Source organism: Canis aureus, chromosome 4 (assembly GCF_053574225.1).
Source record: "Canis aureus isolate CA01 chromosome 4, VMU_Caureus_v.1.0, whole genome shotgun sequence".
In the NCBI taxonomy this organism is placed as follows: Eukaryota; Metazoa; Chordata; class Mammalia; order Carnivora; family Canidae; genus Canis; species Canis aureus.
This window is the reverse complement of record NC_135614.1, coordinates 39,012,693-39,151,476: the sequence shown is the minus strand read 5'-3', so window position 1 is coordinate 39,151,476 and position 138,784 is coordinate 39,012,693. Positions and strand designations below refer to the sequence as shown.

The 138,784-nt window shown below is 48.1% G+C and overlaps 1 protein-coding gene and 1 pseudogene across 5 annotated transcripts; one reads left to right on the top strand and one right to left on the bottom strand.

Annotated features, from left to right (window-relative positions):
* Positions 1–20,221: 20,221 nt before the first annotated feature.
* On the bottom strand, positions 20,222–96,204 carry LOC144312580 (small ribosomal subunit protein uS17-like; annotated as a pseudogene). The gene is made up of 4 exons (XR_013378082.1): positions 96,099–96,204; positions 84,559–84,640; positions 59,770–59,948; positions 20,222–20,784 (listed from the first exon to the last, which is right to left on the bottom strand). The product of XR_013378082.1 is annotated as a small ribosomal subunit protein uS17-like (transcript).
* CPLX2 (complexin 2) lies at positions 45,495–130,311 on the top strand. Of its 4 annotated transcripts, none has more exons than XM_077895478.1 (5): positions 45,495–45,753; positions 57,542–57,622; positions 124,805–124,924; positions 125,073–125,248; positions 126,012–130,311. In XM_077895478.1, exons 3-5 carry the CDS (start codon positions 124,894–124,896, stop codon positions 126,207–126,209), a joined length of 405 nt encoding a protein of 134 aa, XP_077751604.1. In that variant the 5' UTR covers positions 45,495–45,753; positions 57,542–57,622; positions 124,805–124,893; the 3' UTR covers positions 126,210–130,311. The 4 variants fall into 4 exon arrangements, with proteins under 4 accessions (XP_077751604.1, XP_077751605.1, XP_077751606.1 ...); XM_077895479.1 differs by having other exon boundaries at positions 57,522–57,622; XM_077895480.1 differs by lacking the exon at positions 57,542–57,622.
* Positions 130,312–138,784: the final 8,473 nt, after the last annotated feature.

Here is a 138,784-nt window from a genome sequence, read left to right as displayed (position 1 = left end):
AACTCCAGGCATGGAGCCGAGCAGGGCTGGCCAGTCCCCCAGCAGCAGCATTTGGGCCCAAGTCCCAAGACCCTTGATGTGTCTAATGAGAAGGGAAAGCTCTTTCAATGATGCTTTTGAGAGGAGACAACAGAAGCAAAGGCTGCCCCCGAGGAAGGGTGACGCAGGAGAGCAGAGCCAAGATCCGGACTCTGCATCCTGACCCACCGTCTGATTGCGAGGCAGCCTTATTCTGGCCAAAGCAACTCCCTAGAATATTTAATTATAGGAACCAGTAAATGTCTCCTTTTTCTTAACTCCCCTTTTGAATCAGGTTTCTGATCCTTGCAACTGCAGAAACTTGACAAATAAAATAACCCCAAGTGGAGCTAAAATATCACATTTGCCATGAAAAAATATAAGAAAGCATTAACGTCTTAATGGTAGTAATTAAACAAACAGAAAAACAATCAAATTAAATAAGAGAGTTTTCTTTATCTTGAAGGCAGTACTTAAGGAGAGAATTATTTAGGGAAGAGTAAGGGGGGGGAAGGTGGAGCCTTCTGAAAAACTAAAGAAGGCAGCTGGGCACTCAGAGGAGACAACCCACCTCTGAGTTCTCTGAGCACTAACTATATGCTAGGTGCTTCTCCAGCTGTGATCCTTTCCAACCGCAAAAACTCAGCCTAGTGGCTGGCTTTATACCCACTTTTGCAAATGAAGAAATTGATGTTCAAAGGAAAGAGACACTTGAGCAAGAACACATAAAATTTACATCGAGCTCCATTCGCCCCAAGTCCAAGGCTATTTGCTCATCAAATAATTCGTTCGGCAATCATGTTTTAAGTACATCTGGAATTCCAGGTGCTTAATCCCTTGGGTAGCTCTACCATCACAGTCTCCATATTAGGGAAGGTATCCAGAAGTGGAAATCCATCGTGCAAATCAGAGCCACCACACCAGTGAGGACGAGGCACCAGAGGCTGCCTCCATCCCCACCCACTCTGGGTCAGCAAGCACAAGGTGACAATTCAGGACCATCCTGACTATAGAGTCTATACATGCCCCAGAGGACAAGCCCGTCTCCTGGCCCTAAGACCAGAACACCCTCTGTCTCCAGGACCAGCACAACTCCTATGGCTTGGAACTTCCATACCCTCTGGTCTTGAGAAAAGCACTGATAGTTTGGCCTAGAAACCCGTCAATTCTTCCGTCTACAAACAAGAAATCCTCACGGATAATTATATCACCTCCGCCCACTGGTTCAAATGAAAAGTACCTGCTTTGTTTATCTTTTTATAAATCCCATCCATAAACTCTGCATCGGATGGGAGACTCCAGGAACTCAGAGCCACACAGGGTCAAGCTGGACCTAGTTTAGCCAGGACAGATCATGGAACTGCTAGCATATGAGCACCTGCTGCATGCACCCAGTGTCAGGCTGTAAGCCTACAGGCTACTGCTTTGCTGAAGGTCCCCAGGCCCCCAGCAGGGAAGTAGTGCTGGTCTCCATAGCACAGAAGGGAAAATGGTAGCCCAGAGAGGGGGAAACACAGAGTGACCCAGGGCAGAACAAGACTGAACCCAAGACCCTTCTGATCCCAGAGGTTATCCTGTTCTCATCCCGCCATCCTTGCCAGCACAGTGAGAAACAGTAACTGGGCAGGAGCAGAACTGAATTTCAAAACAGACAGCTCTTTATTGCTGCAAAAAGAAGCTAAAAGCCCCTGTCCCTGGGAGCTGCAGGGTAGGGCTGCAGGGACTCCAAGGAACAAAGTCACTCACATTCTGCCCTGACACCTTCAGAATCTATCACGGCGCTCTGGGAACTTGTCTCCTTAGGTCCATAAATAATTGAGAACCCATGCGTCCTGTGGCATTTCTGCTGAAATCATCACTCACCCACACTCTCTGTGCTTCCTGCAGAGGCCAAAGAAATTCTTGCTGATTTTTTTCAAGTGCAGCCTTTTATTGAAACTGGTTTTTGAATTTAGCTTCCACAGAGCCCCTACCCAGTGTCATGCCCTATCTTGGGCACTGGAGATGCAGAGATGACCTGGACAGGGCCCTGCCCTCAAAGAGCTCAGATCCTGCTGAGAAGGGAGAGACTCTTCAAACCATTGGAATTACCATATAAAGCACTGGCCAGAATGAGGAGGAGTGGGGAGCAGGGAAGGGTGGGAAGATGGTGAGTAAGCAGAGCGGCAGGTCTGTGCCTTGCAGGGGGGAACAGGAGAAGTCAAGGCTGGGTCTAGTGGGAGGCCACCCTGGGGAGAAGAATGTTCTTAGAAGGGGGTGGGGTTAAGTGGGGGCCACCCTAATGGCAGAAGGCTCTGCCAGAACCATGGGATTCCTCTGTCACCCTCAGGTCTTCAGTCAAGCTAGAAAATTCACAATAACACAAGTGTGATGAGATTTTGTTGTTGTTGAGATGGAGAGGGTGTCAACATGTGCACACCAGTGCCAACCTGAGGTGACACACACAGATGTGGAAGCTGAGTGACACATGGAGGAAAGCCAGGGACACATGGAAATCAGAGAAGGTATGGCACAGAGATTGGCACAGGCTCTGAAACTGGATGTTTAGCCAAGTTCATTAACATTTTCCATAAGCAGGTAACCTCGAGAGACACAGGCAACATAACATTGAGTGATGGGAGGGGCCCACAGAGAAAGGAGTGGCTTATTCTAGGGTGGGGTATGAGGTCTCCAAGAGGGATGACACTGGAGGTAGAGCTAGGATGTGTCGGAGTTTGCCAGGCAGAGAAGAGGGAAGCATTTCAGGCAGAGGAACCAGAGGGTGGGGACGTCTGTTGTCTAGGCTTCCCCGCCTCTGTTCAGCACTTCATTTGGTAACCGCCCTCTGATTTTCCCCAGGGAAATCCCCACTCTGGGTCCCTGTGGTTTAACTGGAGCTAATGCCACTCTCCAAGATGCAGGAATGGGTTTGTGATGCAGGCCTGCCAATCAGTACACTCCAACTCCAACAGTCATTGGTTGAATGATGGACACATGATCCCAATCAGCCAATGAGAGTCAGCCCTGGGGCCTTTGCTGGAATATCTAGAAAAAGACTTCTTTTCTCATGAAGCTACTACTACCGATGACCACAAAGGGAGTGCCTGCCTGAGAATGGAGTAAATACAGAGGAAAACATACTCTAAACAGCACGATTTAAGCACATCTGCATGCCTGAAGCTCCCTCCACCACTAGATATTCGATTACATGAGCCAACAGTTTTCCTTTTCTTCTTTAAATATGTTCAAGATGGCTTAACACACTGGTGACCTCCCAGATTGTGACAGTGGGTGCAAAGGCCTATAGATGGAGGATATCCAGTGAGTCCAGATGCTTTCCATGAGCAGAATGTGGCGGGAAATGCAGGCACATAGGCAGCTGTGGCCACGTCACAAAGAGCCATGACATGAAGCCAAGCTGGGCTGCAAGAGCCAGGAAAGGACTGTAAGCAAGGGGATGATAGAGGCTGATATATGTTTGTGGGATCACTCTGTTTATTCGCATGTGTTTAAAACCTAGAAAGAATTCACCAAGTAGAATCTGAGCCAGACGTTTTACTTCTCCAGTTTTTTCAGCACAAAGGTGCTATTCAAGCTCCTAAGATCCCCAAGAAGACTCTTCCAGGAAAAGGAGCTGGCTGAGTTTTTGGTGGAGACTGGCATGCCGGCTTGTACACTCAAAATGCCAACTGGTCCTAGTCTCTGTGCTGTCATTCTCTCTGATCCAGTCGAGGGAGAAGGAAGACTAGTTGTGTATTTGCTGCTCCCCAAAATCGACCTCAGGATTCACAAAAGTCTTTTGTCCTTGCCTCTGCCTGGGCTGATGGAATAAGGAACCATTAAAGCTTACAGACAGGAGGACCATGTAGTGAGTTCTTTAACACTAGAGGTGGGCAAACACTAGAGGTGGGCAAACAGCTGGCAAACAGGTGGAAGCAAACAGCTTACTACACTGTAGTAGAGCTGGTGATAGATTGGCCCCAGTTCCATCACCTCTCCCTGTATCCAAGCCCTTTGTCACCTAACGTTAGAGTCCTTCTCATTAACAGAATAGAGTATGTTTCCCCTTTTCTTGACTTTGGGCTCAGCCGTGTGACTTGCGATGGCCAACAGAAGGTGAGAAGAAGTGAGAGTCAACCTGTTTCATGCATAGGTCTTAAGAACCTAGGTGATTCCACTTAGCTTCTGCCATCACCATGAGGAGAACATGCTCCATTGAGACCACTGTGGAGAATAATTCTCCACGTCTCTACACAGCTTTTACGAGAAGACACCAGGCCTGGCTACTTAATTTGTAGGCCCCACTGCAAAATGAAAATGCAAGATACTTTATTTAAAAATTATTAATACTTTCAAGATGGTTGTAACAGAGCATTCAACCAAGTGGGGATCCCTTCTTTGTGCAGGACCATGTGCAATTTTGCAGGTCTGGCAGAGGCAGTGACAGCTTTTGTTTTAGGCCAGGGTGAGCAAACTATAGTTCTCAGTCAAATCTGATCCACCACTTGATTTTGTATGGCCCTAGAGCTAAGAATGTTTTTACATTTTTAAATGGTTGAGAAGAGGGCTCCTGAGTGGTGCAGTTGGTTAAGCATCCAACTCTTAGTTTTGGCTCCTATGGTGATCTTGGGGTCATGAGATTGAGCCCCACACCTGGCTCTGTGCTCAGCACAGAGTTTGCTTAAGAGTCTCTTCTCTCCCTCTTCCCCCTGCTTCCTGCATGCTCTCTTTCTCTCTCTCTCTCCCTATCTCAAATAATTTTTTGAACATTTTTCAAAATGATTGAAAAAAATCAAAGAACACTATTTCATGATGTGTGAAATTATATGAAATTAAAATTTCAGTATTCCTAAAGTTTTATGACACAGCCCGGCTTATTCACTTACATCTTGTCTGAGCTGGTGTCACAGCACAACAGTCACATTGAGTCATTGCACCAGACCCTGTGCAGTCCACAAAGCTTGAAACATTCACTTCCTGACTTTTTACAGAAAAAAGTTTGCCAACCGTGTTCCTGACTAGACTGAAGGGCCACCTAGCCAATCCACCCAGCTCGGCCAAGGAAACCACAGGTGTCTGGGGTTACTGCTGTATGCCCCCCCCCCCCCGAGATTGCACTGTTATGTGCAGTGTGGCAGTCACAAAGCATTCGGGCTTCCATCTAAGTTAAGGTTTCTCTCAAAATGGAATGTGGGGTGCCTTCAGGTGTACGTGGAGGAGGCTTCTATGGCACTGAATTGCATCAAAAGAAAAGCATAGCTGCCTTCCCTCTTCTCTGTGAGTCCTTATTTCAATCGAGAAGGGAGCTTCAGCTTGGTGCTGGCAAGTCTTTAATGCTTTCCGCTCTCCCGGTCATTCTTCATAAGTTTGAATTCGGGAATTCCGTCGGGTAACAGCATCCCTCTAGAAACAATAAGAGGGCTGTTTGCATTGCATTTCTTTTGATGCCTTATCTTCTCTTTCTGTCAAGCAAGACTAGATTCTCATTTATGTCAGTGTTCTTGTCCTCTTTAAATGTGATTGTTGATGCCAAAATCATGAGTTTATTTTAATGAAAAGCATAAAGGTGATATTAGTTAAATAAAAAAGTTCTGAGGAAATCAGCAGGTGGGTATAAGTAAATCTGAGGGGGAAATCACAAACATGCTGGACAAATGGCTGAAGTTCGGGAAGCACTGACACAGCTGACTTCTGGTGACAGAGCCGCATGTTAAGTATGTTAAACTGAGGGAGACCATCCCTAGTTCAGGTTCTCTCTCTGCTGCTCACCGGCAAATGAACAAATTGAGCAAATTATTTCACCTCTCTGAGCCCCAATCCCCTTGCTGCAAAATAGAGATGACACTTGCATACCAGCGTGCTTCCCCTTTGTCCCCTACTAAGAGAGCCCCAATTTTATTCAGGTATCTATGACTCCCTTAGGTAGCCACGAGCTTTGTAGAAACTGATCCCAGTGCCTGAGATGGCCTAATTGCCCTTCTCCCTTACCAGTGAGTTGTCTAGGAGTAGATGATAAACCAGTGCTGGCCACTGAGACATGAGACGTTTTAGGACATTTTGCAGCTTCTAAGAGAGAGTTGCTAGAAATAACATGCCCTTGTATTTGCCTGGGTATGATTGAGTCTGGAACCGGTGTAGCCAGTTGCCTCTGATGAAGCCAATGTTAATATAAGAGAAAAGATAGATGGACAGATCCCAGGCTTGAGGATGTTGTGAAGCTGCTGAATCAACCACCCTTGAAGCTAACTCTACCTCTGTAAGTGAAATATGTGGCATTATAAATGTCCTTATTGTTTAAGCCAGTTAAAGATGTGGTTTCTGTCACGTGCAATCAAAAGAATCCCAACTAATACAGACATTGGTATTTTATATTAAATAGCTGTATTAATACATCTGCAAAATGTTCTAACTTGGTTTGTGATCATACATACAATCCTTTGCACATAAGCATCTGCAACAGAGACTCCCATTTGCCAGCCAGTGTTCCTTCTCCCATTCTTCCTTGCAAACAAAACTCACACTTTTTTCAGGGTAGCAATGTGCCCAGTTAAAAGACTACATTTCAGGCAGCCCTGGTGGCGCAGCGGTTTAGCGCCGCCTGCAGCCCAGGGTGTGATCCTGGGGACCGGGGATCAAGTCCCACATCAGGCTCCCTGTGTGGAGCCTGCTTCTCCTCTGCCTGTGTCTCTGCCTCTCTCTCTCTCTCTCTCTCTCTCTCTCTGTGTGTGTGTCTCATGAATAAATAAATAAAATCTTTAAAAAATAAAAGACTACATTTCCCATCCTGCCCTTGCAGGCCAGTTTATATACCTGACACATGACTGAGTTCTGGCCAATGATGTGCAAATGGAAGCAAATTGTAAACATTCCAGGAAGACTACTTAATGGGGCTTGACTCAGCCAAAGTACACTCTTTTCAGCCTTTCCTCTCTTCCTCTTGCCCCCCCCGCCCCCCACCCCACCCCCCACCCCCCCACCCCCGCCGCCGCCGGTGGAGTTGTTGAATCTGGATGTGATTCCTGTAACCATTGTAGCCAGTTGCCTCTGATGAAACCAATGCTAATATAAGATATTGGAGCTCCAGGAGTCTTCTTGGGCCATGTGGTAACCTTGAGGATGGAAGCTTTGTGCAGCAGAGCATAAAGATGGAAGGAGCCTGGGTCCTTAATGAACTCCTGGAGCATCCACACCAGGGCTACACTACTTTTATGCAATAAAGTAAACCATGTGTGTTTAAGCCTCTGTTACTTTGGGAGTTCCATTACATATAGCAACATCTAACCCTAACTGATAGTGTATCTAATTAGAATTTCTTTGTTCTTTATCAAGAGGCTGATGTCTGCAAATATATAAAAGTGTGCCTAGAATAACTTTCAGATACACAAAAGACCAAGATCTTATATGATCTTTATTGACATTTGGATTCTTTTTTTTTAATTTTTTTTTATTTTTTTGACATTTGGATTCTTAAAAGAAACTTAGAGTTGGTGGAAGAATAAAAACAGATTATCTATGTGATATGCTTAACCCAGAATCCAGTTCATGCAAAGCATCCAAATAACAATGACTTCTAGATTATTACGATCAATTAGTCCAATCCTGTGATTTGATATGTTCAGAAATGGAGGTCCAGAGAGGGGAAGCACCTTGGCCAAAGTCATGTAGCCCCTTAGCAGTGCAGGCAAGACTAGAACTCTCATTTCTTCACTTTTGCCTGTGATCTTTCCCATCTCCCAATCCCTTTTGCAAGGCAATGAAGAAGTAGCCAGGAAGCCCTGGCTGACCACACCCTCTCCGGGAGGCCCTCTGGCAGCCATCCTTTGTCTTGGTCCATCTGAGCTGCTGCTGTCACCAAATCCAACAGACTGGGGGGCTTAGCAACAACACAAATTTATTTCTCACAGTTCTGGAGCCTGGCAGTCCGAGTTCAGGGCACCAGCATGGTCCAAGGAGAGCCCTCTTCTGGACCACAGTGTTCTCGTTGTGTCCTCACATGGCAGAAGATGATGAGGGAGCTCTCTGAGGTCTCTTTTGTAAGCGCAGTAATCCCAATCATGACAGAAGGCCCTCACAACCAAATCAATTACCAAAGGCCCCACCTTCCAATACAATCATCTCAATTCACCACCGATGAGTTTAGGGTGGACACATACCTTCAAACAACAGCATCCTTCTCCTGGGCAGCCAGCTCAGTCAAACAATCTCTGGGTTCTCTTCCAAATCTAGGGTCCTCCAACTTGTTCAGGACCAGAATGAAGGGAAAGGACTAGGAGTCCTGTCCTCTTCCATCCGTGTGTCCCCTTGTCTCTGTTCCTATGATGCCTGGAAGTATAATAATGTGTAATAGAAATGAGGACAAAAGTGGGTTAAGGAAATAGTCTGAGCCTCTGAATTGTACCCAAATCTGGAACATGCATAGAGGGAGTTTATAGCCTTCTTCCTTCCTTCTCAGGGGTCTTTGCAGTCCTTTCGGCTTTCCTGTATCCTATAGGGAAGATGCGAACCATAAGACATCAGGGTGGCTAACACAGCCATAGAAGAGGTTCTAGAGGTGTCTGACCTCACTGGAAGACCAAAAGGGAAGATCAGAAGTCTCCAGAAGCCATTTTGATGCTGCCTCCCTGCCAGAGAAGTATCCGTTATTGGAAGAAGCTTATCAACATTTCTTAGTGCTGTTATTAAGACAGCCAACTTGCCCTAAGCTGATGAATTTTGAAAGAAGCATAAAATAATTTTTAAAAAAAACCTTGAAGCTGAAAGAGTAATGAATGTTTAAAAGCTTGGCTCATTTGAAGCTTCTCTCTGAAGCAGATTAACCCATTCACTGATTACAGCTTCCAAAAAAAAAAAATTAACAGATTCCAAGAACCATGTCAGATATTAAAATATCTCTGACCACTTAATTCTTAGAAGACCCCGTGATGCAGAAATTGGTGTCACGCCCCCTACCTAGCCAAAAACAGGGAAGCTGGTCTATGAGACTGCGGCAGCTCACACTCTGGTCTCCACACTGGGCCCAGCCACACTCTGGTCCTCCACCACGGGTCCACCCTGGAACTCAGCCAGGACAGATGGCCCACTTAGCCTACCCAAGGACAATCTCTCATGCTTGCCTGCCAGCTCTCAAACCTTCCAGCCTGGCCAACAAGGTCAGAAAGCTCTTTGGGGACAGGGGGAGGGGATGCTGCTTGGGCCACCTCCTCCATTCTGGTTCTCCTGGACTCAGAGGAGCAGGCCGCTAAGCAAGAAAATGGAGGGAAAGCTGCTCCTGGTGGCCCTGAGGGCAGAACTGGAGACTCCAGAGGGGAAGCCCACATGGAGAGAGGCAAGTTTAAACTCTACCACCAACCAGCTTCTAGCAGAGCTTTCGACTCAACAGGAATGAGTTTCCTGTCACTAGAGGTATGTAAACTGAAGCCAACTGCCACCTTCCAGGAATGTGATATAAGAAGTCCCTGCCTTGGGTGGTTCTGGCACTCAATGGTACTGAAATAATCCTCATTACAGGAGATCTTATCACAACAGACATCATATTAGCATGTACCAAGGCCTGCTCCTGGTGCTCACCCAACCCCAACTGTTCTGCAGGTGGGGATCCTTAGCTCCATTTTCCAGATGCTCAGAGAAGGTGAGTGACTTCTCCAGGGTCACACAGCTTGATGCATATCCAGCTGCTCCCACACCTGTGCTTTTGCCACTCTGAATCTTGCCTGAAGTCAATCCAGTTTGTGAAAAGCAATATTCCCATAAGGGATGAGGATCTCCTCTGCATTATACCAAAAAACACTACTTACTGAAAGTTTACTATGTGCCAGGCACTCTTTTATGCACTTTTTTTTGTAGATATTACCTAATTTAATCCACGCAAAGCAACTTTCCCTGTTGCTATATGAAGAAACTGACCTGCAAAGGTGAAGTCGCTTGCCCAAGGCTGCAGCCAGTCAGCGGCAGAGCAAGCCTTCTTGTTTCTCTGAGGTGCTCACTGTCTGCAGAGAGCAAACCCAGACGCAAGGGTGGGATAAGAGGACAATGAGAAAGGAGGGAAGAGCAACATTCACAAAGCTGATGGGAAGCTGGGGAGGACCCTTCCAGCAAAGGGGCCTGATGGCAGAAGAGGTTGGCTATCCCAGACCGGGGTGGTCTGTATGGACAGCCGTATGGCCTTGGTCAAGTCACTGCCTCTCTTCCAGCTTGGGATAGACCATAGCTTAAAGCAGAGTTCCCAGTCCAGCAGGAACGAGAGAACAGTTGGGGAAACTGAGGGAAGCAGACAGAGTTGGTTAAAGCTATGATTCCATAAGCCCAGGCCCTGCAGGGCTACTCACCAGTTTCCCAACAGGGAGTGCTAATTTACTCTTCCTGCTCTGGGGGGAATTGAGACTAGAGATCCCACCACTCATAAACCATTAGGTCCCAACTATTTAGAGAATGAGCACGGGTGGCCCTTAGCAGCTGTCATCCCAGCCTTTTGCACTCTCAGATCCCATTCGCACCCTGTGCTTTCTTCCAACCAGGACCTGCAAGGGCCCTGTCCCCAGCCAGCTTCCGGGTAGCTGCTCCTAGAGGTCTCACTCAACAAACATTTACTGGGCACCAGGAATATCCCATCCCAGAGCTAGGCACTTTCAGGCCCATACTCCTGCTACTTGGGGTGGGGCTAATGACCCACCATGGGCCAGGAGAGAGGAGGAAACTCAGCCATGGTCGTACAGCTAAGGAGTAGAGTCCATATTCAAGCCTATGGCCTTGCTGCCACACCAGGCAGCCTTGGCCCACTGTGCCTGAGAGAAACCCACAAACTCAGGCCCTGCTGCCTGAGCCATGTGTGTGCCTGTCTGAAGGTCCTGGATTTCCCACCGTCCTGGCACCTGTCACAGTTTAGCAGGTTACCATGGTATCACTCCCCAGCACCCGGGCAGCAGGGACCACCATCTGTTTACACGGCTGTCAGAGGAATTGATGTCATGCGAAATTGTCAGCTCAGCAGGATGGGAGGAGGAAGAGTGGGCGGCTCTGAAAGCTTCCAAGCCATCAACACTCATCTTGATCAAAGCCTGAGCAAGTTGCTGCTCCCCTGGGAGGAAGAGAGAAGGGGGATTGAGAAGAAAATACATCCTGCGAGGAAGAAGCAGGTGGCGGTAGTAATAGTAATAGTATTATTATTTCCATTTTTATCATCATTTACAAGTCACCAGCTCATTTCAGCTTCTCACAGCCTGTAAGGTCAGCATCACCATTAGCTCCATTTTACAGATGTTCCAAACTACAAAACTGAGGCTCAGAAACATGGAGAGCCTGCTCAAGGTCATAGGGAAACAGAATGGCAAGACCTGTAGGAAATGGCTCCTGGTCTTCAGACTAGGAGTCAGGGAGCTGCTTTTGGCGAGGATGGGAGGCAGGTGTGCCCCAGGCAGCCCTGCCCAGAGGCACAAGCACAGGGCAGTTTGCTCGCTGACCACACCCGCAGAAAGTGGGAGGGAAAGGACGTGAAGAGCATTGGGCTGAGAGCCCGGAGCTGCGGGTTCCAAATTACAGCTCTAACAGACACAAACACTGCTGCAGGAAGGGGCAAGCAGCTGGTGTTTGCCAAGGCCAGGGCACAACTAAGGGACACTTAAATATTCCCGGAACCATAACTGGAGGGTGGAAATCTATTCCTTGCCTGTTCAGCATCCATTTTCTTTTTCAAAAATAGTCTACAGATCCTCCCCTGGGGAGTCCAAACCCCTCTAGCCTCACTCCACTAAGGATTGGAGTCACCCGATGACCAGTCATCCACTTACTGGTCACTTCCAGATGACCTGGATCCAATCCACCCAGTATATCTCAGCTCTTGGCCATAGCAATTGGCTCAGGCATAGGCACATGACCCAAAAGGAGCCAATGAGTCAGGAAAGAGAATCTCAGGGCGCCTGCGTGGCTCAGCTGGTTAAGCGTCTGCCTTCGGCTCAGGTCATGGTCCCAGGGTCCTGTTTCTCCCTCTCACTCTGCCACTCTCTCTCTCTTGAGCTTTCTCTCAAATAAATATTTTTTTTTTAAAAAAAGGAAAAAGAATCTCTCCAACTGGGCTCATAAAAGGAGACAATATAGGCCAGAATTTGGCCACCGTCTTGCACCATGAGGACAGAGCCTGCCTGAGAAGGGAGCCGGCACAGGGAAAGCAAGGCCAGGAAGGGGAGAACAGCAGAGTTCCCCTGGATCCAGCCAGTCCTGAAGGAGAATCTATTGGTCTCCCATTAACCAATAAATTTCCCTTTTTGCTGAAGTCATTGAATTTTCTGTCAGTGCCACTTGAAGTGCATGCATATAGTCCTGGTCAGTTCACCCCAATTCATTTCTGCAAGAGAACCCTATGGGGTTGGGAAGAATCACTGAAGAAGCTGCCTGGGTTAAAAGTGAGACACCCACCCACACATACACCCAGAGCAAACTGAGTAACAACGGATGGTTGCTGAACTGCCCTCAAAGGAGAGTGGGCAGGTTAACTGCAGGGTTTGGTTCTGCAAGTTGGGACAAGAACAGAATTTCAAGAAGAGGCCAGGCTGAGGCTGCCACGAGGGTCTCTTCTTTCCATTCTTCCCCTTGCAGTACCCAGCCTCACTTCTAAAAAAATGTTCACCAAGTATTTAGAAAACATTGACTCGAAAGGACCCAGAGTATGAGCCTGCATAAGTGAGCCACTTATGGGTCACTTTCTCATCTCTGAAGTGGGGATCTCATTTACATTTGCCATGAGGAAAGGGAAGCAGTGAGGGGCAAGACTTGATTGACATGCATCGTGGAAGGGCCAGGATGAACTGGGGGTCTCAACCCACGTTGTAGGGCCACAGCTTCCCACTCTCAAATAAGCAAAGGTTTCCAGTTGGGAAGATTTTCTCCATTCAAAAATCTGTCCCTCCTTACTTCTTAAAGACACAAACTGAAATATTTATGGAGGAAGTGATACGATGCCTGGGATTTGCTTCAAGATAATATGGAAGGAAAGAGTAGGTGGAGGTATGGATTAAACAGAATTGGCTGGGAGCTGTTGGAACGGGGATGATCGACACATGAGGGCTTATTATGCTATTTTTCTAGCACTATTCTGCACAAGGTTGAAATTCCCATAATAAAACTTAAACAGGAAAACAGTGTGAGCTGCTCTGACATGCTTCATGGGCTACACCCAGCACCTGTGACAGTCTCAGCCCCAGAGGACTGAAAACAAGTGTTCCGGGGTCATTGACACAGATGATTATTTGAGCTTTGCACTTGTGCTTTTTCTCTTCCTGCATCTCAAACAAGGTGGCAACCTCCTGCTCCCTGACTTGCAGGAAGACTGAGGCAGGGTTAGGAAGGCAAAGATGCTTAAGTCTTCAGTGAAGGAAGGGCTGGGAGAACTGGGAGCAGTCTGGAAATGGCCAGGTCTGCTGGAGCCGGGGCTGAGACTACCTCTGTGGTGACCAGGAGGCACGGCCAATGTCCAGGGATGGGAGGGGACCTCCCAGAGACTTCGGCAAGGCCTAAGAATGGGCAGCCTTTGCCTGAAATACAGAGAGGAGGCTCTGGTCTGTCAGGTCTGGATTTCAATTGAAATCAGTTTAAAGAAAATGAAGAAATATATACTGGTGGCCCCATGACGGGGATGGCAAGGTAACACAGGAGGCTCTGGAGCCCAAAGAGCCACACCCTGGTCCTGGCATTGCTGCTCACAAGCTGTGAGACCCCGGACAAATCATTTCATTTCCTCAGACTTGGCTTCTCCCTTCGTAAGGTGCGGATGACAGAACCTACGTGATGGGCTCGCTGGACAGCGAGACGGGAGGATGTCCCTCACAGCACATGGCACTTCCACTTCCTACCCTCGTCTCTATCCTGCCCACCCGCCACCAGCTTGCATTTAGGAAAACGCGGTTGAAATAGAACTGTGATTGATATGCAGTCAGCAGAGGCTAATTAAGAATTTAGTTTTGCTCCTGATTAAATGACAGTTTCAAGTCAGGTTTCTCATTTTCTTGGTTGGCTACCCAAAGTCCCCTGGAGTCTTCTGCACATAGTGAGGAGGCCAGCGTTAAGTCTACAAACAAGAGTGGGTCATCTCTAGAGCAGACGACCCAGTTCAGGATCATCTGGCCTGCCATGCAGAGAGGATGAGATTCCCACTGGCAATTCTCAATTTTCCTCCAAACTCGCTCCTCTCCTGGTCTACTCCAACCCAAGAAATGGAACCCCACCCCCCCGGACTATCCTTAATTGTCTTCATTCCTTACATCTCGAATCCCATCCATCACCGAAGCTGCTGGCTCCACCCCGCCCCCATCACCTGCCCACTTCCCTCCACTTCCACACGATTTCCCAGTTCAGAACACCATCTTCTCTTCCCTAGAGCCTCCTCATTGGTCTCCCTGCTTTCCCTGCCCCCCCATTCCTCCTCTCTCCACATGCGTATTTCCAAATATAAACCAGAATATTTAAAATATTAATCAAAATCCTCCAATGGCTCTGAACTGGGTTTAGAATAGAAATCCACTCCTCATTCGGCTTAGCAGCATCATCTGGCCCCGCTGGCCCCCATCACATCCCACCAATCCAGTCCCAGCTCTGCTCACTGGGCTCCAGCCCCTCTGGCCTCATTCTGGGTCCTGAACACACATGCTAAGGTTTTCCTACTTCTAAAGGCTTTGTACCTTCCCACAGCTGCCCCCTTGTCATTCCTCAGGTGTTGATTCAAATGTCACCTCTTCAGAGAAGCTCTCCCTGACTTCTCCATCTGAAGTAGTCCTCTCCCCACCCCCTATAATTCTTTGTTATATAAATGACCCAAAGATACCCCTGTATATCGGCCCCTAGGTCAATTTCTTTGTGGCAGGCTAAGACTTGTAAGCCCAAAAGCCTATCAGAGTCAAACTCAAATCTTACAGTAGTCTAAACTGGCAGACTTTTAGTCACTTAGGGCCTGCCTGCTTTGCACACCCCAGAAAACTACATGCAACATTTGCTGGCCATTGGTGATACACAAAGCCTGTGGTTAAAAGACCCCAAGCTACTACTGCTTTTCAGAGTTCTGACCCAAAGGCTCCCTTCTGTGCTGCTGAGTGACACCACCTAGACATATAAGCATCATCTCTGGCCCCCCCACTTCTGGATGGGGCCCCCTTTCCATAAGCCTCTGGACAGACTCCTGCTACAAGTCCTCCCCCCTACATTATACAACCCTGGCACCACTCAATAAAGTTTATGTGTTACTACCTCTCATGGCTATATTTTTTCCTTTGATGAGCCCCAAATCCTTTGATCCCCCTATACTCTTACCCACTATTTGTTTTATTTTCTTCGTAATACTTATCATTCTTTAAAATTACCTAATTTGCTTGCTTTTTCCCTCTCCTCCTCATTAGAATGTAAAATCCATATAATCAGTCAGTAAATCCATGGAAAGAATATTCGCCCTCACTAGTAATCAAAAAAGTCACAGCATTAAACAAAGAAAGATTATTTTTTCGCAAAGTTAGTAAAAATTTTAAAATTTGACAATGGTACATATTCAAAGGTACAGGGGAAGACACACTCATACCCTCCTAATGGGAATATAAATTAGCATTTTGGAGGGTAATTTAAAACTTAACAGATACATAGTCTATGACAGAGAAATTTCACTGTTCAGTATCTACCCTAGAAATTCATCTCCAGGTCTACACAAGGAGGAATGTTAAATAAATCAAGAAAAGAGGATTTGCAACTCCAGGAAGATGGAGTATAAGCACTTTTCCCCTTTTCCCTCAGTGATTATATATATATATATATATATATATATATATATATATATATATATATATAATGAAAAGATTCTGAAAAGTGGAGAGAAGAAGGCAGACTGGTAAGAGACCTCAGAACCCAAGGGATAAGAGAGTGATGAGTTCCCAGGTTTTCTTTTAGCCTCACATATCCCAGATTTTTGAAGCTAAAGAATCCACTAACCAAAAAAAAAAAAAAAAAGAAAAGGTCCAACAAAAGCTCGCTTTTTCTAGCCAAAGGATCAAGAAACAGGCAACATAGGAAGACAGAAAACTTGTAGATAATAACTAGTTGATTCCATAAACACTATAGTCCTACATCACCCACACCAGCAAAGGCCATGTGGGGAGCCCAGAGCTCCATCCTCACCAGTTTAGAAGAAGGTGTCCAACCCTCCACCCCATCAACCTCACTTGATGTCAAAGAAGGCCACACAGGGAGCAGATATGAGCCCCCTATCTGCCCATGGTTCAGCTGAGGTGTCAGTGGAGACCACACTGGGATCCAAAAATCCTATACCCACCTAGCAATAATGAGGAGCTCCTCCCACCTTGGGTATCAAAGGAAGCTGGATGGGGATTCTGAACTTCTACTCCTATCTGACAATAACAAGGCAATACCCACTTCCCTTGCCAGAGAATCTTCAGAAGAAGTCAGCTAAAATAGAAGGCTTAAATAAGACACGGAGTCTCAAAACATGATACCCAAAATTTCTAGGTTTCAATCAAATTATTTGTCATTACCAAAAACCAGGAAGATCTAAAATTGAAAGAGAAAAGGCATCAACAGATGCCAACACTAACACAGCATAGATGTTAAAATCATATGGCAAGGATTTTAAAGAAGCTATCCTAAAAATGCTTCAACAAGCAATCATGAACATGCTTGAAGAAAATGGAAAAAAAAATAGAAAGTTGAGCAAATGAAGAGAAAGCCTTAGCAAAGAGATTAAAAGTACAAAAAAAAAAAAAAAACACAATCAAGTTGAAATTTTAGAACTAAAATTCAATAACTGAAATTTTAAAACTCAGTGAATGGGTCAACAGAATTTAAAATACAGTGGGAAGAGTCAGAGAGTTTGAAAACAGAATATAAATTACCCAACCTGAACAACAAAGAGAAAATAGATTGAAAATTAATTAATGGAACCTCAGGGACATATGCACAAAGATTGAATGCACAAAGATTGAATATTTATATCATCAGAGTCCCAGAAGATGAAGAAAAAAGAGAGCAATGCTGAAAAAGCACTAGAAAAAATAATGGCTACAAACTTTGCAAACCTAGCAGGACACATAAACTGACAGTTTCAAAAAGCTGACCAAATCCCAAATAAGACACAGGAATGAAATCAGGGATATGACTTTACTTATAGAGGAAAAGCAGTTTAAGGACAGGATAGTTCTCATCAGAAACCATGAATTCCGGAAAGAAGTAGCATAGCACAATACTGCTGAAAGAAAAAAAACATAGACATCAAAAATATTCTTCAGGAATGAAAGGGAAGTCAAGACATTCTCAGATAAAGAAAAACTAAGGGAAACTGCCTTAAGCAAAACTACCCTAAAAGAATGGCTAAAGGTAGTTCCCTAAACAGATAGGAAAGGATAAATCTTGACATATCAGGAAGGAAGAACAGAGTAAGCAAAAATGTGCATAAATACAATCTATTTTCCTTCTCTCAAGTTTTCTAAGTTAAACAAGAGTGGTGGTAGTAATACCAGACAAAGTAACTTTGGAACAGAGAAAATTACCAGAGACAGAGAAGGATATTCTATAATGGTAAAAGAGTAGTCCACCAAGGAGACAGCAATTTTAAATGCATATGCACCAAATAACACAATTGCAAGGCACATAAAGCAAAACCTAAAAGAACTAAAGGGAAAAAAAATAAATCTGCAATTATATTTGGAAACTTTACCATACCGTATCAATATGTGATAGAACAACTAGACAGAAAAGCAGCAGGGACATTGAAGAATATCACCAACAACAAACAAGATCGAATCAACATTTATAGAACACTCTACTCAATGACAGCAGAATTCACATGCAAGTGCTCACAACATATCTACAAGTGTAGCCCATATCCTGGGCCATTAAAAAAAAAAGGAAAACCAACAGATATTAAACCTTTGAAATCATACAGAGTATGCTTTCCAAACATAATGGAATAAACATAAAAATCAATAACAGATAACAGAAAAATCTCTAACCATTTAGAAATTAAGGAAGCACACTTCTAAATAATCTGTCAATCAAAGAGACAGTCTAAGGGTTATCAAAAAAATGCACTGAACTGAGTGAAGTTGGAAACAGAACATAACAAATTTGGGGGCACAACCAAGTGCCAAGAGAATTTATAGCACTAAATGCATATGTTAGGAAAGAAGGAAAGTCTTAAATCAATCATCAAAGCTCCTACCTCAAGAACCTAGAGAAACGAGAGTAAAATAAACCCAAAGCAAGAAAGTAAAAGGAAATAATAAGCATCAGAACAGAAATCAATGAAAGTGAAAACAGTGAAACAATAAACAAAAATCAGTGAAACAAAGAATAGGTTCCTTGAAAAGATCAACAAAATAGACAAAACTTTGGCAAGATTAACAAAGGAAAAATCAAAGAAGACACAAACTACTACTATCAGGAAGGAAACCAGAGATATCCCAGACCCTGCAGATATCAAAAGAATAATAAGAGAATACTATGACAATTCTACACATATACATTTGACAACTTAGATAAAATGGATCAACTCCTTAAAAACCTCAAACTCCTCCCAACTCACCAAATATGAAATAAGTAATTTGAATAGCCCTAAAACTATCCTAAAGACATTTAATTCATAATTTTGAAAATTCCAAAAAATAAATCTCCAGGCCCAGATGGCTTCACTGGAGAAATCTACCAAATGTTTAAAGAATAAACACCAATCCTACACAATGTCTTCCAGAAAGTAGAAAAGGAGGAAAGACTTTGCAATTTATTTTACAAAGTCAGTATTCTCATGATACCAAAACCAGACAGTACAAAACAAAAACAAAAAAGTACAGACCAGTATCTCTTATGAATATAAACACAAAAAACTTTAACAAAATATTAGCATATAGAATCTGCAATATAGGGAAGCCTGGGTGGCTCAGTGTTTGAGCCACCTGCCTTTGGCTCAGGGTGTGATCCCAGAGTCCTGGGATTAAGTCCTGCATCGGGCTCCCAGCAGGAAGCCTGCTTCTCCCTCTGCCTGTGTCTCTGCCTCTCTCTGTGTGTCTCTCTGTGTCTCTCATGAATAAATAAATAAAATCTTTGAAAAAAAGAATCTGCAATATATGCAAGGAATTAAATGCCATGACCACACTAGTCTAACATTTGAAAAATCAGTCGATGAAACCCATCATATGAATAGACTAAAGAAGAAAAATCAAGTGATTTATCAATCAGTGCCAAAGAAAAAGAAGAAGAAGAAGAAGAAGAAGAAGAAGAAGAAGAAGAAGAAGAAGAAGAAGAAGAAGAAGAAGAAGAAGGAGAAGAAGAGGAAAAGAAGAAGAAGACATTTGACAAAATTCAACAGCCATTCATGGTCAGAACTCTCAGAAAGATAGAAATGAGGAATATCCTCAACTTGATAAAAGCATCAACACACAATCTACAGATAACAGTATAATTAATGGTAAAAGGCCATTGAATGTTTTTCTGCTAAGATCAGGAAAATAGCAAGGATATCGGATTTCATCACTCTTATTCAACATAGGGCTGGAAGTTCTAGCCAGTGCAATAAAGAAAAACAAATAAATAAAGGAAATAAAAGGCATACAGACCAGAAAGGAATAAATAACACTGTCAGCATTTGTAGATGATATGATTGCATATGTAAAAATTCCAAATAACCTACAAAAACAAAACAAAAACCCTAGATCTAATACATGAATTCAGCAAGATCGTAGGACACAAGATAAACATAAACATGCAAAATTTAATTGTATTTCTGTATACTAGCAATGCACACATGGTTGATGAAATTGAAAATACAATAGTATTTAAAACCACCTAAAAAAGAGAAATACGTAGGTATAAATTTAATAAAACATATATGGGATTTAAATCCTGAAAACTACAAAACACTGATGATAGAAATCAAAACGATCTAAATAAATGGAGACATGCTCTCTTCATGGATTAGAAGACTCAGCATAGTAAAGAGGTCAGTTTGTCCCCAAATTAATATATAAATTTAACACAATTACTACCAAAATCCAAGCAATGCTTTTTGTAAATATAGACAAGATTATTCTAAATTATATATGGAAGGGCAAAAGAACTAGAATAGATGATGGAATTTTATAAAAAGAAGAAGGAGGAGGAGGAGGAAAGGGGAAGAGGAAGAAGGAAAGGAAGAGAAAGGAGGGGGAGGAGGAGGAGGAGAGGAATTAGTATACCTGATTTCAAGAATTTTTTTTTTTTTTTTGACTGGGAAAATAGTTTTATTTTCTTCAGGGGTATAGACAGAAGTCTTGTCTCAGAACTTCTGGAACTGCTTCTTCGTGCCAGCAGCTTTTGTGACTTTGAGCACGTTGAAACTCACAGTCTTGCTCAAGGGCCAGCACTCACCCACTGTGACAATGTCGCCGATCTGGACATCCCTGATGCAAGGATACAAGTGCACCGACATATTCTTGTGGCGTTTCTCAAAGCGGTTGTACTTTCAGATGTAGTGGAGGTAGTCTCGGCGGATGACAATAGTCTTCTGCATCCTCATTTTGGTGACCACACCAGACAAAATCCGCCCTTGGATGGAGACATTGCCAGCAGAGGGGCATTTCTTGTCAATATAGGTGCCCTCAATGGCCTCCTTGGGCGTCTTGAAGCCCAGACCGCTGTTTTTGTAGAGCCGCGGGAGCTTCTCCTTGCCAGTTTCTCCAAGCAGGACCCTCCTCTTATTTTGAAAGATGGTTGGCTGCTTTTGGTAGGCACGCTCGGTCTGAATGTCTGCCATCTTCCCGGTCACCTGGAAAAAGGCTGATTTCAAGAATTATTATAGAGCTACAGTAATCAAGACTGTATGGGATTGATGGGGGGATAGACATAGATCTGTGGAGCAGAATAGAAGACCCAGAAATAGACCCACACAAATCCACCCAACTGATTTTTGAGAAACAACAAAAACAATTTAATGGATTTCATTCAACCCATGGTGCTAAAGTAATTGAACATCCATAGGCAAAGAAAGAAAGAGAGAGAGGAAGGTGAAAGGGAGGGAGAGAGGAAGATAGATCATGGACTTAAATATAAAATGTAAAACTGTAACAGTTTGGAAAAAAACAAAGAAGAAAATCTCCCGGGCTAGAGCTAGCCAAGCGTTTTTAGACTTAATGCCAAAGTCCAACCCATAAAAGGGAAATTGGATAAACTGGACCTCATTGAAAAGTAAAAACTTTTTCTCCATGAAAGACCCTGTTAATAGGATGAAAAGACAAGTACAGACTAGGAGTAAATATTACAAACCACGTATCCAACAAAGGACTGGTATCTCATATACTATATATATATACTAGTGTGTGTGTATATATATTCATATACACTAGTATATGATATATGTACATTCATGTGTGTGTATGTGTGTGTGTGTTCTCAGAACATCTCAAATTCATTATGCTACATGAAAAAAGCCAAACTCGAAAGGTTGCATACTCTATGGTTCCACTTATATGACTTTCTGAAAAAGGCAAAGGCAAAATTATATAGCTAGAAAATGGATCAGTGGTTGCTGGGAATGGGGTTAACTAAAAAAAGGGAATTTGGGGGGATGATGAAACTGTTTTATATATTGATTGTGGTAGTGATGGTTACATGATTGTATGCATTTGTCAAAGTTCATCAACTGTACATCTAAAAAGAGAATTCTTATAATATGTAAATTTAACCTCAGTAAACCTAACCAAAAAACCTCTCAGAACTTACATGAATGTTTATAGCAGCTTTGTTCATAAGACTCAAAACTTGAAAACAACCCAGATACCCTTCCATAGACAATTGGTTAAACAGACTGGGGTCCACGCATTCCTTCCAAACCATCAGCAATAAGAAGGAACCACCTATGGATACCCTGATGAATCTCCAGAAAATTTTGCAGGGTGCAAAAAGTCAGTCCCAAAAGACTTCATGGTGTATGCTCCCATGTGTAACATATCTTTGGAATGAGAAATGTTATAAACAGGAAATAGTTTCTTGATTGCCAAGGGCTAAGGTAGGGTGGGGGTAGCAAGGAGGAGAGTATAGCCATCCAAAGACGTGAAGGACCTGCTGCTGATGGAATGTCCTGTATCTTAACTGTATCAATGTCAACATCCTGGTTTTGATACCGTGCCATGATTTTGCAAGATGTTACCATTGGGGGAACTGGGTAAAGGATGCATGATATCTCTCTGTATTGTTTCTTACAAGTGCATGCTAATCTATAATTATCTGAAAATAGTTTAATTTAAAGAATAATATAGTTGTTCACAGCATTGCTCATATTCAGGGGAAAACTTGGAAACAGCCTACATATTCTTGAGTAGGGGAATGACTGATTATGTCAGCTCCATAAAATGGAGTAGTGTGCAGAACCAAAAGAAAAAAAGGGGAAAACCACCTTGGACTTGTAGGGCAATGTTGGAGTACGCTTTATACAATGTGGTACCTAATTAATGTTAAAATGCACACACACTGGGATGCCTGGGTGGCTCAGTGGTTGAGCTCAGGGTGTGATCTTGGGTCTGGGGTTGGAGTCCCATGTCAGGCTCCCCCCAAGGAGCCTGCTTCTCCCTCTGCCAGTGTCTCTGCCTCTCTCTATCTGTGTCTCTCATGAATAAATAAATACAATCATTTAAAGAAATGAAATAAAATGCACACACACAGTGTGGTTCCTGGGTAAGGGCCCACATCCCGCATCCACATGGTAGTGATATGGCCTCCAAGTGGTCGAAAATCGATTCTTTGAGGCTTACGAAGTCTTGCCTGTCTTGTGTGTAAAGTACAGATATACACAGAGTGCATAAACAAATAAAAATTATATCTGTAGAATTAAAATACTTCAGAGGGGGTGGGTTTAGGAAAAAATTATCTGGAAAATACTTTAGGAAGGCAATATTGGTGGGGAAAAAGGGTTAAAAACGGTTAGTCTCTACCAAAATGTCTCAATTTCTGCACTGTTAACATTTTGGCCTAGATAACTCTGCTGTGGGGTAGGGGAGGGGGCTGTCCTGTGCAGGGTAGGATGGTCAGCAGCATCCCTGGCCTCTACCCACTGGATGCCAGTAGCGCCAACTCCTGGTTGGTTGTGACCATCAAAGATATCTCCAGTCATTGCCAAACATCCCCAGAAGGCAAACTCACTCCCAGCCATGAACCGCGAGACAAAGGACTAGAAGTAATTCACCAAACTGTGGCCATGGGACGGGCTGTACAGTGGGAGTGATGGATTCGTAGCGCTTTCATTTTTGACAAGGAGAATATATTCAGGGCTTACTTGTGTCATTAAAAATTAATTTTTCAAAAATTGCTCTAGCTGGGAAATTCAGTCCTGGAATGGGGAGGAGCCCTGGCTGGCCCCGGGGACTAGGATCTAATCCCAGCCCTTTCCCTATCGCCTGTCTGCCCTGAGACCACCAGCAAGTCCCCTCCCCGCTCAGTGGGCCTCTGTTTTTCTCCTTCCTCTTGTACCCATATGCCCACACTGACACTCCGCCATCGCCTCCATTCTCCACACTTCACTCCCAAACCGTGGTGCTCAAGCAGCTCTGTCAGGAACACTGTCTGCTTCTCCTCTGCCTAGGACACCAGTGTCTCATCCTCCAGGAAGCCCTCACCACCTCCCACCAGCATTTAAACGGCCCTCTGCTGTAATCCCACAGAACGGTCCCTCCATGCAGAATGCGTACACCATACTCGCCTGTCTACAGGACAGGGTGCATAGTCCACACTGAGCACCGCTCCTCACCACCCCCCCTTCCCCTGCTCTCAGCTGCACTCCTTAGCCCTCTGCATCTGGTTGGCTCAGCACAGGTCAGGCGCCAGCAAAGGGTGGAGCAGGGAGGAAAGAGAGCTGAGTGTCCAGTCCTGGCTTCTGCCCTGCTGGGTTCCCCTTAGGCAGTGCCTCACTTCCTCTTCCTAAGGCCACAGCTTCTGTGGGCAGCCTCTTTCCTCAACCACAGCTCTGGCAGTGCTCCCGTAACTGCTTGTCCTTTGTCCCCACAGGTAGTAAGAGCTCCCTGCTGCTATGCCACCTCTTGTCAGCACCTTGACCTAGTCCCCACCTTGTAAATGCTGCATTAGCCAAGCCCTCCTCAGCTGTCCTTCCTGAGTGGTTCCAGACAGTGTCCTGATCTGATACACAGATCTGTCCCCGCCACTCAAATATGAGGTCCTTGGGCACTAAAGCTGTGTGTTTTTATTTTGTTTGGTTTTGTTTTTCATCTCAGAACCTCCAGTGGTCAGCACTGATGGGACCTAGAGCACAGGTAGGGCTGAGTAAAAGTTCACAGAGTAAGTGGATGAATGAATAAAGAACAGATAGATGGAAGAACAGATGGTAGATGGACAGATGGATGAACAAGTGGATGGTAGATGATGGATAGATGTACAGACTCTGATTTGCAAAGATTAACAACAGCTGAAATTGCTTGAGTGCTGTCTGCTTGTCCAAGACCTTCAGTTGCATATTCACCCAACTTCCATAACCAATCCAGGAGGCAGGAACGTCATTATGAGGCAAGAGAGGCTCAGAAGGGTTAGGGGACAGGCCAGGATTCAAGCCCAAGGCTACCAACCTCTAGAGCCTTCCATCCTGATAACATAGAGGTGTAGAGGATGACTCCAGGACCCCAAGGTCCACACTGCCAGTAGGGATGCTCTCCTATCCCACACCCCCTCCCACCCCCAGGTCCTTGCTCTTTTCCCAGTGGGCCTAGCTTCTGCACACTTCCCTCCAAGGCCACCCACCACCCCATCCACCCTGAGTGTCTCTGAGGATGCCTGCTTTACATGTGTGGGGCCAGGGAGGCACCAGCCTCCTCCCTCAAACCCTCGCTCATCTCCTGAGCCCACAGGAGCTTTGCAGGTCTGTGGATTTCTGCTCAACAGAAAAATCTCCTCCTTGGGAGAAGAGTGGGCTCCTGAACAATAGCTTCGGTACCTGCATTCTGTGGATTTCCCCCACATGGAAAAGAGTGTGGGTTTTAGAGACAGGAGGTGTGGTTCACAATCCCAGTTCTGGGATGTTCCCGGGCCGTGTCCCCTCTGAGCCTCAGGAGATGGACTGCTAGTGCTTTGGTGCTGGGGTCTGGAGAGGAGCAACTGTGATGTCCTGCAGCCAAGCTGCAGGTAGTCACCAGTCCTCAGGGTATTCCCTCCACCTGCCTGTCTCACCTTCTCACATTTTCCCCAGCACTGGCTTTGGTCATCTCTGTGAGGACTGTCACATGGCTTTTCTCCTCCTCTGGCAGATTAGGAAATTAGAGCACAGGGTACTTAAGAGGCCTTCCGGAGGTTACGCAGCAGGACAGAAGCAGGGCTGGGCTCAAACCCTGGGAAATCTCTGCATCTTCCCAGCCCCTGCCTCCCGTGTCCCCTGTCCTCTGTCCCTCATCCCCCGTCCCTCACCACACTGCCCCAGACTCTGGCTTTGTTGTGGAAGCTGTAGGCGTTATTTCGTTATTTCGTTCCTTCCCTTCCGTTATTTATGCACAGCAGTTTGGAACAGGGCCCTTGATGATTAAAACGCCTCGGGACAGAAAAGCCGAGCTGAAACATTCATGAAAATACAGAAAGGAAAACAGCAACAGCATCTACAGGGGCATCCAGGCGGGAGCTCGGGAGTGCCGCTGAGGACGTCAACTCATCCCAGTGCCCAGGCGACTCCTGCTTCCTTCTGGGCCCTCCTTCTGGATTCCAGGTACCCCAGGACCAGCCCATTTGCCATCATTATCAATAGTTAGCATCATCGCTAGAGTTTTGGGGTCAAGCATGCCTGGTTTACATCCTGGCTCTGCGAGTTCTGGTTGGGTGACCTTGGACAGGTAACTAGCCTCTCTGGGCTGCAGGATGCTGGGCTCTGGTTCCCAGGGCAGCTGGGGAGTATACGGAATGATGTATATGAAGCTACCATGGAAAATCTGGCACCTTAGAGTCCTACTAAGCAATCGATTTCTGTTCTTCCTTTACATTCTGAAAAGCCCTTCTACACACATTATCCGGTAGGGTGACATCCAGACTCAGAAATGGAGTTTTGGCAGCACAGCTCAGCTCCAACTGTGACTACCTGCTACTGAGGAGAAAGTTATAGAACATCTTAAAGCCTCATTTCCACAACTTTCAGAGGAGGGCTAATCATAGCCCCTACCGTTAGGTGTGTGTGAGTTTAAATGGAATAAAACATTCACCGTATTATCCCTGACACAGGACAAGTGCTCCCTAGCTGTCATTATTAATATTTGCCTGCTTGGTAGTCTGGGTATGTATCATTGCCTCGTTTGAGATGATGGAAGTGAGGCTCAAGGAGGTAAAAGGACTTGACCAAGGTCACACAGCCAGGCAATGGCAGGGCTGGGACCTCAGAGCTGGGCTCCTGACTCCATAAGTTAGGGCTCTTTCCTTTCCAAAGTCCTAAGGTGATTCATTCAACAGGACTCTATGGTCGTGGTAGCTCTGCCCAAACAGAAGGAACTGGAGGACATCTCGTGCAAAAGCTTCAGGCTGCTCTGGTTTCAAACCCTCTTCCTAGCTGTGTGACCTTGGCTGGAATTTAGCCTCTCTGGGCTTCAATTTCTCATATGGAACTTGGCAGTACAATTACTGCCTTACAGCTTGGGGTCATCGTGAGCAGGAAATGAGGATGGGTGTGAAAGTGCCCAGCACCGAGCCAAACACACAGCAAGTGCTCAGAAATGCCACCATTCCTTCCCTGCCCCATCAGTGCATTTGTCACTGCCTCCTGTGGGGATCCTGGCACCGGCTCCGCTCCCAGCCAGAGAGACCTCAGTGACTGACGGCCCCTGACATTCTGGCTGACGGAGCAGCTTCGTCTCCATCAGCCTGCCCCAGCCTCCCAGGCACCTGACACCAGAGCTAATAATGCCACAAGGGGGTGAGACAGGCCCAGCCCACTGGCACCAGCTCCTGCCTTTGTCTCTTGCTCACCCCCATCCTTCTTCAAGCTCTGACTCTTGCTCTCTCCTTCCCCTCATCACTCCTGACACTTTCAAGGAAGCAGCCTCAAGGCCTCTGACCCTGATCCAAAAAGTACTAACATCAAAGAAGTACAAGATGATTTAATTCTACAGACTCTTAATGTATTCTTACTCTGATCCAGGGGCACGGAGGATACAAAGTTGAATAAGATGAGGTCCTGCCCTGGGGGATCTCCAGAGGAAAATGAGGCAACAACACAAATGTACAAAATAATAGGATGTCTCATAATAAATAAGAATTACAACAGCTGTGACTTATTGGTTAGGCATTTTATATGTGCTCCTGTGGAAGGTCTTAGCTCAGATTCAGAGAGGTCCTGAGTATTGTCCAAGGCCACACAGTCAAAATAGGATAGTCAAACCCAAGGCTGTCTGGTCTCAAAACTTGGGCTCCTTCCACTTCATCAAGTTTACCTCTGTTGGGAGAGTCCAAAACTTGAAGAAAAAGAAGGAGGAGGAGGAGGAGGAGGAACCACGCAATGTGAAAAGTGAAATAAAAGAACACACACAAATGCCAGAGTGAATGACTTTGCCTGGGGGAGGGCCAGGAAAAATTGCAGAGAGAATCCTCCTGAGCTAAATATGGAAGGATGGTGATTATGTATATATGCTTCTGTTTCCCTCTCTGTCTCTGCATATCTGATCTGTGTCTGTAGGCATAACCTGGTCTCCCCACTCCCAGGCTCCCTGAACAAAACTGTTGCCCTACTCTGCACCTTGTATGGTGATTATTATTGAATAAAGTACATACTGTTGGGGCTGACTGGTTAATTTTAAAAGGGAACAAGTGAGTGGCTCAGTTGGTTAAGCATCTGCCTTCAGCTCAGGTCATGATCCAGGGTCCTGGGATCAAGTTCCACTTCAAGTTCCCAGCTCAGTGGGACGTCTGCTTCTCCTTCTCCCTCTGCCCTTCACCCTCTTCCCCAACTTGTGCTCATGCTCTCTCTCAAATAAATAAATAAAATCTTTTTTTTAAAAAAAGTCAGTTAAAGTAAGAAGTTATTTCAGTAATAAAATATATACGGCCTGTCTTGGCCCATCCAGGCTGCTATAACAAAATACCACAGACTGGGTAGCTTGCAAAGAACAAAAGTTTATTTCTTCCAGTTCTGGAAGCTGGAAAGTCCAAGATCAGGGTGGCAGCAATGTCACGTCCTGGTGAGGGCCTACTTCCTGATTCATAGCCAGCACCTTCTTGCTGTGTCCTCCTGTGGTGGAAGGGGCAAAGGAGCTCTCTGGGGTCCCCTTGTTAAGAATATAAATCCCCTTCATGAGGGCACCCCTCATGATTTAACTTCCCCCCAAAGGCAGCATCTTCTAATACCAGCACATTGGCTTTTAGGATGTCAACATACGAATTTGGTGGGGACACAGATAATCAGAACATAGCACTGCCTAAACATCACATTCTAACATAGAGCATATAAGTGTGCGTGTATCTGAACACTATTTAGGTGAAGACTCCACGGGCTTTAAGAATGGATCTGTGGATGGAATTCTGCTTTCTCTTTTTTTCCATAAACCATAGCCATAAGACATCTAACCTTGACACTTCAGGCATCCTCAAAGCAGAACAAGAAAAAGCAGCCTCAGTGCAGAATCCTTCTGGATTTTTATGCTTATTTTCTTAATACTCTACAAATCTTTCATCCACACATAATTGGACAGAATTTTTTTTTACCACTGACCTTTATGGAGTGTCTTCAAAGCATTCGACTCAGTTCTCAGAGAAATAGAACTTTCTTCTCTCATATGTCACGTGTCTTGAACTCATTATTGTAATCACATTATTTAGTTAAATACAATGAGAACTGATGAAACATGAGCATGAAAAAGAGAAGGTTGTTCTGATGGAAGCTCAGTTGAATGCTTTGGAAATCCTCCATAAAAATGAGTTCTTGCAAGGTAACAAATATAACTGATGGCTGTACACTGCGACAGAGGTGGCAGGGCATAAAGACTTGTGTCACCTTGACTGGAGAGTAACCTGTCAGCCTTTGTCTTCTGCCTGCTATCCGCATCAGGGAGTAAGGAAAAGAGTCATGTATCGGGACAGGCAGGTAAGTGGAGTCCACATAGAGACAATTTTCTATTTCTGAGCCCCCTCCCACGGTGTCCATACTCTAGCCTGCTCCTCATCCCCCTTCTTGTTCTCCCAGAAGGAAGGCAGGCACCAGCTAACAAGACCCTAGGACACTGAACAGACTATTTTTACTAGTGGGCAGGGTTGCCATGCCAGAAAGGGATAGCTCGTTGTCACAGCCCTGTCTCTCTCTTCTCTCGATTCCAGGACTCTCAGCTCTAGTTTTGTATCTTGTACTGGTGGCAGGAAGTTGTAAGAACATACACCATGAAGGGACAGCAAGAGAGGAGGGCCCAGATCTGTGAAGATCTTGGACATGGGGCAAAGGCATTCTGACTTTATCCTACAGGCAAGGAGGAGTGGTTGAGGTTGAATGGAAAGGTCACTCGGACAGTCTATGACATCGAGAACGGGTGCAGGGAGACACGGAGGAGACTGCTGCAGTCAGGTACCTGGGCCAGACATCATGTGCCCTACACTATTATGGAGAGCCACGGCGGGAATGGGATGGGTAACTAGACCTCACAGTGGAGTTGGACACGAGGAGCAAGGAAGAGGAGGTCCCTGATATGCTTAGGTTTGTGTCTTGGCCCCACGCAGTGAGCCAGGAAAGACAGGCATGCGAGCAGGCGTGGGGCCAGGCAGGTGAAGTCCTCAGTGTGGGCCATTTGAGTTTACGTTGTTTGAGAGGCAGCCAGAAGGAGGATTCCAGGAGACCAGAGACATTCAGACTTATGGAGGGGATGGCATCTTGGAAATGGGGCTGTTCTAGCTGCTGGAATCAGGTGAAAAGCATCTCCTGCCTCGAGGATGTCTGATTGCTCTTACTCAGGTCAATAACTGGCAGCACCACAGGTGGAGTGGAAAAAAACCACGGCTTTGAGATCACCCCGATCTGGGCAGAAATTCCTAACTCTGCTGGTATGAGTTCTGGGTGGCTTTGGATGTGAGATTTAACATCTACGAGCCTCTGTTTCTTTATCTGTGAAGTGGAAATAAATAAAAACACGTTCTTCATACTGCTGGGAATCCAACCAGACAGTGCAGGGAAGCAGCAGGCTAGTGCCTGACACATAGCAGGTGTTCAGTAAATGCTGCTAGCCAGACCTAGCCATGGTATCTTATGTGTAATTTACACAATACCACATATTATTTTATTAGTCCTACAGAAATCAAAGAATTACAATTCTAGAGCAGAAGGTCTGATGACTCCAAGGGATTTGAGAGACAGATATTTCTTGATCTTCCTTCGACAAGACTTTTCCCGGGCTCTCCTGGGTGCACAGGCCTGTGATAAGTGCTGGGCATTTAGGAGCTTCCAGAGTTTGCCATGCCTCTCCCCCACCATCCCCAAGCAGCTGGTCATGATCACCAAAGGGGGGATTCCCCCCAGTTGCGTAGGAACGCTCTGAAGAGCTGAGTTAAACAGACATTCCACGCTGGGCACTGGGCACAGAGAGAAAAGTCGCGCCAAACCTGCGCCCTGGGGGCTTAGAGCCCAGTACCGGGCATCAGTGAGTCTTGAATGAGCTTTTCTCCAGGAACCAGTGTCCACCCCCGCCTCAGGCTCCCTGCCCAGGCACAAGGCTGCCAGCCCATCTGTGTCCTTGAGAACATGCTGGGCTCCTGACCCAGGCAGCAGCTGGTCCTCTACCTGCTGCCCCCCGACCCGGCACCTGTCCAACTCCAGGGCAAGGAGGACAGAGAGAATCTGAGAGCTGGCAAGAAATGTGGAATTCATCCAGGGCATAGAATGTGCAACTCACTGAACCAGGAACCAGAGAAAGGCTTGATTTCCAGCGAGGTTGGCCCTCTGCCAGCTGTGTGGGTTGCAGCAGCCACTTTCACTCTGAACCTCAGTTTACTTATCTGTACAAGGGCAATCATGAATTGGCCTACCTCAAGGGTTTATTGTAAGAACTGTGTAGGAGATAGATGATCAGGACCTTTTTGATTGAAAACGACATTCATTGAACCCCAGCTTAAGGGGAAAAATAAGAGGGTGTTTATTGGTTCGAAGTGTGGCTGAAAAAGCTACAAGTGAATCTAACTTCAGAAACCAGGTGTTCAAACATCATCAGAAATATACCCCTCTGGGACGCCTGGGTGGCTCAGTGGTTGAGTATCTGCCTTCAGCTCGGGTCGTGAACCCACGGTCGTGGGTTCAAGTCCCACATCGGGCTCCCTGCATGGAGCCTGCTTCTCCCTCTGCCTGTGTCTCTGACTCTCTCTCTCTGTGTCTCTCATGAATAAATAGAATTGAAAGAAAGAAAGAAAAAAAGAGGGATCCCTGGGTGGCGCAGAGGTTTGGCGCCTGCCTTTGGCCCAGGGCGTGATCCTGGAGACCCGGGATCGAATCCCACGTCGGGCTCCCGGTGCATGGAGCCTGCTTCTCCCTCCGCCTGTGTCTCTGCCTCTCTCTCTCTCTCTCTCTCTCTCTCTCTGTGACTATCATAAATAAATAAAAAATTTAAAAAGAAAGAAAGAAAGAAAGAAATCTGCCCCCCTCCCACTCTCTTCTCCTGTCCCCCAGAATTGCTTTCTTTTCAGGTGAATCTTCCTTTGAAGCAGCCTTAGGCTTACATTCTACCTCAGCAAGAAGAGAGTGCTTCTTTACCAATGGTCTACCTCTAAGACTGCCTCTAAGTGGGCTCTCCTGGGCACCTTTTAGGTTAAATGTCCACCCCACAACCATTCACTGTGGTCAGGGAGATACCCTATTCTGTTGGCCAAGCTGGACCACGTGTCTGTGTTTAGAATCCTGGATTCCAGTTTGGCTCACCCCCACCCAGATAACAAGGACTGAGTGTGAAGAAAGAATTAGCTAAAGGAAAATCCAGATGCTGTTACAGATAAAAAGGGGAATGGATACGGGGCATGTGAGAACAACATCCTAAGCATTATCAACACCACTGTCATCATCATCATCATCATCCTCACAGGTGAGGAATAAATCTCACCTCTGTGTTCCTGTGAGTCACTGCTCCCATGTGCCGTCTTCCATAACCATTCTGTGCCTAGAAGAGGACTCTTGGCACTCAGGTGGGGTCTCTGAGGGCCTGAGGCTCCACTGTTTTGCCTGCCCATTGGAAATTGTCCAGCCCAGCCCCTGACCTCATCCTTTCTCTGCATCCTGAGATCGACCTGCCTCAGGCATTGTCTCTGCTGTCACCCAGCATCAGACCCCAGCCTTTACACTCCTCATCCTTTATAGCCAAGGCCCCTGACCATTACTCTTTGAACCCAGTTCTTCTCTGATTCTGGACAAAATCAGGAAGTCTGAAAGAACTCCAGATCCATTCTATAAAGCCCATCACACAGAGTACCACACTTCTGCCCCTGACATTAGGACCTGTTTTCATGTCTGGAATTTATCCTTGGCCCTATATCCTAAGTTCCTATCTGTATTGGATGAGTATTATCAGCAAACTTTTGGTTGCAAATAACAGAGAACCTCACTCAAATTGACTTTTCAGAACAAAAGAAATGTATTGGCTGATGGGAACAGAAAAAAAAAAAATCCAGAAATAGTTCAGGCTTCAGACAAAGCTAGATCTAGCAGCTCAGTAACATCTCCAAGGATCTGGTTTCTTCCCCCTGTTAACTTTGTCTTCTCAATGTTGATCTCATCCCAAGGCTGTTTCCCTAGTGTTCCCAAGATAGATTCAAGTAGCTCCCTGGCTATATGTTTCCACCTTCATAGCCAGCAGGGGAGAATAGCTCTTTGTCTCCAGAATTCCTAGTGTAATTCTAACAGATTAATTCTGATTGAACCAGCTTAAGTTTTGGAGTGGCTTATTATGTAGCAAAAGTAACTAGAACACCATGTAAATGGATGCAAAGGCACTTCAAGAGAGAATAGTTTTGATATCAAAGTATTAAGAGACACCCTTGGGGAAAATTTTTGAATCCATGAAAATTTGTTCAAAAGAAGCCTCTTGATAAATGTGCTGCAAAAGTCAAATGAAAAATAACAAATGTTGTAATGAGCTGTCCAAATTTACTGGAAAAAAATATACCCTAAAAAAATTAAATACTTCATTCAAGTCCTGTTTGTCCTTAAAATCAGTACATAGTTTCAATTATGATCTATGTTTTGTTAAATATAGGTTATCATCAATTTTATTTCAAAATTCTTGACAAAGTCCAAATCAAAGCTATAAACTTGCATTTATGACAGAATCATAGTCCCTCCTTGAAGTGATTCATATTGAGTGGGATTTTTTTTCTGATCCCCAATTATTCTTAGGAATCTAAGATTTTCTTCTGTATATCTGGACCATCACATGTCCATGTGGTATCCTTTTGCTTTTTCCTTAGCACCAGAAGAAAGAAATGTTCCCCAACCTTCCTGCCCCTCCTACAGTAAATTCCAAGCCTCTACTTGCACCCACTGAGAAAGGGTCTCAAGGGCTACTCCCTCTTTCCATAGCCCCACCACACCTGAACTACCTCATCCTACCTCCCACTGTGCCTTTCCAGCATCTCCATCTCCTTGCTTTTCATCTTCAGCCTCTTCTCTTTGCTGTTCTCGGCTCTCCTCTTCATTCCAGATGTATACTTGGATTATATCAGCCTCTTCCAGGAAATAACCCAGACCGATTCTATTCAGTCATTGACACCAGCTCATAATGCTGACATTTCTGCCAGACTGGCCTCATTTATCACCAAGAGAAAGAAGCAGCAGTTAACCATCCATTCTCAGAGAAAACTGAGATTGACAAACCTCACACTGCTTTGGGGCTGCGTCTTGGGGCAGGAAGCTTGTAGAGGGGACTTCACATCAGGAAATTTCAAATCCAACCTTTTTTTCATCCAAACTTTGGGGCTCAGAAGCCACTATATGACAGTTAGAATTCCTTATGTTGAAAGTATCAGAACAGCCAACTCAAATCAGTTTAAGCAATAAAAGGAATATGATACCTCACATAACTGAAAAGGGCAGAGGCAGGCCTCACTTCAGGTAAGGTTTGGCCCAGACACTCAACTGATGCCAGCAAGAATTCAATTCCATTCCATCTCTCCTTTCTGCCTACCTCTCCTCATTCTAAATCTGGCCCCTCTCTTGGTCTCAGGACATTGTCAGTTTCTCCAAAGCTTACAGAAAGCCACTCGCCAACAGCTCATTACAAGTCTCAGAAATGAGTTGCTGTCATTATCTTAATTCAGTCTTATCAGAGAGGCCATGATCCTTCCCCCAGCACTCTCTGCCCCTCAACCCCAGCCTCCAGCATACACGCACACATACCCTGAAAAGCATAAAGGGATAAAAAGCAAAATATAAACTTTGTCCCACATTTCAGACAATCCTGGTATATTAGTATTTTTTTCAACCTTTTTTTTAAAGATTTTATTTATTTATTCATGAGAGACAGAGAGAGAGAGAGGGAGAGAGAGGCAGAGACACACAGACAGAGGGAGAAGCAGGATCCTCGCAGGAAGCCTGATGTGGGACTCAATCCCAGGACTCCAGGATCACACCCTGAGCCAAAGGCAGGCACTAAACCACTGAGCCACCAGGGATCCCTGTTTTTTAAACCTTTTAAAAAGAATCTATATGTTTATACCTATATGCGCTAGATATAGAGAAAGATTGGTTGGGACGCCTGGGTGGCTCAGTGGTTGGGTGCTTGCCTTAGGCTCAGGTCATGATCCCGTGATCCGGAATCAAGTCCCACATCCGGCTCCCTGCAAGGAGCCTGCTTCTCCCTCTGCCTATGTCTCTGCTTCTCTCTTTCTCAGTCTGTGTCTCTCATGAATAAATAAATAGATCTTTTAAAAAATAATAAATAAAATAAAAAGAAAGATTGGTTATATGTATGTATGTTTATACATAAAAAATGTCATATATAATTTATGCTTTTTAAATTTAAGTATAGTTGACATACAATGTGACATTTGTCTTAGATATACACATAGCTTATACTTAACAAAATGTTGACTATACACACTCACTTTGAACTTTTCCTCATGTGAATTAATACTCTTACAATATAATTTGTAATGGTAGCATCTAAGAACAACCAACACTACATTAGCATTTCTTTGTGGGCTTCCTAACTACCACTGTTTTATTTGGAATCCCTAGCCAATGTTTCAGTCTGCTATTGTCAAAAAAAGAAACTTTATAAAATTATTATTATTCAATCAGTTGTGATAATGGCATTATGGTTATATTTAAAAGGAAGAAAAAGGGATCCCTGGGTGGTTCAGTGGTTTAGTGCCTGCCTTTGGCCCAGGGTATGATCCTGGAGTCCCGGGATCGAGTCCCACGTTGGACTCCTTGCATGGAACCTGCTTCTTCCTCTGCCTGTGTCTCTGCCTCTCTCTTTCTGTTTCTCTCTCTCTCTCTCTCTCATGAATAAATAAAATCTTTAAAAAAAATAAAAGGAAGAAAAAGTCTTTATTGGTCAAGACATATTAATAAGTCAAATGTGAAGATATTTGGGACTTGCTTTAAAATATTCCAGGAATTGGGGCGCCTGGGTGGCTTAGTCAGTTGGGTGTCTGCTTTCAGCTCAGGTTATGATCCCAGGGTCCTGTGATCGAGTCCTGAGTGGGGTCACTGCTCTGCAGGGAGACTGCTTCTTCTCTCCTGCCTGCCACTCCCCCTGCTTATGCTCCCTCTCACTCTCTCTCAAATAAATAAATAAAATCTTTAAAAAAATAAAATAATTGAGTCTAATTGGCCCTAATAATTTGTTGACTTGGATTATGTCATTGGCTGATCTTCATGTAATCTCTGTGGGCAGACTGGTGAGAGACACTGTCTGGTTTAAGATAGTTGGGTTGGAGTTAATGCCAACTAAGCCACATGGATAAGAAATGCAAGCGACTCTTAGGAAGGCAGACATGGATGTTGGAAGGCTGAAAATTAACTCCAGACCACAAGTCCCACATCCTTCCATGATGGCAGGCATGTTAAGGTACTTAACTGCCCCCAAGATGGCAATAACAATATGTGTCTGGGGCAGCCCGCGTGGCTCAGCAGTTTAGCGCAGTCTTCAGTCCAGGGCATGATCCTGGGGACTCGGGATCGAGTCCCATGTCAGGCTCCTTGCATGGGGCCTGCTTCTCCCTCTGCCTGTGTCTCTGTCTCTCTGTGTCTCATGAATAAATAAAGAAAATCTTTAAAAAAATATATGTGTCTGCACACCTTTTCACAATTTGCCAAGTTCCTTTCCATCCATTACCTCCTTGGAGCCTCACATTTTCTCTGAAAGCTAAATACTAGTAACCCTGATGTCCAGATAAGCAAACTGAGATTCAGGCCAAGAACACATAACTAACTGGTCAGTAGCAGAGATATGACTCAAACTCCTAAATCCTATATTTCTTCATGACAATGCCACTGACTTCTAGAAAAACACATTCAAAGCTGCCCCCAAACGGTAAAACATGGTCTGAGCCCCAGTTCTTGATCCCTGACTCCGTACACAAATTGGCCCACCAGGACAGCCTATTTTATGATGTTCATAGTTCTGGAAATCCTGAATTCTACCATCTTTGAGACCAGGGGATGACACAGCCTGATCTAAGGCTCTGTGACAGCACTATTGTTTCCCATTGGGCAGATTCCCCAGTTGTATCCAAGCCAGCAATATTGGATTCCAAGTCCTTTCCTCTTGGACTCTCTTCAACCAATGTTTATTAGATATCTACTAAAGCCCAAAGTCCTCACCATAGCAGTCAAGCTCCCCTACCTGTTTCTCTGGCCTCCCCTACCACCACTTTCCCCTCATTCACTCAGCTTCCTTCAACTTTCTCTTAAACATCCCCTTATTGTGAGGTCTATCTCTGACCCTTCAGAAACAGTATTAACATCCCCAGCACTTACCAGTCCCGTCTCTGTTTCAACTGTTTCCATAATAATTATCACAACAAATGTCTTACACATTTATATTGTATTGTGTGTTTCCCTTTCCAAAAGGGGGTAAGCACCTCAAATTCAGGGATCTTATCTGGTTTTGTTCATTGATGAATTCTAAGTATCTGGAACTGTTCTTGGCATGTAGCAGGTGTTCGTTCAATCAATATTTGTGAAATAATGAATGCTATCAACACAACCAACCAGCCATATTCTTTTGCCTTTAGAGTTTTCCAGGCATGGGTGACATCAGCCTAGGTGCCTCCCAATGTCAGAAGACTCAGATGAGGTTTTCCAGGGGAATGTCCTCAGAGCCCTTCTCATTCTTAAGGTGTTCCTCCTCCTCCTCCACGACAGTGGGAGGCTGGGGTTGATATCCAGAACACCAGTAACTTCAAAGAAACCCTCTCTCCTTAATGTCAACTTTTTATGCTCTCAGGGCTGGTCAAGCTTACTTCAAAATTGATAAGTATGTCCTTCACGGGTTTCAGAAAACAGCCTCACTTTACCTAAGGGTACCTGGCACCTATATTTTGTTTCTGGCTTCTGTGGCCTTAGCTGACATTGAGATACAAATAACCCGTTTGAACACCCTGCTGCCTGAGTGTTCATGGTACCACTGCAACACAGATGTCTTTATCTCCATTGTTGCAGATAGGGAAACTGAGTCCCAGAGAGCCCTTCCTGTCTGGCCTCTGAGACTGTAGAAATGCTCACCAAGTACTTGTTTCTCAGTACCCCAGAGAGCTATGGGTATTGTCCTCCGCCCCTGGATATCACCTCTAGATAGAGAGTCAGTGTCTGGTCATCTGCTGTTTGCTCTGTAGGACCCTGCTTCCCACCCAATCGTTAGAACATTTTCTACCCCCAATCAGGCAGCACCCAGAGAAGCTACTGACCCTGATCAGCTGGACCTCTTGTCCACCGCTGCGATAAGCAGCTTGGTAGGGAGATAAATGGATGTGATGATTAGCCTCAAATGAGGTTTAGGGATTATCTGTGGATTTTCTCTATCCTTGCGGGCCCACACAATGGAGAGGGGAGGAGGTATGATTTCTGAACCCAGGGAAAGCGACCAAGCACATTCATGACTTGCATTGTGCCAAATCTTAAGAGTCAAGGGGGTTTTGGTTTGAATCTACATTCTGAGACCTTAGACAGTTGCCTCACTTCTCTGGACTTCTCTTTACGAGGGTTGGAGACATGCTGACAATGTTCTTCCACATCAGAAGAGGATCACTCTCCAAAGCTCTGGTTTGAAGGATTCTACGTGCAACTGCAAGCTCTCCATTAGTTCCCTCTAAGCACCTTATCTCCTAGTGCATCTCCTCAGCAACATCTTGAAGGAGCAAACTGAATTACTATATAAAACAACAACACTGATACTAGCAGCCAACATTCGCCGAGCTTCTTATGTGCAATGTGCAAGCACTTCACTGGCATGTGACCATTTAATCCTGTCAATAATCCTAAAATATAGATTCTACTTTGTTCTCACTTTACAGACGAGTAAATTTGGCCTCACGCGGCTTGTCCCACGTCACAAAGTTAGTGACAGGTAAGATCAAGCCTAGAACCCAAGTTCTCTTCCTCAAAGCCACCCTCTGCTAAATGCCTCAATTGCATATGCCATGATTTCTGTAGACTATTCTGACTGAGGCTTGAACTGGCTTCATTAGAATAATCTTTATGCAATCTGAACTCTTTTGATGAGCACATACCATACTTGCCTCTCCGTGTCCCTGTTTCTTCATCTGTAATCTGGGGGTGATCACATTTCCCTTCAAATGGCTGTTCTAAGGATGTAATGAGATTATCATAAAGGTTCAAGAAATACCAGCTTTCCTTCTTTTGCCCCTCAAAAAATTAATATGAGTTGATTTGCTGAAATAATGACAGCTGGGATGTTAAGAATATCAATAAAAACAGGAAAATAAGCCAGGCATGAAATTGGTAATGTTGGAATTGTCTACCTACCCATTCAGCACATCACAGAATGCCACGACTTTTAAGATGCTGTGCATGGCACTGACACGAGAGCTAGATGACACAGAAAACAGAGTGGAGAAGGTGTCATTCTCCCTGACTTGCTTTCTTTTCTCAGCCCCGCAGTTTCAGAGAAAAACACAATCGACATAGCACTTGCTTTCATGGAGATTATATTCTTGTGAGAGAAACAGAGAATGACAAATTAAATAAGATGTTTTGAATACGAGCAAGTCTTATCAAAAATAAAGCAAGGTAATCATCTAGAGTGTAACTTCGGAAGAGAAGGGGCTATTTTAGGGAATGTGGGCAGACCAGCCTTCTGTGAGAACAAATTTGTATGAAAGCCTGAAAGCACAGAGCTGAGGCCTCTGGCTAAGAATGAGAGGTACATATTTAAGGAATGAAAAAAAATGCTATGACTGGTGTGGAGTAAGCAACAGGTTAAGTGGTGGAATAATACCATCATATAGATAGGTGGGGACCTTTTCCTAAAGGCAAAACCTTTAAGGAAGTTTGAGTTCTACTTTGAGTTCAACAGGAAAGATGCCATTAGAAGTCTGGCAGATTAATAACTTGAGCTGTTTTATACTTTTTTTTAAAGATTTTATTTATTTATTCATGAGAGACACAGAGAGAGAGAGAGAGACAGAGAGAGAGAGAGAGGCAGAGACACAGGCAGAGGGAGAAGCAGGCTCCATGCAGGGAGCCCGATGTGGGACTCGATCCCGGGTCTCCAGGATCACACTCTGGACTGAAGGTGGCACTAAACCACTGAGCCATTGGGGCTGCCCTGTTTTATACTTTTAAAAGTCACATTAGACCCAAACAAATAAGGACAAAGGGTTTATAACAAAGACAGCATGCAGAACAGTGCAGGGGGGATGGTTTTTCTTTCAATAAATGGTGCTGTGTCAATAGAGTAGCCATATGATCAAAAAATATTTAATCTTGGGACACCTGGGTGGCTCAGCGGTTTAGCGCCTGTCTTCAGCCCAGGGCATGATCCCAGAGTCCCAGGATATATATATAGTTTCAAGGGATTCCTACCCAGGAGATACAAAGAACTCTTACAACTCAATAAGAAAGTAACAGATATCACAATAAAAGAATTGATTAAAAAAACATAAACAGGGGGCAGCCTGGGTGGTGCAGCAGTTTAGTGCCACCTATAGCCTGGGGTGTAATCCTGGAGACCTGGGATCGAGTCCCAGAATCCCACGTCAGGCTCCCTGCATGGAGCCTGCTTCTCTCTCTGCCTGTGTCTCTGCCTCTCTCTCTCTCTGAATAAATAAATAAAATCTTTTTAAAAATACAAATTAAAAATTTAAAAAAATTTAAAAAATAAAAAAATAAACATAAACAGGCACTTCAAAAAGAAGTTCTCCAAATTGTCATTAAACCTGCTGAGAAGTACTTCATTGGCCATCAAGTAAATTCAAATTAAAATCATTACATATGGGATCCCTGGGTGGCGCAGCGGTTTGGCGCCTGCCTTTGGCCCAGGGCGCGATCCTGGGGACCCGGGATCGAATCCCACGTCGGGCTCCCGGTGCATGGAGCCTGCTTCTCCCTCTGCCTGTGTCTCTGCCTCTCTCTCTCTCTCTGTGACTATCATAAATAAATTTAAAAAAAAAATTTAAAATCATTACATACTCACTCCATACATAGAATGGCTAAAAGTAAAAATAGATTGACAATACCAAGTGTTGGTGAGGATGTAGAGCAAGAGAGCAAGGAGAACTCTCATATCCAGTTTATGGGAGTGTAACTTGGTATTCCCCACTTTGGAGAACTGTTTGAAAGTGTCTAATAAAGCTGAATATATGCACATTTTACCCGTTTATTCCACTCCCAGGAATACATCCAATAAAAAAACTATATATATATATATATATATATATATATATATATATATATATCAAAAGAGCTATATAAAATTTGGAAACAACCCAAAAATCCATCAATAAATTGAGATATAGTCATATGGGGGAATACTACATGGTAATGAGGAGTAAGACACTGACACAGGAAACATGAATGAATCTCATAAACATGATATCAAGCAAAAGAAGCCAAACACAAAAGAATACACACTGTATGATTTCATAAGCCTATAGCATTCATCTGTAGAGTCAGAAGTCAGAACTGCAGTTACCTTTGAGGAGGAGTAAGGGGCCAACAACCGGGGTGCCATGATGGGGACTTATAATGTTCCATTTCACTATCTGGATGCTGATTGCACAGTTGTGCTCATGGTGTGATAATTAATTAAACTGTCTACATGATTTGCGTTCTTTTCCGTATAAGATACTTATTTTAAAAATCACTTTGGGGAACAAGAATGGAACTAGAGAGACCTTCTAAGAAACTTATAGTAGGATCCCTGAGTGGAGCAGTGGTTTGGCACCTGCCTTTGGCCCAGGGCGCGATCCTGGAGACCCGGGATGGAATCCCACATTGGGATCCCGGTGCAGGGAGTCTGCTTCTCCCTCTGCCTGTGTCTCTGCCTCTCTCTCTCTCTCTCTCTCTATCATAAATAAATAAAGAAAAAAATTTTAAAAAAAAAGAAACTTATAGTAGTCCAGGAAGGAGATTATGATGCTGTGGAGGAGAGGGATTGGGTGGAGGAGACAAGCAAATTAAGTTGGAATGCATGTTGGTGGAAGAGCTTAAATGATCTGCTAACGGATTGGATGCTGAGAGAAAGGAAGAATTCTACAGCGACCTCTGGGTTTGTGGTCCAAGTGTTTGGGCAGATGTGGAACCACTGGTCCAGGTGAGGAAGACCAGGAAAGGAACCGGCACCAACTAGATGCCTTCATTTGTGACTTCATCTACTTCCCCCAGCAACTTTCCTTGGTAGTTACTTTTAATCCTCATTTTATAGAAAAAGAAACTGAGGCTGTCAGAGATGAGATGAAATTATTTCTCCAGGCTTACACAGGTCTGGAAGGAAACAGAATGGGAAGATTTTATCCAGGAGGTGATCAGGTATCACGTTGGAGCCTGCAGGCTCAAGTCAAACAGCCAAGATTTAAATCTGCCTCTGTCAGCATGCAACCTTGGGCAAGGCTCTTCTTTTTTCTTTACCTGTAAAGTACAGATAAGAGTCATACCCTCTTCATAGGGTTAATATATGTTAAGGAGCCTGATGCAAGGCAGCGGTCTGTAAGTTAGCCACATCAGGGTCTGTGTGGACTTCCCAGAGGGGTAGAGAAACAGAAGGTGGATTTTTAGTTCTTGAGCCAAGACTGAATTTCATCAGCATGGTGATTGCCCCTAAAAACACTGAAACAAATGATGGCATATAATGTTATTGTCACATAATAGAGATCATCGGGACAAAAATCCAAGAGCCAAAAGACATCAAGTGTGTACAACAGAGGAAATCCTGGCTTGACTGGGTATTGGCCACCTGGGTGCCAATATGCTTTTCTGTATGGTAGAGAGGAAAATTGTTGTGATTATTTCAGCAACCTTTTTGGAGGGCTATATTCCAGCTTCCCCAAGGTGCTCTGAGGTAGAAGGCCACAGGTGTTTACTTTCTTGAGTTAGTAGTCAAAGAATTCTGCACTCTTGGTTTAATTGGTGCTTCTCATCACTTCTCTCTTATTTGAATCATTGTAGTAGCCTCCAAACTAGACTCCTCCAATTTCTTCCTTGTCAACTAATACTTCCTGAGCACTTACATTGTTCCAGGGTCATTGCTAGGTGCTGGGAACAATAACAATGAACCCACAGGTATGATGCCTTCATGGAGCTTCAGATCCACATCACTCCAGAGTGATAATTCTGTTAGAAAGAAAGCACTTTACAGATTGTAAAGGACTGATCCAATGTTGTTACTGTAGGATGATCAAGGTAATAACGGCAGTTGTTAAAGCAGAGTTCCTGCCTTCCCACATGGCTCTCCGCTGCTTGTAGGATAAAGGCATAAGCCAATTCCAAACTGGATCCCAGTCTCATTTCCCAGTCCCTATCCCTTATATTAATCTTATACTCCATCCACACCAAAACACGAACAGTCCCTTTATTTCCACACCCCAAGGCCCTTGAATATTCCTCTGTCTGAAATACTCTTCACCTACTGTCTGCCTGGAAATTCCCACCTACTCCCTCAAGATGTAACCCCAACCTCCCATAAAACCTCCCCACAGGTAGGTTCATCCCTCCCTCTTCTCCTTTTGAAGCATCCTCTCTATATGGGTGTTTCTCAGTAGGGATTAAGATGTAACAGAATAACTTAAGAATCATCTTCAAATCTTGAGCCAACCCTGCTCACCAGTCATTGGGATTCAGTTCATCGGGGGTGCATAATGGCTAAGAACTCAGGACTCAAGTCAAACAAACTCAGGTTAAGTCCAAGCTTACCTCTTTACCAGCCTCATGACCTTGGTCAGGTTACTTAGCCTCCTTAAGGTTCTGTTAACTCCATATGTGGGAATTCTCCAGCAAGATCCAGGGCTTGCTGGAGAATTCCTGCTTATGCAGGAAAAAAATAATAATAAAAAAAAATAAAAAAGAAATAAATAAAAAAAAAGAAAGAAGCAGGAATGATCAGTTGAGACAAAGTATGTAAAACACTTAGTACGGTACATGACACCTAGGAAGTACTGAACAAATTGTAATGGTTATTGAAAGAATTTTTCTTTATTCTGATCTAGGGAGCCTATTCATTTCTTCCCCACTCCACCCATCTCCAGATTTGAGAATTAAACTGTATTATGATCCATTGTTTATGTGCCTGTGTTTCTTACTGATGTGAAGCCCTGGAAGGCAGGAGGTATACCTTAGTTCTAGATGCCCTGCACGTAGCACCGTTCTGGGAATAGCATCACCATTTGCAAGCTGAGTGATCTTGGTCAAGTCCATCTGCCTCCTGGGGCCTCAGAGATTTTCAGTGTTGGGGCAAATGATGCTTACCAAGCAAGGCTGTTATGAATACCAAATGAGATTATGGCTGTGAAAGTATTTTGTGTGTTGTGAGGTGAGTTGTCATTATGGTTATGCCATCCAGGGTGAGAAGGGGCTGTCACTTCAGAGCCACATATCTGTGGCCCTCCATTCATTTTCTTTTTCGTCCCATGGAATATCAGCATGACCCTTTTTCCTCAAACATGCTTATTCTATTTATACCATATAGAAGATCCCACCGTGACCTTCCCGGTAGCTCCAGCCTTTCCAGGGAGAGAGGGGCTATGGATGCCCTGGTGTGAGCTAAGTTCCTCTCAGCCACTGAGAAAACTGCAGCAAGCCAGATAGACATGATCCTTGTCCCAGTAGAGTTGTAATTCCACTTGAGGGAAAGCCAATGATAAATAAGCAAATCTAAATCTGTAAATAAAATTTCAGAGAATAATAATTACTAAGAAAAATGAAGTCAAAAATGTTATAGCATAATTGGGGGAGCGAACATTATCTAGAGGGGCCAAAGGTCTTTTGAGTAGATGACCGTTGAGCCCAAATCCAAAAGACAAGAAAGATTCAGCCATGTGAAGATCAAGGTTAAAAGGGTTCCAAGCAGAGAAACAACAACAAATTTTTTTAAGTAAAGTGGTACAAAATGGAGGTTACTATAGGTGGAATTATTGGGTCAGGAGAGAGTTGGTGGTGATGAGGCAGGAGGGGTAAACAGGAATGGTACCATGTGAGGTTTTACAGGCTGTGATTAAAAGAGAGATGGAGAGAAAGAGAGAATGAGAGAGAGAGAGAAATTGAGAGAAATCAAATGAACAATCAAGGGCAAGGAAGTTACTTCGACCTCCGCTTCTCTTATGTGCATACGTTCAGCAGACACAATTCAACATCTCTTGTGTGTCAGTCATTGTGTCAGGAGATGGAGGTACAAAGGAAAAATAAAATATGGAACCAGTTTTTATGAGCCTGGTAACTGAGAATATAGATGCATAAGTAATTTTAATACAAAATGATAAGAAGTCTCCTAGAGGGATATAAAGGCTAAGGGAGCTTAAGGAGGGAGTGATTGTACCTTAGGGATCAGGAAGTTCTCACTGAGAATGAGGACACTTTAACTTGCAAATAAAGTGTAAGCAGTAAGGGGAAAGAATGTTCCAGTCAAAGGGAGCAGCAGATGCTAAGGCACTGGGGTGAACCTGTTCAGAATGAGTGGTTATCTGTTCCGGTGGGAGCACACCTGGAAAGGAGGCCCTGGATCTTGCTGGAGAAGGACCTTCAGTGCCACACCAGAGAGTTTGCATTTTATTTATGATGCACTGTATATGCTGAAGCTTTGGAAAGCTCTCTCTAGGACGTGGTAGATGATTGCCTGGAATGAGGTGTTAGAGGCACTCACTAGAGGTGCTGCAACAGAGCAAGTACGCGACCTGCATTTGCCTCTCGGTCGCGGAAATGGGGGAGGGGGGCGGGGAGACGTCCAAGGCAGGCTGCCCTCTGTCCCCTAAGTAGCAGGACCCTACGTTCCCAAACTTCAGGGCAGAACGGAGTCTATGGGGAGCCCCCCCCGGGAGCCCCCCCCCCCCCCCCCCCGTCTCCCTGTAGGTTTCACTGCTGGCGCCCTCTCTCGTCCCCGTCGCTAGCCCCCGCCTCCTATCTCAGGAAGCTTGGGTCTCCCTGGGAGCGGGTCTGCCCTTGGGGGAGGCCTCTCGGCTTTGCGCCCTGCGGCTCGGCGGACACTCGGGGCGGACCGAGGAGGGGCTGGGCGCCCCCGGCGAGCACATGTGCTAGCTCGGGCGGGCGGCAGCGCCTCGGCGGAGGAGTGCGGAGACGGGGAAGAAGACGCGCGCCGGAACCTCGGTCCCGGGCGCCCGGGTCGGCCGCGGAGGAGCTGCAGCCTCCAACAGGTTCGTAGCCCGCGCGCTGCTCTCGGTCGCCGAGCCGCCGCCCCCTCCGCCGGAGCTGGAGCAGGTCGCGGGGAGACCCCAGCCGTAGGCCCGCGCGCCGAGCTCCCCCCGGGTGGCCTCCCCCGGCCCTCCGCCCTTCTCCGGCAGCTCCCAGCCGCCACCGGCTCCTGCGGGGAGAGGCGGGGAGAGGCGGGGGCGCCGCGGGCTCCTGGCTGCAGCACCACCTCGGGGACAGCTCCCGCGCCCGGCGGCGCCCTCCGGCCGGGTCGGCCCTGCCCCGCCGCTCCCCGCGCCCCGCGCCCCGCTCCTGGGTCCGGGCTCAGCGCCACGGCCTCCGAGGACGGCCCCTCGTCCCCGCGCACTCCGCTCCCCCAGCACCGCGGCGGCGGCAGCTCCTGCCGGCCTCCTGCGCCCCGGCGAGCCGCGAACAAAGCCGGGGCCGGGGCCTCTCGCGCCCCTCGGCGGTGGGTGGTTTCACCGATCGGGCACGTCAGCCTCCCCCGGGGCAGCGCCCGCGGCGAGCTGCGGAAGGGAGCTGTGGCTGGGGTCTGCAGTTGGCCGAGGCCTGGCCGTGCAATGGCGGGTCCCAGCTGCAAGTCGGACCGAGGGTGGGAGGGGAGGCGGGCACGGAAGGGTCCTGGACTCCGGGGCGGCGGGCTGGGCCCAGGCTCGAAGGGAGCAAGGCGCTGCCCCCCCGCCCCCCGCCCCCGCCCTCCAGACCCCCGCTTCCACCCTAGCTCAGGACCACGACCCCTTCGGAGAGCCCAACGCAGACGCCCGAGGCTGACAAACTGCGATCTCTGACTCAGGCTGTCCCCGGAACATCCCTAGAAAGTGTGAGGCTGAGTTTCCGTGGGGGGAGGGGGCCGGGAAACCGCGGGGAAGCCTCGGGAACCGGGCAGCGCCTGCTTCCCCTCCTTCCTGCCCAGGGTTCCGCCCCCACCTCCGAAGTGGAGCGATGCCCGAGAGGAAAGAGGGGGAAGGGAGGGACCCCGGCACCGGGTCGTGAATGGCGGCTTGGCCCCGGGAGGCTGCAGTTAGTAAGAAAAGAGGTTGAAAGCGCATGAGAAACGGGGAGCTTCCCAAACTGGGGCGGCAGAAAACCAAGTGTCAGAGGAAACCTTTTCTGTGCGAGCCCAAGCCCGGAGGGCCCTTGCCTCGCGTGACCCTCTCGATCACTGGCAGTCTCTACCAGAGACAAGGAGAATCAGAGCTGGCATAGAGGGCTGAGGTGAGTTGCCCAAGGTCACTCAGCTACTTAGTAGCAGAAATGGGCCTAAAGCTCAAGCTCCCCCAAATCCTCCGCCTGTTGTGTAACATTCACGGAGAAGCGTTTTTAAAACCCCAGATGCAGACAGAAGAGCCGAGCTTTTTCCATTCTGAGTCCAAAATCTGAGATCTGTCACTTACTAGCAGGTAACCTTACGAGACTGACCTTCTGAAAGGACAGGTTAAGATACCCACCTGTGGTGAGGATTTAATGAAATGCCTATATAACGAGCTTAGGGCAGTGCCTGGTACACAAAAAGTACTCAAAAAAAAAAAAAAAAAAGAGCTACCGTTTCTGCTATTATTCCCTCTGTAAACATGCGCTGAAGATCTCTTATATGCACTGGCTGTGCACTGGGGAAACAGAGAAGTGTCCTGGGGAGGGCATAGACCAGCAGAGGAAGCAGAAAAGAAATCAGTTGCAATAGGATGAGATAAGTGCTATAATTAAGGTGAGTACACATGGCAATGGGAGCTCAGAGGCAGGAATGATGAGCTGTGGGGAGACAAGGGGAAAGGTATCTCAAACAGATGCAACTGTGTGTAAAGGCCAGGAGATGTGAGATCAGAGCCACCAGGGTGATGCCAATGTGCTGGAGAGTCCTCGGGATGGGGACTGTGAAATGAGAGTAGAGAGGAAAGCTGTAGCCAGTCCCCAAAGGGCCTTCTGTGATGAAATATTTCAACCGTATTTTAAAAAATAGAAAGAATAGTATAATAAACCCCCACGTATCCATCATCAAGCTTCAACAGTTGGCCGATTTTGTTTCATCTATACCCACACCCACTCTGATCACACTCACACACACACACATACACACAGAGCTTATTTTGAAGCAAACCCAAGACATCATATCATTTAGTGCAGAAAGATTTTAACATCAACAACAACACCCTGCCATTCAAATGTTGTTCTACCTTGGAAGTCTCTAACTCAAGCTATGACTTTCCTTCCACAATCTGTTCTAAATGTTCCTGTGCTTAGCGGCAGGTTTTGAGAGAGGTCCACCCTATGGTGATGAGCCATGTGCATTAGAGAAACTAGTTCAGAAAAAATGGAGGGTCATCAGCCTCAACAGATTTTACCAAGCCAGAATTGTTTATCTCCACTATCTACACTGTGGCTAGAGACCAGTAACTATTTTCACGGCTGACCAAAAGACAAATTGAGCCCCATAAAGAAAAAGACAAAAGTAAGAGCTTCCCTTTCAAACTAATCTGAACCATAATGTTATGAGAACAGAAAGCTTGAAGTCATGGAAGTCTCTGATTTGAAAATCATCAAACCCAACAGCCACATTTTATAGATGAGGAAGAGTCAGAAATAGAGAGGAATTTACACAAAGTTCTACAGTGCTGAGACCAGAGACAAGACCTTTGAACTCATAATCAAGAGAGTTCTTGTCAGTTCACCATTCTGCCTGGAAGATTAGGTCTTAGAGTTTTTCAAGCCATAAGCTTGGGATGCCATTTCCTTCCCAAGCTCAAAGAGCTGGAAGGAAGAGGGGGAAGTAGGATAAGAAATGTCCTTCCTGGTTCTCAGAGGATGGCAATGTATGGTAGTTGGTCTTTGAGACACCTTGACATGTTTCCCCTCCATATCCTTCTGAAGAATGTCTATGACAGTGGTACCTATATTCTGGCCACTATGTGCATCTCCTCCTGTCTCATCGCTTGGTTCGCATCAACAAATTTCTTCAGTCAGACACCCAGACCTCATTTCTGTACAGTTTTGCCCATCCTGCTTGAATGATGAATATTAAGCCTCTCTTTTTCCATTTGCCCTGAATTGGGCTGCAACATCTCTCTCAGCTACAGACTCTGAGGTACAAATAGTGTTTGGCCCAGGTCCTGGCACGACTCAGAGTTCTTGTGCCTTTCTGGAGCATGAAGTCTCTCCTGTTACTGATGAAATGTGATGACTGTGACAGGTATGTGTGCTCCCATCGGGCTCTGGGCACTTCACAAGTCAGCATTTTGCGTTTCAGGGATGTCCCTGCCTGCAAATGGGGAAGGCAGTATCTCACAAGTCCGAGTCTTAGGTGGGCAAATTAAAGCACACATAAGGAGTTCTAAGCATCTCTGGTGAAGAGAAGTCAGCAGAGAATGGTCAATAAAATTGTCTCACTTCTGGAGTATGACTGTAGGCCAAGCTGTAGGAAGGTGATAAAGATAGTAAATTTCAGTTTGTGAAATTATCCCAGCTTTTAGCCTGAGGTGAGACCAATTCAGATATATTACATACATTATATTATTAAATTATATTTTATTTTATTAAGATTATCCATGTTTTCCCTGCTAGCTACAAGTTTGCATTATGTCATATCACTTTTGTGGAACCTACATTAGTACTCATCTTTGCTAACCAAAAGAAATTTTTTTTTTTTTTTTTTTTTACCAAAAGAAATTTGAAGAGGATTTCACTTTTACAAAAGGGTGATTGCTTCTTTGCTTTACACCATTTCGGTTTACAAAAGGTTTCATAAGAACACTCTACTTTCAGATAGAAGGGGAAAGCTGTATTACATTATATTATCCGGGCCTAGTCGAATTGCAATAGGTAAGATTCCAAAGGGACCTTAGCGAGCATTTATTCCTCTTCCAACATTTACTCATTGAGTGGCTGTTCTGGGTCAGGCATGGTTCTAGGTATGAACAAGACACCTCACGTGCCTGTTCCCATGGGACTTACAGACTTGCAGTAGACATAATTGTTAATAACAATTTAAAAATTAATAAAAAACATTTAAGCAAACAGATAGATAGGAAGGGTCTGTCTGAAATGGCTACGTGAAACTCAAGCCCAAATAACAAGAAGTCAGTCATGTGAGGATGTGGGGCCAAACACTCCAGCAAAGGAAATAGCTCTGGAAGAGGCCTTAAATGTGAGCCTGGTCTCTTTGGGGACAGACAAGAAAAGGCCAGTGTGGCTGGAGCAGGAAGCAAGGGGAAGAGTGGCAGCAAATGAGGGTGGAGAGGGGACAGAGACCAGTCCCTCACACAGAGCCTTCTATGCCAGGGTCAAGATTTGGGATTTTATTCTAAATGCAATGGATTGTCACTGGATGATTTTAAGCAGGAGAGTGATATTAACTGATTTTGCTTTAAAAAGATGCCTCTGGTTACTGCATGGAGAATGGATGATGTGAACCTGCTGGGCTAGGCAAAGAGCAAGCAGAGAGGGTGAGACACAGCTTCACCCATTGAGGTGCTCAGCAACCATTGAAGTGCTCAGCACCCAGCAGAGGAACCAGAATAGCAGAGCCCTGGGGGAAGGGCTGGGGAGCCCTGGGGAGGGATGTGCAAGGCATTGTGGGAACACAGAGCTAAGAACTCATTGAACCTGGGAGGCATCAGGGAGGACTTTGTGGAAGTGGACAATGGCTGTTGGAGCACAGCTAGGAAAGGAGAGAGCAGGACTGGTACCAAGGACAGAGGGCATGAGCTGGCGGCCAGGCTGCCGGGGTTCGAATCCCAGCCACACCATTTCATAGCTGTATGGACTTAACACAAGTTGCTTACTCCTCCGTGTCTCAGGGTCCTCATCTTGAAAGTGGGGATGACAAGAATCACAATATTTATTTCAAGGGAGTTCTGTGAGGATCAAGGAAATTAAATTTTGTGAAGCCCTCAGACAGTGCCTGGCAAGCACTTAGACAGTGCTGTTATGTGTGTTGGTAAATAAAAATGGAGTGAATGGAAGTGGGAGAGCAGGAACCTATGCTGGGAAAGGTCAAGTAGATAGAGCCCAATTCTGAGGGACCTTGAAGACCAAGCCAGAGATGCTCATCTTCTCTGTGAGCAACAAGGGGCCATCAGAGGCCTTGAAGCAGGGGAACCAGGGGAGGAGAGTAAGCTTAAACCCAAAGGCCTGGAGAGGGAGAGGGACCTACCCACAGTCACACAGCCAGTTACGGGTGGAGCACTGTCATTGGTCCCCTACTGCTTCAATATTGTAGGAAGGTTAGGGCAGTATATCTTTTGTTCCCCCATTGCATCCTTAGGAACAGAAGGGTGCCTAGGAAATTCTCAGGATTTGCTAAACCAATGACTACATCATGCAAGGAAGATCAGAAACCTTGAATCCTCAAGGTCAGTGTATTTCCAACAGTGGAGAAACTGCCCTCAGGAAAACTGACCAAACTCCTAGTGATATTGACTTGGGGACCTCATGCCCTCTAAACCCCCACTCCCCCTGTGACTGAAGATACTGCTGCCCACACTGCCCCAGACACCCACTCAAGCTGCAACAAGCATTGCTGCACAGGTTCAGAAGTTAATCTTGGTGAAGTGCCTGGCAGATGAAAAGCTTTCCCCAGACATCCAGTGTAGTGATTGCCAATGCGGAGAAAATGTATCTCTACATTTGCAAGAGGCAGGCCTTTGTGTTCCACAAGAAAACAGCCATTAGAATTCTCATCTCTGAATCGTCAGGAAGCTGTGACAGCCTGGCAGGCAAAGGAGGGTCTTGCAGTTCAAGCAGCAGATGGCAAGAGACTCAGAGGAACTCAGATCTAGCTATCCCATTCCTGGACTCCTGCTCTAGGCAGGGTGTGGGGCCAGGCACTTCTCCAAACTGGAGAGAGCCCCAGCCCCTTCATTTCCTGGCCAGTGACTTTGGACAAGTCCCATATTTCTCCGAGCTTCAAGTTCATCAGCTAAACAAGAGGGATAATACTGCTGGCCCCAAACTGGGTCATTTTACTTTTGATTCTGACCGTGTTGGGTTCAGGTTGCAATCCCATTTCGCAGAGCTGGAAACTGAAGCCCAGGGTATGGTTCACTGATTCCTCAATACTCACTGAACACCCATGATTGGCCAATAACTATCTGAGAGCTGAAAAGCCAATGAAGAATAAGACAGACAGGATAAGGTCCATGCTTTCCCTGAGCTCACATTCTAGAGTGGAGACAGAAAAGCAATAAAATTATTTCACAAAATCATAAAGGTGCTAGGAAGGAAATAGGAGAGGATGTATCAAGGAGGCAGGGGCTGTTGGTGTAAGACAGGTAGGGATTTAAGGAACAGGCAATGAAGCTGACATCTAGACAGGGAGAAGCTGCTGGCCATGGGACAAGTGTCGAGGCAGACCGTGCTGAGGTAGGAAGCCGAGGAAGAGAGGGAGCGGGTGGTAGAGATAAGAGCAGAGAGGTTAATAGGAGCTGGAGCAGGCAGGGCCTTAAAGACTGGGTGAAGCAGAGGGGTGGCATAATCTAAACTGCAGTGAAGTCACTTCGCTTCCTCTTCTCACTGGTAAGGGGCCTGATGGAGCAAAGCCACATCAGAGGGATCACCCGGACCCCCATCAGGCCCACAGTTCCTGCTTCCATCTCTAGAGCAGGTCAGCCAAAAGGCAAGCAAAGTGATGGATTCCCCTGCTGAGAAGTAAATGCATCGGCTGGCTGGCTGCTGGGTGGGCACCGCAGCGCCTTGCAGGCAGCATCCTAATGCCACGAGGCAGGAGGGGGCGGGAGAAGCATAGGGCTGGCCAGAACTGGGATGAGGCAAGGGAGAGAGGCACCTGTCTCAGGCACAAAATGTAAAGGTATGTTAAAAAGCTCAGTCATCAAAATGAATAACATCTGGTGCAATATTTTTTAAAAACAAAATTAGTGCCCCCAAAATCCATGATGAATGAAACATTACAATTTTCAAAGAAAGGGGTACCTGCCTTTGGTGGCTCAATTGGTGAAGCATCTGCCTTTGGTTCCAAGGTCATGATCTTGGAGTCCCAAGATCGAGTCCAGGCTCCCTACTCAACAGGGAGTCTGCTTCTCCCTCTCGCTCTCCCTCTCCCCCTCTCCCTGCTCTCCTCTGTCTCTGTCTCTGTGTGTGTCTCTCTCTCAAATAAATAAACATAATATTTTTAAAAATAAACATAAATAAAATTTTCAAATAAGGACAGGATTCCAAAAGGGCCAGGTTGAGGGTAAGACACATGGGGTGAGTCATACATGCGCAGAATCTAATCCTGATTCTGAGATGTTCACTCAACTACAGGGACACTTCCTGGGCCAGGGCTCTGTTCTCACTGGAAGCCAGAACCCAAAACTGGTCTGCTCATGACAAACAGTACGAAACAATTCCCAGTAGGTGCCTCAGGGACCACCCTCTGCCTTGGCTGTGGAGACAGAAGCCCAAGCAGGGACCTCACAGCCAGGAGGTAACACCTGGCATGCAATCCCTGGCACCACGTACTCCCAAGCAGACCTAAGTTCGAAATCACCCCTTGTATGCTATGGGATCCTGAGTGAGGTACATTGCCTCTCAAGCCTCAGTGTCCCCACCCCTAACCCCAGAGCTAAAAAGACCTAGCACCCAGGATTCAATAAGATAATATTTGAAGTCCTCCAGCACCTGGCTGCTGGAAGTGTGGTCCCTGGACCAGCAGCATCAGCATCTCCTAGGAACTCATTAGAAAAGCAGAATCTCAGCTGCATCTCAGACCCACCCAACCCCCCTCTCCCACCAGGGATTGGCATGCGTGGAAAAGCCTGAGATGCTGCTCAATTCTTGGACTTTGAAGATGCTCAATAAACAAATGATAGTACTGCCCCTTTGCCCACCCACCAAACCCTGAAGGAGATCCTGACTTCGGGCAAGGGGAAAAACTTGAGCAAAAGAGAGAAGAAATCTGAGGTGAGCACCTCATTAAATATTAAGTGGTCAAGTTTTAAAGCTGAGCTCCTTCTATACAGAACCATATCAGCCTTCCCTTGTTCATCTGGAAAATGGGAATAATAGCAAATACCTTACATGGTTGTGGTGAAGACGAAATCACATAATATGAGTAAAACCTTAGCACAATGCTTGGCACACAGTAGGTGTTCAGTAAATGCTTGCTGGTTGTGGGAGAGGTGGAGGGGGTTCAGTAAATGCTTACTGAGCACAGCCCATGTGATGAAATAGGTCACGTTTGCATAGCTCCTTGCCACTTATATTTTCATTTATACCATTTCAATTGACTCTTCTCATAACCTCTTGGGCACAATACCATGAAATATATTCATTTTACAGAGGGAAAAAAATCTAGGCTCAGAGAGGTAGAGTGCTTTGGCCAAGTAAACCAGGATTTTTTTTTAAATTAATTTATTTTAGAGAGAGAGAAAAAACAGGAGCAGTGGGCAAGGAGCAGAGGGGACAGAGGGAGAGAAATAGAGGGCTGGTGGAGCATAGAGACCCACTCAGGGCTTGATCTCATGACCCTAAAATCATGACCTGAGCTGAAACCAAGAGTTGGATGCTTAACTTACTGAGCCACCCAGGTGCCCTGCAAACCAGGATTTAAACCCCCAGAATCTGACACTAAAATCTGTGCCAGCAACAGAGCATCCAACCAGTAACCATGGGGAAAGGTCAGAAATGGAATAAGATAATATTAGACTCTAGAGATGGTGTTGTTCAATCTCCTTATTGTACAGAAGAAAAACCTGTGGCCCAGGGAGGGGAAGAGGCTCATCCAAGGTCACTCAGAGTGGCAGCCCAGGGGTCAGAAGCCAGCTCACCAGGCTGCAAGTCCAGAGTCCTATCCTGAGTCCAAACCCATGTCCTGCATCTGATTAGCCAGCCTCTGCCTCATGAACCCCGGGCTGTGCGGTGGGGGTGCCCCAGGCTGGTTCCCTGAGCAGGTCTAGTGGACCGGAGGCATTCCAGCCCCACCTTCCTTTCCAGGTCAATCTGGAAGAGAGTGCAGAAGCCCTCGTTGCCAAGGTGAGGGCTGTGAGGTTGCTAGGACACAGTTTGGGAGCAGTCAAGTGGCAGAGGAGGGCTTGGCTGGGGCTGGGGCTGGGCCTGGGACAGAGACTAGGACCTGCCACAACCTTCTTGAGGGTTGGGGAGGACCTCCAATTCCACAGGGCGGATCAGCCAATGGGAGAGTTGATTTTCACAGACCCTCCATCTCCATGCACCACCCAAGCCAGGCAGAGTCTGATTCTCCCTCTAGCCCAGACCTCATCAAGCACAAGTCCTGCTACCAATCCTCCCATCCCCCCACTCCTGCCCCTGCCCCAGGAAGGAGCTCCCTAGAGCACAAGGCTGAGCCCTGCAGTGGCTCTCCATCATCCTCTGGGTGAAGCCCACGCCCCAATATAGCTCCTTATAACCTGCCCCAAAAACTTCCGCCCTCATCTTTCTCCCCAAGAATCTGGCCAAACGAAATTCCTCCAAGTGAGACCATGCTTCCTCCACACCTTTGCAGATGCTGCTCCCTCTAACCTGGAAAGCTCTTCCTGCTCCTCTGTCCTCTGAGCCTCAGCTCAAGACTCACCTTCTCAGGGAAGCCCTCCCCTGATACCTCCTGGCAGTGTGGCACCTCTGACAAACGTGCATTTAGGGGGATGTCACGCTGTATTTTAACTCTCTGCTTTCCTGTTTGTATCCCCGTTAGACTGTGGGCTTTTTACGTCTCACTCCTAGAGTGAGACCCAGGTTCCAACTGTGCAAGATCAGGACTTCTCTGAGTCTCTGTATCCTCCTCTGTGTGATGGGGATTGTGACCTTGGCCTTGCCAGGCAAATGGGAGCATTCACGCTTGTGGATGTGAAGGGCTTGGCCCATCACAGAGACACTGAAAGTGCTGCTGCTGTCGCCCTGTTGTTTATGTCAATACCACGAGCACCCAACCCAGCATGCTCACCTGACGTGGTCTCAGTGTACCCCTCACCTGCACCGGAGAACAATAACTGCCGTGTGAATGGGCTCGGAGAACAGTGAAGCCCCATTCAAGTGTACGTCATAATAATTCCAATCCTTAGCACTCTGGATCCCCACAAGCCCTTAGACCTGAGTCATCCTGACACACTCTGCCTGCCCCTTTGAACAAATGGCTTTATTCACTGAACAAAAGTTGAAGTACCTACTCTGTGTCAGGCAGTGTGCTAGCTGTTGGGGACTCAGCAGCAGGTAGACGTTAAATACATAATTGCACCACCTTTCTTTCCTGGCCTCCTTACAGGTCAGCCTCCCCACCCGGAGCACAGATGGCTCTGCCAGAGGCCAGGGAGGCCACCTTTTGCTCCAAGGTGCTCCTTGGGCAGTCAGCAGGCTGGCAAACACTCCCTCCCCACTTCCCCACCCAGCCAGTCAGAGAACAGTCACAGCTGCCCGGTTTCTAATCTAGTCACTAGTTTTCAATTCAAATATTATCAGGATCCTGAGAGCCAGAGCATACTTGCCCTTTTCCCTGCGGTGTCGCCAGCATTTCGAACACAGCCTGACAGTCATTCAGCCACTATTTACTCATTCATTCACTCACCCAACAGATATTTATCAAGTCCTGCTAAGTGCCGGGCTCTGGGGAATCGGCGGGGCCCTTCCTCACTCAGCTCCTAGTCTAGTGGTGGGACTGGGACAGGAGGAGATTTTAGGAGGAGGTAAGAGTGCCTTGGAGCTGTGGAGACCGAGAGGTTAGGTGCCGTGTTCCCAGGATGGTCCCAGAAGACCACCAGTCCAAGGAAGGCGCTAGGGTCAGCTGATTGGTTGGAATCCGTGCTTCACCCGTACTGTATCTATGATCCCAGGCACATCCTCAGTTCCCATTTCTGGAAATGATACAGAATGTTCCCTTCCTTGAGTCACAGCAGGACTGTGGTTAAAGGAGGGAGGGAAAACAGTGGAGGACGTGGCACCATGTTGTACACAGGTGCCTGCGGTTGCTGGAGCTTTAGCATCCAGCCAGGAGAGGCCCTGATTGCGGGGCGCTGGAGGGGTGATGGCCTAGAGTGGGGACTGTGGGTTCTCGCCTGGCCCCACACTCACCCCCAGAGGAAGCAGAGCAGATGACCTCCCCTCTCTGCACCTGTGTGCTCCTCTGTAAAATGGGAGAGCATCAACCTCAGTAACCCTAACTCTGAGAAGGCAAACCTAGCAACCTTGCAGAGCACTGTTCAGTCGACTCATGCAAGGCTCTGGAGATGTCATGGAACCTGCCCTTGCCTTTTACGGAATGTTTGGTGCCTCCCAGGGGAAAGCAAGGGAAGGTAACTAAAATTTGAAGGGTTCCAACATAATAGATATCTTCACAGATATTCCTTGTCAACAAGGACAACAGTGATTACAACAAGCGCTTATGTGGCACTGAATGTATGAGGTCAACACTGTTTGCAGTTCCATTTTATACATAAGGACACCGAGGCTTGGAGAGATGTCATGTATTCTCCCAAAGCTAGAATTCAAACCCAGATATGACTGACAGTAAACCCCATCCATTGACATGGATCAGAAATCACATTTAAACCAGAAAGCAGTGTGGTCAGGGATACCATACAAGCATTGCCTGAGCCAGTGCCCAAGATGGGTAACTGGTGTCAGGGGAGTAGGTGAGGTGGGGCCAGGGGTTGGGTCTGATGCCAGGTAGGGTCCCATCTTGCCCAGTCCTTTGCTGGAACCCAGGGGATCAGTGGTGGCCTTAGGAGAAGCAAGGGCATGTCCTCAGTGGAGTCTGGGGTTCAGTCCCTTTCAGGAAGCCAGCTCAGAAGTCCTCTCTTCTCACCTTTAGCACCCTCTCTCCTGCTCCAGGAAGCTGTACATTTCTGGCATGCCACCTGCTCTGCTCGTTGACTGAAGGCTCCTATATCTCAGCTCAGCCAAGAAGCAAAGGTAAGGGTACTTCCCAGGGTCATGCCCATGGGTGGTGTTCAGGGCCTCCACTCCTGGGGCCCTATTGAAGGGGGTCATGATGACATTTCCCCTCTGTGATCACCAAGAACACTTCTAAGTAGAAAGGGGTTGGATCAACGGGGCAATGTGGTGGAATGGTGCTAGATTGCATCGTCAGAGCCATTTACAGCAGAGAGGCACTTTCTTGTGCATTAGACCTTTGGGAGTATTGTCCCCAGTTTACAGATAAGGAAGCTGAGGCACAGAGAGGGGACAGCATTTACAGCTGGCAGGCGGCTAAGCCTGAATTCTCACCTACATTTTCTTGACTGTATCCCAATATGTGGCCTGTGCATGTTGTCTGTGCTTGGTACATGCTTTAAGAATGAATGAGTGAATTAGTGAGCTGCTCAAGATCAATGGCAGGGCAGAACAAGGCTGGAACCTGGCTCTCTTGTCACCCCAGTTCCTATATTCTTTCTGCTAACTGTGGCTTCCTGCGCTGATGAGCTCAACACTACCCACCCCCCAGCCTGAACCCTCACCCCAGCATCCCAAACATCTCAAATTGGTGTCCATTACCCCTCCTGCTGCAGACAGAGGATGAAGGTGGAGTGGTTGGCCTCAGCCCCTCTGTCAGATGGCCCCCAAGCTTGGATCACACCCAGAGTCCCTTCATCCACATCGCCTCTTCCCCACCACCCACTACCAGTAATCCAATGTGCATAGTTGTAAACTTGTTTCTTTAAATAAACAGTCTTGAGTTTCATACCAAATAGTCTTTTAAGAGGAGGAACGTCTCCAGGCCACCTCGTATTTAGCATACAGTGAGCCACATATTTGCACAGAGAGAGTGTGTGTGGATATAGAGATCGCTTGATCGCTATAGATATCGTTGCTCATCCAGATGGGAGCTATTTATGATGCTGAGTCACTCGCAATGAATGCCACTGAGGGATTCCAGGCTGGGCTCTGAGCCCCAGCACCACAGACCTCATGGCTCTCTGCCTCATCCTCATTCTTCACAAATGAGAGAGACAGAGGGAGAGTGTCCCCCATCTCAGTGCAGGGACAGAAGGAGACATTTTTGCCACAAGAAATAAAGACTTTCTCATAACCAGGTTCTATTTCAAATCCTTGTCCTCCATCCAGAACACCACACCCTTACAGAGCATCTAGTCCAATTCCTTCCTTGTATAGGAGGGAAAACTGGGACCCGAAAAGGGAAGGACCTTGACCAGTGTCACACAGCAAGTCAGTGACAGAACTGGTCCTAGAGCTCAAGTCTTCTGATTGCTGCATGGGGGCTCTGTCCTTTTCCCTGGCCATCTTCTTCAGTTTTATCTCCAATGTCTTAGCATTTCAACCTCTCCAGAGCTTCCTGTCCTCTGAAAACTTGGAGATATCACTGGGTACTTCTTTCTTTGGGCTTCTCCAGGAGAAGAGCTAAGTCTGGTTTTTGGGGGGCTATCCCCCATACTTACTGCAAGAACTGCACACACTGGGCACTCAATGCATGTGCCTCAGGTGTTATATAAGACCAAACTCAGCACCAATTCTTGGGGAACCCTAGTTCTTCATTTGAAAAAGCATCCATTTATCCCCACCCTCTCTTTCTTGTCTCTAGAAGCCAGTTCTCTATCCATGCAAAAATAGACTCCCTCCCACTCAACACCCACCTCTGCCCAATTCTATAATGAATCAATTTTATTAATAGGCTTTAGGATGGAAATTTGACAAAGGCTTTTTGTGAAAGTCACCCTTTATCTCCCTATATAGTTCACTTCTCAAAGAATTCTAATAAACTGGCTCAGTGAGATTTTGCTTTATATAAAATATTCATTAATCCATTCTTTCCCTCCACATGAAAGGTGTTTGTTTAAACAACCTTTATTATGGATGCTATCCAGTTGTTTCAAGAGACAGTGGGATGAGAAAGAAAGAACATGGGCTTTGGAATTAGCACTGGTTTAAATTCTAACTGGCCATGTACTGGTTTTGTATCTACAATGATTGTTGTGAGAATTAAATGAGATAATGTCTATAAAGTGTCTAGCACATGGTAAGTGCTCAATGCAAGTTTGTGAATAAGTGAATGACTCAGGACCCATATGAACCATATCCTAAAGGATTAGGGACCAACTGACCTGCAATCTGAAGTCTTGAAGTCATGCAATCCCAGGAGGGTAGTTTGAGAAGTCTTGAGGAGCAAACTCTAGATATTACATTGCTGGTTGCGATGTCTCCAGGCTAGAAAAGGAAGCTCTTTCTCCAACCCTTTGTGCAAGGATTTCCCTCAGCTCAAGGAAAAATCAGAGTCTGGAATCTAGGTTCAAAACAGAAGACTCCTTGAGAGTAAACATTGTGTCTTATTAACTGTTGGATTCTACTTCTCCCAAAACTAGAACCTAGCTCAGGGTAGTACAAATAGGCAAAGAGATACACAGTAAGTATGCATTGAATTAAAATGAGTGAGTTGAGTTGAGTTGAGTTGGCTTAACTTGACTTGTTTTGGGTTTGCTAATAGACCCAACTCTAGGACCTACCAAGGAAAAATCTTCCTAGCACTCAAGCTTAGCTTAGCCCAGGTCCCACAGCACAGGAGAAACCCCAAGGGTGATGGTTCTGGGGACATTCAGGGCCTTCCAAAGATGGAGGCATCTTGGAGAGAGCCAGGGCTGTAGCCAGGGCTGAGGAAAAAGGGTAGAAATTTTGGCTTGGTCAGAGGGCAGGCACCATAAGGCTGAATGTCCTTTAGTAATCTTTAAAACTTATTGGAAATCAGACAGGATCTTCCTATATTTTTAGAGTGACAGATTCTTCTCTTCATGGCAGAGAAAGGTCCTTTAAGGGAACCCACTTCAGTGGGAGATCTCTAGGTTGGAGCAGGGGGTAGTCATAGACTGCCATGAGGGTAGAAGGCAGGCTGAGGCCAGGAGCCAGTCAGAGCTCCATATTGCAGATGCTGGCACAATTGTAAATTGGAGTGAGGTTTTGGGGGTCTGAGTATGGTATGATTCTAAGTCCAGACTTAAATCAAGCATTAGTTGCTAAAGGAACAGTGACCCAAGAACCATAGGGGGGAATCAGACAAGACCTCTGGCACCACTGGGGTCCCTTCATTGGCTCCATCTCAGGCACTGCTTCATACAGGATGCAACCAGGTACCTAAAGGAGGCAGGACCTGAGACAACAATAAGACTCAGATGAACAGGGGCTGCTCGACATCTTATTCCATTTGACTGTGTCTATCCATCTCCCATATGGGCTTGGGAACCCATCAAAGACACTACATCTATTCCTCTTGTATTATCTAAAAATATGGATACAGGTTAGACATCAGTGTTCGATGAATGAAAAATTAGGTCAGAGGAAGCCTTCAACACCAATGGAAGATTTCAAGATAGTAAGATGGAAAATTTTAAGATTTCAAAATGGCAAAGGTCCAAAGTAGCAAGGCCCAGCCAGGAAAGATAACACAGACCCAGAAGTTGTCCCTCAGGAATTTGGCTCATGAGGAAAATTGGACTAAATGAAGTCAAGAGATAGGGTGGTGCTATGTGGGTTTAAAATAACATTCCTCAGAGTCCTGGGCTTCTGAGACAGGTTCTCAAGGGCCATTGTATGATGGATTAGGGCAAGAGAAGTTCCCCCCCCAAAAAAAAAAAGAAGCTCTGCATCCAACAATCCCATTTAAATAATTCTTTAAAACCCCAATTTTATCTGCTTTATATATTGGATTTCCAAACACATTTTCATTTTTAACGGATTCTTTGGATTTAAAAAAAATCCATTTGGGGATCCCTGGGTGGTGCAGCGGTTTAGCGCCTGCCTTTGGCCCAGGGCACAATCCTGGAGACCCAGGATCGAATCCCATGTCGGGCTCCCGGTGCATGGAGCCTGCTTCTCCCTCTGCCTGTGTCTCTGCCTCTCTCTCTCTCTCTCTGTGTGACTATCATAAATAAATAAAAATTAAAAAAAAAATCCATTTGGAAAGGACTGATGTTGAAAGAACCTTGGCATTTGGAGTTAGACTGTCTGGATTCAAATCTCAGCCCCAAGCCTTTCTGCCTGTGGGACTTCAGGAAGAGAATCCTTTGAGCCTCTACATTCTTACCTATAAACCATCCTTCCAGAAATGTGTGAGAATTAACTAAGGAGCTACAGTATTTCCCAAGGGCAGGTACATGGGTGACTGATGGTGTACACAATGATTTTAAGTGGTAGATGGAAGAACATTTATTATTTTAATGGCTCACAATTGATGTATGTTAGAAAAATATAACTGACGCACCAAACTCTGTGATTTATGGAAAAAATATGGCATATCCTTTTGAAATAAAATTCTGAGCTTTCTAAAAGACAAATCAATTTAAAGAAAACTACAAGGTAAATGAATAGTACCGATATGGCAGAAATTATGAAGGTGGTAGTTGAATGAATGAAATGTAGGGAAAACTGAGATAATCTGAGTAAAATACCTATCAGTGTCTGTCACTTAGGAAGGGCTCTAAAGACTTCATTCTTGTATTCTTCTCTCAATTCAAGGGCTAGACCTAGAACCAAGTTCATCAACTGGGGCAAGGTAAGCACCCAGGCCTGGTCAGCCTGGAATAGTGTGGTGGGTACAAGTGGGGAGCCATGGTCAAGTCCGGACAGACAGCTAGCCACAGGATCTTGGAGCAGGCACAGGCTAGAAAGGAACTGCTTTCCACAGAGTGGGGACTAACCATCAGTGGTCCATGATGCCATTTTAAGAGTTACTCAGGCACAAGTTAAGTAGCCCTGGGAGAGAGTTATCTCCTTGTCGGTTGATTACATTAGGGAGGAAATCTCAGTTGAGGTTAGCATCCACTTAATGCCTCTGTAACACTTACTGGTCTTCCTTTTGGACAAAGAGGCCCAGATTTCCAGCACAGTATCCCTCTGAAATTAAATAACAATGTTGTATTTTCTGTGTCCTTGTTTTTACCACTATCTTCCATTTATAGAACATGATGCAGGTTTCTTGTTTATGAGAATGATCAGCATGTTCCCCTTAGATATATATGTATTAAAGGTTAAAAAGTCAGTGCGTTATTTTTGTTTGGTGTAAAGTGAGTAATAGTACAAGATGATATATGCATGGAAACAAGATAAAGGTGGTCTTGACCGAGAGAAAAGCCAGTCTGTCAGAAGCACTGAGAGGAGTCCCACAGCTCTAGAGCCCCTGCTGGGCTCACAGGCAAGATGTCTCCAGACTTATCTACAGACTTAGGTTAAGCCTTGTCCTGGGGAGGCAGAGGGGGCCCCCATCCTAAGGAGCCAGACTGCTGGACAAGTGACTCTGAGCCTCCAGACTAAGCTGCTAGTTCAGGGATGACAACAGTGGCCCAGCAGCAGTCAGTATAGTCAGGGCTACCCCCAGAGGGTGTGCCTGGAAGAAATACCAGTCCTCTGGTTTCTGGTGAGGCTGGGACTGCAAAGGATGACCTAGTGGTTCCAGAAGAGGAGAGGGAAGATGCTAAGGGTAAGGAAAAGCCTGCCTCTACAGCCTATGTAAGCTTGGCTTGGCATTCAGGGGAATCCAGTGTGAACCCAAACCATTCACACCTGCCTTTGAGAGGGGCTGTGTATGATTGTTGGTAGCAAATAACAGAAACCAAATCAAACAGAACCAGGGGTTATTGAGAAGTTATCAGATAGCATCTAGAAGCAAAAGGCTGGGAATCAGACCCAGGAAAGGACAGGAACCAGAACAGACCAGGGCTCTGGCAGCAGGAACTGAGGCCAGTTTTTCTGAGTTCTTCCTGTGGGATATATTAGCCACTATGTCTGTTCCTCCTTGCATCACTCTGCTCATGATCCATAGCCCCAGGAGGGGCACCAGCTGGCCTGGCTTGGGTCCTGTTTCCTGCGCTTAGCCAGCAAAAAGCATGAAGCTTGATCAAACCCCCTCCAAGATTTAAACACTGAGGAAGGGGTGACTCTCAAAAAGAAAATCAAGGGACTATTTCTAAAAAGAGGAGACCTGGACTCTGGGCAGCCAAAAGCAGCAAATGTCTACTATGAGGAGCCAAGGGAGGAGTGAACAATGAGGTCCCCTAGGCCCAACTCTTTGGAGCCATCCCTGGGGTTTCCTTTTGCCCACACTGGCTGGACCAGTGTGGTCCTGATTTGGGGCCAGTAGTCAGCCATAGTCAAGACAGGAGCCCCTCAGACTTCTAGGGAGGGGCTTCTGGATCCTCTAATGAGCTGTGGGAGGGAGAAAGCTAGATAAGCCTGTCCCTTAGCCCCATGGCTGAAAAGGATCTCTGGGTTGAAGAAGTCTAATGAGGATTACTCACTCAGGGGCAGCAAACCCAATTGTCTGCAGGGCTGGCCAAGAGCAAATACATGAAAGGAATTATGGTGATCTGGAAAATGCATGCCTGTCTAAGGGGGCAGCCACTGCCAGCTCCAGATAATTCTTGCTATACAGACTCATGGCCTCAGTTGTTGGTCGATATCCTGACTTTTTAAAGTAAATCCCCAATTCCAGATTTTTTTATGAGACTCCTCCTTTTAAGTATTGCTAACTCTCAGAAAAAGTTTAAATACTGTGTTGACCAAACAATACAAACCACCAGTTTGTGACCACTGAACTAGCTTCTCTTCATCCACTACAACTCAACTAAGAAGTCACTTCCTCCAGGAAGCCTTCTGTGCTTGTCCCTCCCTCTGCTTTGCCACCCTTTCTCTGGATTCCCACAGACCCTGTATTTCCTCCTATCACAGCACTCCGAGTTATAAAAACTCATTTGTTTCCATCTGCTGCTCTTTAACTATGCTTCCTAGAGGGTGAGGGTACCCACCACACCTCCCATCCATGCCCTGCCTAGTGCCTGACACATTTGAGGCACTGTGGCATCAATAAAAGGGGAGATATGGGGACTGCAGTCAAGATGGCTGGGTTAAACAATGGCAATGAAGGAGTCCTGAAACCTCTGTGACTTTAATATAAGAAAGGCATGTGTCTCCCTCATCTCCTGTGGAGCCAAGCAGTTGTCCAGGTAGCTTCCTTCCAGGAGATGACTCAGAGACCCAGGCTGGCTCCCAGGTTGCCAGGGGAGGAGAGCCAGCCGAGGACTCCCACCCACTCCAATACGTCAGCCTATAAGTGGCATTTGTTGGCTCCCTTCACAGTGCCTTGGTCAGAACCAGTCCTGTGAGCTGTCTCACTTCAAGGGCAGAGCCCATGGGACCCACTAAGTCCATGTCTCTGTGGCACAGACCCGGGGCAGCAGCTGCCAGTGCTGAGGCTTCCTGGGGTCCAACAGGTAGACTCCAGCTGCTGGTGGGCAGAGGCAGCCAGGGCCCATGGTTCATGGGAAGCAATGAGACTCTTCATAGTCAGCACATAGAAGCCACCTCTTAATTTGTACATTTAACTCAAGACATCTGGAAAAATGGGACGAGCATGAGGAGAGAGTTTCATTAGCTTGAGCTTTCCACCTCTCCTTATTTTCCAATCAGTAAACATTAGGAAATGGAAATGAAGTTGATGGAAAATAGAGGTCAAATGCCAATGAGCAACCCATTTAGAGTGAAATTGCCACCTGGCCCCCTTAGCATCTCATTTGAGGTCCATGACGACCTGGGAGTGACTGCAGCTGCTCACAGGACCTGTCTCTTCTGTGATCAAATGCCAGTGCACTCAGGGAACCCAATCCCTACTGTCAGCCTTGCCCAGAGCTTCAGCCAATGGTGCGTTCCCCAGGCCCCACCCGGGGGCTCCAGGGCATTTGCCAAGCCTTTCATCAGCCTGGGAGCAATGCAACAAACAGCTAATGTTGCCTTGGAATGTAATCATGGGATTTTAGAGATGCTCTAGAAAGAGGGCGAGCTTGGGAGCCAGGATGATCTGGGTTCAAATTTCAACTCTTTCCTAGTAACTCAAATTCCTAACAAGACCTTTCACTTCTCTGAGCCTCAGATTCATCATCTCTAAAATAGGCACAATGATAACACCTTCCTCCCAGACTAGCTGTGCAAAGTCTATGACATTACATATGTAAAGAGCCTGGTACACAGAACCTCAGTTGATGTCCTTTCCCTTCCTTTTCCCCATTGGGCTGGAGGGATAAAGTCTAACCTCCCACCCATATCACCCCCAACTGCAGCCAGCCAGTTTCCATTTGCATGCTTCTGGTGACAAGAAGCTCACCACCACACCCTCACCTCTTAAGCATCCCACTCCACTTTCAGATCACTCCCATGGTGTTTGTGGTGAAAGGATCCAATGTCACTAGGGTCTAGGCTTTGAGGGCTTTGGGCAACTAGCCCAATTCTAACCTCTGGCTGACCAGACACTGCCTTGGCCCCCAGGAGTTATCAGGGGAACTGATTGCAGTAAAAATGGAGGACTTGGGGACGCCCGGTGGTTCAGCGCTTTAGCACCTGCCTTTGGCCCAGGGTGTGATCCTGGAGTCCCAGGATCCTTCCCTGCAGGAAGCCTGCTTCCCCCTCTGTCTATGTCTCTGCCTCTCTCTCTGTGTCTCTCATGAATAAACAAATAAAATCTTTAAAAAAAAAAAAAAAAAAAGGACATGAGGGTAAGGGAATGTGTGTCCATTTCCCAAAGAGAAGACAAAGAAATCCATCACATGGGAAATAGGATCGATCACAACTGGAGACGTTTATCCCAGAGAAGAGAAATCTCTCAGAGACTGTCACAAAACAATGATGGAGGTTTAGCTTGATTAAATGAGGGGAGCATGAGAGGGGCAAATAAGATCCCCAAATAAGAATGTCTGTTCCTTCATTCATTCTGCAAACACTCAGTTTGTCTTCCATGCCAGACCCCCCATACTGAGCATTGAGGACAGAGAGACTAATCAGCCACAGGCCCTGATCTTATGGGAGTGGGCAGGGATGTAATACTAATATTAAAACCACATGGGGGAGTGTGGAATGGGACCATGAGAGATCAGAAGAGGAGGGGTACCTGGCCCACCCGGGGATGGGGTGTCCAGGAAAGGATGAGGAGACAGACAAAATGGGGAGAAAGGGATGCCTGCCTGGCTAAGGGACAACATGAGCAAAGGCCCAGAGGTGAGAAATAACCTGGCATGAGGGAAGACCTACCCACTGTCCCAGAAGTGATGACGGAGGCCAGAGCAAGCAGCAGAGGGCCTTGATGATGGCAATGGAGCCAGGACCCTGTCCTAGGCTAGAAGGGCACCGTGGCAGGTGGAGGTTTTGTAGGAAAATGTTGTTGAAACATCACCTACACTCGTAGAAGTACTCTACTCATACTCTACATCTACAGCTCAATGAATTTTCACAAAGTACACCAGCCCCACATCAAGAAACAAACATTACCACCGTTCCTGAAAGCTCCTTTTCCTCCTTTCATCACCACCTCTCAGAAAAGGAACCACTATGCTGACTTCTAACCTCATTGATTAGTTGGCTTATTTTTGGATGTCACGTAAATGAAATCACGCATTCTTTTACAATTTGACTTCTTTCACTCATTGTGTTTGGGATTCTTTCATGTTATTGCATTATGTTGTGGCACTCTCTCATGTTCTTCATTCTCATTGCTAAATTATATGCTGAATATAATCATATTTGGAATTATATATATTATATTATAATATTAATACATAATGTATTAGACCATACCAAAATGTATTCATCCATTCTAGTGTTGATGAGCGTTTGGGTTGTGTCCAGCTTAGGACTCATGAAAATGCCACTATTAAGATCCTTATATGTATCTTTGGATGAGCATATAAACACATGTCTTTTGGGTCCATGCATTGGAGTAGAATCATTGCATTATAGGGGATATGGGTTCATTTTTAGCAGATACTGTCAAATGTTTTTTTCCAAAATGGTAGTCCTGATTTACACTCTCTATGGTACTATGTGAAAGTTCTAGTAGTTCCATGGCCTCACCAATATTTAGTGTCCTAAATAATAATTATAATAATTATAATAACAATATTATAATTATAATAACAATTATAATGATAATTTTCTGTCCTTTCCATTTTAGCCATTTTGGTGAGTATATAGTGGTTTGAATTATAATTTGCATTTTCCTGATGACTAGTGAGGTCGACCACCTTTTCATATGCTTACTAGCCATTTGGACAACCTCTTTCTTAAACTGCTTGTTCATGTCCCTGGAATTGAGGAACAAGGTCTGCATTTCATTTTAGAAAGTCATCTCAGGCAGCTGAGTGGGGTGACCGGGATTATAGAAGCAGATTCTCTGGAACCTCTGGCTAACTCCAATGGCGTCTCACTTAGGCACAGAGCTTAAGCTACTTCCTCTTTAAATTCTTACAGCCTCCTTGAGAGGTCAGAATTGTTATCAACATGTCAAAGATGAGGTGACCAGGCTAAGAGAGGCAAATGACTTGCCCAGGTTCTCATTGTTGGAGCTAAATGTAGAGCCCCAGCATGAGGGCTTCAGCCCTAGGTTCATTTCCTCATCAATCTCAGGCAGGAGCAGGAAGGCTGGGAAGGAATAGAAGAGAAAGGAACAGAAGGAAGGATAAACAGGGGAACCCATGTGGCTCATTTGGTTAAGGTTCTGACTTGATTTTGGCTCAGGTCACAATCTCAACATCATGAGCTTGAGCCCCATGTGGAGCTCCACACTCAGCACAGAGTCTGCTTGAGATTCTCTGTCCCCCCCGCCTGCCCCTCCCCCTGCTTATGCCCTCTCTCTCTCTCAAAGAAAATAAATCTTAAAAAAAAAAAAAAAAAAGAAGAAGAAAGGTAAAGAAACAGCTGTAAGAACATCTATCTCACTATTTTACACAAAAGGAAATTTTCTCTCCCTTTCCTCTCTTTCTCCCTCTTCCCTCCGCTCTCTCTGCGTCTCACCAAAAGCCCCAGCAGAGGTGAGTAGCCACCAGAAACCTAGTGACTCCCAACTCCATTATCGTTTTAGATGTCCAGTGATATGAAGGGAGGAATTGGGCCAACCTGAGTTGCCTGGTCTGCCACCACTCACTCTCTGGCCCAGAACCAGTCACTTTACTTCCTTGGGCCTTAGACTCTTCCCCTGTTTGTTTGTTTTAAAGATTTTATTTATTTATTCATGAGAGATACAGACAGAGAGGCAAAGACACAGGCAGAGGGAGAAGCAGGCTCCATGCAGGGAGCCCGATGTGGAACTCGATCCCGGGTCCCCAGGATCAAGGCCTGGGCTGATGGCGGCGCTAAACCGCTAAGCCCCCCGGGCTGCCCTTCATCTGTTTTAATAGTCCCTTCCTCGGAGCCTTATGGAGAAAGGCCAATGAGCCAGCATGGTGCCTGCTACAAAGCAGCCCCTGGTTCAGATGGCACATGCTCATTCCTTCCCTGGCCACTTCCAGGACTTGTGTGGCTCCACGTCCTGCCTCCAGCCCAGTCCTTTGGCTCTCTGCTCCCTCAGTAGCAGGGGCAGCATCCCTTTTGTCTCCTGCAGCTACAGCAGGCCTCTAGTGGTTTCCTCCCTGCCAGAGAGCAGGTGTGGCAGGGGCAGGCAGAGCATCCCTCCCCTAGGACCTCCCCGCAGCTGCCCTCACTCTGGCTGCCAGCCAGACAATTAGCCCCAGAAGGGCCTTTCTCTTCTCAAGGGCTCTCATCTCAGAGCCCAGACGCCTTTATTTTGGGAGCCTTGCCTGGCAAAGTGCTTTGTCAAGGCTACCTGCAAGCAACATCCCCACCCCCACCACACACGCACTGCACACTGCCAGCCATCCAGCTTCTTCTTCCATTCATGAATCCACTCAGCGTTTGGTGAACACCCCAGGCACACTGCTAGGCACTAGCAGACCCACAAGGTCCGTATCCTCTTGGCAATGCCCCTGTAGAGGGAGAGATAGATAAGAAACAAGAAGATGGACAGAATAAATAGGATCACTTTTGGATGGTGCTCCAGACTATGGATGGTGATGGCCAAAGTCATGATGGAGAGGGGCCACTGGTGGACCGCCCAGTCCCAGAACAGAGTGGGGCAACTCGCAGGCCTGCTGCCTTCTCTGGTCTGGGCTCCTGGAGGGAAGGCTCACAGCAGAGCCACCACTGGTGGGGAGGTCTCCGGATGTGGCACAGGAAGGTTCTAGGTGCCACTCCCCCCAGCTGCCTTGTCCTTCCTTTCTGTCATTGTGGAGCCCTGCCAGCTCCTTCAGTTCCAGCAGCTCTCACAATTGGCTGGTCTCTCCCACCCCAGTCTGGTAGTGAGAGTGGCTACAGGGACTCTTCTTGACTCCCCAGCTACTCTCCACCCATCCCATGGGGTTTATCCTTCCAACCCTACCGGGTTCTGGGCAAACCAAGTCCTTTCCAGAGGGTTCCCTTATAAAACACCAGGAGTAAGGTCACCTGAACCCCAGTAAAAGCCAGCAGACCCTCCCAGATCTCCATACCCAGGGCATTCTCTCTGGCTTTCCAGCTCAGGCCTCCCCTTACATGCTCTCTTTCACTTCCTCACTGACTCATTCTTCCTTTCTCTGTGTGTCTTTCTGTCTCTGTGTCTCATCTCAATTTTCCTCTGTCACCTTGTCACTCTGATTCACATCCTAAATGTACTTCTTATATGGACATTAATTTACTTCAAATACTTATTTTTTTAAAAAATGCATTGAACCCCTATTGCGTGCCAGGCATGGGGCAAGGAGCTCAGGTCTAATCAAGGATGAGTAAAGTACAGACCTCCCTGAAAGGGAGATGAGTCATGTACTGACATAAGTGAAAGAGGGAGGCTGAAAGTGACTGACGCTATGAAAGAGATGTTGACCAGGGCTGAAGAGCATCCAGGAGCAGGGATTCCCGGGGGCTTCATGGAGGAGGTGACTTTTCAGTAAGATCTTGAAACATAGTCATGTAATGGAATGTGGGCTGTGGGGAAGAAGGTCCTCTCCTGTGGACCAGTTCTTCAGTGTCCTCTCTGCTCAAAACTGAATCCTACTCCCTAGCATCCTTCTTGTTTAATCTCCAAAGTATCCTTAATAAAACATGGGCTTTGGTGCCTGACAGACCTGGGCTGCGTCCCACTGACTCAGCTCTCTGAGCTTTCATTTCGCCATCTGTAAACAGATTTCTAGAGCTGTTGTGAAAATCAAATAAGACAAAGGATGTGAAAATGCTTTCCTACTGTTAATGAGATTCTTTACTGTTAATGAGGGCCCTTTTAACTGCAAGTGACAGAAACTTAACACAAAATGACTTAAAATAAAAAGAAAAGTCTGACATTGCTGGCATCTGGCACACCTGGATCCAGGGGTTCAAATGACGACTACAAGACTTTCTATGTCTCTGGATTCTGCCCTCCTCTACACTGGCCTTTCTCTCAGGCAGGATCTCCCCCTCAGGGAGGCAACACAGCAACTACCTTTCTACAAAATGAGCAAGTCCAGTGGAAATAGGATGCCCAACCCCAATGGTTCCAGCACAATTCTGGGATTGAATTTCAGTGGTCGGATCCGTAATCCACCCTGTAGCCAAGCCTGGATCACAAGCCCATCCCTGGAGCTGGTAATTACGTGAATCTCCCACTCAATCCATGAGGACAGTGAGAAGGAAAGGGGGAGGTGCTCTGGAAGAGGTGTTACACTATTACAAGAAGGAACAAGGAACACAGAGGAAAAGAAAGTTCACTCTTTCTTACCACGCAGGTCCAAAAACATCTCCAGCTTCTCCTCCAAAAAAGTCTCTGATCCCCCAGGACTATGTTGGGTAACCCCTTCTGTGCTCCTGCAGCATCTTACACTTCCCTTATCATCATCCTCATCACCTTTATTATCATTTTCTGTTTATTTGTCTGTCTCTTTCACAACAAAGTATTGGGAGGGAAAACACAGTGCCTGTCTTGTGTCTTGCTGTACCCCCAAAGTTGACAAATGCTACACACTTAGGAAATGGTGGATGGATGGATGGATGGATGGATGGATAGATCGATGGACGGATGGATCGATGGACGGATGGGTGGATGGATGAGTGGTTGAATGTATGGATGATGGATGGATGATTAGATAGATGAATGAATGAGTGGGTAGATGGATGAATAGATAATGGATGGATGGATGGATGGATGGATGGACCGTTTGAAAGAAAACTGTGAGATCAGTTTGGTACATTCTAAGCCTAGACTGTCTGTGAACACAGAAACAGAGCTATCCCTCAAGTCATTGACAGGTGGACCTGGAGTTCAGGAAAGAGGTTTGCGCTAGAAACAGAGGTTTAGGAGCCATTAGCATGGAGACTGTAATGGAGACCATGGGAGTGGATCAAGATCACCAAGAAGTGGGCAAAGTTGTGTACCCACTTGAACCCAGGGCTGTGTAACGTCAAAGTCTGATCTCATTCCTTCATTCCAAGGCAACCTGGCCACTACTTGAGGTGGCCATACACGGTTAATGTCTCTCCTTTCTCCCCACCCTCCCCCTCCTCAAACCACTCAGCCAGAAGGGAGCAGCTGCCTGGGAGGACAGAGAGACAGATTATGTAAACTGTGATTGCCACCCACAGGAGGAGGAGGAGAGTGAATAGGTATTGAAATGCGCTTTCAATAATGCATGTCCTCCCCCGCAGAGGCCTGGGGCTTGGCTGCAGGGAGAAGAGCCTTAAAGGGACCGAGGCTCCCCGTCCCTAGTGTCAGCACCCACTGGCCCCTGGCCACACAGGTCTGTTGTCCACAATTGGAGGGCTCCATGGACATTGACCACAGGGGTCTCCAACCTCTCTTCGTCAAGGACACCTTTTTTTTTTCCCTCCCAGCCCCAGTGGATCTAAGTTTTTAAAGATTCTGTTTCCCAAATGCACTGCATTTAAGTCATGATTAATTCATTTTCCCCATTTTTTATTAATCAAAGACACTTAACTGCCAGTCAGAGCTTTGATCAGCAAGAGGTAAGTCATGAGGTGATATCGCTCCAACCCAAAGCTCAGAAATATGACAACACCATTAACCAGGCCTACCTTGCTACTGGAAAATGCCCTCTCTCCCTAGCCCCCACTCATTACTGTCTTCCCCCAGATTGGGAAGAGTGAGCCTGCCCAGCACTCTCATTTCACAGAGAAGAAAACTGAGACCCAGAAAGGTGAATGGACTTGGCTGGGGTCACAGGGTTTGTGGGATCTGAAGGCTGAGACCTGACCTCTCTGGTTTCAAGTGACTTAGAATTTGACAATGTGATAGGTCATCCAAGGATTCTGAAAGTCCAGAGCAGGGGGGGGGGTCATCATAGCCGATACCTTCACTGTACCACTATTATGAGCCAGACGCAGTAGACATGTTTTCCCACTTTGTTCTCACACAACAGCCATGATCGGTGGGACTGTCATTCCCAATGAGCATATGAGAAAACTAAGCATCAGAGAGGCTTCATGGTTTATATAACCTACTTAACCTACTGGGTCAGAAAGTGGAGGATCAGGATTCCAGCAGATTCTCATCAACTGTTTCACCTGACTTGCCTGGCTGGAATGAAGGGGAAGGGGTCATTTAGACCAGATTTGAAGTTCTTCTCACCACTTACCAGCTGTGTGAATTTGGCTAATGATCTTACATCTCAGGGCCTCCAGTCCCTCACCTGAGGAATGGGGATAGCCCCTTGTTTCTAGAGTGGTTGCAGAACATGAGAAGAGATGATGGGGTTCAGGCCCCCAGCCCAGAGCATGGCAATGGCATCCTCTCCCTCCCTTCACCCTCTTCCTTGTTAAAAAGCCTCCAAGCTGGCAGAAGCCAGGGTAAGAGATTTGATTGCTTATGTCTTTGGGGGTCTCCCGAGCTGGGGATTAGGAGAACATTGTCCAGTTCTCCCTCTGTTATTAATTAAAGGGACTGTCCTCTTCTGGTCCAGTAATTCTAAGACATGAGCCAAGGATGGGATGAGACTCTCTCCTTCCAGCAGGAATGTGCTTTTGGTCATCACCATCTGCTTCTGCATCTGGTTTTATTGGCATTTGGACCAGGATACCTTGAAAATTCCCACCATCCTCCTGAAAAGCCCATTGATTTCCTCAAAGCAGCCTATGAAAGTGGAGTAGAAATCTCAGCTCCCAGCAGCTAGTGGGGGTGACCTCCTGGACTTGTTGCAGTTGCTCCCCTGGACAAGGTGGAGGATGAATAACTGACTCTCTGGTCCCTCTCTCCCCTGGAAGTGGTTTTAAATGAGTAAGCACAAAAACACATGGCAAGTGGGGTGGTAGCACTAAGCAACTCCCTGGACATGATGCATGATGTATCAGAGGTCTGTGCTCCCTGCGCCAGGCGCTGGAATGAATGGGGCAGGGCTCCGCCCTCAAGGAGCTCCCAGAGCCGAGGGTAGAAATGGACACAAAGACAGCCTAGGACCACTGGGCAATTTGAAGATGGTGATGGAAGGATGTGCAAGGTGCTGAGAGGACGCAGGGGTGGCTGGGTCTGACTTGAATAGGGAGAGAGGCATGAGGAAGCTTCACAGAAGATGGACTGGACTCTTATGCTGAACCCACTGAGAAAAAGCCATTTCCAATAGTGGGACAGACAGAAAGATGGGGCCCTGTGATAGCATTTTAAGGAAGGTGAATGGATTGGATTTGGTGGCTGATTGGATGTGTGGATGAGAGACAGGAAGGACTCTCCCAGGATGCCACCCTGCTTTTTGGGCCCTACCAGTCCCTCTACTCCATGTAGGTGGGAAGAGAGAAGGCACTGGTGTGCATCCCCACCCAGGTTCCCAGGGAAGCTCAGAGAGGGAGGGCTTCCTGATAGCTCGCTCTCTCTCTCAAAACCCGAAGAGAAACTTTGCCTCTTGCACTCTCCTACCGGTCAATATACTTGCAGTTGCAAGTGAAAGAAACTTGACTCAAAGGGTCTGGAGCAAAAGGGACAATTTATTGGTATACATGATGAGCGGCTCAAAGATGATTGGTTTCCACCACAGCTCAAATGATGAGAGCAGAGCTGTTTCTCTCCATGTCTTAGCTTTGCTTTCCAGTGTTAGTTTCATGTTCAGGCAAGTTCTCTTCTCACTGTGGCCCCTAGGCTCCAGACTTAGATCCCCTTAGCTTAGCAACCTGCCACACAAGAACTCTTCCCCACAGCTCTAGCATAAATTCCAGAAAGAGTCTCATTGGCCTCTCTTGGGTCACATGCCCATCCTTGAGCCAATCACTGTAGCCAGAGGAATGGATAGCACTGAAAGATAAAACCCCTGTCACATGCCCTCTATTGGAGCCCCAGGTTGGGGGTTCAGTACTACCTAAAACCACATGGAGGGAGACTGGGGGAGGAGCAGTTCCAAAGGAAATTGATGCCATTATTAAAAGAAAGGGAGGGCAGCCCGGGTGGCTCAGAGGTTTAGCACCACCTTCAGCCCAGGGCCTGATCCAGGAGACCCGGGATGGAGTCCCACGTCCAGTCCCACGTCCAGTCCCACGTCCAGTCCTACGTCCGGGCTCCCTGCATGGAGCCTGCTTCTCCCTCTGCCTGTGTCTCTGCCTCTCTCTCTCTCTCTCTCTCTCTCTTTCTCTCTCTCTCCCTCCCTCATGAATAAACAAATAAAATCTTTTTTAAAAAATTAAAAAGAAAATAAAAGAAAGGGAAATGGATGTTTGGAATGCAAAACCACCAGTTAGCCTATGACCTCCTTTCCACAGTAGCCTGGGGCTGTCCAGAGTGGTTGCCATTCCTTCCGTTAGGCATCCCTGTCATGGTCTTAAACCCAGGACTGCTCAACACACCTCTAAGGTCCAGGAGGAGATGAATGAAGCAGGGACATGCACCTGACCTTTTATACATTCAAATAACCATCAACTGAACCTATCTATCCATTTGTATACTCATTCGCCTCCTGTGTGTCCTGGCCAGCTCTAGCTGCTGTGGGTGACAGAAAGACCCAGACTCTCCCACAAGGGGTTCACAGTCAGAATCTATTTTAGGTATAATTCTATGATAAAATAGTAGAGTCAGACTTACTCTCCAAAAAAAATACATTTCACTGCATATTTTTTTTCTGGCATTCAGATGCTTTTATTTGCTTTTAGATTAACTGCCCCACATGAAAATCACAAATTGAAAAGGCCTTTAAAAATCCTCTTTACCTCTGAGTCAATTTTTTCTTCACTAGTAAAATTTCCTAATTGTTATTGCAGTATTGAACATCCTCAATGAGGCGGCCTATGGTGTTTTCATCATTTATTCTTTGGAAATCTGGATCTGAATCCTGAGAAGGTGTGATGATCCTTTCACCAACCAAGAGGGTGAGGGTCTGGAATCTGTTCTGTTTGCATAGGGAGCTGCAAAATTGGGAGTCCTGACAATAGAAGACTCGGGACACGTGATCTCTGTTGATGACTATCTACCTGTGGAAGCAATGCATATTGATCCTGAGGGCTGAGGCTGGAGTGACTGGGAACAGATTTTCAGTTCAAGGTGAAAGAGAAATATTCAGAGCTATTACAAATTAAGAAGCTGCCACATAAGGTGGTGAGCTCCTTGTCCCGCAGGTGTGTAAACAGGCACTCTTGGGTGGGAGGTCGGACCAAATGATTTTTTTTTAAGACTTTATTTATTTATTCATGAGAGACACTGAGAAAGAGGCAGAAACACAGGCAGAGGGAGAAGCAGGCTCCATGCAGGGAGCCCAATATGGGACTGGATCTCAGGACCCTGGGATCACGACCTGAACCAAAGGCAGATGCTCAACCACTGAGCCATGCAGATGCCCCGGACCAAAGGATTTCAGTCTCCTCCATCCAAGAGATACCTGAACTATAGGTTGTAGTTCTGGCTCAGTCACTATCTTGTTGTGTGAACCAGTCACTGTATTGCTTTGGTAAGCCCTGTCCCTCTCTGAGCCTCAGTGACCTAGATAACCCCATAGCTCCCGCCTGTTCTAAATGCTTCTCCTCAGGTTTCATGCCTGCCTCTGCACACTCAGATGGTTTCTGTCCCATGCACATTTCGAAGCTCCCAAGCCTAAGTAAAGCAGCCCAGCAAGCCCTGAGGTGTGAGGCACCTTCTGTTCCTAGAGACACTGTGATTCATACCCATGGGATGCCTCCCCCATCTGACAGGTGGAGACAGTGAGTTCTAGGGAAAGAAACCAGCCACTGAGACAAGATGCACCCACACACACCTGATTGGGTCCTTGCACTGCACCATCTCCTGGCCCCGTGATTGGCCCACAGTCCACAGATGATCTTGGGGACTGGCCTCACCTCGTGGGGTCAGGCAAAGGGCACACAAAGGCAGATGCAGATACCAACATCAAGAAGGTAGAAAGTTTGCTTCCCACAGGTCTTTTCATGAGTGGCCTTAAGACCTCTCTCATTTGATTTTTACAGCAGCCCTGCAAAGGAGGCATTATCACTCCAGCTTGTCAGGGATCTGAAGCTTGTCAGGCTGGTGATGGCCTGAGGCCAGCCCGCAAACAAACAGCAAAGAGGGCATTGGACCAGGCCCACCTGCCCACACCATGGACCCTCCCCACAATGCTCAGAAACCTACTCTCTAGAAAGAGGCATCTACTCCTTCTAGGAAGGTGCCCTTTTGCCAGGACAGTTGGCCAGAGCCCAACCACACCCTTAAGTCCCTCTGTCAGTGTTTGTCAAAAGACAAAGAGAATTAGGTGGGCCTGGAGCTCCACCTGCCCTCTGAACTCTCCTGGGGCTTTTGGAGAGACCATACTACCTCCAGGTTTCATCTGGCTGGGGTGGGTGCTTTCCGGCCATACACAGGCTGACAAAGCATCTTCCACCACCTATCCTCCCTGAGACATGAGCAACAGAGTTCCAGTTGAAGAAACGAGAGGCTGCATCTCATGCCCAAGGCTACACAGTCAGAAAGTCACAGAGCCAGAGATGAGGCCCAGACTCTTCACTCTTCAAAGTCAGTACGTTGATATGAATCTGTGTGTATGTGAGGATAACTGCCCCGAACTCCTGCCTAGGGCCCAAGACCACAGGCTTCACAGATGTAAGGTTCAGCCCTGCGTCTCATCAGCTGCCAGCTCCCCCATCCCAGACCTGTCCTGAAGCCTGATTTCTGCACCATCAAAACTGCTAAGCTAGTACTTCTGTACACCACTAGCCTGGTGGTCCCCAGGACCTCCCTTCCAACACACACACACAAACACACACACACACACACACACACACACACACACGGCTGCTTCCTGCACTGCTCTCTGGGGTTCTGAATGCAGAAATACATGGTTCCTGGTTATCCAGAAGAGAGGCACTGTAGGCAGAGGAGGCCAAAAAGAAAGACGGTAAGGCACGGCAGGCCTGGGGATGCCTACATGAACCAGGCCTCTCCTTATTTGGAGGGCAGTGAGGGCTTGGGGAGTAGAGGAGAGAGATGTCTGCACCTACCTTCTGTGGCTTAACTTTCACAACTCAAGAGGGAGAGGTGATTAGCCCCATTTTTCAATCAAAAACACTGATGCTCAGAGACATTAAGCAACTTGTCCCAGGTTACAAAGCCAGGGAGTGGCACAGCCCACGTATAAACCACTAAGTAGGTCACGCTGCCTCCAGGAGGTGCATAATGCTTCCACCCAGTAGGGCAGAGCCAGCAGCTGTCCTCTGGGAGGGGAAGGTTCAGCCATGAAGCCACCCCTGCCTGCCGCCCACCTCAAGCATTCAGCCACCTTAGGTATCTTCCTCCTAGCCACAGGTAACATGACACAACCAGGGAGTCAGGGCAGCGCTGGTGGTCTCTTGGGGGGAGCATTGCACACAGATCCATGGGTAGGCAAGGAACAAGTAAAATCCAATCTCTGGAGTCCTCATTCCCCAAGAGCTTTCCTGGGAGCAGTAGGAAGCTATTTTTAAAAGCAGCATCTACAGGCAGTAACCTGGAAGATAAGTCCCCAGCCCAATCCTCACCCCTGCAGACCATGGGTGGGGTTCACTCTGCTCACCTCTCAGCCAAGAAGCCAAGCAGCTACTCTGCCCAGCCCAAGCCTGAGAGAGAGGCCAGAGAGACATGCCACCTGCCAGAGCAGAGATACAGGTCTGCTTCAAATCCCCCACTGCAGCAGCTTAGATCCCCAAAGGGAATGTGTGTGCTTGTGCTCGCATGCCTGCTGGTATCAATGAGACTGTGTGAGGATTGAAAAATCAAGTCTTTTGTATCTGCAGGGATATGTGTACACAGGAGGCCAAGTGTCTCCATATCCTGTGCAAGTGTGACATTTAGGCACATGTGTGTCTCTGTGTCTCTAAAAGTCAGTATGTTGTTATGAATCTGTGTGTATGTGTACCTGGGCAGGCTGTGTGTGTTCCTGTGTGTGGGTGTGTGTACACAAGAGAGTTGACGTGTGTCTCTCAGTCTCTAAGAACCCAGGAAATAAATGAATAAAACTTTAGAAGTGAGAGGAGCACCAGCTATCTCTACAGGACATTCTCTCCTCTCTCCAGTCCTCGAGTCACAGAGAAGTCAAAGCTCAGAGAGGTGAAGGGACTTAGCCCAGGTCAGGCAGTGGCAGAGAGAACTGGAGCCCAGTGTACTTCTTGACTCTTAGAGCCCACCTACCCAGTCACCCCACACAAGCTCTGCTTCCAAGGTCAGCAGTTATAGCCTCCCTGCCACCATGCAAGTCAGATCAACTGGGTCCGTCATCTCCATTGGCCTTTGAATTGGCTGGCTGCTGAGAAGGAGCAAGTATCCAGACACAAGTGCATTTGTTCTGGGCTCTGAGTGGAACATTCACTAGTTCAACACACCCTTGCTGTGGGGACATAGCATGACCTGAGCCTTCTAGTTCCAGAATCCCCGAGCCATGGAGATCCCAAGAGAGGCCAGACATAGTCCCTGCGCTCAGGGAACCCACAGTCTGGCAGGGGGTCAGTCAGGCAAACCAAAAATCTATGACATAGGATTAAAAGTGTACAAAGGAGGCATGAACAGAATCTTGAAGGGCACTTGATTCTGCCCAGAGGGTTGAACAAAGCTAGTGAGAAGGTGATATTTGAATTCAGATTTAAGAGATAAGTAAGTATGTCAGATGAATTTCAAGCTGGGGCACAGCTTAATCAGAGGTATCTTAACCACTTCCTGATACTTTGTTCTAGAGAAATCCAACTCCTCCCTGGTCTTCCCATAATATTCTGCTTTGTCTGCCTTTCATATCTGTAGTCTGTGCTCCTGTTCTTTCCACCATCTGGAATTTATTCATTCCTTCAGTAAATGTGTCCTGGAGACCAAAATGGTACCTGGCCCCAAAAGTGGTACAGGAGGTACAGATGGCAATCAGGCATAGACTCCATCTGAGGACAGGAGAGGGTAGTGGGTGAGAGTCAACCACCCATGGAGCCTTATGTTCTGTGTGCCTTGCCCTGTGCCCAGTGCAGCAAGGGACAAGAAGACTGTGGGAAAGGAGGAGGAAGCTCTTAAGTGCCTTGCTCTGCAGGCAGGAGTCTTCACAATACAGAAAGGTATGTCTTCATGGCCCCATTTTCAGAAAAGAAAGCTGAAACTCAGAGAGATGAGCTAACTTATTCAGAGTCGAGTCAGGTGTGTAGGGGGGGGATAAAGGGGACATGGCTTGACCCCCTCAGTCTTCCACACCTTCCAGGTAAGCCTCTCTGCCCAGAACTCTGCTGCTCGGACCAACAGAAGGAAGCATGTACTAAGAGGATCCAACGAGGTCACACACACAAACCCTTTAGCACTCTGCTTGCTCCAGAGGAAGCCTTCCTTGACATTAGCTAAGAAAAAATGACTAGGCTCCATTGCATGTCAGTTATGACATTTTTGAGGTGTTTGAAATCTCACTTGCGACTGAATCTTCATAATCCACCCTGTGATTAGGAATCGCCACATCCAGTTTACAGACGAAAAGCACTGCCTACTACAGATGTAGAGATGAGTAAAACAGTCCTTGCTCTCAGGGTCAGAGTCAAGAAATATGAACACACAGTAAGCCTCTAGGGAATGGTAGGACTCCTTTCCCAACATAGAATTGGGGAAGGGGACATCTAAGCTGAGACCTGAGAATGAGTCAGAGTTAGGCAGGCAAATGGAAAGAGGAAGGAATGGAAAGCAATAGAACAAAGCCCTGAGCCCAAAGCCCAAATCTCATTCTGTGGGTTTTAGAAGCCTTGGTTTAACACATCCATTAGATCAGTGAGGTCAGGAAAGGTTTGGCAACAAGGATTTGGGGTGGGGTTGGGAGGCTGGAGAGGTGATAGCTGAATCCACATCCAAAGTCAGTTGGTCCCCAGACTGGAGGGGCCTCTCTCCGCCTCTGCCTGCCATGGTCTAGCCCTGCTTTGGAAACTCCCCTCCACAGACCTTGCGCTGTGCTACTGCCTGCCTTCTGCTGCTGAAACTCCAGTTTCCCTGTCTCTTGTCTCCTTTCCCAGTAAGCTGTGGACCCATCTCACCTGGAAGCCCGGGCATCTGTAGGGCCCTTGTCTCCAGCCCCCATCGTGGCCCAACACTCCTCCCTGGAGCACAGTTTCAGCACCAGATTTCACCTAGGGGTGAATCCTAAAACACTTTCCAAATAGCATCCTGGCATGTAACTGAGCTGGAGGGGAGTGGTTGGATTTGGAGTCAGGAAGACCTGCCTCTGCATGCCAGCCCTGCAGTTTCCATAGCTCGGCAAGTCACTATTCTCCTATGGGCTTCAGTGTGCATGCAAACAGTGACACCGACCACACAGAATTACTGTGAGGATTCAAATGAGAATAAGCCCATGAGAGCTCCTGTAAACTATTCAGAGGTGTGTACACATAGGTGGTTACTGTTGCTATGGCTGTGGGCATGAATAGCAATAAATGTTCATTCACTCATTGAGGGTCTGTCAAGGGCCCATGTGCCAGGCTCTGTGCTCAGAGCTGAAATCTAACAATGAATGGAGTAGATGTAGGGTCTGCCATCTAGAACTTCACAGTCTGGGACAGAGACAAACACAGACCACAGATGATGAGTTTAATATAAGATGACTCCAGCTTGGGGGCGGTGGGGGGCGGGGGGCAGTGGAGGAAGAGAGCCCAGAGAGTAAGAAGAGCCAGGGAAGTCACCTAGCCCAGCCTGGGAAGCCAGAAAAGTTTAGTAGAAGTGGTATCCCAATGGAGTAAACCAGGGCAGGGTCAAGAAAGAGAGCTCAAGGTAGAGCGAAAGCATGGACAAGCATGGGAGGTGAGATCGACGGGTCAATCTGAGAGATGAAGCTGAAAATTAAACAGGGCACAGCAACTTTAAGATTAAATAAATATTAACTGTATTATATCAAATTTTTAAAAAGATCACAAACAATTTGTTGATTTTTTTTTAAAGTAAAAACCACAAAACTGGACACATAAATTTAGATCAGAGTTATCAGAGGCTGGAGCAGCTCAAAACAAGAATTTAGGTCACAAAATGTTGGGAAATAGTCCAGTCAACACATAAGACAGAAATCGTGAACAAAACAGCTCCTCGTTTTTTTTTTTTTTTTTTTTTTAAGGGAATTTATGGCATCACAAATCTGCCTCATGCTTTTCTGGTGAATCCCACCAAACATTTAAGGAACAAATAATACAAACTGCACAAAATCTTTCAGAAAACAGGAAGGAACCTTCCCGTCATTTCACAAGGCCAGCATTAGCTTGATCCCCAAACCAGACAAAGCATCACAAGACCATTATGCCTCATGAACACAAACACAGACATTTTCACAAAATATTAGCAAATTAAACCTAAATAAATATCTTCATCTTATTCCCAGATGCTCAAGTCTGCGATATTCCCATTGTCAAAATCAAAGGTTCTGTCAGAATCACATTATTTATTATAGGTGAGTTAGTTTTAAAAAAAAAGTCGCCAGTGGTTTTTAGTTTTTAAAAGCTCAAACTGCTCTTAGGTAAAAATGAAAAGGTAAAGTAGTGGCTCACACTGCTGAAAGCGCATGCACAGCTGGGTCCTGGTTCTTCGTAAGGTCATCAGGAAGCTAGTTCTCTCCCTCTCTCTCTCAGCCCTGCCCTCCTCCGGGTCATCCCATTCTCAGGCAGGCTCTCCCTGCCCCCCAGGGTGGCAAGATGTTGCCATTAGCACCAGTTGTTTGTCCAACTGTCCCAAGTAACAGGAAAAGCAGGACTTCTCTCCCGGGAGCACCCACAAAGGTCCTAGGTTTCATTCTGATTGGTTTGGTTTAGGTCACATGACCTCCCTAAACTAGAGAAGTGAGGTGATCTGATGGCAGCAGAACTCCGTCCGGTAGTTCCCCAAATAACAGAACAAGGAGCTGTTGCCAGACAAAGGAAAACAAAATGGGAGGTAAAGATAATGAGAGGTATAGATGATCCCCCGAATTGGTAGTTGTTTCCCTTTCTACTCTCTTTTGAGAAAGTTCAGAGCCATCCCAGGAAACATTATGGCTTTGGGTTTCATATTGTCTCTTATTTGATCCTTGCTATGGCTCTTCTAAAAGGGTGTTATTATTCCCATTTTACAGAACAGAAAACTGAGGCTTAGAGAGGTAAAGCCCTCAGGGTCCCAGAGATAAAAAGGGGCAGATTACAGATCTGAGCCCAGGTCAGCCTGACTCCAAAGCTCATCCTCTGCACATCACCTTCTGCCCCATTGGTCCCTCTGGTCTCCCAGTATTTTGAGCAGGTGAAGCCTTTTAAACCCAGCACCATGGTGAGCTTGAGTGGTACTGCCTTGTTGGCTGCACTGCTCTTTCCTGCTCAGGGTAGCCCCTCTGTTTCTTAGAATCCAGAGCCTGCTTTTGAACATTTGTGTTCTGGGTCCTGGTCCCCTAACTGAATGGGGGCAGGAGGAGAGGCATGGATAGAGCCCAGAACGGTGATACATTCCCAGCCAGGCCGGGTTACATATGGATTTCGTCCCAGCATCCTACCGCCTTCAAACTATCCCCCCGCTCCAGTCCACAGCCCAAAAGACAGACTGTGGGGCAGAAAAAGCAAGGAAACAGAAGCAGTCATTCCCGTGTGTATCTCCCTCTACAGTTTCCAAAGCCATCGTCTCAGCTAATGTCCACTCCTCAAGGCGGCAGAGCAGGAGCCACAGTCATGCCCATTTTGCAGATAAGAAACGTGAAGAATGAAGGAGATCACACAAGAGTTGGAGCCACTGGCTTGTGTTCAGATCTGCAAGATTCCACCTCCCATGTGTTTTCAACTCTATGAAAGCCTCCCCAGAGTAAACCAAACCCATGCTTGGGTGTCCTAAAGGAGTCAGGGAGAAGGGATTTGTGTTTATTGGGCACTGACCATGGCCAGGGCCAGTGCCTTCTCAGTCGGGTCTCGTGTACCCACTCCATCCCCGCAGGACAGATATCCTGGATCTGACACTTCGAGGGGAGCCATGACCTGCTCAAGGTCACGCAGCTAGGAAGGGGAATTCAGCCCCCAAGCTGTGTTTTCCCCTGCCTTTCACCTGGCTTTTAGGATAAAGACCTCTCCACAGCCACACAGCCATGGCCCTGGACTCCTGCATCAGGCAGGGGCTAATTGGAAGCCAGAGCGCTGAAAACCTCCTGCTGGTGCTGGCTGGGTGGCCCCGCCCTCCCTTTCTCCACCTGGAGCCAGGGCCATCTGTTCCCTTTTGTTGGGATGCAGGGGGAGATGAAACTAAATTAAATACTAATCATACTTAACACTGGTCTGGAAAGTGTTTTGCACACTAAATTGCTGATTAATTCTCTCCAGGACCCAGAGAGATCCTGTCTTTGTGTCCCCATTCTACAGACAGACCATAGGGCACCTGGACTGGGAGACTGGAGAGTAGATTCGGGGCTTATGGGGCAAAAGTCTGGTCTCCATCTCTACTCCGCAGGATAGGGGTGGGTGAATAAATCCATCCAACTCACTGCTGCTCCACAGCTAACAATAAAGCCAGAAGCTGGTCCAAATTGTGGCTTGGCTGCCTATTAGCAGCTTAATCGAGCTCAGCCTTACGTCCGTGAGTCTTGGTTTCCTTATCTGTAAAATGGGAATGATGTTCCCTTTTGTTCCAGTCAGTCACTCACCTTGTGCCTTCTGCTGGGCCAGGCCTTGGGAACCCACACTGAATATGACAGCCAAGGTTCCTGCTCCCTCATGGCCCACAGTCTAGTTGGGGAGACAGATCAAACAAGATCACTATAGCCAGTGATCATGAGGTTGTTGGCAAACAATTTGTAACCATATTTTTTAAATCACAATACCCCTCAAAAGTACTTCTGGGTAATAAAGTGACTCTTATCTTTCTTGCAATGTTCATCTAGAAATCAGAGATACGTTTCCAAAGTGGAGGGAGGCGAGGCTGCTCCCCCCCTCCCCCAGCGTGGGTTTCCCAGCAGGATGCCGGAAAGCCTCTGGGGGCCACCTCAGGGATGAGAGGGACCCACGCAGAGGTCTCCAGACACCCCTACCCTAGCCAGCACAGCTTCATTCCAAACTTCTTACGTTCTGTTTCTTTAAAAGAGGTGGAAAAATAGCTGTCTTGGTGGAGGTGACCTGAGGTCAGAAGGCCAAGACTCAAATCTGACTCTCTTGCTTAATGGCAAGTGACCCTGAGCAGGCTGGACACCTGGCCTGTAAAATGGGGCTGCTGTCTGACCAGAGGAAGTGAGACCACACAAGTGACAAACTAAGGGCAGCTCTTGACTAGGTGGAGGCACTCGAGCATTTTTTAATCTGAATCATTTCCCAGGTATTCGACAATAGAGCTGGGTTGCAATGTCCAATTTCACCACCAGGCGGACCCTGCCTAAAAGACCGTAAGATCTGCAAAACAAACTCACGCCTTACTTTATAAAGCCTACAGCTTCAAAAATTCCGTGCATTCCATTCATTTTAAAATAGGAGTGCCTCCCTTTTTAGTTTAAGAGCTTAATGTCTAGCCTTCCACAGAGGGTGAAAAATCAGCACAATTCATCTCAAGGCAAAGTCTAGAAAGCCCACACAAGCCACGCTGTCCCAATGCCAAGGTGTGCAGTTATTCTGAGTCATGCAGCAGGTCCGAGAGGATCTCGCCTCTTCTGCATTACTTGGTGCCAGAGAAAAGGATACACATGGCCAGAAAGGAAAGAGATAGTCTTGCAATGATGTCAAGGAGCTATCCCCTGCTTACACACATGGTTTGACAAGACGTCTTTCTATAGCATGGTCACCTCGAAGAACCTCCTGTGCACTGGGCACACAGGTGTCATCTCCGGTCATTACAATCGTCTGACAGAGGAACCCGGGGCCTGGGAAAGTGGGTAACTCACCAGCCTCCCGCACAGCAGATGGTGGAGCTAGGATTTGAGCTAGAACTCTCTAACTACAAAGTCTGTGCCAGAAATGTTTTAAGGTAGAGACAAGGAAAGCATTGAATTTCATTACATGAATGATTCTAGAAGCAGAGATCTCGAGGGGGACGGTGAGGCTCAGTGGCTGCTGGAGGCCCCTGTCCCCATATGTCCCCTTTGGCAGCTCTCACCTTCCATCCCAGCCCCCGACACAGACACAGACACACACACACACCCTAAATTGCAAAGTTGTACATGGATACAAACATTCAGATGCACAGCCAGAACTCATGCCTGCACAGGTACGCACTTCATGCAAACCCCCAACAGGTGCACACACAGTGACACACAGAAGCCCACCCAGGGAGCAGTTACACCCATAGAGATGGCACCTGCACACGGGAGATGCACGGGGAACACACAAGCTGAGCCTACTGGTGGGGAGGACCCGAACATAGAGCTGCTGTGTCCTGCTTCGAGCCACAGGCTCCTCAGGCCCAGGCTCCTGCTACTGATGAAAATCCAATTTCTGATCCGGAGATTCAAGAGCCTCTAAGCCTCCTCCTCCCTACAGGCTCCAGAGGATCAAGGTCCCACACCGTAGAGACACACAGGCACCTCAGCTGCAGAGGAGTCCTCTGAAGTGGCTCTCAGACACGTGGGGGCACTTTGGTGCTCAGGCATGGGGGCCAGGGCGGCGGTTTCCCTTCCTTGCCTCAGACCAGAATGGAACAGTGACTAGAAACACAGACTGCCCAGCTGTGAGTGAGCGGGAACCAGTCTCTCTTCTCTCTGAGCCTCCATTTTCTCATCAGCAAAATGGGGGTATGATACCTACCTTGCAAGGTTGTAGTGAGACATGAGATAAAGTATGTAGAACATCTAGTAAGAGAGGAATAAACATTAAGTATCTTCCCCTTGACCTTGCCCTTCCACTGCTCATGGAACTGTCAGTGCAGCAGACAGACAGACTGATCCATTTAATCAGCCATAAGCATTCCTCCCAAGGTCCCTCCCTTCCAGAAACTCTGAGAATTATGGCAAAGACAGAGATAGGGACAGATAGATTGTCCAGCAGATAAGGCTGTGAAAGAGGGGGACACAGACCCTGCGGGAGCCCAGGGGACAAAGAGGCAGAGCAGGCCATCCGGGCGGGGGGGTTGGAGCTGGCCTTGCGGGATGGGCCCATTGGGCCGCATGTCCATCCAGAACAGAAGGTCCCTTAGCGCGCCTTTCATAATCGCTTCCTCAGTCACTCCCAGTGTTGACACTTACTGAACACCCACTATGTGCCAGACCCTTTACCCGTCCCTATCTGATGAATCTGCTCCCCATAACACAGCCAAGAACTTAGTACTATCTCATCTTACAGAAAAGGAAGCTAAGAGAAGGGCTGTGACCTGTTCAAGGTCACAGAGATAAGCATCAAGTGTGGCTCCAAACTCCATATGCCTCCCCCATGTCCCCCTCTCAGCCGCTGCAACAACCCCCCCCCCACCAACCTGACTGTGGTCCTCCCCAAGTTCATTGAAAGCCACGCTGTATCCCCTCCCCGCCCCCCAACTGACCTCTCTTTAGACTCTCAGCGCCTGGGAAGGATGGCCTTGGGGTCAGTGTTCCCCAGCACCCCCTCCTCCTCTGGCCCTGACCGGCCTCAGTGGCCCTGCATGCCCTCTTTCAACTGCAAGATAGCTCTGTAGTGGCCACGGCCCAGGCTTGCGCCTCTGGGTATTGAAGCAGCCCTTCCAGAGCCTGAGCATCTGCTAGCCCTACCCTCCTTAAACTCTCAACATGCGTCTGCCTGGTGACAACCGTTTTGCAGATGGACTGAGAAAGTAAGACCAGAGGCCCCAGAGAGAAGGGCCAGAGGCTCTGGGAAAGCAGTGAGTCTGAAGGCCTAAAGATGCTTCTCACTGCATCCAGAGAATCAAGAGTCATGGCTCCAAATAGCTAATAGCCCACAGGCTGAGCTAGGATTTAGGCAGGTTTTCCAGAGAATGGGCTGCTGAGAGAGATGAGTCACTCAGCCTCACGGGGTCAGCCAGCCTGTGCCTGGGAGGGTCAGTGAGCCGGGCAGACATCATCAGCCACCCCGTGGCCAACGGGCAGACTGAGTCAGTCAGGCAGGGTCAGTGGGTCAGACTACAATGAGCTGGCCCTGGCTCACACCCTCCTCCAGGCCTCTCTCCTCATCGCTGCCTCCCGGGGAGCCTTGGGGGAACACACTCAGCTCAGAGGCATCACTGCGATGGCCTGACCTTCCTCAATGCATCCGCCAGAAAGCCCCAAGGTGTAAACAGTGAAACAGTAGCCCCTAGGAGCACACATTGTGTTTCCCCTGCTCCCCCCACATACACGTGCCTATCGTGTCATGTCACACATATGCACATGCTCAGACTCATGCACACCCACACATGCACACACCCACCACATACACACATGCGCATATTGTATGCACGTACTCACAGAGGGTGGTGCACATCCACCCATGCACACATGCAGATACACACACACACACATACACATGCGCATGCACATGCTTACTGCCTCCTTCCTGCTCACGTTTTGCAATGAAGGCACTCAGGTTTTCCCCTGTGGAGGGGCCTCCTGAACAAGGGAACGCCCCAATCCCCGCCTAATCTGTCACGGAAAGGGCAGAGGAAGCCTTCAGGGGAGAGGGGGTTATTCCTCACCAGCAAGGGGTTAATGAGGGAGGAGGTGGCTGGCTCTCTGGGGCCCAGGGTCGTGCTCTATGGAAGCTAAGCAGTGACCCTTCAAAATTATGCACATTGCTCCTCTCATCCAGGCTCCTCTCATGTGGACTGGGCAAATCAGCGACTAAACCCTGTGTGCAAAGGCTGTGCAAGAAGTCTGTCTGTCCAGAAGTTGGATCAGCTCCGAGTGACATTTCAATACTTAATCATTGTGTCCAACCTTCAGACCCACACCTTGTGGATTTACATTGCATTTTAAAGTCGTGATCTCATGCTGACAACACTGCCCCTCCCATCACTTGTGCACCACAGATCTGCTCATCAGTCACCTTTGTCTCTGCCATACAGATGGGGTCAGGCCAGGCCTTCCCTGTTTGTTTAGGTCAGGACGCCATGGCTACTGTGGTATCAGTGGTCTCACAAGCATGACAGCCAGGTCCGAAGATGCCTGGTGGCAGAGCCAGCAGGCAGGCTGGCCGGCCAGGGTTTGCCTGGTTCTCCTCTGACTGACAGAAGGGATTTGGCTACATGAGTGCATGTTCTTGGGCTCAAACTTTCTTAGCCTCTGAAATGGGGGGCTTGTCAGTCTCAGAGCAACCTCTTTTCAGCCCATCATGGCGTATTCAGTGTGTGCCTTTTGGCTTCATCTGTACACGTCCCCTTTCCCCTCAATTCTTTTAACCCCAGAACAGTGAGGAAAAGTCATCTGGGCAAGCAAATGTCAATAAACTGCCTCACATGCTGAAAAAAAACAAAAAAAATCCAGGAGGGTTTTCTGGAAGCGGAGAGCTGTGGGGAACCCATGGCCCTCTGAGACCTCTTCCATTGCTGAGGCCTTTCCTCACCATACCCTGCATAGTCTACTGTGCCTGTTTTACTCCAAGGCCTTACCTGTGTGCCCAGATTTGAGGGCAGACGACGTGCATGCCCCCTAGAAATGCCCCTTGCCCAGCTCCTGACCTCAGGCACACTCATCTCTCTTGACCTTGGTTTCCTCGTCTATGGGACAAGGTCAATGAGTCTTGTTAAAAGGAGGGTGTGGGGTTATATGCAAAGTTGTCTAGGGAGCAGTTTGCAGATTTCTCATGAAGCCACCAGCCAGGGAAAGAAAAAGAACAACCCAGGCACAGCAAATGCAAAGGTCCTGGTGCAGGAATGAACCTGTCATACCTACAGAAACAGAACAAAACCCCTCAGAGCAGAAAAAACAGGAATGAATTAAAAAGGAGGAAGAAGAAAAGTACCTTTGCAGGCTGAAAAAGGGGCCAGATTATATAGGACATTTAAAGAGTGCCTAATGCAATGTTTGTCAACTACAGGGGCTGGGAAGATAAGCCTCTGTTTGGGGGCTGGATTGTACTTTAGGAGAGAATGTTTCAATCAGGAGCCCCTAAGAGAGAAGGAAGAAACAGAACCCCAGAGACACGTGTTGGTGGGCTTCCAGTCACTGCTCTGCCTAGAGCAACTCCTGACAAGGACCGGCTCCCAGATGGGGATGCCCCAGGCAGACCTGAACCTCCAGGAGGCCTTCCCAGTGCCCATGACAGGGCATGTCTGCAGGTGCCGCGGTCAGCAGCTCACGCTCCTATAGGTTTTCTCACTTTATCTTCATAACTAGCCTATGTGACAGTCCACAGCAGACCCCTTTTCCAGAACACAGAGCTTAAGTTCCAAGATGTTAGGAGGCCAAACAGTTTTTGGTGTCTCTACTGTCTGGTCCACACCATGACCTCTTGTGGGGAGCAGCTGCAGCTTTCTAACCCATCCCCTGCTTTCAGCCTTCTCCCCTAATCTGTCCTCCATACAGCAGCCAGAGGGGTCTTCTTAAAAGGCAATCAAACCTGTTCCTCCACTGCTTACAATCTACAGAGACCCACTATTCTCAGACAAAAATCCACAGTCTGCTCTGGGAACCTCGGCCCTGGGTGACTTGGCCCCCACTAGCCTCTCCCAGCTCATTTCCCCAACGTCCCCCCCCCCCGCCCCGCTCCCCCAGCTCCAGCTGCATACACCTTCTCTCTACTGCTCCAAAGCACCAAGTTCATTCCTGCCCCAGGGACTTTGCACCTGCCTCTCCCTCTCCTTGGCACATTGCACCATCTCTACCTCCTGGCAAACTCTACCTCCTTGTGAGGGCTGCTCCCTCTAGAGTAACCCCTCCCCACATCTCCTCCCCTGAACACCACACCCTGTGTTATTTTTTTTTGGCATATTTACTGACATCTGAAATTATTTTGTCTTTTTGTTTGCTTAAGTATTGTCTGTAGCTTGTTCTAGACTGCAAGCCTCCTAAAGGCAGGGATCTCATTAACACTGCTCCGTAGGGCCCGACACACCTCCCGGCACAGAGTAAGAGCCCAGAGGATATTTGTGGAATGAATGGATGGGTAATGTGCCCAAGGCCACATGATTGTCAGCTAGCAGAGGCACGATTTCCACCCAGAGCCAGAGACCTCAGGACTCCAGTACTGCGAGAGAACCCAGGATGGTGGTCCTAGTACCAGGAACTGTGAGTTCATCCTCAGCTGTCTGACTGGTAGGATGGCCTAGCTCCTCACCCACCCACCCCTCTCTTGAAATCAGGGGGCCAGACCTGAGACAATGACTCCTGCCACGTGACCTTCATGGCCCTTTCCTTCCCTCATTCTGAGGCTCAGCTTGCAGTCATTCACTACTGACCATGCACATACCCACCCACATCTGGACTGGCGCCTGGCCAGTTCTCCTTGGGGGTAGGCGCAGGGACACCAGAATCCCCACCCGCGACTCCTCAGGACAAGCACAACACAACAATTGGCCATGCCCATTGGTTCCCAGGAGCTCAAAGGCACGTGTGATCAGTAGGCCTGCAGCGGGGTGAAGATGTGGAGGGCAGGATGAGGAAGCCAGAGACACAGGCCCCAGGCCTCTCCACCTCCCTCTAGCTGTGTGACCTTGGGCAAGCACTCTGCCTCTAAGGCTCTGCTCCCTCATCTACGAAAGGAAAACAGAGTGGATTTAATGATCTCTGAGAACTCTTCAAGCTTCGAAGAGAAAGAAAAAGACTTTTTAGATGCCAGGCATTTATTAAACACCTGCTGTATACCACCATCGTATTTTATTCTCACACAAACATACAGCTACACTCAGGGACTCAGAGGGCCAGAGGCCTGCCCTCACAGCCTGTGGGTGGCACAGCTGGGGCTTGCACCAGGCCTGGCACATTCCCCTCCACCTGCGGCTCTAAGAGCCTGCCCTGCCTCCGGGCCTGCTCAATGCCCTCTACCTCACGCCTGTATGTTGGGCCTTCAGCCTCTCCCTCTGAAAAGTTTGCTTCTGTGTTGAAGCCCTCCAGGGCTGCCAGAGTGATTTGCTGCCTGACAGCTGGAGGTCCTCAGAGTGGCAAGCTAGCTCCACCCCACAGGCCTAGCTGAGTTCAGGGACCCCAAAGCCCAGGGTTCTCCAGGTGCAACTAGACCCCACCTGGGTGACCTTGGGCAAGTCAGTCAACCTCTCTGAGCCTCGTCTTCACCATATATAACATAAGAAGCATACTTCTTATCTTTGGGTGACACTGCAATGACTCAATGAAGTGCTGGCACCAAGCAGACGAAAGGAACACTCTAGACTGGACCCTAGGCACATAAGCCAAGAGATGTGGGGCTATGGAGGGCTTGGGGTGCTGGCAAAGGAGCCAGGCTCATCCCAGGCAATGTGAGGTCACTGCAGGAAGTTTCTGAGCAGGGGAGTGATATGATGTGAGGAGTATTTTAGGAAGATTCCTCTGGCAATGCAGTACAGGTTGGCTGGGAGGAGCTGTGTGGAGGAGTGTGGGCAGCATTTATGCCTGGAAAACACTTGCAAATGAGGCCCCCTCTCCCAGCCCTCCAGCATCTGAGGGAATCTGAGAAGCAGGAGCTGTGACTAGGGGTCCAGTCTTACCCCCACCCACCCACACTGCATCCACAACCCCAGGGCCATCAGCATGCCCCAGAGCAACTGCAAGCTTGCTTCCTCACCACCCCACCACCCCCCGAGCTGCAGAGCACCTTTGCCATTAGAGGGTGCTTTCTTGCATGTCCCATTTTGTCACGTCCATCCAGCTCAGAGTGGCAGCAAGAATAGGAAGCTGGAACTTGAACCAGGTCTGCAGGACGCCAAGTCCTATGCCCCTCCACTCAATGTCAGAGATATCCTGGGAGGAAACAAGCCATCCCCAGAACCCTGTCTAAGCCTCAGACAGGCACCCTCTGCCCCACCTCAGTCCAGGGCAGGATCTGAGAAAGGCTCAGCCTTGCTCAGCCCAACCCCTCTACCCCAGGAGGGGCCTGACAGGTGACTGCAAAACTTCCCAGATACAGACAGGGCCCGATACTTGGTACCAGTCACAAAGGAGTCAATCCCAGATTCACCAGGCCCCACGAGACAGTAGAGAGGAGAGAAGGACACAGGCAACGACCATGGAGGAGAGGATGCCACTGGCCCCACCTGGTCCCTGGTCTCTGTGGTTCCCCCTGCAAGGCTCAACATGTCTCACTATCAGAGAGCTTTCTGGCAACTGGTACTAGCAATATAACTCTAGTCCCTACCCGGCTGCTGCCTCGCAGGGTTGATTATCACTTCCTCTTCCTTCAGCAAATCCTCTTCTGTGCTTGCTTTCTGACAGGCCCTGGACATTCAGACATGGCCCTGCCCTCAAAGAGCTGACAGACTGGTAGTAGAGGCCAGAATGGTGCAGGGTAGTAAGTGCTGCAAGCGACGCAGGCAAACATAGCCAGATGCAGGAGATGGAGGGGTAGGGGGTGCTCAGCCAGGCACAGGGGCAGGCAAGGACAAAGGAGGAGTATCTCAGTACAATAATGGGGTGGACAGATTGCTATCAGTGGGGTACCTGTTGGGGTCAGGACATGCATGAATCAAGTGGTGCTGAGCTGAGTCTTGCTGGGGATGTAGGAGTCAGCCTGGTGACAAGAGGAAGTCAAGGTGCTCTAGGCAAAGGGAGGGGCAGGCACACAGGCACAGAGGCAAGAAAGAATGGGCTACTTCCGGAAGATTGCGGGTAGTTCAGTATGCCTAAAGGAGAGGGGGCTGGAGGGCAGCTTGGAGCAGTAACAGAGACCCTTTTCCACTGTGTTGAGGAGGTAGGGTTTGTGAGTGCTTTGTGTGCCCTTGGGTGACCTGGAGCAGGTTACTAAACCTCATGGTGCCTCAGTTTCCTCATCTGTAAAGTGTGATGTTATCCACTAACAAGTGGAAGGACTAGGATCTGAACCTCAGCTATCAGCTCAAGTCTGCATTCTAAAGCACCTCCTTGCCTTCCTACTCAGAGAACAAGTCTCTTGATTGTCCTCTCTGTGCCACTGTGGGTGTTATAAGCAGCAGGACACAGCAATAAACGGGGCAGATGAGGTTCCTCTCCTCGTGGCAATTTTATTCTAGTCAGAGAGACAAGCAATATACACATAAACAAATGTATTTAAACAAATAAAATAAAATAAAATAATTTCAGACAGTGGCAAGGGTTATAAAGGCCATTAAACAGAGTAAGGAGATAGGAGGTGACATCCTCATTTAAATAGAATTAGATAAAAGAGGCATAGTCTCTTTGAGGAGGGGACATTCAAGCCTCAAAGTGAACACCAAGAAGGAGCCAGCCAAGTGGGGATGTAGGGCAAAGGTGTTCTAGATGGAAGTAACAGCAAGTGCAAAGGTCCTGAGGCAGGAAGAAGGTTGGCAGCTTCCTTGTGGTTGGTTGGAGCAAGGAAGGGGAGAAAGGTGGGCAGAGGGAAAAGAGGGCTCAGCTCATGTGGAGACTTGGAGATCCAGGAAATGACTTTGGATTTCATTCTAAGTGTGGTGATTTTATTCTAAGCTAATAGAAGGTTTTGAAGAGAGGTGTGACATGATCTACTTTGCATTTTTTCAGGATTCCTCTGCATACTGCAGGGAGACTGTGTTGGTGTGTGTTTTAACGACAACCAGTATTGCTGTGCAGCTCTAATGACATACACATTTCAACAGCTAGTCAGTTTGCTTGTTTGGGTAGTGCTGACCCATCCATGTAACCAGCCACCTCCTATTGGGGGTTAGTGGCTCAAAATGATGCTTAGTCATCTAACAGGCCATTCGCCCTTGAAAGAGAAGAGAAGGATAGGACTTATTCTATAGGAACGCATGATGGTGAGTTTCAAAGCACTGGATCTCTCAGTCCGTATCTTCCTAGGACTGTTCCCACAAAGACCTAGAATCTTCCTCAGGCCAAGAAACATCTATGCCTCGCCCCATACACACAACCTCATGCATGCAGCCAAACTCCATGCTAGATTCTGAAAGTGCCAAGACAAATAAGACTTGACCTTGAGGGCTCCTAGCCTGCTGGGGATGATAATCATAACACAAGCAGAAGCTCTGCCCTAGCATGGGAGTGGGCACACTCTGGATGAGGACAACGCCCCAGCAGGGGAAGCCCCACGCAGAGGTGAGGGAAACTCCTGGAGGAGATGTGCTCTGACCTGAGTCCTGGTTGGGGTCCAATAGGAGAAGCAGGTTTTAGCACTGCATTCAGCTGGGTTCCTATCCTGGTGTTACTACCTGCCACCAGGAACTGCTTGAGCTGCACAAGTTTAAGCAATTCCCTCCAGACTCTAGCTCCTCCCAGGGGCTCCCTGCTGGCAGGGCTCTGGCCATCAGGTGACCTGAGATGTGTAAAGCATCAAATACAGTGTCCTGCGCCTCACAGGTGCTTAGTAAACATTAGTCCTCTCCTGCAACATTAATGGAATTGTCCCTTGGGGGGGAAACAAACATATGACAGAGCATGTTCATGTATTTTAACTTTGGGTGCTGCCTGACCGGGGTGCTCCTTGGGGAATGTAGAGTCCACGCAGCAGGCTACAACCACTGCATCAGGATATGTCAGTGGTAAGATCCCTCATGGAGGGTCCTGTGCCGATGCTGATTAAGATACTCAAGTTTGCAAATGACTTTTTTTAAAGCAGATTAGAGTGGATCCAAAGATTTCCATATAATAACATCACATTCAGAATGACCTAACATTGGCCAGACTGGAGCCCAAGGGGCAAGAGGAAGGCAAGATTTCTCTCATGCTACTATCACTTGGGAAGGCTTGAGAAAGGGTTACATTTAGGCTGGGCCTGCCTGGAGGAAAGGTGGCTTTGGAGGGAAGGAAAGAGTGAGTCTGGCAGGAGGATGAGTGGGCGGCAGACAGAGGCAGGAAAGCCACAGCAGGCACAGGGAGCATCTGGAGGTTCTTTTTGCCTGGAACTTTCTGGATCTTAGCAGACTGGCCAGACCAGCCATTGGAAAGGTAGGCTTGGCCATGCTATAAAGGACCTTGTCTACCCAGGTAAGGAGTTTAGGCTCTAGCTAACATGCCAGCATTCCCCAAAGTGCATTCTTCAGCACACCCCTTCCCTTGAGACTCTGCATTGAAAGGTTCCGTGATCTTATATGTGCTAGAAACACCACACATTGTGTCACCTCCCCAAGAATCATCATCCACAATAGCTCAACCAAAGGCCCCAAAAATTCCTGAAGGGAAAAATCCGTTTGACTTCATTTAGCCCAGCAATCCCCACTCACCTGACCAAGGGGCCCCTATTCACAGAGCCCCTGTTAATAGCTACACAATCCACTTTGAAAAATGCCAGCAGAGAAGAGGGTGAGTTGCTGACTGTTTTGAGCAGGGTCAGCGCTGTGTGGTCAAAGCTGAGCTCACAAAGGATCTATGAGTCAGCCCCATACAAGGCAGGTGAATGGAGATGCGACCCAGGGAGCCAGGTAGAGGAGAGGAGACGCAATGAGGAGGCTGGGCCAGAGTGCAGGGACCTTGGGGGTGATGGGGGTAAGGCCTGAGGAACCCACAGGCAGCGGGGAGGGAGGCAAGAAATGGCTCGGGGCAAGTAGTCTGAACTTGGACCTGCACATCCATGCTGACCAGGGCTTTCAACTTGAGGAACCAGGGAGACAGCAGAGCCCCAACTGTGACAGCTCTGGCGGGAGATGAATGAGTCGGGTTCGGGGCATCTTGTACAAAAGAAGCCTATGAGCAAGTGGCTAAACCACTCCAGAGCCAGGAGCCTGTTTTCTTGTCTCCCTGAAGCTACCCTCAAGTTAGGGAGCTTGAAAGAGGTCCTATATCCTCTCTTGCCTGACTGAGTGCTGAATCAATCTCTGTGGTTTGAGTTGAGGAGCCCCTCAAGGAAACACTCCAACACCATTCACTCCTTCAGTAAACATTTGTCAGGTCCACACTGGGCAAGCCCACACTTGGTCCTGCACCAAGAGATGACTTTGCCCTCTCTGACAAGCAGCTGTGCCAAGTTGCTGGGCAAGCAAATAAGGGCCAACATGAAGCCCCCACCAAGTCCCGATGAGGGAGTTGCCCAGAGGAAGAGACCTGTGTACTGGTTGGGAATGATTGTAAGAGGGAGGAAGAGCATCCTAGGCAGAAGCCACAGCAATTCAAAGATGCAGAGGAGGGCTCGGAGAAGAGGACCATGTGGCTAGGATGAGATCTCATCACCAGAAGTCACTTCATGGACTGCACCTCAGCTTTCTCACCTGTGAAATGGGTATGATAATCCCTCTGCAGCCTCCTCTGCAAGTTCCACAGAGGAAGGGCTATGGACAACCCCATTCCACTTGCCAGACCCTGCCAGGCCCAGTGCCAGCCATGAGGACCACAGAGACAAGCAAGCATGGAGACCAATCTGGGTTCTTTCATGCCAGACATAGGAAATTTATTTTTCGCCCTCTAGTGCTTGGAAGGTGGTTATTGCTGGAATCAAAGCCAGAGCTGTCCTCAGCTCCCAGGGGCCGAGTTCCAGATGTGCACGTCTGGCAGCCGTTCTTTGGTCCTGGCGAGAGTCTGAGGATCCGTGGGCCGCTCAAGAAGAGGCAGATGTATTTTGACAAGCCTGCCACAGCTTCTGCAGCATCCTGAGTCAAAATAAGCCCTTCTCTTGGGCAGCCCCTGGGATGGGCTATTTCTGCACCACGTTCCTTTTTTCCACATGGGGGGCTGAGCAGCAATGATTCCAGCTAAAAACAGAAGCTGCCTCAGCTGGAGCTCACGACATTCCCCTCAACGACAGAGGCATCAGCATGCAGCCTATCGCAAACTCAGAAAGCCTTTCTTGTGGACTCAAACTCAGATAATTTCCCCTGAGGGTGTAGATAGTCCAACCCAAGGAACACTCTGATAACCCTCCCATCCCAGAGGATTACAAATCATAAAAATAAGTCCTTATGTGGGTACAAAAGTTTGCCAATGACAAAAGTATTTCCTAATCCATAGGGGAGCAATGGGCTCCTGCTAATGGGCTGCTGTTGCTCCCATTTTACAGATGAGCAAACTGAGGCTCAGGGAAGTGATCTGACCCTGGAGGGAATGAAGGAGAGAATATTTGAGTCCAAGGCTGTTGGACTCTCTAGGTAAGAAAGAGCCTGCAAGAGAGGAGCTGAGGTGAATGTGTCTGTGAGCAGAATTTCTAAATTTGAGCAGATGAGAATCAAAGGGCAGGAAGGCTCACTGCCTGAGTCCCTACTCCCTGTGCCAGACACCACACAGTCACTTTGACACTTTGATGTAGCATCTCATTCTAATCTTCCAAACAGCCCTGGCAAGAGGACTCGTCATCCCCATTTTCTAGATGAGGAAACTGAGAATCAGAGAGTCGAAGGCCTTGCTTCCTTGGTGCTGGTGGAGCTGAGGCCAGGAAGAAGTTCGGGAGGGGAAGTGAGGCTGGCCCCAGAGACAGCAGGTGGCCAGGCCACATGTCTGCCTGCCGGTGTTTTCCAGAGCACGGAAGCCTCAGCACCTCAGGGGCTGGCTGGAGGTTGTCAGGCAGGTTCCGCTTTCAACAGCAAGTCAGACACAGACGAATCCTTTTACGGCTGCAGGGGCACCCACAAGGAAGTCTCCGGCTGGTGCCAGGGAATCCCTACCACCTCTCTAATATTAGCCCCCTCCCTCTCAATGACCAGAGAGCTAGCCTCGGACTTAGAGCTGGTGCCAGGCCCACAGAGCACAGAGCTGAACATCAGCACATGCTTCCTTTTCATTGAGTTTATGTGCATTGTCACCCTCCGTTCTAGCAAGTGACACTGGTTTTCCAGTGCGAAGTGGCAAGATGAAGTTTCCTTTTTAAGTAAACGCAATGAAGGGTTTTATTTTTGCAAGTGAGTGAAATTAGAGGGCAATGTTAAGTAAATAGCAGAGGTGGTGTGTAGACGTGGCAAAAACCGCGGAGGAGCTACTTCAGCGTGCGAGAGGCGGGCGCAAGCCGGCTCCTCCTTTCGAGGCCAGGCCCGGGACCAGCCCCACACTGGCACCACCACAGTTCACGATGAGACCCTTGAGAAACCTGGCGCCGACGCCCCTCCTCCCATGTGCAGCCGAACGGGCTGTGCCCGACTGCCAGCATGGGCACCACAGGTTTGCTGACAAGTGTCTCTCCATTGCCCCCTGAAATATGTTAGGGAAAAGGGAAATTGTCCCTTGGAGGTAAAACCATGTACAGAAACTTGCCAAAAGAGGCAAGAGTGAAAATTGAGCAACTGCTTCCCCCAGCCCCTTTTCTCACTGAGATCCAGGTTCAAACCTTGAGAAGATCAGAATGATAAGGTGGAAGTTCTGGAACCACGAGGCCAGAACTCAGAGCCAGCTGCCTTGCATGTGCTTGATGACCCTGAGCAAATGGCTTGCCCTGCCCTACCCAGTCTCCTCCTCTGCAGAATGGGATCAGCGGGGAGCCCTCTCCCTCGGGTTGTGGAGAGGATGACCCAAGTTCATGCAGATGAAGAATGACAGCAGCCTTGGCCCGTAGCCTACACCACATACACAGTACCTGTTACTCTTCCTCAGGCCCTGGCTAGGCAATTGCCACGTGTTATGTCAAGGCTGGCCTCAGTATTGCAGTGGGCTTGGGAGGTGCAATGCCTTGCCACAGGTCACACAGCCAGGAAGTGCTAAGGCCAGGGTAGGAGCCCAGAGTCTCCAGCTTCATGCCTGGTGCCCTTTCTCCAACACCCCTAAGATCTGCCCCCCTCCCCCACTCTCTCATTCTGAGGGTCCCCTTCTCTCCAGACTGCTTGGCCCTCCTTTGACGTGCACGAAGGAGACTCTCTTCCTTTCAGCAGGGCACAGCCAGGCCTCCACCTGCTGGGTCAACCTTTTAGCTCCCCTTCAGCCTCCCGCTGTTCTCGCTGCCTTCCAACCCAGCCTGACAGTCCCACATTCAAGTCACTGGGAAAATAAGTTCTCTTTTGATTGCATGAGGCAGACCCCAACTTTTGAAGCAAAAGAGGCCACAGAACCTCTCTGAGCCTTAGTTTGGATGTAACTACAATGGGGTCATTATAGTATATTTGCATACAATTGAAACGAAGATTCGGTAAGGTAATGGGTGTAAAGCCCTCAGGGCTGTGCCTGGCAGGTGGTAAGTGCTCCTAATGAGTATTATGCCTTGTTTCATTGTTGTTAGTATCATTACTACTATCAAGGGATGATGGTCAGACACCCTGCCCCAGTCTTCAAAGAACTTACTGCCTAGTAGGGAAAACCATCTGTCAGTATTTCCACAAAGATAAGGAAGCATCCAAGATCACAGGTACCCTACAAACAGCAGAGCACAAGCGAATTCTGCAGTGTCAGAATGATACAACACTGCAGTCAAACAGGTGTACAATGATCCAGGGCCGCAGCGGGAATGAAAAAGCTGCACACTTCATTTATTCAGCAAACATTTACCAGGTGCCCACCACGACCCAGGCACTGTGCCAGGCTGCGATGCTGCAACAATGGGCAAACAGACATCATCTTTGCCCCTGTGGGACTCCCCCCACCCCAGCCAAAGAGATAAACCTAGAACAAACCATTATGGAAGTTCAGTTGAGCTAAGAAGAAAAGTACCTTGTGCCATAAAAATGTCTACCAGGAAACAGAGCTTAGTCTGAGGGTGTAGCCAGGGAAGGCTTCTGAGGAAAGGGGAGATTAAAGGGGATGACAGGAAAAGCAGGGAGGGCAGTTGGACATGACCTGGAGAGGAGATATTACAAGAGGTTTTTTTTTGGCGGGGGGGGGGGGGGGGGGGCGGGGGGCAGCGGGGGCTGGTGAGCGAGGGGGAAAACCAGCCTCTTGCCATACAGCAATCTAGAGTCAAAATGTCTGGGGTCTAATCCTAGGTCTGCCTAGCTGGGACACCTTAATCAATAAAAGTCTCTCTGAAGCTAAGTCCCCTCATCTGCCTAATGGACACCCTATCAACTACCTTGTTGGATTAAATGTAATAACATACATGAAGTAGTTAGCATAGTGCCAGTCAACCCTATTTTACATGCAGGTAAATGCTTTTTTCTATCGAAAAAGCAATCAAAATACTTAAAGGGAAAAAAACAGGATTGTATGAGTTAGTGTGACTAAAAAATTCAAGGGTGGATTCTGGATTTCAGGAAGAGCTTGATCCAGGAATCAGACTACATCCTTAGGGCTCAGTCTCTATCTGTTCTGGCTTGCTCAGTTTCTCTCTGGCTTGGCTTCCCCCTACAGTCTCCTTTCACACTGTGACCTTGCAGCTCCAGGTTCATACTTTCTTAGTTCAGTAACTCCAATAGAAGAAGAATTTTTCTAACATTTCCAGAACAATTTCCATGACTAAGTCTTATTGGACCAGCTCAAGTCACACGTCCATACCTTAATCCTAGGCCTGGGTTATGCACCAGTTCCTAGAGCTTGAACGAAAGAGGATTGGAGGACCCCATCCAAACCACATGACCAGAGAATAAGGGAAGGGTGGATCACCAAAGGAATATTAAGCTGCCATACAGAAGAGAGGCCACAGGGCAAGCTAAGACAATCTATGTCCACCATAGCAAGCACACAGAGACACAGGGTGACCATGGTGCAGTAGTCAGTGGCACACTGAGAGTGCTGAATGATCACTTAGGGTCTCCTCACCCTACACCCAGCCGTGGAGTGAGCCCTGTCTCCCATTCTGACCTCCTGGTCCCAAAAGAGCAGAGAGGCAAGTGCAGACTCCAGGGCCAGACAGGATGCAAATCCTCAATGGCACCTTCTAGCTATGTGACCTTGACAAGATCCCTGTCCTCTCTCTGCCTCTTTCCTCAACTGTGGAAAGGATATCATATTAGTTCCTCACCTCATAAGGTTGCTGGGCAGCTTAAATAATATATAGAGAGCACAAAGTAGCTTGGTGAAGTGTGCTCCTGTTATTATTATTCCACAGGCTCTGGACATTAGGGGTCACGTTGGTTCACCCCTCCCCATAGGTAAAGCCCCTTTCCATTTCTTCCAGAAGATCTACCAAAACCCAGAGAAAGGTCACATTTGACTTCTCCCATCCACTTGGTGAAATGAAATGTAAATATGAAAGTCCGGTTGAGCAGGAAATCTAAGTAAGTGGATCCTGCAATGTGAGGGAGCCTGCAGCCAGCCCTGAGTTGGAGGGAGCCCTTAGGAGGAGGCACCAGAGACCCCTGGACAACCCGGGCCACGTCCTCCCAGTGACCAGCCTCCCCCAGGTTACAGGCCCTGTGCAGGTCTGCTCTGGAAGCTGGCTGCTTCCCATGCCCTTACCAAGGAGTCCAGCAGCGTCCCTTCACTGTCACCTGCCTAAGCCTGCAGGCATCCAAGTGTATGGACCCTGACCTCCACCCAAAACATCTAGAAGCAAAACTGATCAGGGAAGGAAAAGAAGAAAAGGAGAAGGAGAGAAGGGAGAAAAGAGGAAACATTTTCACTAGGCACTCACATGTGTTTCACACTCGGCCCGGCACCTGTGTGCAAGCCCTCATCTAATCTCCATCACGGATATGAGCTACTATCCCCCCTGCACTTCTGGTGAGGAAACTGAGGCTCAGAGAGGTGAAGTCGCCTACCTAAGGTCACTCGGCTAGTGAACAAAGGCGCCTGCCCGCCCAGGCCATCAGATGCATGTTGCCGCCATGCTCCGCACTGAGCCAAGCGGGGAATCTCACAGCCCTGCAGCCTGAGTCCAAAGAGAAAGCAGGTTTCCAAGGAGAAGGAGGAGAGGTGTTGGGAACATGCAGTTATTTACAGGGTGCCGTGTGGGCTGCTGCGGGAGGAGGGAGACACGTCCTGAGGTGAGCAGGGAGTGGGAGAGGCTGGGTCCTCAGTTTCCTCATCTACAGAGCCGAGATGATAACAGCAGCCGCCCATGGAGATGGGAGCCCAGGAAAGGAGATAGCGCATGCGCAGGAACTCTAGCACCTGAAGCACAACAGGTTCTCGGGCTGGAAGGGATGGCTGTGGTCTCCCTCAGGTGGATCAGAGCAGGACTCCTGGGGTGGTGGGTCCCAGTTTCCTTAGAATTGAGGGGGAAAACTGCTTGGATCTTTAACAGAGACTCTTAGTTCTCCCAAAATGGCAATTTGTTAAAGAAATAGTTGGGGGGCCTGGGTGGCTCAGTTGGTTAAGTGTCCAACTCTTGATCTCAGCTCAGGTCATGATCTGAGGGTGGTGAGTTCAGGCCCCATGTTGGGTTTCAGTGTGGAACCTACTTAGAAGAAAAAGAAAGAGAGAGATAGAGATAGAGATAGAGATAGAGATAGAGATAGAGATGATAGAGAGAAGAAAGAAAGAAAAAAGAATGAAAGAAAGAAAGAAAGAAAGAAAGAAAGAAAGAAAGAAAGAAAGAAAGAAAGAAAGAAAAGGGGCACCTGGTGGCTCAGTGGTTGAGCATCTGTCTTTGGCTTGGCCCAGGGCATGATCCTGGAGTCCCAGGATCGAGTCCCACGTTGGCTCCCTGCATGGAGTCTGCTTCTCCCTCTGCCTGTGTCTCTGCCTCTCTCTGTGTCTCTCATGAATAAATAAAATCTGAAGAAGAAGAAGAAGAAGAAGAAGAAGAAGAAGAAGAAGAAGAAGAAGAAGAAGAAGAAGAAGAAGGAGGAGGAGGAGGAGGAAGAGGAGGAGGAGGAGGAGGAGGAGGAGGAGGAGGAAGGAAGGAAGAAAGGGAGAAAAGAAACTGGGCAAATGAGGTCAGAGGAAGAAGACTTGGAACTGGAGACAGGAGAATCCAGAGACTCACTGCAGGTTGGCCAGATGGATGGCCCGCATTCCAGTTTGATAACATCCAGGCCCCTCCCCTGGTCTGACAAGGACCCACAGGACCTGGACAGCCCACTTCTCTGTCCTGGGGTACTACCACTACCACTGTTCTCCTCCTTCCCCACACTCCCCTATCCTGGGCTCCATTCTGTCCCAGGAATGAGCCAAGTTCTCACCCAGCTTGGGGAAGTATCCTTCAGGACAAACTTTCTGCCCCAGATCTTCACACAGGCCTCTTACATTCCTTCAGATCAAGCTGAAATGTCATCTCCAGGAGGCTTTCCAGGACACCCTGCCACATCACATCACCCAGTTTTATTTCTTTAGAGCTCTCATCACTCTCTGAATTATCTTTCTATTGATTTGCTCATTGCCTGTCCACTCCTACCAGAAACACTGTGTGAGGCAGGGACCTCCTCTGTCTCATTCACTCTGTATTCCAGCACCAGATATGCTCAGCCCAGAGCAGGTGCTCCAGGAACAGTGTTAAATGAGTTAATAGATGCTGATCTTTCCAAGCATGGATGTGATGGTTAATCTGGCTGTGATTTCCTGCAAGCCTCCCATGTGCCAGGGCCTATGTATGCTCTAGCTAAGCCCTGCAATGTGCCTGCAATGGAAGTACAATATCCTTTTTGCAAATGAAGAAATGTAGGCTCAGAGAGGGATGTTGGCTTGCCCAATGTCACACAGTGAAAACCCAGCCAAGTCAATGCAGAAGCCCCTTGCATCCCATGCCATGGGAAAGGTGCTTTGAAGAGCACTGTGCCACAGGAGGTGTGAAAACTCCTTGGGAAGAACTTACTGGACTCCCAGACTGCTCCATGCCGATGCCTGTGGTGGAGATGGCCAGGGCACACCCACACCTGTCTTAATTCTCTCCCTGAGCACAAGCAGCTCCATGCTTCCCAGCCCCTTACAGTCAGCTGGCCCAAGGCACTAGATCTGGCCAGTGAATGGGGAGCAGAAGTATGAATATTAGTGAGAATCTTGTCAGGAAACACGGGACATTCCATGACGGCCATTTGAGAGCTTCACTAAGGGTGAGCAGAACACGCAGATTTCACAAGGGATAGCACAGTTCCCAAGAGCCAGCATTAGTGCAGAGCCATTGCCACCTCTAAGCGTGAATGACAAGGAGGGAGTGGCTACCAAGCCTGCAGAGGGACATGTGTAGGAAGGACCACTGCCAGGAGCAGTGGCCTTCAGCCGAGGGACACTCTGATCTTGTTGTCCTCGTGCCTCCAAACACTGCCAAGGCCTCCCTTTGATAGAAGCCAACCAGAGGACAAAGGGAACCTACTGATGGATCCATACCCATATGCCTCCTGGGTTCACATACGATAGGGGGAGTGAATTTGGAGGAGGAACCAGAAGCAAGCCTGCAAGATCACTTCCCACCTGGGGCCTCGGGGAACTCTGTGACACTCCAGCTCTCTCTTCCTACCACAGTGATCCTAGAATCTACATGTTGAGGTGGTGCATCCCAAGATAGCACAGAACCTCCTCCCTCCAACCACAGCCCAGCAGAGTCTGACCATAACAGTGAGAAACAAAACAAAATAACAGGCTAAGGAGAGGCCATTGCAAAGAGAAAGGAATCTTTTGGGAAATGTTTAAAACTGATGGCTTAGAATCAGGAAGCCTACCTGTAACAGGGGGGCTTTGAAATGATGCAGTCCAAAGACACCCTGAAAGTCACCTTGAGATGGACTGTAGGGCCCAGGATCAGAGGTCTTGCAAATCCATCAAATGGAAAGCAGGTCAGATAAAGGACCAGTGAGATGCTTGATGATCGCAGCTCTGGGAGAGAGCTCCGAGATGGAAAAAAGATATCCGGAACAACTGAGAGCCTCAGCCTCAGCCATGACTGAGGAGGACCTCAGGGCAATTGCTGCTCCCAAACTGTCTTTTGGAAGTAGGGGCGCCAAAGGCACTGCTCCGGCAGGCAAATGTTCCAACTCCAATTGACAAACAAGATGCAGACAAATTGCCAGGAACGGATGGCACCCACCCAAGAACGCTGATGCCACTCAAGGGTGAAATTGCAGAGCTGTTGGCAAAAAAAAATACATGCATTTTTGAGGGGCTGTGGAGACATGAACTGGGATCTGTGCATATGAAATCTGAGGTTTGGCAAAGCTTTGGGTGTGGACTCACAGTGTGAGATCCTTCTCTCCCCTAAATCAGCACAACCATGGGATCATACGATACAAGGGAGGAGGCTGCTTTAAGACAGAGATCCAGGACTGGGATTATCAGCTCCTTCTTGGAAAGTGAGAATATTAAAGGAAGAATCCAAAGTCAGATCCTGCTTGAACAGAAGTTTTCTGCAAGAAGGGACACAGCTCCAAAGTTACAGATTCCAGCAGGCTTCTCCTGGATGGAAGAGACAGAAACCTCATTCAAAAGAACTTAAGTAGAAAGGCAACATTTATTGATCACATAACGGAAAAGTACAGAAGATGAGGCTTAAAGGCACATCAGAAACTGGGCACTCACACACTGTCACCAGAAATGTGTCTCCTATCCTCCCCTTGGCGCTGCTTTTCTCTGTGTTGGCATCACCCTCCAGCAGGCTGTCCCTGGGTGGTGGCAAAACAGCACAGCTGCTCAAGCCCACAGTCCGCCAGCTCTGCAAATCCTATAGAAATAGAAAGCATCTTTCCTATAAAATCTCAGGGCTGGCTCTCATTGGCTTACCATGTGTCACTCGCCATCCTTGAGTCAATCTCCATGGCCACAGCTAATAATGTTTTAATTGGCTGCTAGAGGGTCTAATGCTCACCCATGGGAGCAGGGTGTGGAGTTAACTCCACCCAGACCATAAAGTGAAGAATAGGGGAGGACAGGGACTCCAAAGAGATACAAAATAGGCCAAAAACATATGTCACACAGCAAATGCCACCAAAGACATTCCTCATCACTGGCCACAGTGATGAAGCCAAAGCACAGAAGGAAATCATAGGGTTATATGTATGTATGGACTAAGAATGAAAAAAAAAAAAAAAGTTGTGTGGGGACAAGTACAAGATTTAAACAAGGATGGCAGAATTACAACTAGCCCAAAAGGGGACTAAGTCTGCCCCTGAGATGGGGAGCCAGGACAAGCCATTTCAACCCCAAGCACATGCGGCAATGCTATGCACAGATTTCACCTTGAGGAAGGTTCATTGAACAGTTACAAGTGAGAAGGCTTTGGGTCTGATGTTGATGTTGATGATTCAGGGAGAAGTAAAACATGATTCTTGCCCTCAAATAGCTTACAATCCAGTGGGAGGAGACAACCAAGGGTGTGTAAATTAATTAAACCAAGGAATAAAATGAACATCAGAGGTGTTGAGTGTTCTGTAGCAGTGAGCGCTATGTAGGAGAGCAGTGGTGGTAAACAGGCTGCAAAGGAGGCAGAAGGCAGATCAAGGAAAGCCCTCATGGGTCTGGACGTGATGTCGTTAGGCAATAGTGAGTCATCGAAAGCTTTTGAGCATGGGAGCAACACAGGCAGGATGAAGCTTCATCGTCTTAATGGAGCCAGATAAAGCCCAGAAGAGAGTCACAGGGATGATCAAAGGGCTGGCAACAGGCCTGTGGAGGAGATAGATGAGTGAGGACTGGAAGATGAAGGCCAGTGGAAGTCTTGATCAAAGTAAGGCAGAGGAGCACACAGCTTCCTGATGCTGGACCAAGGCAGGGATGGAGCCATACCATGAAGTCAAAGAGAAATGTGGCTTTTGTTCAACTCTCATCAGGAAAGGTGAGTGTTGTATGCATTAAAAAAAAATGTCATTTATATAACTATACCCCAAGAGGGGGTGTAGGCTGAAAATGGGGAATAAATGACTATCAAAGAGGTTCTGATAGAGTCCAGAGTTACCAGTAGAGTCATAAAGAGAGGCTGAGGGGCACAGGGATATCTGGGGATGTTCTTTATTCATTCATTAAATGGTCACTTCCTGAGGGCCTACTTTGAGCCTGGCCCTCCTCTAGGCTCCAGGCCCAGAGACAGGAAGCAGGCATCCCCACGTTGTATTATTTCATAGCCCTATCACTTTCTGAAATGACCTGGACCCCATGTCGTTTCCTCATTTAGCATTTGCTTCCCCTAATAGACGAGAGATGGAACTTTGAATATATATTTTCACTGTTGCTTCCCCAGCACCTAGAGGAGTCTCTGGCATGTAATAGATGCTCACTACATATCTGCTAAGTGAATGCATCCCTCATCTACTTTTTTTTTAATTTTATTTTTATTTATTCATGAGAGACAAAGAGAGAGAGAGGGAGAGAGAGAGAGAGAGAGAGAGAGAGAGGTAGAGACACAGGCAGAGGGAGAAGCAGGCTCTATGCAGGGAGCCCAATGTGGGACTTGATCCAGAGACTCCAGGATCACACCCTGGGCCGAAGGCAGGTGCTAAACCGCTGAGCCACCCAGGGATCCCCATCCCTCATCTTCTAAGAGTTCAAAATCTTGGGAGAAAGTCAGACAAGGAAACCAACCTTAAGTGCCAAGTTTAGTTTCATTGGTGCTACAATGTAAAGGTCCACATGGGAACATACAGGAGACCTCTGTTTCAATCCTATTTCCCAGGAGGGATTTCTTCATGCTTTAGCTGAGCCATGATGGTCCAAGTAGAGGCTTACCAAATGAACAGAACAGACAAGGCCATTTCTCCAGGAGCAAACAGCATGGGCAAATGCTCATAAACACCAGGCGACAGCATGTCCAGGAGCAACATGGAACACAGGTGGCTGGAGACAGAGGTCAGGGTCTGATCATGGAAGGCCTTAAAAGCCAATTTGAAGGATTTAAACTTTCTCTTGAAGGCAATGGGAAGATGAGAAAACATCAAAGTATTTTTGTATCAAAACTAGTCAAAAAAAAAAAACAAAAAACAAAAAACAAAACTAGTCAAGAGGGCAGCCCGGGTGGCTCAGCGGTTTAGCGCTTCCTTCAACCCAGGGCGTGATCCTGGAGACCCGGGATCGAGTCCTATGTCAGGCTCCCTGCATGGGGTCTGCCTCATTCCCTCTCTCTCTCTCTCTCTCTCTCTCTCTCTCTCGTTCTGTCTCGAATGAATGAATGAATGAATGAATGAATGAATGAATGAATAAATAAATAAATAAATAAATAAATAAATAAATAAATAATAGAAAGAAAGATAAAGATAAAAAAAACTAGTCAAGATCTTTTTGGTTGCATGTAAAGAAAACAAAAACAAAATAGCTTTAACAAGAACAAGGGGAAGAGGTAGTTATTGGCTCATAAAAACAACAAGACTTAGGAGAGCTGCAGGCACAGCTTGATCCAAGGTGTAAATGATGTCAGCAGGCTAAGGGTCCCCCACTCTACTTTTCTTGACTCTGCTGTCTCTAAGCTGGTCCCCATTCTGAGGCTTCATGTGGTAGCTCCTGAGAACCTCAGTTCACATCACAGTGGACCTCAAAGGAGAGTCCATTTCCCTCAGCTCAGGCAAAGTCCCAGAACTGAGTCACTTTGGCCCTGAGTGATCTGATTTTGGGTCTGGTGCCTATTGCTGAACTGATCTGGGGGATCAGGGAGACCCTTTGTGCTGATTGGCTCAGTCCAGGTCATGTGATGCGCCCCGGGGTTCAAACGAAATACATGTTTGCTCCTCCAAAGCTGATGCCACATGAGGGAGGAGTGGCAAAATAAGCTGTGACCACCATGTGTTTTAAGCATGGGAATGAATGATACAATCAGATCCATGTTTTAGAAAGCTATGATTCTCCTATAGATCTGGAAGCCAACTAGAAAGTCAACCTAAAGGTAGGAGCAGAGGCAGGAGCAGTGGTTACACGGCTGGTGCTAAGAGCTAGGCTGTGCCAAACTGAGCAGAGGTGGGCAAAGGGCTACCACAGAAGGAGATTTCTTATATAAATCCTTTGGGCATAATTTAGGGCTGAGCTACAGCCCCAACACTCTCGATTACCTTCAGATCTAGAATAGTCAGTCGCATTAAGAACCACTGTGTGGCAAGGTGTCCTAGCAGAGTCATCCAAACTGTGGGACCAGTTGTCTCGAAGCTGCAGACCCAGGCTCAGCTTCCAGAAACCCATTTAATCTCCCTCTGGAAACGTGGCCAGCTGCACAGTCACACCAAGCTCAAATGCTGATGCCACTACTTCTTGGCTGTGTTATCCTGAACAAGGTGCTTAACCTCTCTGAGTCTGGATATCCCTATATGAATATGAAGTGGAGGTGATGACATTTAAAGTAATGGAAGTGCCAGTGTGGGGATTAAATCAGATAAAGATTATGAATCACCTACTGCAGTGACAGGCTTGGGGGATGAAAATTTCTTCATTCCCCTTTCTGCTTTTCCCTGGCTTCCTCTGCCTGAGACCTCTCCAACCCTTTGTTTGTTTGCCAAGTAAAAGGTGGTTTGGTTTTATTTTGTTTTCTTCCCAGAAAGAAACAACTGGAGGCTGAGTGGCACAGAGCAGCCATTTTTAGATTTGTGGGTGGAAGAGTCCTCATTCTTAGGCCTGATGTCTAAGCCCCCTCTGGACTTCCTCCAGGTGGTTCCCATTTGGGAACACAATATCCTGGTCCCTTGTGTGCGGTGCAGGAGGGGAAGAAGGGGCAGAGATGTAGAAGAAACATCTCTGCTATTTTCCTCTAAGTTTCAAATTATCTTCTTTCTTGTCCCAACTTAAACAAACTCAAGGAAATCATGAGGCCAAGTTCTCTGGCCAAGACTAGAAAAGGGAGGTTTTTGTCTAATGGTTGCACTGCCCCCCAAATGCCAGAGGAGACCCCCACCTTGCACAGGTGTTGGAAGGAAAGAGAATCCAAGCTTGCTGAGGCTCGACAGCTGTCTCCCAAAACAGTGTCTTTATGTGAGCCTCACAATTGCCCTGGTACGGTGGGATTATCCCCTCACTTTCACTGAGGTGGAAACAGAGTCTCCAAGAAATCTCACACCGTCTGGCTTGGTGGCAGGGCCGGGATGGGGGCGGGCAGGGCAGAGGGCTGTTGAGCTTGAACCCATGGCTCTTTGTGGCTGGAGCCTGAGATGATTTGGCCGCCCTGGAGGCAGCCACCCTGTCCTTTCCCTGCTTTGGGCTTCCAGTCCCATCTGGCTTGCAAGCTGTGTGTATTTCATTCTGCTCCCCAGAGCTGCCTCTTCACTAGGACAGCACTTAGCATGTTGTATTATCGTCAACTGTTTGTGGCCATCTCTCCCCCGCCTACTTCTGAGTGCTTCAAATAGGAGGCTCCAGTCTGAAAGGATCTTGAGTGTGCGCATCGGTCCGTGTGCTATCCCTCGATGGAGTATATGCATCTCTCACTGTGGACTAAAGAGGGGGAGAGAAACTCTGAAACTTCCTATACGTCTTTGTCTGCCTCGGAGAGTGCCTGGCATAGCACAGGCCCTCCATACATGGTGGATGAACGAATGACTGAGTGAACAATACCTGCCATGGAGGGCTGAGGGCTGACGTCCATAACATCCCTACAGCAATGCTTGGGATGCTGCATGTGTTCTAAGAAGTGTGGAGCTATATGCTGAGTTGTGACTAAGAAGGAATACTTACACCGGAGCTAGGAGTTTCCTTAACCAGCTGTGTGGCACTAAAAAAAAAAAAAAAAAAAAAGAGGCCCTTCCCTTTTCAGGAACACTGGGTTAGATGACTAGAAAGTTATGCTTTCACTGCTGATTTTCTTATGCATGCTTCATCTCCTCCCTTCACTCCACTCCCCTACACACACACACACACACACACACACACACACGCCCATCAATCTCCAAAATAGCATTCTGCTCTCCCTCAGAGTTCTCTCTCTCTTTCATTTTTTTGACCAGAAGCTCCATGAGCTTATTAACCTCTGTTGTTTAGTCCATGTGCCTCAAATATGAAACAGCAATGATGTCCCCTCCGATTCATTTTATCAAAGAGCAGGATCTGTTCTGTGGGCCAGGGTGTGCAGGTCCTAAATGGAAAGCATAAGTCATTTCCAGCTCACTAGCTCCATAAATGCAGGGGTTCTGCCAGCTGCCTTTGCACCAAGATGGAAAGAACATTTATCTTCACAAATGTAGGCGACACCGTGGAGGCAGTCCTACAAGGGACAGGGGAAAAAGCCTTCCATTCCAAAAGGAGTGATGAGGCTGAAAAGGAAAAGTTCCTCCTAGAACAGGAACAAAATCGCACTTGAGGGTCACTTCCAACTCCACAATTCTAGGTGTTAAGATTCATAGGATCTAAGACCCTAAAGTTGGGAGAGAATGTGTGTAATTAGTTGGATCTAAGCTTTTGTGCATATTCTATTCAAAATATTCTATGATTTCATGATCCAGTATTTTTGTTTACTATAACACTACAGCCCAGAATCATCTGAGTCTCAGATTTTAGTGGCCCAAGGCAAGGGTTTTTCAACTAGTGGGTATATCAAAACCACCTGGGGGCTTGATGCTGATGCAAATTCCTGGGATCCTATCTCAGAGATTTTGGTTTGGTCCACATGGGAAGTGGCCCCAAAATCTTTTTTTTTAACAAGTCTCCCACCCCCAGTGGCTCAGAGTAAGGGTGGGCCACTCTTGGACATACAGTGTTTCAAGAGCCTGTCATTCTAGATGTCATTCTAGATTCTGTGACTCTAAGTGTGATCCTAAAAAGGCCTTTGCTCATGATTCTAGTATTCTGGAACTCTGTTACTCTGTTTCTGTGTGCCTAAGCAGAGGATTCTAAGGTGTAAAAATTGCCTTTCTGAGCATAAGCTTCACAGGAAGGAGGGGGAAAGGATGTCGCGAGGATGGAGGGACATTCTGGAAGGGGAACCTCTTGAGGACACGGAACACACTGATGTTTCACCTTTTGTGCCTGAGCAAGTCCAGGGCTAGGACACAAATGAGGAGACTTGGAGGGATGCACTGTCTGGCTCTGCATTGACATGAGCATATAGGGCCATCAGGAAGAATTCCTGATAGAAAGGGTGGTCCAACCACATGATGGAGAGCTGGAAGGACTTAGATTGGAGGACGGGAGGCAGAAGTCCCAGGGTTTACACCAAAACATCCTCCTGTACCAGATGGTAGGGGAACTACAGACTGGTGTGGCAGGCAGGAAAATGTAAGGTTTCAGGGAAGCTCAAGACGAGAGGGAGTAACTGTGTGGGGATATCCCAGGGTACAACACGTGGGCTGAAAGAGGACTGCTTTGACGTGCTAATAAGTGCCTGGATCCGGGAGGGTGGGGATGGGATGAAGGATGGGATGAAGGATGGCAGAGGACCTCTGAGGAGCTGGTAGGAGGATGCTGGGCTGGGGAGGGGCTCTGAGTTAGGGGTAGGGCTCTGGGATAGAAAGGGGCTCCTCAGGGGATTTACACACACACGCACTCTATGCAACACCAATGAGTCAGGGTTCAGATGGGGAGCCTGGAACCCTCCTTTCAAGAAACAGAAGTGGATAATAGAGAATCCAAAGGTTTATGCAGCTTCCCAGGTGGGGCAGGAGCTAGCAGGTGAGGTTGCCAAGAGCCTCTCTGGTGGGGGAGAAAGGGAAAGGGAGAAATCCGTCACACTCAGTGACACATTTATGCCTGCACAGTGATAATGACACACTTTTGGCTACACATACACACCCTTTCTGTCCCAACAATGACAGTGACACATAGGCTAGTCCATTGTGACACACTTACACCTCTATCCTTACCAGTGATGATGGCATCATTTCATATTGATGGCAACACCCTATCACCTGTGTCATCTCTCCTGGACAGTGACACTAAAACATACACCATTACACAGAAATGGTGATGTCCCAAGAGCCTTTGCATCTGCCACACTAAATGGTACCATCTGTGGTTGTACACTGCAGAACCTGCACAGCTGTAGGTGGTGACTTTGCCTTACCCGCAACCCATCATACAATGCCATTAACATATTCCACTGTGACAACAACCCACTTGGCTTTACAGCTGTGATACACTCACACCAGAGACACTCCACATCAGGAGGGATACACCACCACACACTGAGAATCACATGGTGACAGGCCTACACCTGTCCTACTAGCACCTGTGTCCCTCCATATAGATGCTGCCTACTGCCACCTGCATGGTCCCTCACTGGTGGGCACACACACTTATGCACCACTGCACACCAATGGGTGTACCTTCACACTGCCACTCCATGTTGAAGGAGACAGACTGGGCCCCTGGCCTCACATCCTGACAATGTCACTCTAGCTATTATCAGTGACAAGAAGAGAGGCACTCATTAGCTGAGTGAGGTGGCCTAGAGCCCTTCCTGTGCACCACCCCCATGGTTCTGTTTCTGCCTCTGGCACACAGGCCACCCCCTCAAACCAAGACCAACTCTGCCCCTCCAGGCTCAAGTTAGAATGGCAGGTGGTGGAGTCAGTGTCTGGAGCATTCAGATGCTTCCCCGCACCCACCAGCTCAACTCCCAGCTGAGGTCAGCCCAGCCAGCAAGCTCTTCCTCATATCCCGCATTGCATCCAGAGTGCCTTCTGGACTGAGGCAACTGCAGGAAAGAAATGGGCTGACCTTTGGACAAACGCCATTCTCACTGATCACTGCATTTATGGTCTGTGACAGTTGTCATTCTTCACACACTGTTCCTCGATCCTCACACAAAGTACTGACATTAGCTCTCTTGATTGGTTTCCTAGTGAACATTCAAAGCATGTACATACTATTTTAAAAATCTGTTCAAATCTGGCCCCCTGCCCCAGACCACAGGGCTTATAAATAGAAGTGGAGATTCAGCACGAGCTAGGGTAAGACACCTTAAGCAGAGCTACATCCATATTTTACCAGGTGACTCTTAGAAACTATCTACAGAGTGGGCTAGGCAGAGCTGCGGCTGGCTGGGGGAGGGGGGCTCACAGCGGGCTGAATTAGAGATGCAAGAGATGAAGGAGATGCGGACAACCCACATGACATGAGGACCCCAATCTGGGTGTGAATTCAAGGCAGGTTTTTTTTTTTTTTTTAAGTGAGAAACTAGAGAACAGGGAAGATGATAAATGTCAATGTAAAGAAAATCTGCAGAGCAAAAGTTACATTTCCATAGGCTGTGGGATGTGTCAGATGAGAAAGCAGCCCAGGGGGGTGAAAGGACCCCAGAGCTAGGTGGCAGGCAGGCCTGGGCTGGAATCTTGGCCATGCCAAAGACTCACTGTATCTCTCAGGGGATCAACTATCCCATCTTGGAAATAGAGGTTTGTGTGAACTAAAGGAGAGAATGTAATTTGTGCAGAGCACCAAACTGAGCATCTGACACATAATGGGGGCCTGATGGTTGTATGATTAGTGGTATTATAATCATTAGGAAATGGCTAAAATATTTAGTGATTTTTCTACATGGACAGTATTTAGGAACCATGTCTAGGCTGGCAAGAGCAGTCAGGGAGCAGTACTCAGCTCTCCACCATCTTTCTTCAACAGAAAGCATCAGTAGCCACAGTGCCCTGATTTATCCCTAATCATTCAACGAGACGAAGCCAATTAGGCTTGACTGAGCTGTCCTTTTATTCACCAGTAAGATTTTCTATAGCTATACATGATTCATGTCAGCTCATACAGTTTTTTATAGACTCACAGAAGCTTGAGTTCAAAGGGGACATTAGCTGTCACCTGCCACCCAACTGTCATTTTCCAGGGAATGGGGAACTCACTACCTAATATGAGGCAGTCCGTGCTATAGCTGGACAGCTCCAAATGATAAAAGATTCTTCCTCGTAGAGCTTCTGTCTGCCTCCCTTTACCTTTCCCCCATTGCCCTAATTCTGTCTTCAGGGCTGGTAAAAACAATAGTACTCTTTCTTCCTCACAGTGGTCATTCATTCATCCAATAAGCATTTCCTTAGCACCAACTTTGTCAGGCACCATGCTAAGTGCTGGAATTACAAACTGAGCAAGTCTTGCCCCTGCAGCATTTTCTCCTCCAAGTGAAACACCCTTAAATCCTTCATCTCTCCTTCATTTGGTCTGATTTCCAGACACCCACCATCTAACCCACTCTTTCTCTCCTAAACACACACAAGCTTATTAAATCCATCTTAAAGTATGGTGTCCAGAACTGACCTCAGTATTCTTCTGAAGGCCAAGTTGGATTTTTAGCCCAGCTTGGTGGATGTTCATGTTAAAGAAAATGCCCATTGTGGAAAAACCCCAGTTGTAACTAGAGTGCTGCCAGCCAGGTCCCATTCACTGAGCTTCTGTTCTAGAAGCACAGGGAGAAAGGAAGGAGAAGGAGAGAGAGGAGGAGGACTGTGAGTCTTGAAATGACATGGTGTCTATCTCCCTACCCAGAACTCCCCTCAGGTATTAGTGGCAAGTCTAAATCACTCTAATCAAACAGCCTCCCCTCTACCCTTCCTCTATTAGTGTCTGCCTCAGGAAAGGTAAGAAAAATTTTAAATGAGCATGCTGATGGCCCAACACATTGTTAAACAGAACTCAGCCATAAATGAAGGGCCTTCGCTATACCAAGCCCCATAGCCTATAAGGGGAGAACAGAAGATGACTCTACAGGTGAGGAGGATGGTTCCATCAGTAGCCTCTGACCTGTGGAGGCCCCTTGCTTTAAGCTCTCTGCTGTGAACTTGTGCAAAGGAACAGTCCCCTCCTTTTGGAACAAAATCATACATCCTTCCTCTCTCAATCCTGTCCCTCTGCAGCTCTTGCTACTCCCTCCTTGGAAGGAAGCCATCCCCTTACAGAAGCAGAAGTCATCTCCACTCTGACATAACCTCTGATTGATGCATAAATTCCTGCAAATCTTTCAAAGGCCTGATGCAAGGTCCCTCCTCTCCTAAGCCATTTTCTTACACATTGGTCTGGATTAAAGGAAGCATTTTAGAGCCAAAAGATGGCAGGCAGAATGAAGAGGCTCAATAGGAGAGAGTCATAAAATGAGAAATGAGTGCGAGAGGAGAAGGAAAGTCCTGGGGTGGGGGTGGGGGTGGGGGTGGCGGCGTAGATGTTGCCCTGCCTCTTGAAGGTCCCTTTTCTTCCCTGGGCATAGAAAGAATTAGCCTTCTAGAATAAAGTTTGCTAAAGGATTCCTTATTACTCACAGGATATCAGATCTACAAGGGATTGGCAAGGGAATTTTATACCGTATTTTGCAGCAGTCTTCTTCCTCTGGGTCCACATGAAGGATTCCTTACTTCTTGTTGGGGCCTTACCCACATGATCCATTGGTGTTTCTTCAGCACTCTTGTGCCAGGACATGATGCTGAGGGGCTGTAAAGATGATGTGATGGTGACCTGTAGGAGCTCACAGGCAAAAGACAAGCAAACAGGAACAAGAGCCTCTGAAACAGGGGTGTGACTAGGCGTGACAGAAACCCTGAGAAGAGCGTGACCAATTCTTCCTGGAGGAATCAGGAGGGCTTTCCTGAGCAGGTGATTTTTGAGTTTGCTTTAAAGAACCCTCCACCCTCAGTGCATTGAGGCAATAAGCTTGTGGTCTTAAAAGCTCCGGCCAGGACAAGTGGCTGTAGGGGAGGTTGGGGGCGTCTTGGGGGGAGAGGACAGCAAAAGGTGGAGGAAAGGGACTGGAGAGAGAAAAGAGGGGAGAAGGAGGAAGAATGGGAAAGGGAGAGGAAGGGGGAGGAGGAAGAGAGAGGAGAGAGGGAGGAGACAAGGGGGAGAGCAAAAGAAGGGGGAGGAGAGGGATAGGCAGAGGAAGAGGGAGAGAGAGAGAGAGCGAGGGTGAGAGAGGGAGGGAGGGAGGGAGGGAGAGAGAGAGAGAGAGAGAGGGAGGGAGGGAGAGAGAGAGAGAGAGAGATTTGAATTTCCCATCTGGAAGGGGAGCGGTAGCACGTCAGGACCAGGCTGAGGGGCGTGATTGGAGGGCGCCTCCGGCAGCCGCCGCGGCCCCAGCTCGCCCGGTGGAGTTGCACGAGGCGGCGGCGGGAGCTGGAAGAGCAGAAGGAACCGCCTCGCTGAGTACGCCCGGCGCCCTGCAGCGGCTCGGACGGTTTCGTGGGCCGCCAGGTCGGTGCTGACCCCGGGCCGGGAGGGCGGAGCCGGGCTGTGGGCGGCAGGGTCCCGGCTCTCGCTGTGAGGCTGCGGGGCAACCTGGGAGGCTGGGGGTGCGGCTTTGGGGGGACAGCTCCCCAAGGCCGGCCGGGCGCCGGAAAGGGCGGCTGCGCGGCAGCAGCTGGGACCCTCCCGGGCGCGCTCGCTGCGGTGCTGAAAGGACAGCTCCCCGCGAGGCGACGCGAGCCGCGGCGGGAAGGGGTGAAGCCGGCGCCGACTGGGAGGGCGCGGTAGGCCCGGGACCCGGAGACCTCCGGGCAGAACAGAAGCCCGGGACAGCCTGGCTCCCGGGAGGCAGGACCGCCCCGAGGGCGCGGGAGACTCAAGTCTGAACCTAGAGAACTTCGAGCTCACGGGGTTGGGGATGGGGTACGTCGATACAAGCTACTTCAGGCTGTTGTTAACCTGGAAGCCTCCGGAGCCCTCTTGCCCCAGGAGGAGGGAGCCGCCCCGGAGGGGCTTAAGGCTCCGGGAGTGAGTCAGAGGGCGCCGGGAGGGGGGCGGACAGGCCGAAGGGGGAGGAGAGGAAAGCCTAAAACGTGGATTGGAGGGGAGAGGCCAAGGGGACTATTTGTCCTCGGAGGAGGAGCAGCCGAGGTTTGGCCAGCGCACGTTCTCTACTTGGGGTCATTAGTTACTGTCCCATCTAAGACCCTCGCGGGCCCCATTCTGCCCCCTCCCCCATCAAAGTTTGATACCTGGCTGGGTCTTGGGGTTGGAGCTTTGTGTGTTGGGGGAGGGGCGCTCTCAGTGGCCAACGAGGAGCTCCATGGCAGAGCTGCAGGCTGTGCAGGCCTCCGCAGGGGACCGGGAGAGGGGCGCCTGGATTCTTACCCTCTTCTGCGGGGGGACCGCGAAGCCCCCGCCAATTCCGCTTTTCTGAGGGAGCGGGTTCCCTTACCCCCTCCCATCCTCCACTGCCCCATTCCCCTCCCCCAGTGCTTCTCCCTTCCAGGGGCGTAGAGCGGGGGTGGGGTGGGGGATGAAGGGACATCCCCTGTCTCAGCCATCGCCATTAGCATTAGGGTCCCCCGTGAAAAGCAAATGAGTGTTGGATTGAGTAGCGGTGAATACTGCCCGGACTTAAGCCATAAGAACAGAAAAACAGCCACAAGGACAAACACTGCAGGTGCCCGAATCTGCTTGTCGGATGGGGGTGGTGGGCCAGTCCCAAAACCGCTTGGGGCTCAGGAGGCCAAGCCAGAGGAGATACCTCCGCTGCCTTCGGGCTGGGACATGCTGGAGGAAGTCCGAGAAGGAAAGCTGAAGATATGTCCTAGGTCTTGGATGCGCTAAAGGCACGGAAACGTGCTGCAGCAGCATCCCTCTTTCTCCCTGTTTTTGTCTCCCCTCCCCCAGCGCCGCACCACCACCACCACACCCCACAACCACCACCACAACCACCACCACCACCGCCACCACCACCACCGCCACCACCACCACCACCACCCTTCCCGCGCAGGGATACACCACGGTCTCCCAGAGAACCACTGAGGAGCGCCTCCTGGTGGTCTGGCCAAAATCCTCAACTGCATGCAACCTGCCCGACCTCAGCACTCCTACAGGCATATGGCAAAATATCTACACACACGCCTGCACACACGCTCACGCAGACTCACATGATGCCTAAGTTCAGAGTTAAACACGCAGGATCATACTCTGAATGCGTACAATCACATACTCGCTGATATACACTAAATTCAACCCAGCAAGTATGTCAGGAGGTTCTACCATGAACCAGGAGATGTTATGGACTCTGGGATAAGGGAAATAAACAAGATACAGGTCCTGCCCTGAAAAGAACTCAGAGTGATCAGGAAGGGAAAGACACACAGCTGGGCAGAGCACATGAGCTGGAGGCAGGCAAGGCTGCCCTAGAAAGTACCATAGGTCTCTGAAGAGGAAGACACCGTCACGTCTCACCCAGGAGATGCAGGATATTTCATAGAGGGAGTGACTTGAGAGGGATCTTTGAAAATTAATATTGCTACTGCTAAGGATGATGACGATGATGATAGCTAATACATACGGAGCACCTACTATGTGCCAAACACTACGCTGAGCACTTTATTTGCATTATCTCATTTAATGTTCACAACATGCCTTAGGCATAGGCATTACCGTCTCCATTTTACAGATGAGAAAATATTAAGTCACTTGCTCAAGGTCACTTAGTAAGTTGTGAAGCTAGGATTTGAACCGGCAGAGATAACGTTAAGAGGCTCCCGGGCTGTAAAAACAGCATGAACAAATGCCCGGTGGTTTTCAAATAGAATATGTGTTGGAGTATAGCTGAAGCAGAGCCACATGCAAGGGATGGGAAACTAATGGCAAGGTAGGCAGGTGCTAGATCCTGCAGGACTTGAAGGTCAGCACAAGGACTATGGTAAGTTTAACAAGGCCATGGGGAGCCATTGCAGGGTGTTTTTGAAGAGCAGATCTGCCCTTCTGGACAATTAATTGAACAGCCATGTGGAGGATGGATGAGAACTGAGGGAGGGACAGACTTAGAGGTTATGCACAAATTCAGAACCTTGAGGCCCTGAACCAAGACATTAGCAGCCTTAGGATAAGAGGGTGTGGATGCAGGATGTACCATGAAGCTACAGTCACTGGACTTCTCTCTTAGCACCCCATCTCAATTTTAACTCACCAATTCCTTGTGTGGTCTTTTGTCCAGTGTCTTCCTCCCCCAAACTGAATGCTGTGAGAGCAAACTGACTCCCTTCTTCCCTGCCACAGCCCAGCATTGAGAACAGTGTTTGGCAGAATAGATACTCAAAGAATATCAGTAGTGTGATTGAGTGATTGAGTGAGTGAGTGAGTGAGTGAGTGAGTGAGTGAATGAAGTCCCTGACTCCAGAATTTTCAGCTGAGGCAACTGGAAAAAACACGCTAGAAGAAAAGATGATTGGGTGAGGAAAGCAAGGGTGAGACTGATCTTTGGACAGATTGAATCTGAGATTATCCATGTGACGATATCCAGCAGAGAATTAAATGTGCAGGTGCAGGGGAGTGTCTGTGAATAAAGAAAGGCATAAATCAATAGGGTTGGTGAGATTCCCAAGGCAGACAGTGGGGGGAGGAGGGACAGCAGAAGGGGGAAGAGGGAGAGAGATTGGGGGAACATTTACATTTTAAAGGAAAGAAGTCAGCAAAGGAGAGAGAGAAGACTTGTCTGAGAAGCAAGCTGAAGATCACAGGAGTGCTCTGTCATAGAATTCAGGAGATTCAAGAAGACGGCTGAAAAACAGAGAGATGGGGAGAGAATAGGGGTCCATCATCAACATCTAATGCTACAGAGGGATGGGAGAGCTGGAGAGCTGTGAAAACACTCCAGGGTCTGGAATCTGGGAGGCCTCTGGTGATTCTGACCAGGGCAATTTCGGTGGCAGTACAGAGGCAGCAGATCTCTGATCTCACAGAGCTGCAGCTGACCCAGAGGTGAAAGAGTGGAGGCTCCAAGTGGAGACCCCTTCATCACAATGGAAGAGGGCAGAGATTAAGGGAAAGGTGGTTCAGAGCGGGAACTGGAGAAGAGAGGGGATAAGAGACCTATAGAGAAGAGACTGAGGATGCGAGGAAGAAGGAGCATGAAAGATTCAAGGAGGAGGTGTAAGGAGAGAAGATTTGCAGCTCAGGCAGACAGATTAACTTCAGGGGGAAGGAGGGAGCCCTTGTCTTCCGAAGCTAGGAAGGAAGGTTGCAGGAGCTGGCATCAATCATTTTGATAATGATAGCAGTCACCATTTACTGAGCCCCCCTCATGTGCCAAACACATTGCATCCATTGTTTCTAAATTTTCAAAGTGGTATTGTAATCCTCACTTATAAGGAAGAGAGGTTAAGTCGATTATTCACCATCCTAGAGCTAAAGAGTAGCAGATTCAGGATCGGAGTCAGGTATGCCTGACCCAAAGCCCACAAGCCTTCCAATGCACCACATGAAGTGGGAGGAAAGTCACCTGCTGAAAGGAATGGGGTAGGAGGACATTGAGCCTTGAGAAATTGGCTAGAGGAGCCTCAACCAGATGAACAAGAAATTACTTGAATGCTGAGAGAGCCTCACTGGAAGTGGGCAGCAGGACTCTAGGGTGAACCCAAGAAGCTGCTAAAAAATCCCAGCAGGCTTCAACGGCGGGGGGGGGGGGGGGGGGGGGGGGGGGGCTAGAAGGACAAGTATGTAAGTATCCAGAAGACTCAGTCCACAACTGAGTAGATGTACTTTGCATATGTGGGGGGGGGGGGGCAAGGAAGGGTAATCAATGGTAATCAATGTTTACTGAATAAATACTTAGAAGCATAGAGTCCGGAGAAGCAGATGGTGTGGTGATAGAGAAATGGCATGTTGACTTGAATGGTGCCATGGGATATCCAGAGGGAGGTGTTCAAGAGGAAGGCAAGTGTATTTCTTGACTCATTTATTGCCTATTTCCCTATGCACACACACATACATACTCACACCACACACACTCCAGAATGTAATCTGCATGAGGGCAGGGTGTTGTCTGTCCTTTTCACTATTATACCTCCAGTGCCTAACACACTGCCTGGTACATAGTAGGTGCTCAATTAAAACTTGTTGGATAAATGAATATAGTGGTCTGAGAGCCCACGGAAGATGTCTAGGTATCATTAAAGCCCAAGTAAAGATGAGTTCCCCTAGGGAAGCATTACAGAGGAAAAAGAGGCAGGGGCTAAAGTCAGAGTCCTAGGGAACACACTTACTGAAGAAAGGAAAAGAAAAAAAGAGGAGGCAGCAAAACTGAGGGGTGGGGGGGAGAGGGATTAGTAGGAGAGAAGAGTGCAGAAGGAGATGAGGGAGGGGAAAGAACTGAGTCACAGAACCAAGACAGGAACATGATTTGAGGATACAGTGGGGTGGCCAGCAGTTCAAATGCTGTAGAACTACTCCAACAGAACCACTGGAAAGAGGGCCCAGAAAATCATCTGGTCCAGGAGAGAGACTTGCCAGAGCAGCAAGTTAAGGATGAGGCTGGACCTAAAGCCCAGGTGCCTTGTGGACCCATTTGAGACATCTCAAATTGGAGTCCTGCGTCCTCCACCGCCACCTGCCTATTCCTTGAGCTGCATGTAAACACAGAGGAGGAACCCAATAGTTCCTGAAATCATTTGATTATTAAATTGTTCCTTTCCTGTTCTTAGAAATGCAGACTCTTTGCAATGTTTTTGAATTGAGTGAAAACATCTTAATTGACTGAGCTGAGCTGCCTTCAAAACTCAGAATTTTGGGCCAGGGTGGGTTCTCTTGCATTTCCTGGAAATCCTGCTCCTTTTTTGCATGTCCTTAAAAATATGCAGTCAGCCACTGCCAACATTAACTGGTAAGGGCTACACACAAGGCACCTGACCAGTATCTCCTCTTCTTCAAAAGTCAGTACAAGGGCAGACTTAATCCTCTTCTCACTGGCAGGAAGCACACTGCATTCTCAGGGGGTCACAGCCAGGGAGTATTGAGCCTGGACTGCGGACCAGGTATGTCTGACGCTAAAGCCCCTGGCACTGTTTTTCTACTCCATCATGATTTGCTGTCCTCCAAACAACCTGTCAGGTGGTATGATCATGTAGAAGTCCTCAAATAAACTCTCGGGCCCCATTTGATGGAAAGATCTCAGTCTGCTGATATGTTTTCTCATTTTGTAAGAAATGAGGAAAATCCATCAACAAACAGCCAGTGACCTTGAACTCAACCTGGTTGTGATACCACCCTGCGTCTCTGCCACCATTTCCCTTTTTCCTCCCAGCAAATTATAAGGACCCCAAGGCTGTGTAGGCTGACAGGCCTTGGGGAGGAGGCCTGGCCCGAGGCCACTACATCACAATTTGGATAGCTCACGGATGTTCCCATCAACACCCAAAAGCGGATTTGTGGTGGCTTTGTCTATGAAAAAAAAAAAAAACCCAACAAACAGTGAAACTAAACGGTGAAAATAAAAAGGAAATCTCAGAGAGTTACAACATCAGGGTTCAAATTCTCCAGGATGTGGGGGGGAACAAGGTAGAAAGAGGTCAAAGGTGGAGGGAAGCTCTAAGCTCTCTACCCCTCCCCACTAACATCGGATGGAATAGTTCTACTTTTATGTATCTTGCATATTGAGATTTCCATTAAGATTTTATTTGGAGGGATCCCTGGGTGGCGCAGCGGTTTGGCGCCTGCCTTTGGCCCAGGGCGTGATCCTGGAGACCCGGGATCGAATCCCACATCGGGCTCCTGGTGCATGGAGCCTGCTTCTCCCTCTGCCTGTGTCTCTGCCTCTCTCTCTCTCTCCTCTGTGACTATCATGAATAAATAAATAAAATCTTTAAAAAAAAAAAAAAAAGATTTTATTTGGAGAAAACCTTCTGAGGCCAAAATAAAATAACAACAAAAACATAATAAAAACTGAAAGTCGATAATTTAGAGAGAAGGGGAGGGCTAACATAAGCTGAGTGCTTACAAGGCCCGTGCTTGGTACTTTAAAGGCCCTAAGCCTCAAGAAGATTATTATGTCTCCAACCCCCCATGTGGTATTCAAAATTAAAATAAGTATTAAGCTATAAAACATGAAAACTTACATGTTTGTTTCAATAAAAGTAACTTATTTCTCCATTTGTCTAATTTCAGATGTCTAGATATGTTCATCCAAGCTGACCATTCTTTTTCTTAGCCAGCCTCTGATCTGCCAGGGCCCTAAACATGCTTATTCCACCTAGGGATTGATCCAGTGGTCCAGGCTGAAATTTTCTCCAGTCTCCACAGTAGCCCTGGCAAAAGAGTCACTGCCATTCTATCATACAGATGAGGAAACTGAGGCCTGAATGTCACATGGCAAATAAAGAATGAGGGTGGCATGAGAACCCACCTCTGCCTGACTCCAAAATCCAGCTTCTTTCTAGCACTCCTGGCTTCAACCAAATAAAAGCAATTCGGTCAAGATGAAGGTTTTAAAATCGGAATCCGAAGATAGGTGACCACATACATGTGCCTGGCATGCAGCAAGTACTCAGGAAATAGCCCCTTTCCATCTCCTTTCCAAGGGTGGCAGGGCATTGGGTCTTGGCCTCAGCTGATGGAGCCTAGGGCTTGAACCAGGGTGAGGCTGCCATCTGTCTGTGCAGAGGCCTCTCCCGTTTGATCCCCAACTCCTCTTTTGCAGGTTGACACATCTCCCTGAACCAGGCCTTGCCAGGAGCACTGCATGCAAACTCGGCTGCGCACTAGGGCACGCTAACTGGAGCTGGAGTCATGGACTTTGTCATGAAGCAGGCCCTTGGAGGTGAGGCCCGAGCCCAGGACCCCTCACTCCCGAACCAGGTCCCAAACCAGATGGGAGGGGTCCGCAGAGAACCAAGGCCCTCCTCTATCCCCAGCCCTGTCCCCCCACCCTGACCCCACCTTCTCCCTCCCCAAACCATCCACCGTAGGGGCCACCAAGGATATGGGGAAGATGCTGGGGGGAGAGGAGGAGAAGGACCCAGACGCTCAGAAGAAGGAGGAGGAGCGACAGGAGGCTCTGCGGCAGCAGGAGGAGGAGCGTAAGGCCAAGCATGCGCGCATGGAGGCTGAGCGTGAGAAGGTCCGGCAGCAAATCCGAGACAAGGTTGGCACCTCCCACCGCCCGCAGAGTAGAAGGCACCAAGGTCAAGCCCGTCCCCCTCAGAGCCCGGCCACAGGCTTCCCTGAATCCCTGCTCTCACCTTAGACCTCGCTTTCTCTGAGCGCCACTCTCCTCACAGGGTAAAAGGAGTATCACAGGAAAACCTCACTGGAAGGAGCGTTATGGGGATTAAATAAGATAATGCACATGAGAAGTGCTCCCTAATGTTTGCTGCTACGGTCCACAATCTTGTACCCAAGACGCTGAGACCAAATGTTTACCATCCAGAATTTGGGAATTTTAGGGAAGTACAGTAACAGGTGCCTTGAGCACCTGTTACTGTTACAAGTCATTCTCAATGGGTCTGCTGGGCTACCTATGCCAAACAGTTCAGTGCATGTCTAGTCTCACCACTGGGGGAAAAAAAAATCAAGGCATCCCATTAGCTCAAATCAAGTTTCATCATCCAAACATATAGGAGGACTTTCAGATGTCAAATCTTGGGGGATTTCAAAAGAGTGGAGAAGTTATTACAAGCAGGCATTAATTTTAAAGTAAACCCCATGCACTGACTTTCTTTTATGGAGCACCTGTTAAGACAGGCACAATCCTATAAGGAAGGCATCCTTATCCCCATTTTATAGATGAGAGGACTGAGGCTTGGGGAGTTTCCATGAGAGGCCCCAGCTGAGCCTCCATGATCTTGAGACCCACCCAGCTCTCTCTTTGTCCCATTCATGCTCATGTCTGCCCTCCTCCTCCCCAGTACGGGCTGAAGAAGAAGGAAGAGAAGGAGGCCGAGGAGAAGGCAGCCCTGGAGCAGCCCTGCGAGGGGAGCCTGACCCGACCCAAGAAGGCTATCCCTGCAGGCTGCGGGGACGAAGAGGAGGAAGAAGAGGAGAGCATCCTGGACACGGTGCTCAAATACCTCCCGGGGCCACTGCAGGACATGTTCAAGAAGTAATCGGCCCTCCTGCTCTGTTCCCACTCCACCTGTTACTTTTTTTTGTTTTGTTTTGTTTTGTTCTTTCTTTTCTTTTTATTCAGTTAAGTCTCAGTTCTGAAGGGGAAAACCTCAATTGACCTCTGCCCCCCTTCCCTGGCCAGGGACTCCTCCCTCTCAGTATTCCCTCACATACCCTTCATCCCAAGGTATCCAGCCCCCACCTCACTTCCACATTGCTTGAAAAAGGGAAGGCAGCTTCCCCCCTGTAGGGGGCATTGAACCCAGTGCCAGAGACACTGAGGGCCCCCTCCAGAAGCCTGAGGTCTATGCTAGTGTGGTAATCCCCATACATTCCTTCATGCACCCCACTGCCAGGAGGACCACCGTCCCCAGCCAGCCAAAGTAATGACACATTCCAGCCCTGCCCAGCATGCCGGCCTTTGGCCTCTGACCCACAGTGGGCCTCTAGGTCAGGGCAGGGGCATTGAGTGGCCTGGCCCTGAGGAAGGGAGTCAGGGTAAGCCTGCCCTGTGAGGACCCTGCCTGAGAGGCCCCGCTGTATTCTGGCTAGGCCTAGGTCTGGGCAGGAGGCTGGGGCTCTCCTTCTTCCCTCCCCCTGAGATGATACCCACCCCAGGAACACTCCTCTCCCAACCCCCACCTGAGGAGGCATAGCCCCTGCCAATTCAGTCCCTCCAAATGGATCCTCTTTGGACTTTAACTCATCTGTAGGGAGGCCCCAGGGTAAACAGCCCCTTGTTTCCCCCTATTCCACTTGGGTCCTGGGCCCCCACTGCCAGGCTAGGCCCGTTTGCCCAGCCAAGGGGCTGCCCAGACCCCCAGAAAATACTTGGAGCCATTGGGCAGCGATGGCCCATGCCATGGGACCCCACCACTGGTACAGCCAAGCTGCCCCCATTCCTATCCACCCCTCTTCCCCACCCCATCCTGTCCATGTGCCTCCAGGGCCCCATGGTCCCCAGGAGGACCCTAAGTGGCCAAAGCCCCAAAGCTTTGGGGAGAAGCCAGTTCCAACTTGACAGAAGGCATCTGTTCATTCATCTCATTGGCCAAGAACAAACTCTCCTCTGGATGTGTGAAAATGGCCTTTGTTCCACACCACCCCACCCCAAACTGTCAAGACCTCCTGCTCAGGCAGGTGTGTAAGAACTGTTAGGGGAGGGGGTGGAGCAAATGAGACAGGAAAATGTGTGTTCATGCATGCATGAGTGCGTATGGCAAAGACTGCATCAGCATTGTGTGTCCAAAGATTGTACATATAGGTGTGTTGTTAGAGTGTGGGTATGTCTTGAGATTGTGTGTGTGTGTTAATTGCATCCCTGTGTTAGATAGAGATCGTGTACGGTAGGCAACCTTATGTATGTGTGCTTGTTTGATGGGCTGTGTATGAATTGAGATTGTGTCATATCTGTTCTCTGGCCATCTTGTATGTGTCGTAGAATTTGCATGTGTTAGTTTGTGTCTGCATGTGTTTTCAAAATGGCATGCACGTCTGGAGAGATGGATATGTGTTAGATTTTGTAGAAGTATGTGTTTGAGAGAACGTCAGATGTGCTGAGACTATTGTGTGTATGTGTGTGGCTCTGAATAGGTAGTTGTGTGCAGAATGTGTGCTTGGGGAGAAAGAACCTAGGTAAGATGCCCCCCCACCCCCGTCTTGGCCCTAAAACCATTGGTCATAGGTGGCCACATCCAACAGGAGACCTTGTCCTTGGCCTAGAGTCCTCCCACCCTTAGGGGGTTCCTGCCTGAGGTCCTCAGAAGTCCACTGGGACTGACCTGGCAGTGCCCCGAGAAGCCATTCTGGGCCCCTACCAGGGCCTACCCCCAAAGCAGGGCCCAGGGAGGGGGCGACTTGCCTGCCCCGGAAGCTCCTGCCCCATGGACCCCAGTTTGCATTCTGCAGGTTTTCCATTTTAGTGGATTTATGCTTTTATTTCAGAGAGAGACATGTGTCCTCTCTGTCCGTTTCCAATAGTTAAAGCCATATCAGTTAGACTGCAATACTTTAAAGACGAGACAAAACAATCCATATGTTTAGGGAACCAGAAAAATCCCCTGGTCTGTCCCTTTTCTAGGGAGCAGGGCTCCAGCAGCTCCAGCTCCCTGGATTTGCCCTTCTCCCCCGCCTCCTCCCCTGTGCCCCTGTGTCTGTGCCTGTGTCTGTGATGGGGAGCCACCTCGCACCCCTATTGTCTGCTTGTCTGTGTCTCTTTTCCTGGGCAGGATGGTCATTCTCTAGAGCCCCGGGGTCCAGGGACAGAGACAGGCAGGGCCCAGTCCAGGGGCCCCAGGCTTTCCCAGACCCTGTGTGTGAGCCCCACCCAGGCACAGATGTGGATCCCCAGTATTCAAAAAAGTCTGCCCCTTGACAGGGGCACATAGATCTCACAGGTAGTGCCAGGGAACAACGGGTGCCAGATGGGCAGTGGAGACCGAGGCTCTGGAAGCTTCAGAAGAGCAGGGGAACTCAACTGTGCAAGATATCCCCGGTGGACCTGAGGGACCCCAGGCCCTCAGAGGATGTCCCTGGTGGCCTCCACAGCCCCCCTGCATCCCCAGAGCAGGCTCAGGGATTTTCCCATAGGACAGCACCCTCCAGACTGGCTGGATTAGTCTGGTGCACAGCCTAGATTCCTCCAGACTCCTCAGGCCTACTCCTGAGAAGCAGGACTAGAGGTCTTCCTGGAGGTGGGAGCAAGGGACAATTTCAGCATTGGGCATGCCTTCCTCTAACCACTGCCAGGTGATCATTGTCAGGTCCAGAGAGACATGATGACTGTCATTACTGATATAGACCTGACTGTGGAAAGAAGCTAAGGTGTGACCAGTGAAGATGTTGTGTGCAACACACTCAGGTAGAGGGAGAGGGGAAACAAAATATGTATGTAAATATGTCCTCTAGCAGGGAAGGGATGGTCACATGATGTACTTGGGGTAGGAGGTGTGTGTGGCCCACTAGATGGGAGGGGGATGAGTTTATCTCACATAAATGGGGCAACGTGCATATGATACACTTAGGAGGCTAGGATGGGGAGGGAGTGGTCCCAGAATTCAGCACACACATACAACATATCAGGGAGACATTCTCCAGCTAGGGAAATAAGGAGCAATCATTTAGATATGGCAAAAACAGTGAGATGCAAGGGAGTGGGCACACCTGATGTGGGCATGCGTGGTTGCCAAGGAAGGCCACTGCCAGATGTGCATGCCTGGGAGCTCACACCATCAGAGAGGAGGGAGAAGGCTTCTCCCATGCTGGGTGCTGGCAGTGAGCCAGGACTTCCACACATGGACATTCTCAGCTCCTGGAAGGTGTCCTTACTGGCAAAACTGTGTGGGGTCTTCTCCAAAGGCAAGCAGGAAGTCCAGAGACCCTCTTCAGTAGGGTGTGTGTGTGTGTGTGAGAGAGAGAGAGAGAGAGAGAGAGAGAGAGAGAGAGAGAGAGAAAGAAGGAGACAGCGGGGGGAGGTGGGGAGAGAGAGACAGAGAGAAGGGGAGAGACAGTGAACAGAATGAAGTACTTCAGCACCCATCTCAGGTAGGACAGGTGGGTAAAGAAGCTACCCCACAGGCTATGGCTAGAGTAAAGTGGGCAGAACCCCAACCCCAAGAGCCCCCAGCACCTAGCTGGCAGGGTTGCCCACCCCACCACCCAACTGCTCCATCCTAGGGTCCTACAAGCCCTTAACTGGAAAGGCAGCTGGGGGTCAGATGGCTCAGGGGAAGTGTGCCTCCCAGGCCTGAAGACTTGCCTTCCCTGACCCATCCCCTACTCTCTTCCCTGCTCCTGCTACCCAGTCTTCACTAGGGAGAGACCAGGAGGTGCTTGTGCTGGCCCCAGGGTGGGGGCCCTAGTGAGACCCAGGTGAGGACGACCATCCTGCTCTCGCGGGGGAATCCCTTTCCCACATCTGTGCTGTGTCCTTGTTGCTCTGCTTTCTTTAAATGTGTCAGTGCCTGGGGGGAGGGGAGGGGCACCCTCTCATGCCCCCTGAACCTGACCAAAAGCCATGGCTGTTGCTCCCCCCTTTGTATGACGCAGATGCTAAGATGTACCAAACCAACCATGACAACAAAGAAAAGACCTTGTACAGCAGCTCTTGGTCTGTCTGCCCTCTTCTGTTCATTGGCATCACCAGGGCTACACAGGGGACCAGCTGAGGTGAAGGGGGGCTGACCTGCAATGCTCAAGAGGCCCTAGAATCCATTTTGCCTTCATGTCTGGTTGGGACACTGGAAATGATCCCAGAAATCAACTGAGACCAGAATCCAGGGCTGACCCAGAGATTCAGGGCCACTCACCTCCTGCCCCTCAAAGTAAAAGGCACAACGAACCCCTGGAGCTGGTGTTCCAGCCTGGTCACAATGCCCTGCACCCCATACCTCATCTCTGGCCATCCTTCTCCAAAAGTTCCTCAGGATATGGCATGCCAACATGAAGCCAGGTCCCATGGGTAGGCAAAGGTCACCGGTCATCCCACCAACACTGAGGGAGTTCCCACTGTGTGCCAGGCCATGTGTGGGAGCTGGGGACACATAAACAGGTTGCCACTGAGCATTGCTCCTAGACACAGACACTCCTCAGGCCTTGTTAAGCCAAGACAAGAGAACCCCCTTTCACCCTTGTCTGCCCCCACAATTGCCCTGCCTTAAGCTGGGCCTCATCTTTCCTCTATGTGGCTAGGTACCTCCCTCTTGTCACACACTGGCCTCCGATATCTGCCCTCTGTCCATCTTCTCCCCGCCACCCCACCACACCTAGAAGACACAGCAAAACAACAAACTTAACCATGTCACTCCCTTGCCCAACACCCTTCAATGGTCTTTAGGAAAGTACCTGCCTATAGGATAACATCAAAATTGTCAACATGGCCCTGTATGATATGACCCCAACGTGCTAGGTCAGACCCACACCCAACTCTGAGCCAAGCACCCTCTCACATACCATGCTGTTTGCAGGTTCCATCCCCTCTGCCGGGAATGAATGGTACCCTCTGGCTCCCGGAATATTTGTTGAACTTCTCAAAATCCAGCTAAGACGTCACCACCTGTGTGAAGGCCACCCTGACACAGCCCCACGCCCCCTGCCCACAGCAGTCTGTTGTCATGCTCACAACAGAGCATCAGAGCTGCGTGCTCAGACAGCACTGGGTTTGCTGGTGGGTTCTGTCACCCAGCAGAGTGATCTTACTTAACCCCTCTGAGTATTTGCTCACAAGTAAAATGGGATAATAATTGTTCTGACCTCCACAGTTGTGAGGAGTAAATGGGGTCACACACTCACACTCTTAGGACAGCATGCTAAGCATTCAGTGAACGACACCTTGCAAATTCTACTATAATTTACGTCGCTGCAATGTCTCCCTCTAACTTGGGAGCTCTACAGGGGCCATGCTGGCTGGTGCCTCCCAGCACCCACGGCAGAGGGTCCTCAGGAACCCCAACGCTAGCTCAAGGTCCAAGCACTCAATCTCTGTCTCTTCCACTTGGTGGCCACAGTCACTTTTCCTTCAGCTCTCTGTACCTACCAGACAGTAGGGGGAGGGGAGGCAGAGCCTGACCCCTCTCTCTTCTATGCCCTAATATCACCCATCCTGCCTTTCTCCCAGAGCAGCCCATCACTCTGGGCTCATCACACAAAGGGTAGCAGGTCTCCTGGACTCTCAGAGCCAGGGGAGCTCAGTGTGTGACAGGAGGCTACATTAGTTATCTACTGCTGCAGAACGAATTACCACAAACTTGGTGGCTTAAAGCAACACATGTTCATGATCTCAGTTTCTCATAGGAGGCCAGGCACCTCTGCTTCAGTGTCTCTCACCAAGCGGCAGTCAAGGTGTGGGCCAGGGTTGGGGTCTCAGCTGATAGTGAGGACCATTTCCACGGTCATGTGATTGTAGCCAAGATTTAGTTCCTGTTGAATTGGGGGCCTCAGTCCCTGGCTGGCTGTTGGCCAGAGGCTGTCCTTTGTTTCTCACTATGTGGAACCCTCTATTAGGGCAACTCATGACATGGCAGCTATCTTCATCAAAGTGTGCAAGCCAAGAAGGCAACAGAGAACATCAACTGGTAAGATGGCAGCCTCGGTGTTATGTAACCTGATTGGGGAAGTGACATCCCATCACTTTGGCCGTATTCTCTTGGTTAGAAGTCCATACCTATAAGCCCTGTCCATACCTATATAGAGAGGGTTACACATGATGTGAATAGCAGGGCAGGAATCACTGGGTGACTGCTTAGGGTCTGCCCCCACAGCGGCTGAGGCAACTCCCCCCTTCCCTACAAAGAAGCAGGAGTTGAGCAGGGCCTCAGAGGAGCCAAACCTCATCTCCCACAGGGTCCTGAGTGGTGGAGGAAGTGTGTCAGAGCAGAATTAAGAGCCAACAGTGGGCTCCCCCCAGGCTTCTGCAAGACCAAAGCCATTCCCAGAGCCAGGGCTGGGCTCTGAGGGCCTTCCAAGCTCGAGATTGGAGAGAAATGGAACATGAGGGATTTAGGCTTCCCTGGAAGTCCATGTGTGTTCTTTCAGCATGCCAGATGCTGTTTTCCCAAGACCCAGGTACCCCCCTCAGTAAACAATCCAGCCCCAGACACTCAGATGCTTCTTCCCTGCCTGCCTTGTCCCTCCTTCCCACTCAGTGGCACCCCACAGTGCCCTGTGCCCTAGTGGGGAAATCTTACTTTCAATCCTGAAGGTTTTCTCCTCAGAGTCCTAACTCTCTCTTAAAGAGCGCTTCCTGATCTCTCACCACTTACTAGGCATGACACTAGGCCCAACAACACTAATCACACAGTCCCTCTCACCAGAAATCTCCCTGCTAATGGGAGAAACAGATAGAGAAATAGTCCAGTTAGCCACCATAACAGGTGTGGTGACACAGGCAAACTCGCGGTGATTGGGGAAGGCTCCCAGGAGGAGGCAACATTTGAAATGAGTCTTACACAAGAAGTCAACCGGGTGGCAAGGAAAGCACTCTAAGCAGAGGGGTTGGCATGGGCAAGGGCATGGAGGAGACAAATGTAGTCCAACATGGGTGGTGGGTATCAGAGAGGGAGAAGCAGAGGACATCTGTAGGAGCTTATTACATTCTAGGTGAAAAGTAGAAAGCCTGGGAACAGCAATCAGGGCGCCAGGAGACAGGGCTCAGGCTCTCCCTGTAGGCCATGGGGAGCCACTGAAGGGTCTTGAGCAGAGATGTGATATGATCAGATTTGCAGATCGAGGAAGATCATTAGGGCTGTGAGGAGGAGGAACTGGGCTCCAGGAAGGAGCTGGTACAATGTCAAGGTTGCAGACGGTGAGGCCTGGCCTTAGCCAAAGGCAAAGGGCCTGGGAGAAGCAGACAAACTGGGGGGTGACATAGGAGAGCAAACTGGCAGGATTTGAGGACAAGACGTGTGGGGTATGGAGGAGGAAGGGGCTGAGGTCAAAGCCTGTATCTCCATCCTGGGTGGCTCCATTCTCCAAGATCTAGAAAGCTGGCGGAGACTGATTTAAGAAAAGATAATGAGTTTGGTTTGGAGCTTCTGGATTTGAGGCACTTAGGGATAGTCTAGTGACCAGTCTGCTGTCCATGCCAGAGAAAGACAGGGAAAGCACAAACTTCACTGTGCATGGCTGGCCCCCAAATGGAGCAATGTCTCGACCATTTACTTTATTTACTACAAAGATCTAAGCACAGGAAGTCAAGAATCCATCCTTCCATACAACCCAGGAGTCCCTCTTGTGCCATCTTGGGCAGAGGGCACTCTGCTTGCATTCCCCACAGTGTGAGAGAGCTCATTACAGTTGGACACGGGCTTTCTTTCTCCTAAACGAAAAGTTGCCAGGAGGCAGGGGGTTAATGAAGCTTCCTCCAGCATCCCTTTAATTGACTGCAAAACCCTGCTTCCAGACCACTCACTTAGCACTTGTAATTAATTGGGGTTTCTTGCCTGGACTAAGAGATGATTTGATACCCCTCACCAACCCCAGACAATGTTTTCTCAGCTGGGATTCCCCAGCTGGAACCATCTTTACACAATGGCCTATTTATAGGCACTGACCTGGATCTGAATACAGGTTTCAACCCTTTCTTCAGCTCTGGGTAAGCTGGGGAAAGCACGTCTCCACCCCAGGCACATGGCTAGCATGAAGTAAGGGTCAGCAGGTAGGACCAGAGTTGCTGGTGCTACCATAGCTTTGGACTCCAGGTGCTGGCATCCACCCCATCCCAGGGCAGGCCCACTGGTCTCATCAACTCCCTGCTGCTCTTACATTAACGGACAACAACATGACCCTGTCTACATGAGGGTTACAGTAGCCCATCTTAAATACCTCAGGGGAGAGAGAAGAAAAGGGAGGAAGAGCAAGGAAGCCTCCACTTCCTCAGTCCCTGCAACATGCTGTAGCAAGAGTTGTTGCTCTAATGTAGCAAGAGTTGTTGCTCTAAAGGCCCCACCTCTGCTTATCCTGACAGGCATCTATGAAGTCAGGATTGTGTTCATTTTACATATTACAACACTGGGGCTCAAAAGTAGAGGCATACAATGGGAATGAGCACAGGCTTTGGTTTTCAGACAAACCTGGGTTGGAATCTTGATTCCTTCTGTTTGGTCTTGGGTATATGACTCCCTGGACCTTGGTTTCCTTACCTATTTAAAACAAATGAACATAGACTATATGCTATCTATACTGAAATTAAAGTAAAAATAGGGCAGCCCAGGTGGCTCAATGGTTTAGTGCTGCCTTCGGCCCAGGGCGTGATCCTGGAGACCCGGGATCGAGTCCCACGTCAGGCTCCCTCCATGGAGCCTGCTTCTCCCTCTCCTGTGCCTGTGTCTCTGCTTCTCTCTGTGTGTCTCTCATGAATAAATCAATAAAATCTTTTTAAAAAATAAATAAAGTAAAAATAAAATAAAAGAGTATAATAATCCCCACCACCACCAGGGGCATTAAGGTAACTAAATAAAATAATGTCTGTAGATATCCCCTAGCACAGTGCCTGGGCACATAATGGTACAGAAATAATGACAGCCACTGCTACAGAATCCTACTATTACTATGGCAAGACTGATGAAGCAAATGAGAAAAGGAGAATAGGAAAGGGGAAAGAAGGAATGAAAAAGATAAGGAGAAGAATTAATTTCAGTAAAAATCCTCAAGTCACCCAGGGCGCCTGGGTGGCTTAGTCTGTTAAGCATCCAACTCTTGATTTCAGCTCAGGTCATGATCTCAGGGTCATGAGATCAAGCCCCATGTCAGGCTCCACACTCAACATGGAGCCCACGTGTGATTCTCCCTCTCCTTCTCCTCCTAATCCCCCACCCATAAATCTTAAAAAAAAAAAAAAAAAAATCCTTAAGTCATTTAAATAGTAAACTGGTAACCTGGATTTAAAACCAACTCTCATGTCTTTTCACATAATATATACAAAACAAGCTGAGAGGCAGGGGTTGCAAGTGAGAAGGGGGACAGGAGGGAAGAACTGCCTCTTCCAGGAAGTTCTCATTAGCTCAAAAGAGACTTAGCAATGTATATTAGTTATCTGTTGCTGCATAACAAATTATCCCAAAATTCAGTGGCTTAGAACAATAAGCATTTATTTTTCTCTCACAGTTTCTGAGAGTCAAAGATTCTGGAGTGGCTTCACTGGGTAGTTCTAGATTAGGGTCTCTCATGAAGTTGCATTTGTGGTCTAGGGCTAGACCTAGACCACAAGGCTGTGGTCTAGGTCTATGGTCTAGGGCTGTGGTCTCATCTATAAAGGCTTAACTGGGGCCAGAGGATACACCTCCAAGATGGCTCAGTCACACTGGTGGCAAACTGGTGCCAGCTGTTTGGCAGGAGGCTCCCTCTCCAAAGGTCTTCTTAAGTGTCCTCACAATATGGCAGCCAGTCTCTCCTGGAGTGAGTAATCCAAGAGAGCAAGGTGGAAGATGCAATGTCTTTTATGACCTACCCTCAAAAATCACACCATTACTTTTGCAGTATTCTGCTGGTCACAATGTGGGAGGATCCTACACAGGGCATGAACAGCAGGAGGGAAGATCACTGGGAGCTGGGGGCTATCTTGGAGGCTGTCTGCCTCAAAATGCATCCTTCCACCCACCTTCAGCCCCTAGTCAGCAAATACTCCTTCATTAATCCATCCACTCAGCAAACATGTCCTCATTCCTTTTTGCCTTCAGCAAACTCTTCCCAGGGTACCTCCCCATGGCCAAACACTGGGCTAGGCCCTGCCTTGTAAACCTGAGTCTGATATGGTCATGGGAGCTAAGAATCCAGACATGCACACAAACACACAGCAGAGCATCATGAGACAACATTTGGATTTTTCCCAAATAGACTTGGCTATAAGCCTAACTTGTTATGTTGAAGCCATTTGATCTTGAGCACATTATCTCAGGGCCTCCATACAAACAGATAATAATACTTGCTCTGCCCAGCTTTGCAACAAATGTATTAAAGTGCCCAGCAAATAGCACATTCTCAATAAATGATGACTAATGCTATTATATTAATATTGCTGCCCTAATAAAAGGAGGATTGCACTCCCAAACTGGACAGCAGCCCCATCTAGGTTTCCCATGCCCCTCAAGAGAAGGCTGGGCTCTTGTACCCCACAGCTGGCCCCCAGCACCTGCCTGCCACTTCCACTCAAAGGCCTGGCTGAGTCCTGTGGTGGCTGTGACAGCCAGAGGTCTCCCTGGCTGCCAGCCCTAATCAGCAGCTCCAGCCGAGACCTCAAATTGATTTGCCATCGTTTAGCTGGGAAGCGAGAGTTCTTCTTGACTCGCGGCCAAAATCCATTTTGAGAGCAAAGTAATCACCTCCATGGCGGGTGTCCGGAGAATGTTATAGAGATCTAGGACAAAAAGTCTCCATCCTACCACCCAGAACCACTGTGTGTGTCCTCACAGGGCAGCATGTCCCCCCACCCCATGCTTCATGTGTTCTAATGCAGTGAGTGCCTCTCAAACTTTGCAGCAAATGGGACAATCTGGGGATTTTTAAGAAATACTGGGGACTGCCTTGGGCCCCCAGATGTTCGGACTCAACTGGTAAGGGCTGTACCCTGGGCATCCGGGTTCTTACAAGATCTTCAGGTGGTTTGAAAGGGCAGCAAGGCTGGTGAACTGGTCATCTAAAGCACATAGCATCAGCATGCATATACCTCTGCATTATTCAAACAATTGTTTATCGAGTACCTATGATGTGCCAGGCACTGTTCTAGAAGCTAGAGATAACACAGAGAACAAAGTGGTTGTCCTCATGGAATTGACATTCTAGACAAAGAAGGCAAACAAAAAAAAACAGAAGAATAAGAGAAATATATATTAGACAAGAATAATTGAGAAGCCACGTGTGGCCAATTTTATATGGCACTTGGGTCCCCCAAACATCAGCTGATAGCATCTGTGCTGTCTACTGCTGACCAGCATCTGATCCCCATCCTGGACCCAGACTGAGTCTTCATCCCAGCCACACAGAGATGCCAACTCACACAATAACCCCAACCGTGGCCACACGCTAAAGCCCGACATAAGCAGAGTGAGGCTTGACCCCAGTGACAGACAAGCCCTAAATCTTGATAGTCCCTGGCCATTTGTTCGGGACCCCAATTGTCCCATGAACCCAGCACTTCATGTGCTCTAGCCCACCTCCCTGGCCCTGTCTCAGGTCCCAAACTTGGCCTTACTCTGTGCAACTTCCCCTACAGAAAAAACTCAGGTTTTCTAAGGATCTTTACTACTAGGATCTAGACGCACAAGAAAACAGATGGGCTAAACAGATGGGAAAGGCCTCAGAGTGGTAAGGTCCCTTGGAGGGCATCCCACTTTACCCCCTCATTCTATAGCCAGGCCCAGAATGGTTAATAAGTAACTCACCTCAAAGTCACACAGCAGCAAGTTGGCAGTGGAACCAGAATCAGGACCCAGGTCTCTTCTTAATCCAGGGTTCTTTTCACTACTCCATCTTGCCTCCCTCCAAGAACCACGGGAGCATCACCTATCTGGGAAAACAGCCCCCAGAATTTCCTCTAGGAACCCACTCTTCCTTTGTTCTCTACCCATGACTTGGGTAAAATCCAGTCCCATAGTCCCCTGATTCGTTCGGGGCTAGACGCAAGACTCGGGCAAGGCAAGGCGGGACAGGGAGGCCTGCTGAGATGTAGCAGGTGCTCTGGTTCACTAAACCTCAGGACCACAGGTGACAGTGGCTGCTGCCATGTTGCCATCTCGTGGGGGCTGAGGATGAAGCCCAGCCAGGATGGAGAGGAGATTTGAGAGGTAGAGGGAAATGAAGTTGTGGGACATCCTCTGACCTTCAACCTAGCCATACCTGGAGAAATTCTCACCTGCGACCTTTTAGTCAAATGGATCAGTAAATCTCCCTGGTGTTTAAAGCCAGTTTCGGTTGGGTTTCTGCCACCTGCAGGCCTGACCATTACAGACAGGAATTCCTTTCTGGCTCTCCCAGAAACTCTCTTACCTACATCAAATCATCCTACTCTGACCCAGGCTGTCCTTTTGCCCTTTGTCTCCTCCATTCTTAGAGTCTCACAGAGGGGTGCCTCTCCCTCACATGG

Coding starts and splice junctions, on each gene's coding strand:
- CPLX2 (XM_077895480.1), top strand. CDS start 124,894: ATGGACTTTGTCATGAAGCAGGCCCTTGGAG. Junction 124,925..125,072: donor CATGAAGCAGGCCCTTGGAG/GTGAGGCCCGAG, acceptor CATCCACCGTAG/GGGCCACCAAGGATATGGGG. Junction 125,249..126,011: donor GGCAGCAAATCCGAGACAAG/GTTGGCACCTCC, acceptor CCTCCTCCCCAG/TACGGGCTGAAGAAGAAGGA.